The 144,179-nt window shown below is 45.3% G+C and overlaps 1 protein-coding gene across 1 annotated transcript; it reads right to left on the bottom strand.

The window, feature by feature from the left end:
* Positions 1-42,477: 42,477 nt before the first annotated feature.
* On the bottom strand, positions 42,478-110,788 carry CPPED1 (calcineurin like phosphoesterase domain containing 1). Its single transcript, XM_079952438.1, has 4 exons — positions 110,620-110,788; positions 101,095-101,313; positions 67,880-68,302; positions 42,478-42,940 (listed from the first exon to the last, which is right to left on the bottom strand). The coding sequence occupies exons 1-4, from the start codon at positions 110,684-110,686 to the stop codon at positions 42,711-42,713; spliced, it is 939 nt and encodes a 312-aa protein (XP_079808564.1). The 5' UTR covers positions 110,687-110,788; the 3' UTR covers positions 42,478-42,710.
* Between the last annotated feature and the right edge of the window lie 33,391 nt (positions 110,789-144,179).

Raw genomic sequence — 144,179 nt, 5'->3', positions numbered from 1 at the left:
CTGCTGTGTGATTGACAGAAATCAAAACCAAAAATCCAGAAAAGCCAGTACCTCAGCAGAGAAATGGCACCCTGGGATGTCTTTCTTAGTTATTTACGTTACTGTTTATATTCTTTGAAGTTGTTCCATTTTCGTATCGTTCTTATTTTTGTACCTATTTTGTTTTTGTTTGTATGTAGGAGTGTGTGTGTGTGTTTCTTTTCTTTTTCTTTTGTCTTTATTTTTGCCAGATGTATGTATGTATGCTTTGCCTTTGCTTTGTATTTGCATAATAAATCAATTTTAAAAAAAGAACAGGGAGCACAGTGGCAACAAGCTCAGATTACCTGATGTAGGAGTGACATAGATTAATGGGGGACAGAGGGGGTAAACCTTTACTGGGAGCAACACCATTTCTAGAGAGATATCATTTGTCTCTCGCTGTGATTATTAAAGAAACAAACTGGTAAGAATGCTACTTTCATTTGATCTGCTTATTTACTGCCACCTGGGGAGGGATTCAGTTCCCCGAAGCCTGACAACAGGTGAGTTTAGAATTCTAGGCTCAGGGTATGATCCTAGTCCAAAACAATGGGATTTAAAAAAACAACGTAACAGCCTGCTGGATTAGGCCAATAGCTCAGCATCCTGTTCTCACAGTGGCCAAACAGATGCCTGTGGGAAACCCGTAAGCATGACTCAAACCCCAGAGCACCCTTCCTGCAGTTTCCAGAACTGATTTTCAGAAGCATTAATGCTTCCATCACTAGCCTGCCTGCCACTTCTGTAGGCCTTGGCTTTCTATTTAGGAATATAACACTTGACACATACCTATGTCTTCGTCCATTCAAGAAGAGATTTGAAAATGCTTTGTTGATGTGTATCATGGACCATTTTCCAAGCAAACAAAAAAAGGGGGGGCCCATGATTTAAGGAGCCTTCCAAGAGTGAAGAGGGGAAAACAGAAACGAAATGTAATTATTTGTCATTCAGCATTCAGGTTTCTAATATAATCCCTGATTCACCAATGTGTGTTCGTGTCAGAATGGTTTGGGCACTTCCCAAGGAGCTACAGCTTAGAATTCTGGCTTACATGTGTTGCGAATGATTGCATTTTTAAGATAAAAAGGTAAAGGTAAAGGTACCCCTGCCCATACGGGCCAGTCTTGACAGACTCTGGGGTTGTGCGCCCATCTCACTTAAGAGGCCAGGGGCCAGCGCTGTCCGGAGACACTTCCGGGTCACGTGGCCAGCGTGACATCGCTGCTCTGGCCAGAGCCAGAGCCAGAGCCAGAGCCGCACACGGAAACGCCGTTTACCTTCCCGCTGGTAAGCGGTCCCTATTTATCTACTTGCACCCGGAGGTGCTTTCGAACTGCTAGGTTGGCAGGCGCTGGGACCGAGCAGCGGGAGCGCACCCCGCCACAGGGATTCGAACCGCCGACCTTTCGATCGGCAAGCCTAGCCACAGCGCCACCTGCGTCCCGCATTTTTAAGATCCCCCCCCCAAAAAAGATAGATCCCCCCCAAAAAAATTAGACATTTGTACACCTCTCGCTTGAAATTCTAGGATAGCTGTTTGAAAAGGTCCCTAATTCAATCCCTGGCTTCTCCAGTTAAAAGGAATCAGATGATCCAAAAGGCACCCTTCTTCTTGGAGAAACTGGAGAGCATCTGCCAGCCAAGAGTGCAGTAGAAAATATTGGTCTAGGTGGACAAATTTAAGAAAGCTTCCTGAAGCTGAAATTCAGTACATCCTAACTCCATTTTGCTGTGATTATTAGAAAAGTCTTGAGTGAGAGGTACTGGTGGGCTCCTACCTAGAAAAAAGATCAATGGCTACTCCAAATGATTCTGAGACTTCCAGACCACCCAGAAAATTGGCATGTCACACAAGTCACTGGATGCTAGAAAAGTCTGAAAAGCTGATACTTTTGTGTCAACCATTCACAAGGATTGAAAAATTTACTTCCTAAGAGAGGGTAGTATTACAATCCAGAGCAAACCCATCTGCCCATGGGATGAAAGGTTGAAAAGTAGACATTCTGTTCCCTTGGATTCAGAGGAAAAGCACTTCCAGTACCAGCAAAAACTATAGGCAGGGATGGGGAACTTGCAACTCACCAGATAATGGACTTCAACTCCCACCAAGCCCAGCCAACACGGTCAATGGTTGGGGGTGATTGAGCTGTAGTCCAGCAAAATCTGGAAGGCCAAAGGTTGTCTCTACCTGGAAGTGAAAACCTAGTTGGTTGTGTGTATTTTCATGTAGTGCAATGTTTGCATTTTAGAAAATATAGTGCCTAAGACTACAGCAAACAAGCCAGCCAGCTAATTACGACACACTTGTGCACCAATCACACAAATTATCCAGCTAATTTAATCAAGAGACACTTGCGACTGTCAGTGCCACTTATGACCATCAATTCCAGCCCATTGTTTACTAAGAGCGTGGCTGCCTAAGAATCCATTGGGATTTCAGTTGCATGAAGAGAATGCTGAAATGGAAAAGGCAAGAGAATCGCCAATCATTTCAGTTCTTCAACATGCGCATATTTGCTATGTCTGGAATTTGGAAGTGCATTAGAAATTATATATGTGTTATTAAATTATACTTTATTGTAAAGTTAAAGGGACCCCTGACGATTAGGTCCAGTCATGGCTGACTCTGGGGTTGTGGTGCTCATCTCGCTTTATTGGCCGAGGGAGCCAGCATACAGCTTCTGGGTCATGTGCCAGCATGATTAAGCCACTTCCTGGTCATGTGGCCAGCATGACTAAGCCGCTTCTGGCGAACCAGAGCAGCGCACGGAAACGCCGTTTACCTTCCCGCTGGAGTGGTACCTATTTATCTACTTGCACTTTGACGTGCTCTTGAACTGCTAGGTTGGCAGGAGCAGGGACCAAGCAACGGGAGCTCACCCCGTCATTCGGATTCGAACCACCGACCTTCTGATCGGCAAGTCCTAGGCTCTGTGGTTTAACCCACAGCGCCACCCGCGTCCAGTACTGCATTTGGGGAGGGGTTATATAAAAACACCAGAAGAGCCTGGTGATTCAGGCCAGTGGCAGATCTCCTCCAGCATCCTCTTCTCACAGTGGCCAACCGGATGCCTAGCTGGGATTGGGAAGCCAAAAAAACAGGGACCAAGAGAAGAAGAAGAATGTGCCATTAAGCACACTGTGGACATAGGGATGATTCCAGCACTGCAGAGACTTGCGACTAGATGATTGTTGGAATCCCTTCCAACTCTATAATTATATGATCCTACAGAGTGAGTGAGGGTAGCCCTAGTCAGATGTTTGGTCTAATCATGTTTGACAAACACATAGAAGGGAGCTGTGCCATATGTGCCCTTCCTGCCCCCCAACACCCCCAACCCTACCAAATCCACTTCCAGACTGATGGTCTGAAGGGAGCTGGATGTGCTTAGAATACCTCCCATGAAATGGAACTCTGTGTTGAGTTTGCAACTGGGAGGATTCTGAGCTAACTTAGAGTCTCCTTTTGGACCTTCAAACTTAACATGTCAAGGTTAGACGTCGACAGCAGGTGGGGCACCCTCTCCATGTGTTCTTCAAACATGGCTAGACCTAACACTGGAATAGGGCTATCCTCACTCGCTCATCCCAGGCAGTTTAGCTTCATTCTTCCAAGCCAACTCAAGCCAGGCTTCCCACAGCTGTCGGGTCCAGGCTCCATCAAAGGTGCTGTTTATCCATAACTCTTGACTACCTTCCATGCCCTTTTCCAATTGATCTTACTTCCAGGAACTTGCATGATTTTCTGCCATCTTGAAGGCTTAGATCCCGGCAATTGTAGGCCCAGCTGGGTCCCTCAGTAGTCTCTGGTTCCCATGGCTACAACATCAAATCCCAGAATTCATCTCTGCTGCTGAAGCCAAGTTCTGTCATATCGTTGGCCATTCTGAAAGCTTTTTTTTTTGTTATGTAGTGAAGTTTCACCCTGGGCCAGCAGGGGGATACTGTATATAGTTTTCACTCAGGTCTGTAGATAGTTTTCACTCAGGTCCACGTCAGTTATTTTAGGCGGGAAACGCTGAGCTGTTGTTGCTACAATGTTGACAGCCGGCTGCCTATAAAAGCAGGCTGGCTGAGCTGTTTGCAGTCAGTTCGATTCCAGCTTACAAAATAAAGAGCTACTTGGAGAAATCGCTGTGTCGTCTGCTATGTCAACCCACAACTTAACATTTTTGTTGTTGGTTTGTTTTGGAGTCTTCACCACCATCTCCGGAATGGGCATTTTATGCTCCAGACATGTTTTGGCACATCTCTGGGGCTGGCACTTTGGATGAAACTATCAGCTGCCTTCACCCAGAGGACGTGTCTCATCTGGTGATCTTCTCAGTTCCTGGCAGGTGACAAATAGCTGTCTATTGACACAAGTCCGGGCTGTCCAACTGCAGTGTCTGTTATGATATTTTGTTTTGGGAAAACCTATAAATTGTATACACTTTACTTAGGACACTCGATAGCACATAACTCAAGAGCCTGGTCTTGTTTGACTCCATTGATGTAGCTACTCAAGCAAGCCTGTGCCTTAAATATAAGATTAACAAAATGAATCGATAGGGCCCTTCAGTGCCACACAGTACGGTAAAGCAGGAGAGCTGTTGACAGATCTTCTTACCAGATCTAGACGTGAGATACAAGTGAATCCTTCACCCAATATCTCCTGGAAATGTCTTTGATGCTACTTAAATCTCTTCTTAAGGCTTTTCTCACTTGATAAAGCACTAGGAGAAATAACTACACCCTCCCTCTCCTTTTCTCTGAGCTTTAGGGAGGTAGCACTACACTAAAGCACTTGTGTTTTGTGTGTATTACACACACAAAATCAGGCAATGAAATGAAACTGGCATCCTTTGCATGTAGTCTGATGTGTAAGCAGAAGCAGGTGAACTGGAAGCTAATTCATTTGCCCGAGAACGAGGAAACTAAAAACAAGGAGGAGTAATGCAGTTACTCTTCCATCCTTGAAAGGTCCTGGGGATGGTGGAGAACCAAGGACCTAACTGAGAACATAAGAAGGGCCTGCTGGACCAGGCCAATGGCCCATCTAGTCCAGCATCCAGTTCTCACTGTGGCCAACCAAGATGCCATACCCTCCAACATGTTGAGCCCCCAAACCAGAACACGTGTCTTCCCTTCCATGCTCCCACACTAGTCATATGACCTGCCTGCACAGGACAACAGAGCCCCAAAAACACACTTATTTGGGGACGAAGTCTTGCAGGAAAAAACAATATGTCCTGGTCTTCCCAGGACACTTGTGGGGTGTGAGATGCCTCTGGAAAGCCTGCGAGCAGCACCTGAGCACAAGAGCTCTCTCCCCTGCTGTGGTTTCCAGCAACTGGTACAGTGGTACCTTGGTTCTCAGACTTAATCTGTTCCGGAAGTCAGTTCCAAATCCAAAGCGTTCCGAAACCAAGGTGAACTTTCCCATAGAAAGTAATGGAAAAGAAATTAATCCGTTCCAGACTTTTAAAAACAACCCCTAAAACAGCAATTTCACATGGATTTTGCTATCTAACCAGACCATTGATCCATAAAATGAAAGCAATAATCAATGTACTGTACTATAAAATAAATAAGACACTATTGTAGATGGACCTCTAAGCAGTTTACAGATAAAAATGTTTGTTGTTGTTTAGTCATGTCCAATTCTTCATGACCCCATGGACCAGAGCACGTCAGGCACTCCAGTCTTCCACTGCCTCCCGCAGTTTGGTCAAACTCATGCTGGTAGCTTTGCGAACACTGTCCAACCATCTCGTCCTCTGTCGTCCCCTTCTCCTTGTGCCCTCCATCTTTCCCAACATCAGGGTCTTTTCCAGGGAGTCTTAAGAACTGCTAAAAACATAGGAAAGAACAATAATTAAGAATTAATTAAACACTGATAGAATTAAAACTATGCATGCATATTAACATCTATTAACACTATACCAATAATTACAACAAAAGCAGCAAGGCACTGGTCCTTTCATTAAAAGCAGTCAGCTCCCCAAAGCCTGTTGGAACAAGAAAGTCTTCACCTGCTGGCGAAAGGACAAGAAGGAGGGAGCCAGTCTGGCTTCTCTAGGGAGGGACTTCCAGAGTTTGGGAGCAGCCACTGAGAAGGCCCTCTCCTGTGTCTCCACCAAGCATGCCTGGGAAGGTGTCAGAACTGCCTTGGGAATCATCTTGGGGCAGAAAGGCAGCATAAAAATCAAATAAATATCTGTTATAAAAGTAACATAGAAAAATACAGAAATTATAGAAAGCAGAAATGCCAACCTGATTCTGTATTCCAGCTTATCACTAGGGACACAAACGGCCTCTGTGTCCAGGAGTGTTTATGCCCAGCTCAGGTTGACAATGTTCTGGAAACTGCAGCTGGTGCAGAACTCAGCTGCTAGGTTAGTAAGTTGTGACAGTTCAATGGAGCTATGTGTCACTGATCCTGAAAGCATTGTCCTGGATGCCAGCTCCTGGGTCCAATCCAGGGTGTTAATGCTAGTGCACAAAGCCCTAAATTGCTTAGCACCCAATTACCTAAAAGAGCATCTCCCCCAGGATCAACCACCTCAGACTACGATTGGAAGAAGAGGCCTTCTTGGTGGTTCCAGCTGATCCACCCAGGGTGGCTGGGGCAACCCAGTCAGATGGGTGGGGTACAAATAATAACATTAGTAGTAGTAGTAGTAGCATTGTTTCCCCATTTATGGAATGCCCTCCCTGGTAAGGTGTATCTGTCTCCTTCATTATTAACATTTCAACAGAATTTTAATACACAACCCTAGTATTTTAGGGATGAAAGATACTGTTCCTGACAACCGTGAAATTATTTAGCCAGGAGGATATTTGATTGTTTTTAAATGTTTTTTTTAATAATGAAAAAAACACTTCTGTCTTGTTTTTGTGTTGTTGTTTTTTGGCTGTTTGGTTGTTTGCCTGGGCTCCTCTGGGAGGAAGAAGGGGGTAGAACTTCAATAAATAAACAAATAGCACAAAATCTGGCAAAAACACAGCACTCTCCTTTAAAAATTGATCTCTTATTTTGTATCAACACAAATGAAGATACCTAAAATGTACACAAACTGGAATGAAAGTATATAGAAGTGTAAACAGTTTAGAATTCTGAATCTGCCTAGTGAGACACCAAATATTCACTTGGTTCCCTGCCTCCAGCACCAGTGATTGCAGATGGAAAATGTGCCATCTCCTCCTTAAGTGCCTAGCAGACTCCAGGCAACCCTCCCGGCACTTTCTTTATACAGAGCCCCAAACATTTTGGGGTACATCTGAATGCTGGTCCTACTCATAGCAGACCCATCTTGTCTTTATTTTTGTACCTGGTTATGGGATGAAACCAACCTCCCCTACCCACATTTATGCCTTCTGAATGTTCTCCTACTGCAACTTCCACCAACCCTGATCATGTCATGTTGGCCGAGGCTGATAAGGAGTTGAAATCCAAATGCATCTGGAGGGTAGCAGTTTGTGAGAAGGCTGGCTTCTCCCCTGCCCATGCAAATACAGAATTATTGGGTTGCATCCAATGTAGCATTAAGTAACTTGCTCCATTAGTGCAAGGATTTACGCTTGAGCAATGGAACTTTCTTCCACTCCCCTTTGTGCAATTCCTAGAGATGCCAGGGACTGAACCTAAGACCTTCTGTATTCAAGACATATGCACTCCCCACAGCATTGTGGTCCCTCCCCAATATAGACCTTAATTCAGAAAAGAGATGTAGAGCATACTAGTACTTATTCACACAGTGCAAATTTAAACTATGGAATTCATCCCACAAGAGGCAGTGGTGACCATTGTCAGGGACTGGACATCGGAGGAAGAATGGTGGAGACAGATCAGAGAAAAGAGTCGGCGGAAGAAGATTGCAAGAAGTTTAAAAACTATTTGCAGAAATATTGTAAAATTAATGAACGTTAAATGGTTTCCAGCTGTAATGTTTAAGAGATATGAAAAATAAGGTTAGAAATAAGTAAAAACTAATGGCGAGGATTTGCTGAACGAACAATTTCAATTGGAATACAAGAAAGGGAGGTATGAGGAGGTCTGGAAAATAAGTTAAAAGAAAATAAGTAATGGAAATGCTATGTGTTTTTCGTTTTTTTGGTTGTTTTTATCTTTGTATTTTTGTATTTTTGTTGTTTTTTTCTTTTTGGTTTTTTCATTGTATTATTTCTGAAAACTTTAATAAATATTCTATATAAAAAAAAGAAGAATGGTGGAGACAGCCCCCTGTGATGGTCTGGAAATTTGATTCAGAGGCTGAACCTGAGGAATCCCAGCCTGCACAGGAGTCCCCGCCTCCAGGGCCGGCTGAGCTGGGGCAGGGGCTTGAATCTGAAGGGCCCGCACCTGTGCTGGATCCTCAGGGGCAGACACCAGGTGATTCCACTCTGGCTCTGGCATTGCCTGCAGGTGCTCCTCTCCCAGCCCTGTTAGGGGAAGGTGAGGTTGCCTCTGGGTCCAGTAACCCTCCAGCCTCTCCTGAGCTGCAGAGGCTCAGGGCAGAGAGGTGGAGGGAACTAAGTTCTCTCAGGAGGAGTGCTCGCCTTAAGGCCAGGAGAGGTGAGTCACCTGTGGGCCGGGACCGCCCTAGGCCTCAGAGGAGATAAAGGCCAGTCAGCCCAGTCCCAGGTTGCGGGAGCAATATCGCTGGTAACCTGTTCCTGTCGGCACCCTGACCCACTCTCCTGAGTTCCTGACCACACCCGACTCCTCACTTTGGACCTCGCCTCGCCCCTGACGGACAGCCTCCTTACCCTCGACCTAGGACCGGACTTAGACCATGCCGCACGGTAACCCCCCCCCCCGGGACCAGCACAGCCCCTCTCCTTCTCCTGAACCTTCCTGAGAAGAGGAAGACAGTATAGATTTACATTTGTGGTTTGCAGAATGTCATGACTCTGAGACAGAAGAGGGGGGAAAGCTGGGAGGTAATGGAAGAGGAGGGGTGGAGCAACAAAGCCAGAGCATCTGGCTGACACGTCATCATTAGAAAGCATTCCTGACCCCCTTCTCCTAGGACCCGGCGTGCATTGAGAGTAGTAGAACAGAAAGCTCAGAGGCAGAAAGCATAGATCAGCTGGTGTAGGGATGCCATTCAGTAGGAGAGATGGAGGGGGTGGAACTTTACTGGAATGGATAGACATTTTTCAAAGCCTCTCTCTGCAAATACTGAATAAAGGACTTGGTAAGAGCTCTTCTTGTTATCTGCTTCTTGGCTGCTCACCTTGGGAGCGATCAAATTCCCTGAAGCCTGACAACCACCAACGTGGGTGACTTCAAAAGAGAACTGGACAAATTAATGGAGGAGAGGCTATCGATGGCTACTAACCCTGAAGGGGGAATGCTATACACCTCTGAATACAAGTTGCTGGGAATCACAGCTGGGCAGAGCACTGTTGATCTCTGGTCTAGCTTGGGAGTTTCCCTTAGGCATCTGGTTGGCCGAGGGGAGAAAAGGATGCTGGAGTAGATGGGCCCCTGGCCTGATCCAGAAGGATCTTCATGCAGGAGAAGTGCTGTCAGCTTCCTTTAGCTCCCCTTTGCTGCCCATCTCGAAATCACATTTCTTTCCTTGGAGCCAAGTTGAGCATTGTAGCCTATCCGTCAAAATCTCAATCAATTTTTGTGCAGGAACTCACGAAAGAAAGTGCTAACATCGGAGTTTAATATCTTACTTTGGAGACTTTCACCATAACGGGTGGGTGGGTGGATGGAAGCGGGAGATCATCCATATAAATTGAGATTTCCAACCATCATGAAGGCATCGAGAGAATGTGAAGTCCTGAAATATGGCCTCGTTATGCTGGCTGGACTAGGAGGGAAAAAGTGTTTCAGAGAAGTTATAGCCCTCTTAATACAGTTGGCAGCTTTTACAGGGAGGAAACCCTCCCCCCCCCCTGATTATGGAGATAGCTTGGATGCATAGGAGCAGTATAGTGTCACAAAGCAATCAAACGATGTAAATGCAAAATCAGATACGTCTTCATCTCTGCCCTGACAGTGCATGCGTCCAATAACTGTTTAATTGCATGCCCCATCTTCTCTTACTCTTTGATTTATTAGTGGGAACGCACCTTTGTTCCTAATATATTCCAGAAGCTTGATAAACCTAAGTCCTGAGAATGCAATGGATTCAACACAATATAAAGCTGTAGCACAACGAAAGAGTATCTGCTTTGTATGCAGAAGGTCCCAGGTTCAATCCCCGGCACTTCCAAATATGCTTGGGAAGTCTGAAACCCTGTAGTCACTACCAATCAGTATACAGTGGTACCTTGGGTTACATACGCTTCAGGTTACATACGCTTCAGGTTAGAGACTCCGCTAACCCAGAAATAGTGCTTGAGGTTAAGAACTTTGCTTCAGGATGAGAACAGAACTTGCACGTTGGCGGCGCAACGGCAGCAGGAGGCCTCATTAGCTAAAGTGGTCTTCAGGTTAAGAACAGTTTCAGGTTAAGAACAGACCTCCAGAACGGATTAAGTACTTAACCCGAGGTACCACTGTAGTTCAAGGGGACAAATACTGGATCATAGAAAATTTCCTTATACAGAGTCAGACCATTGCTCCATCCAGCTCCGTATTGTCTACTCCAGGGATGGGCAACATGTGACCCTCCGGATATTGCTGGACTACAACTCCCATAATTCCTTGACCATTGGCTATGCTGACTGGGGCTGATGGCAGTTGCATCTGGAATGGGGCTAAGTATATAGGCAGAGGTGCAGATTTAGAAACAACTACTGGCATTGTGTGGGACGCGGGTGGCGCTGTGGGTTAAACCACAGAGCCTAGGACTTGCTAATCAGAAGGTCAGCGGTTTTGAATCCCCGCGACGGGGTGAGCTCCTGTTGCTCAGTCCCTGCTCCTGCCAACTTAGCAGTTCGAAAGCACGTCAAAGTGCAAGTAGATAAATAGGTACCGCTCCGGCAGGAAGGTAAACGGCGTTTCCGTGCGCTGCTCTGGTTCGCCAGAAGCGGCTTAGTCATGCTGGCCACATGAACCGGTAGCTGTACGCCGGCTCCCTCGGCCAATAAAGCGAGATGAGCACCGCAACCCCAGAGTCTGCCACGACTGGACCTAATGGTCAGGGGTCCCTTTACCATTGGCATTGTGGTTCTAATTAAGTTGATCACACCAACAGTGAGAGCAGGTGAGCCACTTGCTTTTGCTCAGCTGCTAATCCTTGAGGGATACCTCTTACTTTTTTAAAATCTTTAAACCAGATTTTGTCCAGACAGTGCCTCTAAGTAGAGGACTGTTCCATGTAAATTAAGGCACTTGGCTACCCTAGTCGAGGTGCCATCCACTAGCACAGATCCTGGAACTCAAAGCAGTGACATGAAGGAAACCCTATCCTCCTGTGGTGGGTTTTTAAAAAACCCCTCAATCAAACTGATTGATTATGATGCCATTGCCAGTGCATCACCATTACTAGCAAACAGGGAAAGGAAACTACAACTGAGATCTCTTTTGATGTATGCTTGTATTGCCAGATGATGCCCAGCAATGGTGAGAATCAAAACAAAACTATCTTTTCTGAAGAATTATCGCTTCAGTGTTTTCAAGCCCTGAAACCATGCAAATTCTCCCCACCTCCACCCTGGGGGCTATTTTGCTCTATGAGAGTTGCTAGGTAATCAAGTAGTTGCCAAGGTCTTCTGTTGCTTCACAAAAGTGGTTGAGCCTGTTTATTTCTGTTGAGGTCTCTCTCTCTCTCTCTCTCTCTCTCTCTCAAAGAAGCAAGCTTTAAAAAAAAAATCTTTAAAAAAATACATTGAGATTTTTAAATTCTAGAGACCTTATTCACTGCAGATGGCAAAGTCTCCCATGGACAGTCGAGGCTCCAGAGCAACACGCACAGGTGATCTGTGTGGGGGTGGCTGCTGGACACTGGGGCGGATCCTGAGACCCAAGCACCTTGTTGCAGCCTATACTCTACGGCAGAGGAGCCATTCCCCCCCCCTCTTTTTCTTCTTTGTTCAGCGGGGCAGTTCTTGGTTCGGCACTTTTGCTGCACTAGCACTTCAGCGTTTTCATTGCTTTTTACCTTTTGGTACCTTTTTACCCTCTGGTACCTATATTTAAGCAGTGAAACATGTTAAATAATGAATGCATTTTTCTTTTTCAACTACCGTATTTTTCCGTGTATAAGACGCCCCCATGTATAAGACGCCCTCTACTTTTGGGGACTCCAAATTAGGAAAACATCCCTCAGCACTACCCGTGTATAAGACGAGCCCCAATTTCAAACCTAATTTTTTGGTAAAAAACAACCCTAGTCTTACACACGGAAAAATATGGTATTTCTGGAATTTCGAATCTTGCCCAAGATCCACACCCACCCACACCTCACTCCGAGAGAAAGTGAGAAAATATAGGCACCTGCATTTCACTTTTCGAAAAGTTCTGGGAAAACGTCGGAGCCAGATCTGAACCCTGAAAAGCATGCAGAAATGGGGAAAAGAGTGTTGCTTTTCCAACTTCGTCCTTCACCTCTATGAGTTTTTCAAAGGAGAAAAAGATAGACAACCTTGCCAAGTGGGAAGTGGCTAAGTGGGTAGTTAGGAGTGAGGCTCAGAGATTGGGTGGGTGCCAGGGAAAAATCTAAAGGACTTGACATCTTTCGGCAGAGCCTGCAAGAAGGAGCTGTTCCACCAGGCCTTTGGCCAAGGCGCAGTCTGACCCCCTCCTTCTGTATTCCTCATAGCACTCCAGTGCAATGGTTGCCATTAATTTGATTCTGAATTGATTTTAGAATGAATTGATTTTAGAATGTATTTCAATTAATTGATTGTGATTTTATGTTTACTGTTGTTAGCCGCTCTGAGCCCGACTTCGGCTGGGGAGGGCGGGATATAAATAAAATTTATTATTATTATTATTATTATTATTATTATTATTATTATTATTAGACACCCACAGGACCTTGATGTAGCTACATTTGCATTTGAGCAGATGGGGGAGATAAGAAAACAAAATTGGGGTTGGGGTTGGGCAATCAGGTCTTCTTATAAAGGTGGTTTACTTGCTCTTTGCACAAGTGGGGCACGCTCACCTATTGGCAAAACTGACAGATGCCATTTAAATGTGTTGCATCAAGGGCTGGGATGGAGCAGGAGCCTCCGTTTCCAAAGGGGTCTGAAACTCACCAAGCCACCTGATTTTCAAGAATAAGCTGCTCAAGAACAGGAAAAAATGTTGTGCAGAAAATAATAGTGCCAAACTAAAAACTGTGCTGCTGGTCGGATGCTCACAGAGTCCTTTTCTGTGGGTGAAGTTCACTCTCGCATTAAAGGCACCTTGCGAGTGTTTGCACCATTCTGTCCAGTAAATATCAGCCACTATGGGAAATAGCAATTGGAAGGAGGTTTACTTATTCAAAGAAGGACTGTGGCTCCATAGTAGAGCACATTCTTGGCATGCAGAAGGTCACAGGTTAATAATAATAATAATAATAATAATAATAATAATAATAATAATAATAATAAATTTTATTTATACCCCGCCCTTCCCGGCCTGAGCTGGGCTCAGGGTGGCTAACACCAGTAAAATTACAGTAAAAACATAATAGGAAAAAAACCTCCAATTTAAAATACAGGTTAAAATGCAATTTAAAATGCAGCCTCATTTTAAAAGTAGCCCGTAGATCAAAACCATTAGGGGAGGGAAACATAAGGGTCAGACTGAGTCCAAACCAAAGGCCAGGCTGAACAGCTCTGTCTTGCAGGCCCTGCGGAAAGATGTCAAGTCCCACAGGGCCCTAGTCTCTTGTGACACAGCGTTCCAACAAGTCGGGGCTAGTACTATAAAGGCCCTGGCCCTAGTTGAGACCAATCTCATCAGTTTGTTAAGGATCAGGTGTCTGGCACTGGGAAAGACGTCTGCCTGACTTGGAAGAGCTGCCGCTGATCAAAGTAGGAACAAACCCCCTGAGCTCAGTGGGCAAATAACCTTACCTGTAGGAGGCAGCACCCTCTGTTCATTTGCAGATTTTAATTAGCATCACTCAGTTTTAATGCACCTGCTGTTGTTTGTGCTATGGCGGCCAGGGGTGGCTGGTGCCCATTGGAGTTGGTAGGGTGGGGAGCCCAACAGTAGGTGGTGCCAGAGCCAATGACAGGTGGAGCCAGCTCCTCCTTGTTTTACCCCCATCCTTCTGCCTTGCTGCTAAGATCTGCAAGGGCAACAGAGAGATGGAGATTGACTGACAGTGCAGTCTGCTGAGCTGGTTGTAAGGAAGGCAGAAAGGTGGGGGTTGGCTGAGGTTGGTTGGACACCGTCCCATAGACCCAAATGGGCAACCCTCCACAGTTCAAGTTGCTGTGCTTGTTGGTTTATTTTTAATGGGAGGGGGTTGTCTGGAGCAGTGGTGTCTGGTACCCACAGGGACTGGTAGGGTAGAAGGCATAAGAAGGCAGGGTAGAAAGTAGGGTGGCGCCATAAAAAACGACAGGCAGAGCCAGCTAATTTTAGTTTTGTCGCCCTCTTCCTTCCTACCTGTATTCTACAAGGGCAACACTGAAACAAGCTCAGATCTGGTTGTAATTAAGAAGGCATAGAGGGATTTGAGGACTTCCTGAAGGCAGCTAGGGAGCTCTGTTGATGGCTTCTCATGCCAGTTCATGGGACACGGTTGTTGGAATGATTGAGTCTTGGTTTTAGCAACTGGGATATCTTTTATATATATAAAAACCTCCCTGCATGGTTTCTCATTTCCTTTCCCCTTGACAAAAGCTGTGTTTATGACAACTGCAGGAAAGCACGTCGCACATCTACCATCTATATTTCTGCTTCCCCAATGTGCCGCTCGAAGAATCACAGGGTGTTTTCTGATAGACATGTACAACAGTAACAGATCAGCAGAGAGCTCCGTGAAAATGTCTCTTCCTTGATGCTACGAAGCAGCCTCAGATCAATATTTTACCACCTGTGTGTAAAGTGCATGATTAAGCAGGCCTCTTGAAATGTTTGCATCTGGATCCCACTCAAATGGCAGGTGTTCCTCAAACGGCAGGTGGTTCTTTTCGTCGTCACAAACTGGCCAGCTAACACTTCTCTTGGAGAGAAGGAGCTGACTGCAGTGTGAAAAACGTGGCTGCTCTTTTCGGTGGAGAAAGTTGGAGATGGTGCTGTGGGAAAAATAAACTTGCAATGGAAAGAATAATAATAATAATACTTTTGCATGCTCAGAATCTCCCCTTGATCAAAAGTTTCCTTTTTGATAGCCTGCCAGGCTTCTATAACTGGCCCCTAGGCAACCCCCCCCTCTCTCAGCCAATCCCAAGTCCTGCTTTGTGTCCTCCTCAAGAGCTTTTGCCTGGCTGAACTGTGTCCTTGAACTGCAGTAATGCCTCATGCTTTCCGGGATGTCTGTGTGCACAGAAACCACAAAATCCATTTCAAAGCTTTGGATTATTTTTTAAAAAAATTATTTGCTTGGTGCCTGAATGAATACTGAGCAGGCAACACATGAGACTCTCTGGACATCACCTGCTCTCATGGAAGTTGCTTGTCCTAAATGGAAAATTGTAACATGGGAAAGGGAACGGGCTGTACAAACTGCTGGAGAAGTAACTAACTGTGGTGTATTAAGAATTCAGTCTGTTCTACTGAATTAGAATCTCTGGCCCAGGCATGGAATTATATCAGTTTCCCCTTGTATAAAATGGGAACTTGATTTTCCAATCTACATGGCTGTGCTGTGAGTGAACCTATCTCATCAGGGTTTTGTAGATAGAAGTGGGTTTGCCATGAAGGTCAGGTAGCACATTTTGTCTGAGGTGGGGCTAGAATAGGATGTTGAGCTTGAAGAGTGTCTTAACTTTCTCTCCTCAGATAAACAAAATGTTCAAGCCAGACATCACTGAAGATGACAAAAATAAAGAGTTTTAAATGCTCTATATGTTCTTGTAGCGATCTACCATCAACCAGGAGAAATGGTGAATGGTAAGTCATACATGATAATGGTAAATGTTAAAATTATGAAGCCAAGGGTGGGAAAGCTTTCTCAGTCTTCTGGGCAACCCTCTCAGGGTCACATGCAAGTGGAAAGCAGGTCCAGAGGCAGAGGTGGGTGGAGCAACAAACGTATTTTTTTACCTTTGTATGTTAGGTGACTGCACACATGCCTCTATCTTCCATTCAGAGTGCAGCATTTCCACCTAGAACCAGGTGCTGCCTTTGCAGATGGGAGCAGACCCATGAACCTCAATAGAGTGCACATTTGCAATCCTGATATTTCCACAAGAAAAGTAAGTTTGGTGAGTAAGTGCGCCATACCTTGTCTTTAAAAAGCTTGGTGGGTTGGGTGTGGGAATTTGTTGGGACATCTTCATTGCTTTGGTCCAGTTCTGAACATCTTGCCCTCCTGCTGAACTCCTGAACCATGGCCCTCTGAGCCCTGTGTCTGCTGCTGAGCCTGTACCATTACTTGCCTGAATAAAGACACCTTTCTTACTTGCAAGGATGAGCTTCTGCTTCCAAGTTTTAGGGTGGGAGCAACAACATGTAGCCTACAAGGCTTCTTTTCAGTTTTTCTTTTTTTAAAGCCACAGGAAGAAAATACACAACTTCATGTAATTGTGTAGTTTGGCCTTTGGGTGTACTTCTACAAAATGTAATATGCGGAGCAGGCCTGATATAATTCAAAATGCCTGCCTTGTACTGTCTTTCCTGAATAAATAAAAGCTCAGGATGTTGAGTCTAGCTTCATGGCAGCATTGTCCATGACTTTTGGACTTCAGATGTCATGTCATGTATTTTTCATGTTATAAATGGAAAAGGCCACAAATAAAACAGGCCCCAGTGTCTCTCATTATGTAACTTCCCTTAGCTGCAGATAGTACATCTCTTTGTTATACTTAATTATAGCTCTGAATCATATTTTACACAACCCTGGAAATGCCATAGGGGCTTCTTTCACCGGCTCCTTTTATATACCTTAGGGTGTTTTTCCCCTCCCTTCTTCATTTTTTTTTACAAGACAAATGAAATATGCATCGTATGTGGGTGGCTTCAAACCTACTCTGCCTCGTTCTGTCATAAGAGAGTCTTGGAGAAGCACACTGATCTGTCCTTCGGCTCCAAGCCCTCCTTCTATTCCCTTTCTTCTCTTACCATTATTAGAAACTCAGCACCAAGCTGTGGACAACTTCCCTCTCTCACAGGAGGAGCTAGCAGAACTTTCTTACCTGAGTGAGATATGCCTGAATAGGAACTTCCCTCCACTCCATCCCACTCCACCCAGTAAGAAGCGAAGAATAATAATTTGGATTTGATATCCCGCTTTATCACTACCCGAAGGAGTCTCAAAGCGGCTAACATTCTCCTTTCCCTTCCTCCCCCACAACAAACACTCTGTGAGGTGAGTGAGGCTGAGAGACTTCAAAGAAGTGTGACTGGCCCAAGGTCACCCAGCAGCTACTTGTGGAGGAGCGGAGACACGAACCCGGTTCCCCAGATTACAAGTCTACCGCTCTTAACCACTACACCACACCGGCTCTCCAGTAAGGCCACAGGGGTGGGGGAAATAGCTCACTAAGTGCTCCTGAACATAGCAAAGAAGCAGATGTTTTGGGAAGGCCAGTAAGGGTAAAAATGGACTGGAAGACATCATAGTGGCTTATGAATTCTAGGGGATGAAACAGGGATATGAAAGTCCTGAGAGGCAGGACCATATTTCAGTGGTAGAGCATATGCTTTGCTTATAGAACATTGGTGAAGAATCTTTGGGGCTCCATGGGCCAGATTCTTATCAGAGCCAATTTTGACAGATGGGCAGGGCCATCTGTCAATCACCTGACATCACAATGGCATCAGGTACATGAGGCACCTGAAAGGGGGGGGCAAGAAAAAGTATCGGGCACAGCCCTTTGAAGAGCTCTGTTGGATCAGGCCAGTGGGCCATCTAGTGCAGCATCCCGTTCTCACAGTGGCCAACTAGATGCCTATGGGAAGCCATAAGCCACAAGAGTGCTCTCCTCTCCTGCAGCAAACTGGTGTCGTGGAAAAATATAGCCTTGGATATCAGGAGGAGCAGAACATGGTCTGTTGGAATGTTCTGATGCTGATAAGCAAGTTGCGCAACCATGACTCATTCCCTGCCAATCTCTTTGCTGTGTATGTGATAAACAGACTGAGCATGTGTTCGATTGTAAAAAAAAAAATTATAACCAATACAAAGTTGCCTTTGGACTCTACCCAGGTGGACTCCGCAACAGCCAGTGCTCTTTGCCAAAAGTCATAGAATCGTAGAATTGTAGAGTTGGAAGCAACCCAAAGGGTTAACTCATCCAACCCCCTACAAAGCAGGAATCACAGCTGAAGAATCCCTGGCAGATGGCCGTCCAACCTCTGTTTAGAAACCTCCAGTGAAGGAGAGCCCTCTACCTTCCAAGGCAGTCCGTTCCACCGTTGGACCCATCTTCCAATCAGAAGAAAGTTGGAACCTAAGGCTTAGTTGGAACTGCCTTTCTTGTCACATCAATGCTCTTACCGTGTGTTCCCTGGGATAGTGGAAGTTTCCACAACACTGGGATTCAGAAGCAAACGGCCTCCAACAGTGGAGGAAGAATGTGTGCATCAGGGCTAGTAGCTGCTTCATGAAGTCTAAACGTTTTTACAGTCATCCAAGTTGGTGCCTACTTGAGTTCCATGGGGTGTGTGTGTGTGTGTGTGTGTGTGTGCGCACACGCGCATAAAGCAATGAACAACTTTTGAACAGGAACAATGCAAACATTGTCTCTTCTTTCCTGGCAGTGGTTATGGGATGCAGTTTGTTGTCTCTCAGTACTGGGTCCCACAGCCTCCCCCCTCTATTTTGTTTCCACCAAGCACATGGTTTAAGAGTCACCTTTTCTTTTCTGTTTATACATTTTTATTAATTTTTTAACATATCATTTCCAACAATCATTTAACATACATTCTTACCTTATACAATATTTTAGACTTCTGTCAACTACCTTATGGAGCCAGTGTGGTGTAGTGGTTAAGAGCGGTAGATTCATAATCTGGTGAACCGGGTTCGCATCTCCGCTCCTCCACATGCAGCTGCTAGGTGACCTTGGGCCAGTCACACTTCTCTGAAGTCTCTCAGCCCCACTCGCGTCACAGAGTGTTTGTTGTGGGGGAGGAAGGGAAAGGAGAATGTTAGCTGCTTTGAGACTCCTTCGGGTAGTGATAAAGCGGGATATCAAATCCAAACTCTACCTCTGAAGATTTTCCATTCTTTATCACTTAATCTGCATTTCTTAATTTCTCTATTACTTTTAATTGTCCTTAACTAATTATTCTCTTCATAGTCTTCCTTGCAATATTCCACATAATCCTCCTTACAAAACTTCTTGCAATCCTACTAGCGTAATCTGTTTATTACAATTGCTTTTCAAATAGTTCAAATATTTACTCTGAGTCACTTTTTCATTATTCCATGTTAACCGCCTTTTCAAGGAGGCCTTCACCTCCTGAACTTCAGCTGGACACTCTTGCAGAACCTGATATGAGGAAGGGGAGGAATCATTAAAAAGAACAAACCCTCAACAACCTGGGGAAGACACATGGCAGAATCCCTTCTAAGGGATGGAGGAGACATTTTATTTTGTTTGCATTTTGATCACGCAATTTGCCCATCAAAATGCAGCTACCCTTAGAAATGCACATTTCTCTGAATATTGCAATGCAATTCTCCAGCTAAACAATATGTTGGTTTGTTGTTGGTCTTTACGTTTTTAGGACTGAGCTCTTCAGATTCTTTTTCTTAAAAAAATGTAGCATCCCTTATTGTTTTCAGGTGGCCCAGATGTTGCTAAATTACAAATCACCCACTAACTACTGATCCATGCTGACTCGGCATCGGAGTACAAATACATCTGAAGGGCCACCAGCTCCCCAGTCCAGCTGTAGATATCCAAGGAAGAAACAGATTCTCCATGTGTGAATTGTCTTATAGTCAAAACAGTACCATCCACGCACCAGATGAAGGCATGAGGAAGCTTGAGAAAACCTCAAGGTTTGCAGAAAAATTTTTTTGAAGGGGGGGGGGCAAATAAAGGAGATAGTCAAAACCACCCAGTGAGGACTGAGCTTGCTGAATGGCCTTTGAAAGTGGATGAACTGGGGAGGCAGAGGGATGGGAAACTGTTAGAACAGAATGGAGCTTCCTGGAAAAGGGTGAGTGGTTCCTTCCAGAGCAGTGGTTTTCAACCTGTGGGTCCCCAGATGTTAGACTACAACTCCCATCGTTTCTAGCCAGAATGACCAGTGGTCAGGGATGATGGGAGTTGTAGTCCAACAACATCTGGGGACCCACAGGTTGAGAACCACTGTTCTAGAGGAACACTCCGCATTGTCGCATTTTGTTGCAGGTCACATTTCCCCTTCCCAAGCATTGTCTTAACATTTCTCACCGTATGTTAGGAGACAGGGAATGAGGCGGTGGTGTGTATGTGTGTTACATAAACAGGAAAAGCAATCAAACCTAGAAGCCAAGGTGAAACTGCACTTAGAAGAGCACTTTTTTTTTTTTTGGACATAACCTACATATTTTGTTTTAAAACACAGTCAACACAATATTATTCTCTGTTGCCCTTGAGGAGTGTGGGTGTATAATTCATTCATTATGAATCAGGGAGCCGAAACAGTCATAGACCATATTTTGCCCGTTGATACTGATGAGATGCATTTTTACTCATTACTTGGGGAGAACTGTAGATCATTAAGGTTCCATCACCAGCAGAGGTGGAGATGTTTTTGCATTCTGGTATATTAAAAAGGAGCTATGCCACAAAACAGGTGAGAGTGGCGGGAAGAAGCCATACCTGAGGAAACGCAGGAGGTGTTCCTCTCCCCTTTTTTTGCAATGGCATAGTCCTGGAGGGAGTGATTGCTTTAGAAAGAAGTCGATGAATGGGGGCTGGACTACCCCAAATGCTTAAGAAGCATTGTATGCTTGGGTTATGGTATAAAATATATAGCAATCTTGTCACCCAAGACCTAATGGAGATTGTATTCCTTGCCTGGGAAATGTGAAAAAATTCTTCTTCATGAACAGATGATGTACACATTCTCCTTGAGCCCTGGTGAAAGTGAACAATGGCTGGTTGCTATGCATATTAACCACTCTGCTTACATTCTCCTAAGGTTATACATGTTGCCTCTCCCTCTCTCTCTCTCTCTCTCTCTCTCTCTCTCTCTCTCTCTCTCTTTCTCTCTTGTGCATAAGCAGCAGTCTCAGGGGATCGAGTCTCATTTTGCACCTTCCCGAAAGGTAGATTCTGAGAACCACTGCTTGCTTGCAGATGGATGTGTTGTGTGAAGGAGGACATTATGATGTCTGAACTGAGCTGTTGATCAAGGTGGGGGGAAGAATCTGATTCAGTTTGCTTCTAAAGATGGATAAACACAATTCACACTTTACAAAACAGTACATGAACTGAAACACAACCATTCTTTGAAATTTGCAATCCTCTGAATTTTGCAGTGTATTTCTCAGGATTTTGCAGTGCATATCTCCAGCTGAGCAATGTGTGCAAAAATGCATATAAGGTAGGGTGAAGTGTGGATTTAAAAGTATATATATATTGGTGAAACAAACATTAAAATGCATTACATAAGTGGAAGCTGCTTTGCAAAAACGTGTCGGGCAAAAATGATTATATATCAAGTGAAACCTGCACTAAAATGCTGGTGAATTTTCATGAGGTTTTTGTTATTATAAAAAAAACAGGAAACTGATGTGGAAATGTGGAGAGTTGAATTTAAGAATGGAAAAATGGCAAACTGAGATAAAGCAAAATGGACAGATCTGCCCAACCCTAGCTGCTTATTCCAAGACATGCCTTGTTGCTGGATTCTTATGCTGACTGCATAACAGAGGTTAGGAAGAAAAAGAGGTGTAGGGAGGGAGAGAAGGAAGGAAGGAGCGGATATTAGAATGATAAACTGACACCACTGCAGTGATAAAGTGCGCCACATTAGAGATCATAGCTGGTCTTCCTCCGAGGCGGAGTGGATGGATTGTGGCTGCGCTACCACCAAACATTGCATTCAGGCTCATGAACCAGTGACAAATCATGCTGTGTACGCCGTCTACTTAGTCACTGCAGCGGCGGTTCTCCTCTCTGGGGTTGTCGTGCCTCTTGCATTGCTTCCAAACCGTTACCCCAAACCTTGTGCTTTTCCTTGCTTCAGATGGACTACCTGCCACTGTTTTTTTTTTTTTAAAAAATTTTTTTTAAATTCATTATTCTTTTTCATTCATTACATACATCTCAAATTCTTAACATTTACTATATATTCCTTCCTCTCCCCTCCAAGGTTTTCCCCTAACTTCCGCTTCTGGTTTGTTTCTATTTTTACCCACTTTGCTATCTCTTAACAGAAAAAGTTATTAATAACGTAACTTCAAGCCTAAAGACATAAAAATAACAGCAAATACACCATCATATTTCACTATCTTCTAAACATTTTCTAATGCTAATAATGTGAATGTTTATTTAAATCCTGCCATCAAGTCTATTGACTTTCTTTGTTTCTGCAAATATAATACGAATGGTTCCCAATCTTTTTCAAAGTCTCTGTTGTCTTTTTTTTCTTAGTCTATCTGTTATTTTTGCCAGTCCTGGGTAGTTCATCAACTTCGCTTGCCATTGTTCTTTAGTTGGTATTTCTCCAGTCTTCCAGTTTTGTGCAATCAACATTCTTGCTGCTGTAGTGGCATACGTAAATAAAATCCTCATTTCCTTTGGTATGTCTTGACCTAAAATATCTAACGAAAAGGCTTCTGGTTTTCTTTACATTTCTCTCCCCACCCCGTCACTGTTGACTTTTGGAAGCTTGTGTACTGATGCTCAGGAAGACCAACGATTGGCTAGGTGACCTTGTTACCTTTTGTAGAAAAGGTAAGAGGATTTCTGGTAGAGGCGTATAAAATTATATGTAATAAGTTCGTAGGGAGAAGCTTTCTCCCTTTCTCATAAGGCTACAATGCAGGGATTCGGGTCCTGTTTGTAGGCCTCCCATAGACACCTGGTTGGCCACTGTGATAACAGGATGCTGCCCTTGATGGGTCACTGGCCTGATCCAGCAGAGCTCTTTCTTACATTTACTGTTGTACACCCTTCCAGTGTGAGAGAGCCATTGTGGTGTAGTGGTTAAGAGCAGTTGACTCGGAATCTGGGGAACCGGGTTCGCGTCTCCGCTCCTCCACATGCAGCTGCTGGGTGACCTTGGGCCAGTCACACTTCTCTGAAGTCACTCAGCCCCACTCACCTCACAGAGTGTTTGCTGTGGGGGAGGAAGGGAAATAGAATGTCAGCTACTTTGAGACTCCTTTGGGTAGTGATAAAGTGGGATATCAAATCCAAACTCTTCTTCTTCTTCCTTCCAAAGGTTTTAAGGTTTTGCACATCTTTCCCCCTTTTTCTTATATCGTTCAGATTCTTGGGCACTTTGCAGGTTTGGGGAAAAAACAACCAGGCCGGTGTTATGTAATGGATTTTTAACAGCTTCCGCTTTGTTGCCCAGTGATTTTGTGAAGATGTCAACAGCTGCTCAGGGACAGGGAAGGCTGCAAAATGAGCAATGCCCCCTCTGTATCTGCAAGTCTAGTCAGGCCCATGGGAATTTGTCAACTAGCTTTCTGGTTTTTATGAAATGTGTAAACTACATGGGTGCTGAACAGTGTCACCCCCCCTCCCCAGGAAAAGGAATTAGGAGGGGGGTTAATTTTCAGGGCAATGTGAGGGATGGGGGATGAGACCTGTTACCCTTGGCTAAGGATGAGGAAGGAATGAGATGCGCTTTGCGCTTCCTGAAACAGTATGTGTACTGAAATGCAACCATCCTCATTTCCACTTTCCAAAATAATATGCAAACTGAAGCACAACTACCCTTCCCTGGATTTTACAGTAGCTCATTCCACTCCAGCAATGCGTATATGACTGCATTTACTAAGGTAAAATGTGCATTAAAATGCATATATTAGTGAAAATAACTTTAATACTCCAATACATTGGGGGAAATTGCTTGGGGAAAAAGATGGGTGTTTAATGCCTCCTTCATGGATCACTGCCTTTCTGTGGCGAAGGGGCTTGAATAACTCAGAGAAGCTATGAGCTATGCCGTGCAGGGCCACCCTCTCCATTCTGAAGGAAATCAGCCCTGAGTACTCACTGGAAGGACAGATCATGAAGCTGAGGCTCCAATACTTTGGCCACCTCATGAGAAGAGAAGACTCCCTGGAAAAGACCCTGATGTTGGGAAAGATGGAGGGCACAAGGAGAAGGGGACGACAGAGGACGAGATGTTTGGACAGTGTTCTCGAAGCTACCAGCATGAGTCTGACCAAACTGCAGGAGGCAGTGGAAGACAGGAGTGCTTGGCGTGCTCTGGTCCATGGGGTCATGAAGAGTTGGACACGACTAAACGACTAAACAACAACAACAAGGTTTATAATGCTGATGAATTTTCATGAGGACTTTAAAAATAAATAAATTGCAAATTGACATGGAAATGTGGAAAACTGAACTTGAGGCTGGAAAAAATGGGAAATTCGAATTGATGGATTTGCCCATTCCTGCTCTTGACTAGCATGAATTCAGGGTGTATGGTGCTATAGTAACAACAACAACATCAACAATAGCAACAACAACAAATCACAACCATGATGATTTCTTTAGATTTAACCTAAATTTTGTTGCTGTAATTCTGTACAACTCTTTCAGTAACCTTCTGAAATACAGTGAGTTCATTTGCAGTTGCTTCTTGGGTATTCACTCTCTTTCTTCCCATTTTTAAGGAAGTTTTCTTGATCCTTTCTAAAATCTGTTGGGTCCCCATGGTCTCTTGGTGGCATTCGACACCATTGACCACATAGAAAAAGAAGAGGAGGAGGAGGAAGAGTTTGGATTTGATATCCCGCCTTTCACTCCCCTTAAGGAGTCTCAAAGTGCTAACAATCTCCTTTCCCTTCCTCCCCCACAACAAACACTCTGTGAGGTGTGTGAGGCTGAGAGACTTCAGAGAAGTGTGACTAGCCCAAGGTCACCCAGCAGCTGCATGTGGAGGAGCGGGGAAGTGAACCCGGTTCACCAGATTACGAATCCACCACTCTGAACCACTACACCACGCTGGCTCTCTACACATACTACCACTCTGTGCATGGGGAATTTTGTTGCGGAGGTTCTACTCCTAACTGTACGGTTTTCTCATGGTGCCTCTTAAAAAAAAAAAATGCAAATGAGTGTAGAGACATGTAGAATTGAAACTGAGATTGGAAAAATAAGAACAAAGAGCATCTGAAGCTGACAGATTCCTCCACTGAGCTGCAACAGGCAGCCCTGCTTGTATGGAAGGGGTAGAATTTTGTTCAGCTTGAATTTTTAAGCAACCTAACTTGCACTGACCAGACCAATTCATGGATTGCAAGGCCATCAGCCTTCAGGTTTCACACTTCTTCAATGTTCACAATGCTGCTCTTGGCATGCAAAAGTGTATTTTGGGCAATATATGTACAGAAATGCATATTTTAGTACAAAATGAGTACAACTTAAATACGGATTTGCACAAATTCGTTTATTTATTGCAAACACTTCTAGGGTGGAATGGACTTCTGAGTGAACACATCTGAAATTGACATTGTTCAGAAATAACCAGAAACATCTATCCCTAATCTCAGGCTGAATACGTCCTTCCTCCCACCTACCACCTTTCTGCAGATATGCCAGGGTCCCTTTCCCCACAGAGCACATTCTTGTCACTAAAATGGGGTTCTTTCCCAATGAAATTCAATAAGACAAAAAAACAGAGATCACCCGAGGATGGAAAGAAGTCAACTGCACACAGAAGCAGCTCTCTAGAAGGGGTGGAGCCATAGTATTCAATTCCTGGCAAGTGGATTGATGTTGTTTACCAAGAGATGTTAGATGGTGGGGAAGGGTTTGCAGAGTGCAAAGACTTTGGCAGGAGCACCAGTTTTTTGGGCCCTCCTCTTCCTGGCAAATAGCAGCAGCCCACAAGTATCCCTCTAGCAGCCAGCAAGCTATTATAGGACCCCCACTCTGCCTGGCGAGCGCCTTCTGATTGAATAGCATTCCTGTTCAAATAAAACATCTCAAATTCTCTCCCTTTTTCCTATCTCTCTCTCTCTCTCTCTCTCTCTCTCTGTGTGTGTGTGTGTGTGTGTGTGTGTGTAGGGGGAACAAGCAGGTCAAATATATTGCTTTTAAACAGGCAAGATCTTCGCTTTATTGATCTTACAAAGTCCTGTTTAATGGAGGATGATGGGAGGAGAGCATGAAGAATAGAGAGAGATTATTCCTAAGCTTTGTCACTTTAACCTTCTTGGCAGCCCAAAGCGAGTCATCTGAATAATGCAAACACTATTGACTTTGGGATAATGCCTTTAAAACACTCAAAGGAGGGGTGAATTGTAATAGGTGACATGGCAAATGAAAGGAATTTTTAAATTTTTTTATTAATATATATATTTTGCAGTTCTGCACAAGGCTTGGCTTGTTTCTTTAGAGGAATGGAGGAATTGTCTCCCCACCCCATCCTAAAGTTACTTTAACTTAATGCAAACAACAGGAACAGCCAGCAGGGCAGGAAAGGACAGAGGCAGGTGGAGTGGTACTGCTTACTCGATTTCCCAAAGCAGAGATCCCCTCTGGTTACTTGAGAGGGAGTGGAGGGAGGTGGTGGTGCATGCAGCATCATAAGTGTTGGATTGGTTCCGCTGCTGTGCCTACACCACACCAGCCTCCCTGTCACCTTGCCTCTCCCTCTTCTCAGTTACCTCTGAATGGGGAAGCCAAGTAAGATACGCCACCTTGCTCTGCCCTGCCAGCTGCTATGGAGTAACAATGGAATAAAAATACTAATGCAAATGCTGCAATCCGCTGGGACTCAATTGTGGTTTTTTGTGTGTGAGCAGGCGTTAAAGATAAAGGGACCCCTGACCATTAGGTCCAGTCGTGGCCGACTCTGGGGCTGCGGCGCTCATCTCACTTTATTGGCCGATGGAGCTTCTGGGTCATGTGGCCAGCATGACTAAGCCGCTTCTGGTGAACCAGAGCAGCGCACGGAAACGCCGTTTACCTTCCCGCTGGCGCGGTCCCTATTTATCTACTTGCACTTTGACATGCTTTCGAACTGCTAGGTTGGCAGGAGCAGGGACCGAGCAATAGGAGCTCACCCCGTCGCAGGGATTTGAACCGCCAACCTTCTTATCAGCAAGCCCTAGGCTCTGTGGTTTAACCCACAGCGCCACCCGCGATCAGACGTTAGGATGGCATTAAATACTTCTAAGTTAACTTTAGCCATAGTGCCACAGCCATAATAATAATAATAATAATAATAATAATAATAATAATAATATTTTATTATTTGTACCCCACCCATCTGACTGGGTTGACCCAGCCACTCTGGGAGGCTTCCAGCATATACAGAAACATAACAAAACATCAAATGCTAAAAACCTCCTGATACAGGGCTGCCTTCAGATGTCTTCTAAAGGTTATATAGTTATTCATCTCCTTGACATCTGATGGGAAGGCGTTCCACATAATAAGCATGCTAGAACAGAAAAAGTTTCAAAAACATTGTCTCCAAGAATATATGAATGATAACAGAAGAACAAACATACAAATCTGCAGCTCACACCATGGAAATATGCTCTGCTAAGGCTGCAGTCGTAACCCTACCTAAGAATGTAAGAGGATCAGGCCAAAGGCCCATCTAGTCTGGCTTCCTGTTCTCACAGTGGCCTCTGGGACCCCACAAACATGACCTGAGCATGACAGCACTCCCCCCCCCCTGTGATTCGCAGCAACTGGCATTCAGAGGCATGCCGCTTCCGACAGTTGAGTTCAGATTGCTCTTCATAACATGCAGAGTGCATCGGAATATTATTAGGTGCCCTGTAATTATGAGTTTCGTCATCTCTGGTTGAGAGAGCGCCAGAGGCTACGTTTATATCCCACCTTTTAGACTAAGCTCTCAAGGCAGTTTGTTCTTTTATATACATACAATCATAGTTTGCAATCTCAACAGACATATAGGAAAAGAGGGTTTCACCCGGCAGTCCCCTCCCCCATGTTTTTCTTGAGTGGGCCAGTCCCCCTCAATGTTCAGAGGGCATTTGGCTCTGCCCCTGGCTCTTGGCAACATCACATGCATGACGTCAGGACGTCGCATCGGGCCCCCTCAATCAGCTTGAGAAGATGGCGCCTCTGATGTCTAGCATCCTTCTTGCTGCCTTTAGGAAGCCCACAAGAAAACTGCATGTAGCCATCATGGCTTAGGAGCCAAACTTTTCTTCCTTAAATTTGCCTATTTTAATAATATAGGAAGAGCCCTGGTGGCTAAGACCATCCTTCTGTTTCCACCAGAAGCTCACAAGAACATGACAATAGCAATAGCCCTGTCTTGCTGTTTGCACACACACAGCACACTCCATCCTGTCAATAGCCTTCTTAAATTGTGGTGCCCAGAACCAGACACAGAACTCCAGGTCCTGACAAAGGCAGGATAGAGAGATACTATTACTTCCTTTCATCTGGACACTATACTTCTGTTGAAACAGCCTAGAATGGCCTGAGCTCCCCTGACCCCGGCTGCTGCCTCACACTGTTGTTTCATGTTAAGCTTGTGGTCTACTAGGACCCCAAGGTGTTCGTCACACATGCAAACTGTGAGTATAATGCATTTGTGAGTAGGGAATGGCAAATCTGCCATTTCTTCTAATATATACACATGACTGCAAGCAATTTTCCTCAATATAATGCATTCCTGTATGTTATTTTAAGGAAATGCGTGCATTTTAATGCATAGTATACATATTTTTGTATACTGGAGAAGTGAGAATTTTGAAGGATAGCTATGTTTTGGTTCATGCATTGTTCTGAGAAGTCTATATCAGGTAATGCAAATTTTGGTTCATGGGTTAATTCAAGAGGTGAACATCTGGCAATGCAAACCAAAGTGAATTTCTCCCCTATTTTTTATTTGTGGGAATTGCGCAGGTATGTCATCCGCCCTACCCCACCGCAGACACCCTAAAGTGGAGGATAAAGGGGTTCCGATGATCAGGCACAATTTTTCTCTTCCATGAAACATTTCATGATGAATTAAGAACACAGACTCTTCAATTTTGCAAGTGCAGGCAGCCAGCTGCTGGATCAGGAGGGAGCGATAATCCGACCCAGGGCTCCTGATCATCACACTTTCTCAAGCTCATCTTTTCCTCTTCTTTGCTGTCCCCTTCCCTGCAGCCTGCAGCGTTCATCTGTTATGTTTTCATGAGAAAAACCTGTCACTGCAGTGTTGACATCTTGGGAAGCGTCTTGGCAAAATAAAAGAGTGAAAAAAAGGATGAATCTTTCCAGCCATCTGAGACATTAGCCGTGACAAATGGGATGCAAGTAGGTGGAAGAACCACGTCTCCCCTCTGCCAGATCCAAAACAAATTAAGCATGTTGTAGGCAATGAGAGAAAATTCAATCAATGTGTAGGAAACATCTAGTCAACGAAAATAAAACAGGAGAAACGGAGTGGTGTTTCTGATTGTAAAAATAAAGGAATTATGTGAGGTATCCAACAGACAGATAAATAAATAATGTTCTATCTATTCAACTTTACAGTTATAGCTCACCTTTCCCACAACGAGCTCAAAGTGGTGTACCTAGTTGTCTTCCTCCCTCATTTTATCCTTTGAGGTAGGCTAGGGGTTCGAATCCCCCACTCAGCCATGAAGCTCAGAGGATGACCTTGGGCCAGTTACCATCTCTCAGCCTAACCTACCTCACAGGGTTGTTGTGAGGATGAGATGGGAAGGAGAAAAACCATGTACACAACCATGAGTTCCTGAGAGGAAAAGGCGACATATCCATGTAATAAATAATAACAAAGAAAGAATAATAATATCTTAATGGGTGCACCCTGCTGTACGATTCTCAATCTTTTGTAAGATTCCTCAAGCATAGGGTGGCCATTTATTACAGTGGTATCTCCAGTTACAGACGCTTCAGGTTACAGACTCCGCTAACCCAGAAATAGTACTTCGGGTTAAGAACTTTGCCTCAGGATGAGAACAGAAATCGTGCGGCGGCAGCGGGAGGCCCCATTAGCTAAAGTGGTACCTCAGGTTAAGAACAGTTTCAGGTTAAGAACGGACCTCCAGAATGAATTAAGTTCTTAACCTGAGGTACCACTGTATTGCTATTATATTGTTCCCCCATATAATCAAAAAAGTGGTTCTGTTTTGAAAAGGGGCACAAAACCACCAGGGAACAATGACGCTGCCTTGCTCACAACAGTCTTGGGAGAAATAGATGGCTGTTTCTCTGCCCCCTCACCCTAGCTGGAGAGCATCCTGTTCCCCAAATTTGATAGGTGTTATATTCTCAACTAGGGATGGGGAACCTGTGGCTTTACTGACATTGTTGGACTCCAACTCCCATCAGCTTCAGCCAGCATGGCCAAGCACCAGGAATTATGGGATTTGTAGTCCAGCAACATCTGAAGGACCACTGGTTCCCCATCTAGCTATTTCTCATTGATTCAAACATCAGTTGATTGTCCCGGTCTACTAGCAAGCCATCAGCCTAACAAAAGATGGCTTCTACACATCTGTCATTGTGACAAATGCATTGGTAGCTTATATCTAGAAAAAGAACCCGGGAATTGGCTTCCTAGAATTGTCACGCTCTGCAAGGGAGAATTGCAGAAACGCTTTCTTGTTCTTCTCAGAACAGAACTTTTGATCATGGCTTTGCTATCGTTGTAACAAAAGAGGGAGTCCATTAGATCATCCACAAAGGCAATATATCAGACGGGGCTACTTGGGAGAGATGAGATGGAAGGAGGTTTAGATTCATTGCGCTCTCATTGGGGAATTAAATTTTGATGCCTGGCTCATCTTGTGTCAAAGAGAAATTCAGCCGCATGTAATGAAAGGAGATTTCACAATGAGGCAGACACTTAAGAGAGAGAAATTACTGGCTGTTTTGGAAGCCCTCACCCAGGCTGAGAGACCTTTTTCAGACTGAGAGCCCCACTCCTTTCTGAGCAACTGTCCAGGGGCTGCAACCCAGTGGCAGGCAGGGCCAGAAACAAAAGTGGGCAGAGAAGCAGGTGCAAAATCTACCATTGTACAGTAGGGGGCTAGTTTCTCACATACTCCACTCCATCCAGGCAAGCCAGAGGCATTATCAGAGTACACAGACACATCCCTACCAGGCAAAAACACCCAAAGGGGTGGGGCAAAGCAGGGCAAGAGAAGGGTGTGGCTTGGAGAGGGAAGGTGTGTCCTGGGAGGGGTGTGGCTTAGAGGGGAAAGGTGTGGCCTGGAGAGGGAAGGTGTGGCTTGGGAGGGTGTGTGTCCTGGTGAGAGTTCTGTGGGCTTGATAGAAAGACTGCATTTGGCTGCATGATATCCCTATTCTAAACGAATGACTCTACTGTTTCCTTTTTGTTGATGCTGAAGTGAAAAAGCAGCTTAAATTCAGTGACACTCCCCCCCCCCCCGCAAAACAAGCAAGCTGGCTTTTAAAAACGGTTCAGACTTTTCCATCCAAAAAACCTCCTCCAGCCCTCGCATTCTGTCATGTTCAACGACAAAATGTTTCTGAGCAACATCGCACCCAGCGTGTACTTGCGTTTGTCCCCACCAAGCAGCAAGAGGAGACAGGCAATAGGAAGTGATTATGCCTCTGGTGATGCTAGGAAGCCAGAACACACGCAAGGAGTGCGGTAATCATTGTGAAGCACACCTGTCGGGGGACCTTATTCTTAACGTGGCGTGGAAACGGCATACAGAAAACAATAAAAGGAAGGATTCGCTAAGGGGGGCGGAAACCATGTGCACTCCATGACGTAAGATGGTTGGTAGGCAGCTGGCATTGTTCAGGACTTCAGTGAAGAATCCTGTCTGTGCAGGGTCATTGCAAGGCCAGGAAAATGTGCATTGCACTGAAGAAAGAATAAAGCTCATCAAATCAAATGAGCCACCGGGGTGGTTGGAGCTCATTAAGACTGGTAGAGTGGAAGGCAGGGAGACCAGCAGTAGGTGGCGCTAGAGCCAATGTCAGGCAGAGCCAATGAATGCTAGTCCCCCCCCCCCATCCTCCCTGCAAGGGCAACCCTGAGGCTAAGGATGAGGGAGCTGATAGCCAGCGCCACTCCTGAGCTAGTTGTAAGTAAGACGGCAGGCCAGGGAGGTCATTTGAGTCTTACTGAACCCCCAAATAACTGGGTCATTGTCCCAAAGGGACGAAGGCTCCAATACTGTTGTTGAATTTGTCTTAGGAGGCTGGTCCATTCGGGCAAATGGGGCACTGCCCACCAACCTCAGTCAGTCCCCACATGCCCGCTTTCTTACATAAAACCAGTCCATGGGGTGGCACTGGCTGTTAGTTTCTCCTTTAGTCTTGGTGTTACCCTTGGAAAACTGAAGTGGAAGAAAGAGGATGGGGACAAAAACAGAATGAGTTGGCTCTACTTCTCATTGGCTCTGGCTCCACCTATGGTTGGGCTCCCTGCCTTCACCCCACCAGTCCCAATGGGTGCCAGCTACCACTGCATCTAGAGGGCCACAACTTTTCTGATACATGGATTACAGAAACTGTAGCTTGGAGTCAACAATATACAGATTGCATTCATACAAAACTCATTGGTTTGGGTCCTACCCTCTGGAGCAGCAGAGAACAAACTTGACAGCCCTCCAGATATTTGAAGATGGCTCTCATATTACCTCTCCATTCTTCTCTTCTCCAGACTAAACATACCCAACTCCATCAACCGTTCCTCATAAGGCTCAGTTTCTGGGCCCTTTATCATCTTGGTCACCTTTGCCTGCACACGTTTCAGCTGGTCAATATCCTTCTTAAATTCTGGTGCCCAGAACTGGAAACAGTATTCCAAGTGTGGTTTGACCAAGGCAGAATAGAGTGGTCCCTTGATCAGGACACTATACCTCTGTTGATGTAGCTTAGAATTGCACCAGTTTTTCTCCCTGCTTTGCCTTCCCTAAGAATATCTGTATAGTATGAATCCTAAGGAGTTCCGCTTCCATTCATTGACACACTTGTGGGGACAAAAGCAGAATGAGTTGGCTCTACTTCTCATTGGCTCTGGCTCCACCTATGGTTGGGCTCCCTGTCTTCACCCCACCAGTCCCAATGGGTGCCAGCTACCACTGCATCTAGAGGGCCCACACTTCCTTTGTCCCCACACTTCCTTTGACACACTTGTTCCTTTGAACCAGTTGTGCACCCCGTGGGACAATTTGTCAGGGAGGAGCATCACTGAATTGCCATTGTGCCACACTCTGCTTGAAGGAAGGCTGGGGCAGAAGGGAAACTCAGTTGGGGGATGTGCTTTTAAGCTCCCACTGAGTGGGAATGCAGCAACCGATATTTCATTGAGAACATTAAAGTAATGAGTGCAGGATCTATGTAAGAAGCAGAAGAAATGCCACTGAAGTTTCCTGCTGAGGAACAAATGTACCCACAGGATGCAGTTGATACCTATCAGCTCCTATTAGGGAAGATCTAGAGAAAAAGACCCCCCTCCCCTCTCAGATGAATGGCTCAGGCACGGCAGTCTGTGCTAAGCTAAGGATCAACTGAAGAGAAACACTTGGTGTGCAGACAAGGTGGGTGTTGAGTGGAGTCATAGTGTGCTCAGCATATGCTTGTGCCTGCCTCAGTTCCTTGCTTTAGTTCTATTCAAGCAGTGGGGCCTGCAACAATTTGCTGCAGCGTGGAGTGTGCTTGTTCAGAGTTCCACTTGTGCCTCCTCCCTGGATAAAGGTAAAGGGACCCCTGACCATTAGGTACAGTTGTGACCGACTCTGGGGTTGCGGCGCTCATCTCGCTTTATTGGCCGAGGCAGCCGGCGTACAGCTTCCGGGTCATGTGGCCAGCAGGACTAAGCCGCTTCTGGCAAACCAGAGCAGCACACGGAAACGCTGTTTACCTTCCCGCCGGAGCGGTACCTATTTATCTACTTGCACTTTGACGTGCTTTTCAACTGCTAGGTTGGCAGGAGCTGGGACCGAGCAATGGGAGCTCACCCCATCACGGGGATTCGAACCGCCGACCTTCTGATTGGCAAGTCCTAGGCTCTGTGGTTTAACCCACAGCGCCACCTGCGTCACTTCCTCCCTGGATACTCCATTGCAACCTGCTCCGTTTTTGCATTCCCCGCCCTCACCACTATCGCAGCCAGCATTTTGCCCCTGCACTATTTTAATTGCTATTTATTGATGCAAGTTCCCCCAACTGATCCCGAAGGCTCCATAAACAGCACAGTCTGGAGGCTTTGTCAACAACGCGTAATTGAATGCGTGTATCTTTCAAGCTCCTTTCCGCCTTGCGTGCGGCAGGAGCGCTCGGCAGTCATAATTACCACCCTGGCCCTCTTGAAAAAGAGACACTCCTGATATTGCATTACAGCATTCAAGCAGCAAATGCAAAGCCAGCTTAGTGCCGGTGTTATCCAAAGCAGCTTATTGATTGCGTTCGCGCTTCCCCCTTGCCCGAAACAAAGCCTGTCTCCCCTTCAGTGGCTCAGACAAAAGGAAAACATACAGATTGAAAGGTCCCTACAGCAAACAGCCTTTGCTGTTTCTGCGGTGAGTTACATCAGCTTGCGTTTAGGGGCACCCGGCGTCGCCTGCTCTTGGTTTGATAAAGGCAGCTGCTTGAGCGTAGCTTTAAAATTAGGGACCCCAAAGGGACAAGGTCTGTTGCAAAACAGCCAACAAGGGAAGGCGGCTGATCAGAGCGGAAGATGCATGCCGCTGTCGGCAGGGAGCAATTAGCTCTGGGCTACCGCCCTGTGCCAAAATAGGCTGCTGAAATCTTGTCACTGTCGATGGGATTCGCGCAGCCAAGCTGAGCAGCCTCGGTGCACCCCCTGCTAGGATTGTATGGATGCTCCTACTTAGTCCTACTCAGAGTAGGCCCACTGAAATCAATGGACTTGACTAACTTAGGTTCATTAATTTCAGCAGATCTACTCAGACATAAATGGATACAACCCTTGATTTGCCCAACAGGGCGTATTCCCCAGACCCCTCTGTAAAGAAATGCAGGAAATGGCCATCGTATACCATTGATTCATTTAGCATTGTTTTCACTGACTGGCAGCAGCTCCCCAGTGTTTCAGGAATGGGCTCCTCTGGGATTGAACCTGGGACCTTCTGTGTGCAAAGCGGATGCTCTACCACCAAGCCACGGAAATTAAGCCATGTAGTGGAATGAAATGCATATTCTTCCCCTGGTTGCAATTGCCTCTGTTTCTCTCCCTCTGTTGCCTCCCATGTCAAATCTTGGATTGCAAGTGACCTGTCCTCCTGTATAGGGATGGCTGCATCTGTCAATTTTGGTTCCTTCACTTCCCCGTTTTTCCAATTTTCAGTTCAGTTCGGCACATTGCCACATCCGTTGGCCTAAAAGGAAAAAAAAAAAGGTTCTGCTGACAATTCACCAGCATTTGGGTGTAGATTTCTCCTGATATACACATTTTGTGAAGCACTTTCCACTAATTTAATGCACTCTGTGTTATTTTCACTAATGTGTGCATTTCCGTGCACATTAATTGGCTGGAGATCTGAATTGCAGAATTCAGAAAAGTGTGAATTTCGCTGTGTTTCAGTTCATGAATTTAGTGTAAAATAGGAAGGTTCACCTTTAAATACAAACTGAATCTTGCTTTTCCCTATCCCTATTCCTGCAACTTGTATAAGTGTCGTGCACACCTATGTCGATCGATCATGATCATTGGCAAATGAGGCCTGTTTCAAAGGCCACATTCACACCCTACACTGCAAGTGCCACAGTATTACTTTAAACCATAATGGCTTCCCCCAAAGAATTTGTTAAAGGCACTGAGAGTTGCTATTTCCTTTCCAGAGCTACAATTCCCAGCTCCTTGAAGAAGGACTGATGATTAAACTGCTCTGGGTGTTGCAGCTTTGGGAAGGGAATAGGGCATGGGTAGGCAAACTAAGGCCCGGGGACCGGATCCGGCCCAATCGCCTTCTAAATCCGGCCTGCGGATAGTCCAGGAATCAGCATGTTTTTACATGAGTAAAATGTGTCCTTTTATTTAAAATGCATCTTTGGGTTATTTGTGGGGCATAGGAATTCGTTCAACCCCCTCCCCCCAATATAGTCCAGCCCCCACAAGGCCTGAGGGTCAGTGGATCGGCCCCCTGCTGAAAAAGTTTGCTGACCCCTGGAATAGGGAGTCCCCTGATGACTCTGTGGATTCCTGATTGGCTACCGTTCCAGGATGGAATCATAGTTGGGTCACGCCCAAGCCTGGGTTACTGGTTGGTGGGAATGTCAGCATTCTGTGGGTGGGTGGGGGGCATGGCTGGCACATATGACCCCTCTTAAGGACTTCCTTATTTGTTTTCCCCAAAGTACTAAAAAGCAAAAGCAAAAAAAAGAGAAAGCGCCTTTCATACATTAAGAGGTAGTTACAATTATGGGCCCTGTTGGAACGGTGGAAATATCATCTCCACAACATCAAAGGCTCGTTTCCTTAGATGATAATTAGAGCATCTCTGTGGGTGGTCTGTTTCCTAACTTAACTCAGCATGAGCGATTTTGTTCTACATAAACAAACGCGAAGAGGTGCTGTGTGACCACAAGGGCCTCTGCCACTTCTGATTAGTTGAGGCATCAGTATTAATTCCACGTTAGCTAATTATGCCCAGCAAAGTAAATGGAGCCAACCAAACTTCTTTGTTTTGACTTGGGCTGATGGAAACAGAGTTTGGGGGTTGGAAAGGTGTCTGCAGCTGTGACTAGGGTTAAGAAACTGTCACTCCCACTGAGTGTAAGCCCATAGCCTTTTCCCCAACATACAAAGAGGTTTGTTGTTGTTGTTCTCAATGTACCAGGCAAACAGCAGAAATTATGGCTAAGCACAAAGAAGTGGTCTTACACCGGGTCTGATGACTTGCATGTCTAGCTTAATGCTGTGAGCTGCTGTGGCTCTGGTGAAGAGTCCCCAAAATTTAGGTGTAATTGGTTTGTGCAGGGAGCCACAGAATTGTGGGTTGTGGTTAACTGGGCAGCATAGTATCCTTAGGCCCCAGGCTGAACTCAGTCCTCTAGGCAGGGCATTGGCGCCTCTTGTACACAACATACTATAACAGCGCTTCCTGTTAAATTTAACCCTGCCTAAGCAACAAGCCGGGGACGCAGGTGGCGCTGTGGGTTAAACCACAGAGCCTAGGACTTGCTGATCAGAAGGTCGGTGGTTCGAATCCCTGCGACGGGGTGAGCTCCTGTTGTTCGGTCCCAGCTCCTGCCAACCTAGCAGTTCAAAGGCACGTCAAAGTGCAAGTAGATAAATAGGTACCGCTCCGGCAGGAAGGTAAATGGCGTTTCCGTGCGCTGCTCTGGTTTGCCAGAAGCGGCTTAGTCATGCTGGCCACATGACCCAGAAGCTGTACGCCGGCTCCCTCGGCCAATAAAGCGAGATGAGCGCCACAACCCCAGAGTCGGTCACGACTGGACCTAATGGTCAGGGGTCCCTTTACCTTTAAGCAACAAGCCTTGGTGTGCTACTTTTGTATTTTGGTTGACCTTCAGTCCTGACTTCTTGCTTCCTTTTCAGTCCTGCCTCCAAGCTTTCACTTTCTGAGTTTTGGTTTACTCCTCCTCCTGTCTGCTGCCTCGTCCTTTGGTTGCATCTTTGGTCCCTCCTTATGTTTTTGTCCCTTGTTTCCCATGTCCTGGTGCAACTTTCAGTTCCTGTTGCCTGCAAATCAGCTCTTATTCCTCTGTTTTTAAATTTAAAATTCCTCTGTATTTTAAATTTTAAAAAGGGGGAAAGGGAAAACAAATGTGTATATATGCAAAGGGAGAGAGGGAAAAGGTGTGTAGGGGTGGGATAGCAGGCTTGTTGGTTTTTGAATGTCTGATGTAGATTTTTTCAATTTCGTTGTTCTGTATGGGACAATGACAATAAAGATTACCTTATCGTAACACCTCAGCATCTCGTTTAGAGGCTCCTGAGAGCTCAAAGCTTCCTTTTTTCGAATGAGAATTTGCTCATTTTTCATAAAATCAGTTGGAACTTCACCCTCCCTCAGCCCTCCACCCTCCAAACAACCTAGCAGTTATTAGGACTGTCAATGAGTGACAAATGAGTAAAGTGCTTGCTCACTCTCCCCAATGGGGACTTTTTTCACTGCTCTTAAAGGGCCTTAAAAGGTTACAACTGTGATGAATGCTCTGGGAACATGGAAAAAAAATATATATTAAATTTTTTATGCGTAAGCCAAGGTGACCTTTTGTGTATGAGAGGCTGGGCTCTGCCTATCATGTTCACAATGATACCTTTAAAAGGAAGACACACACTTCTGGTTGGCGTCTATGGTAAAAGGATGCTGGATTAGACAGACCTTTGGCCTGATCCAGCAAAGCCCCAGTTCTGCTCCGATTTATGCCATCAAGTTCAAGAAGCAGTGGGAAAGAGCCTAGTGGACTTGCCCATCAACAAAGGTTATCAGCACTCTTGCCAGTGAACCAGTCCAACAGCCGCGGCTGTTGATTATGGGCATTGGTAGGGCATCAAGGCAGGGAGTCCAACAGTAGGTGGCGCCAGAGCCTATGACAGGCAGAACCAACGAATGCCAATTATGTCCCCCCTGCTGAGTTCTGCAAGGGAAACACAGAGATGGAGGAGGAGGAAAGTGACAGCTTGTGCCATGCCCTGGATGGGCTACAACAAAGAAATAGGGGAGGTAAAGGGGGTGGGGAGGAGACTGGCTGAGAGCAGATGGAGGTTGTTGGGGGCAGTGTCCAGTTCACCCTGAGGAGCCAGTCTCCACAGGAGTAGTGCCAGCAGTCATCTTAATTCGGACAATAGTGTTTTAAAATAAATGACATTTGAAATAATAGAACCTCCAGACTTGTAGATAAAAGGTAAAGGGACCCCTGACCATTAGGTGCAGTTGTGGCCGACTCTGGGGTTCCGGCGCTCATCTCGCTCTATAGGCCAAGGGAGCCGGCGTACAGCTTCCGGGTCATGTGGCCAGCATGACTAAGCTGCTTCTGGCGAACCAGAGCAGTGCACGGAAACACTGTTTACCTTCCCGCCCGAGCGGTACCTATTTATCTACTTGCACTCTGACGTGCTTTCGAACTGATAGCTTGACAGGAGCAGGGATCGAGCAACGGGAGCTCACCCCATCGTGGGGATTCGAACCGCCGACCTTCTGATTGGCAAGTCCTAGGCTCTGTGGTTTAACCCACAGCGCCACCCATGTCCCAGACATGTAGATAGTATCCCTCTGAAAACAAGTGGCTAACGTAGCTCCATGGTGCAGCAATAAAACAGCTAGCACATTTGCAAAGCTAAGCAGGGCCCAATATGGTATCCAATTGGATGGGGGACCACATGTTGCAATTCCTGCAGAGGGTTGGACTAGATGACCCTTAGGGTACCTTCCGATTCTATGATTCTATTTGAGTGTGGCGGTGGGTGGCAGTAGCATTGTGTCCTGCTCATGAACTTTCTAGAAGCTTCTAGGTGTGATTTGGGATCCTGAAAGACCTTTGGTAAGACCTGGCAGTTTTTCACGCACCAGGGGTGTGGCGCCTTTTACTACAAAAGAATTTTTACACGTTCCCTCTTCGTAAATCAAGAGCGCTCATTATGCCTTTGCACTTTTATCATACTGACTAGACCACATATATTGCAAATGGAGATTTTTATTACTTTTTAAGAGTGCCTGTATAAAAAAAGATCAAAGTCAGGAAATTTCTCACCTCATTTTTTTTTAATTGGTTTTCCATTCAGGGGGTCAAACAGGTTTAAGGCCAACAGGCAAACAATCATAACCATTCTAAATCCCCCTGAAAAGGGGAAAGAAACTAAAGAAACAAGAACATTTCTTATCATTCACATTTAAAAAAAAGATCAAACAGTACCCCACTTGAGTGGCTAAAAATCTCCTGTGTGTTAGAAATATCTGTGGGGAGAAGAGGGATTTGCTGGGTTATACCACCCTCTCTGCCACATCCCAATCCCCTCTATATCAGTGATTTTCAAACTTTGCAGACCTGGGACACACTTTTAATCCAAATATGTATTTGGGGACCATTTATCCCCCCCCATTCTCTCTCCTCCCCATCGGTATTTTTATCTTGATCATGCGGCTGTTTCAACCCATCCTTCCATCAGGACCCAAACCAATATGGAGTCCTAACCCACCAGTTGAAGACCACCAAGCATGGAGGAAACCTTGGGCCCTCCAGGCATCATTGAACTCCAACTCTCATCATCCCTCACTGTTGGCCAGGCTGGCTGGGGCTGATGGGAATAAGAGTCCAACAACCTCTGGAAGGCCCCAAGTCCTCTGTCTCTGCTCCACAGTGGATAAGGTCTGCAGCGAGAATTGCTTCCCTGTGCATTTCAAAATTCCTTCTGCAGATCTTTGCCATGGAGAACACCCAGTCTTGGTGACAGGATTGTAGGAACAGATCCCACTCTCCCTTCAATTTAGGAAGCCTTTAACATCTGGGCGGAGCTAGTGATTCCATTTATTCAATTTGTGTTCTGAGGGATTCAATTTAAAACAGAACAATTAGTTTGGAATGATCACTTGAAGTAGCCGTGTATACATTTCAAAAATATGTCTTCTTCTTTTTTTAATGTTGCCATTTCACTTGATAATATATCACCCAGGTTTATAACCACACTTATATAACCACACACCAAATGTAGGCTGTTATAAAGCACAGGAAGGTGATTTGTTATTCATTGAAAAGTGATTTCACACCAATTTGTAGCACCATTTTTTCTGTGAATTCCCTACATACACATATTTGGAAAGCCTGGGAGCCCCAAAAGACACATGGTTGGTGCTGACACAACACATTATATTCCTTAATAAGGAATATACCCATCCTTTAAAATGTGGACTGGTCCCACAAAGGAACACGAGAAACCTATTAAACCATAAAAGCGAAAAAAACCACACAACCACATACCCCAGTTTTGTAGGATTATTAAGCCATCTACAAATAACTCTGGACTCAAAAGACCTCAATTAACCCCATTACTTCATTGAGTAAATACTCCCCCAGCACGGAGTGAGTTCAATTTCATTCTTTTAAGAAATCAAAATGTGTAAGAAGAGGAGAAACCAGCAAAAATAAAAATAAAAAATGGTTTAAACCGATTGTTCCGTTGGTTTAAAGGGCAGAGCGCCATGAATTGTATTTCTGAAAATGACTTAGGGCTCTCTAATGGAATTCTACGTACTCTCACCAAACGACAATTCCCGGAATTTCTTGGCTGAAGCTGCAAACAGTTAAATTAGCTCACCGCTGATTTAGGTTTGTTTGTAGTGAGGTGGAAATGGCAAGCTCTAAATGATTTCCTTTCAGAGGACTGATTCATGGGTGGTGAATCAGTGTCAAATCGTGCCTACAGTTGAGCAGTGCACACACGCGCAGGACCTACTCAAGCGATCAACGCAAAAATGCCATAAAGTGAGCATTTAAATGGAAGGCTGTGGAGCGTTGTCTCTTGAGACGTGATTCCCTGGATCCTGGAAATGTCCTCTCTTGTAAGGTCCTGGGGGTCAGAACACAGCACCCAGGTGCAGCTCACCTGGGCAAGCCACCATTTTATACTGCCCACAATCCACTGCTGTGATGGTACACTGGTGAAGCGTGGGACGCTGCTGCTGCTATAACCAGCAGGGCGAGCCCACTGATGTCAAAGAAAGCCATCCAAGGGCACTAGGCCAGGAACCCCTCCACAACAGGAGACAACCCTGCTGTCCGTTCCACTTTAAACAGTCATGGCTCCCCCCAAAGATTCATGGGAACTGTAGTTTGTTAAGGGTGCTTAGAGGAGACGCCCCCTTCCTAGCAGGGAGATACAATTCTCAGAGTGGTTTAACAACCAATCCCTCTTCCCAGGGAACTCTGGGAACTGTAGCTCTGTTAGAGGAATTTTTTTGGGGGGGTGTCTCCTGACAACTCCCAGCACCCTGAACAGCTCCCAGGATTCTTTGGGGCAAGCCATGACTGCTAAGTGGCCTTGATACTGCCTTAAATGTATAGGGCAGATGGAGTCTCTGTGAGGCATGATAGACCTGTGGCAAATAGCACATGTCAGAGGTGTCTTTCCTTATTAGAAACACGTATAGAATATTTCCCAGCTTTTTACAGCTGCCCTGTAATTGCATACGTGTACCTAGTATTTGCTTTGAACTGAGGGCAAACCCCTTTCATTCTTCCATTAACGTGGCATTTGGGTTCCCTGCAGCCTCCTGTTGTTTATTGGGCTGTCATGTAGACGGTTGTGCCGTGTGTTTGTTCGCGAGTGCATTTAAGCACTGCTATAAAAGTGGTTTATTCTAAGAACAGTGCATTCTCAGAATATCTCCTTAATTACAAAATCAATAGCGCTGTCACTACTTTTATAGCACAAGTTAAATTTATACGCACCCTTGACAAGTGAATATAATCCCTCTGACTGCCTGTTTGACTTTGCGACGTTCAGGTGCTTTCTGATTATGATGAGGAATCTTTGCCATGGCCAACTTTTTTTAAAAAAAAAACAAAGGAAATCACACAATGCACAGTTCTGATACCTCGCCCTGGGCTGGAGAGGGCCACCCCCCAAATATTGTGGCAGAGGAAAGAAATGGCTAGTTTTGGTTAAGCAAAGCCGCAATGTCTTTCTCGACCTCTCGATTGCTCAGTTCATTCAAACTGTAGTATTTGTGAACAATCTTCTCGGGGGTTACAGCCACCACCCTTAGCCCATGGGTGTCTTCTCCCAGCTGGCACCCTATGGCAGACGAAATAACCATTTCAATATTTTTGTAGGAGCCGCCAGCATTTCGGTGGTAGTGCCCGGAAAACACTGCTTTGACACCTGTTTAAAAGGGGGAAGAAAAAACCCAGTCAACAACAACAACAACGAACCAACAGAATTCGAAACATCGACTATAGAGGGAAGCACAAGAAAAAAATATTAAGTAAAATATACGAAGTTGTATATATTTATTTATTTACTTATTTATCTCATTAAAAAAAAATATACACTGCTTTAGCAGTTTACTCAAAGATGAAACAATAAAATCATTGATAAGAAGAATTAATAACAACTGAAGACTTTCTCAAAAGGTTAAAACAACAATAGAATAAAAACAGATCTAACCTTGCATCAACTTTCTAAACATCTAGGGAGGCATGTCTAAACAAAAATGTTTTTAGCAGGCGCCAAAAGGAGTGCAGTGAAGGTGTGTGCTTGTTATCATGAGTCAGAGAGTTCCAAAGTTTTGAGTTTAGCTCTTACAAAAAAATCAGTATCAAAGCAACCACTAAAAAGCCTCCTTTTCCATGTAAAGTTTCTGAAGGGATGGGCCTCCACAGATAATCTTAATAACCGGGCAGATTCACAAATGAGATGTTATCTTATGATACCTCCCCCCCCCCAACAAAAACCATTTAGGGCAGCTGACTTATGCCTTACTGGGTCGGTGGACACATTTGCAATGCTGAGAAAGTGACGTGGGTGCCAGTCACAAAATGGCTTCTCTGGGGGCGTGGCCTAACGAAAAAGAGCTGCTGTGGGGACATGGCAGAATGGCTGCTATATCTTAAAAAGCAGGAAAAGGGATGGGAACACAAAATAGTACAGACCTGCCCCACATCAATGGAGGAAAAGGCTGCTGTATTTAGTCCCACAAAATCTCCTTTGTGGGCATCCAATCCTGGCATGAAATATGGTCATACTTAAGGAGGCAATATGCAGTGAAACCAGAAACTGAGCAGAAAGAGGAAACAGTCTCTGATGTATTGCAGATTTCTGAGGGGATATTTACTGAAACACCATAGGCGTCACTGGCATTTATGTTGACTTCCGCAGGCGCTGAAATGGCAACCCCTGCTTTGGGGCTTTAATTTAAGGCCTTTAATTTTTTTTTACAAGTAAGATTATTCCCTTAATTTCATTTGTTGACCAAAGAAAGGTTGAAAAGAACACGTTAATTCAGAGAGAAGTGTTGCACAAGATAATATGCATTATGTCAATTTAGGCAACATCCTTACGGCTTTGTTTACGAGTGCCAATAAAAACGGCATGTAATTTAAGCATGAATACACTCTTTTTTTTTTTTTTACAGTTAATTGTTACTAATGCAAACTGATTTCGGTTTAATAGAAATTGCTCGGGATGCATTGCCATTTCGACATGGGGAATTAAGGGGGAAAACAGCAGCATCTCATAAACAGGCTGAGCTCCCGAAACAAAAGCTTTTGGTTGCGAGGCTGTAACAAATTTCCTTGGCCTCAATTTCAATCCTATGCTCTTCCAAGAGGCTGGAAGGCAGCGGCACCTTTATCAGATGTTCAGCAAGGTCATTCTTCTTGTTTTTGTTATTACTGAGGGTCCTATCCAATACAGAACTAAGTTCAAGTCTCTTAGCGGCATACCTGCTCCACTTGCAAAACATTTTGTGCCAAAGGAACGCCGTTCCACAAGAATTATGAGTGGAGATCTGCCCCCAATATTGTATTTCATCAATAAAAACCAAATAAGGCAAAAGCTCTTGAAGCTTGTACTGGAGAGCTGTTGTATGCCACTATTCATCATCCTCAGCCCCCAAAATCACAATACACAGAGTGGCTTTTCTACAAAAGGGAGATATGGGCAGTGAGTTACATCATAACATGGTTCATAATAATTTACAAACACCATGGGAATGGTGTTTCTAGGACCAAGGTGAAACTGTGAGGCTCCCTTGTTATTTTTGCTATTGGATGCTGTATGTTGCTTAAGTACGGTAATCTTATATTCACAGTATTGACGTGAGTTTCTTTTGCAGGTTATTATATCTGCTATTGTTTTGGTACGTTATTATGGAATGGTTTTTTGTACGGGTTTTTTGGAACGTAGGCCTGTTCTCTGCTTTGAGCATTTTGTGTGTGTGCGGAAAAGCGGTATACAAAAAATAATAATGAATGAACAAAAATACATAGGAAGCATTTGGGTGACGTTGTTGCACAACGGATTGGCCACTGTGCTGTGCAATGGGTTTCCATTAGCAAGAGTACAGACCTACAATTGTCTGGCAACTCATGAGCAAGCAATCCCCAGAACTCCTTTACTACCCGCAGCTATGAAGCCACAGTATATGAGGTCTCTCTCGTGAAGCTTCCAGTTGATAAAAACAACACAGGTCTCTGCTTCCTCTAGTTCCCCTCCTTGCTCCCCAAGCTTGACCTTGGCTTGCTTGGACTATGCTGAGATTTGAACCTGGCTTTCTAGATCAGGCATAGGCAAACTCCGGCCCTCCAGATGTTTGGGACTGCAATTCCCATCATCCCTAGCTAACAGGACCAGTGGTCAGGGATGATGGGAATTGTAGTCCCAAACATCTGGAGGGCCGGAGTTTGCCTATGCCTGTTCTAGATGAAATGTTTCAGCAAAAGGCTTTCACCTCTTTGGACCAAAAGCCCCAACCCCAAGGACACACTCTGGAGCACAGCTATGATGGGGACAGATTCTTGCCCTGGAGAGCCACCACCAATCCAAAGTAGAAGAGTTGCTAAAAGACACCTCTATTCCCCTCACAGAGCTACAATTCCCTTTTTTTTTAAAAAAAAAAATATTAAGGTTTTAGAGGTTACAAAAAGAAAAAGAAAACACCAAATTAAACACAAACTTGTAAAAAAACAGAAAAATAGAAAAATAAAAACAATTAAAAAAAGACAAGAAAAAACAACCCACAACAAACCTTCCCATAACTTATCTTTCATTTGCTTGTTTCCTTGACCTCCTCACACCTCCCTTTTTTGTATTCTAGTTCGGTTAGCTATTTCAACAAATCCTTTCCATACTTCCCAATTTTTATCCTGTAATTTATCTTAATATAATGTAACTTTACCTTTCCTCCATTAACAGCCTATTTTTACTTAGTCCTTTATAATATTTCTGCTAAAGCCACATAACTTCATTCCAGCCTCTTTCTAACATTCCTTAATTTTACAATGTTTCTGTAAATAAACTTTAAATTTCTTCCAATCTTCTTCCACCGATTCTTCTCCCTGGTCACAGAGCTACAATTCCCAGAGGGGTTAAACCAGTGAACTCTGTGAAGGGGAAAAGGGGCCTCAGCAGCCTCAACATATTACAATTCCCAGGATTTTTTGGGTGAAGCCACACGATTTGAAGTGGGACAACAGTACTTTAAATGTATGGTGCAGATGGAGCCTTGGTTTAAGACTGGGATTAATGAAGGGGGGCAGTCCTGCCTAATCCAAGTCATTTAGGTAGGGTTGCCATTTAGGTAGGAATTGTCCAGGAAATGGTGTCTGGACAAAAATTGCTGAAATGTCTGGGAAAATCCGGATGAATTGCAACCCATGTCAGTAGTGTAGATTTTGGTGAAGTTATTAATATTGCAGTTGTTGTATAAGAGATGATGATGATGACTGGAATGTAATTGAAATGAATACTACCGTATTTTGGAATGGAGAAATAAAGAAAACCATCAAACCATTAATTCTAGGACGTGGAGGGCCACCTAAATTATATAATTCAGTATTTGAAGGCTTGGTATTATTAATTGTATTATAAATTGGTATTGTTATATAGAGGCTATTATTGGATTCTAATTGAAAACTAATAAAAATTATTATTTTTAAAAAAGCTCCAATTTTGCCTTAAAAAAGCTCAACAACTTTTGTGTCTGGATCTTCACCTCTTGAAATATGGCAACCCTAATTTAGGGCTTATAGGTAGTAACGGGCTCTTTGAACTGAGCCTGGCCCTTTGAACTGAAGCCATTGCAGCTAAAAAGACCACCACTGGACTTATATACGCCATAAAGCTGATCTCAGTCAACACTTTGCTTGCTGCCAATCTAATGTCCAATTCAATTTTTGCCAAATGCCACATTTCCTTCAGGTTCCCAATAACACTGTCAACTTCCCTAACGAGCTCGCTTTTATTGCGACGGCTTCTTAATTATTAGTGACTCCACTTACTGAAGACTGAGCGAGACAGGCCACTCATAATGATGCCATTTGACAAAAGAGGTGTGTGTGTGTGTGTGTGTGTGTGTGTGTGTAGAATCACTTTCATTTCCTGATGGTTTAATTGTGTGTGAGAGAGAAAGACAGAATGACTGCCAGACAACCGAACGTTCACATCCCGACATCAAAGTGTCTTCCACTCCAATTTATTTATTTAAAAGCATTTCCAAACTGCTTAACATTTAAATATCTTGGCAGTGTATGGAACAACAAACATTAACAGGGTAAAACGGTAGCAAAAAAGCAGAGAGAAAAACAGAAATCTAGTAATAACAGGTTTCAGTCTTATGGGTCAGGGAAAGCCTGACTTATTACATGTTGAAATAGTGCTCCCCCTCCCTACAAAAAGACCATTAAGTCTCGAGTGGGTGTTGCCAGTCTGCACATCTGTAATTTTCAGAAAGCATCTGTGGATGACAGTCATAAAATTGCTGCCATGAGTGTGAGGTATAAAACAAAATGGCTGCCATATCTAAAAATGACAGGATCACAAAATGGTGCTGGCATGCCCTCCATCAATGGAAAAAAGGCACTTGAATCGGACACCTCCACTTGCTCACAGGGAGAATCTCTGTGTACCTCTCCTCTGTTCATAATGGGAGGATGGGTGTCCAATCCTGGCATCCAACGGAATGTCTGCATGCTTAAAGGGGGGCATTCAATGTAAGAGAGGCCAAGTCAGTGCAAACAGAAACTCAGCAGGGACAACAAACAATCTAATGTGGATTTTCAAGGGGATATTTACTGAGACCTTTTCTGGGTGACTTAGGAGGTACTGGTAGGCATATTGACACATGTGGGTGCCAGGATGATGACCCCTGAGTGTAAAATTACAAAAGTGCAGCACTGGTCATTGTTGTCAGTGCCCTCCACTTAAGAGGAAAGGAGCTTGCAGAGCATTCTTCAGAGCACAGTAACTTATTCACCGTGAGGTGCGTCTGTCTCCATCATTAACTGATTTTCAGGAGAAATTTTTGAAAACATTCCTGTTTACCCAGGCATTTCATGGTTGTAGAACAGGGCAACCCTGGGACTGGCAAATGAGAGCAGATTTCAAACCATTTTCAGAATGTCTTAATGGTGTTCTGCCAAAGGCAGCGGTTCTCTTGGATTAGAGAGCAGTAAGAACACTTATGGGTGAAGGCTGTGGGTTTCGTTGGTTACACAGCAAGCATTAGACATTGACATGCATAACACACACACACACACACACACACACACACACACACACACACACTCTACTTAGACTAGACAAAGCAAACTACTTATCCTTGCACCCAACTCGAATGAAACCCATTCCAGACTGCTTCAATCTTATGTTCCATTTGCTGTTGGAGCAGGGCTGGCCAAGGTCATTTTACCAATTGAGGCAAAACCTGCCTCCGCCTGCTCTTCCACCTGAGGCAACTGGAGGCTGGGGAAACCCTGGTGCACTGAAAGAAGTGGGGGAGAGAAAAGGAGGCTGGAGAGGGAACAGGACGGCAGAGGCAAAGCTGGTCTTGAATGGGGTAACTGTGCCCCTGAAGGACCAGGTGCGCAGCCTGGGAGTCATTCTGGACTCACAGCTGTCCATGGAGGCGCAGGTCAATTCTGTGTCCAGGGCAGCTGTGTACCAGCTCCATCTGGTACGCAGGCTGAGACCCTCCCTGCCAGCAGACTGTCTTGCCAGAGTGGTGCATGCTCTAGTTATCTCCCGCTTGGACAACTGCAATGTGCTCTACATGGGGCTACCTTTGAAGGTGACCCGGAAACTACAACTAATCCAGAATGTGGCAGCTAGACTGGTGACTGGGAGCGGCTGCCGAGACCATATAACACTGGTCTTGAAAGACCTACACTGGCTCCCAGTACATTTCCGAGCACAATTCAAAGTGTTGGTGCTGAACTTTAAAGCCCTAAATGGCCTCGGTCCAGTATACCTGAAGGAGCGTCTCCACCTCCATCGTTCTGCCCGGACACTGAGGTCCAGCGCCGAGGGCCTTCTGGCAGTTCCCTTGCTGCGAGAAGCCAAGTTACAGGGAACCAGGCAGAGGGCCTTCTTGGTAGTGGCACCCGCCCTGTGGAACGCCCTCCCACCAGATGTCAAAGAGAACAACAACTACCAGACTTTGAGAAGACATCTGAAGGCAGCACTGTTTAGGGAAGCTTTTAATGTTTAATAGGCTATTGTATTTTAATATTCTGTTGGAAGCTGCCCAGAGTGGCTGGGGAAACCCAGCCAGATGGGTGGGGTATAAATAATAAATAAATTGTTGTTGTTGTTGTTGTTGTTGTTGTTGTTGTTATTACAAGAGCAGGATCCAGCGAGCGGCACACACCTCCACAGAGCTGCATCTGCTCCCCCTCCCAGCTGACCTCAGCCTGCTGCGTGAGGTGACTGCTTTTTCCAGAGAACCCTTAGACATGACAGCAAATGATCCTTCTGGGAGCTGACTGATGCATAGCATCCTCTTGAGATCTCCTTGTCTATTCTGAATTCTGCCTGACAGTGTCTCCAGCGCCCATATTTATAGCCTGTATCCTGCCGAGTCAGCTTACTGGCGTATTGCTCATGTTCATGTATGTTACACAGTGCTGGATTTACATATAAGCCGAACAAGCTATAGCTTAGGGCCCCACTCTCTTGAGGGCCCCCCAAACATTTGAAGGAAAAAACAACTGGATGTACATTTCCAAAATATAAGATAAAAAACAAATACAGTGGTACCTCGGGTTACGTACGCTTCAGGTTACATACGCTTCAGGTTACAGACTCCGCTAATCCAGAAATAGTACCTCGGGTTAAGAACTTTGCTTCAGGATGAGAACATAAATCTTGCTCCGGCGGCGCAGTGGCAGCTGGAGGCCCCATTAGCTAAAGTGGTGCTTCAGGTTAAGAACAGTTTCAGGTTAAAAATGGACCTCCGGAAAGAATTAAGTACTTAACTCGAGGTACCCCTGTAAAATAAAACCTACATACAGTTAGAGCTTAATCATTATTTCACTATTAATATACTTCTTCTTAATTGTACTTCACTATTAATATACTTCCATTACCACAATGGTGGACTTCAATCTGGTTTTGGATGATGTTGTTACGAAAAAGGAGCAATGCTCCGGCGAGCTGCAGCTGGCTGTAAAGCCAAACAGGATGTTGATGTTTGGGGCTGTACCGTGGGAACGAAGGGACAGCCTATTCACTGTACTGAGCACAGGATGTTAGCTCAGTGTGTCACCTGACATGTACTGGAAGTACAGGGGTGGAGTTTATCTCTCTCTGCTGTTGTTGTTTGAAGAGTACGGACGTGTTTCTCTGTACTGCTGCATAGACAGAAATAAAGGCATGTAAATACATTTCTGTCTGTCTCTTCCCCCCTCCTGGGGAAAACAGGGAGGAGGGAGAGTGGTGTGTTCTTCTCACGTTTGAGGAGAATCGCCGATAGAGACCCCGCCTGTCTCCTGCCGGGAGTCGCAGACAGGGGAGGTCAACAAGTAATCTGAGCCGGGTGCCTGGAGAATGGCACATTCCTCTGACTAGGCTTGAAGATTACAACAGATGTATTGATACATCACCCAGCCCTAGTCGCTAGAACCCTCCCATAACAACCAAAGGGACGAATCATGAAACTGCAGCGGCAGGTCTCTTGACTCTGTATCTCAAGGTCACAGAGTGAGATGTCACTCAGCTGGTGTCTATGAGATAACCACCTGTTAACCAGGGGTCTACAGTGGTACCTTGTGTTACATACACTTCAGGTTACAGACTCCGCTAACCCAGAAATAGTACCTTGGGTTAAGAACTTTGCTTCAGGATGAAAACAGAAATCGTGCTCTGGTGGCGCGGCGGCAGCAGGAGGCCCCATTAGCTAAAGTGGTGCTTCAGGTTAAGAACAGTTTCAGGTTAAGAACGGACCTCCAGAATGAATTAAGTTCTTAACCCGAGGTCCCACTGTACTATGCATTCCCATAGTAAGTGCTGAGTTCAACATAGTTAACCCTTTCAGGACTCAAGCCCACACTAGTGCAACTATAAGCTATTACCTTGGAAGGCAATAAAAAGGGCTAACTGCTCTGCATCATTCTTAATCTCAATGAGATACAAAGGTTTGCCAGATAAGTTCCATAGCCAACGGTAGCTATTTCCAAAATTTGTTAAAAGCTTTTTTTAAAAAAAAAGTTTGCTGTGAATGTGTTAGCTTCCCTGGCCTCTTTGGGGATGAAGGGCACGATGTAAATTCAATGACGACAAATAATAAATTTATATTGATTATTGGTAGTTTCCCCCTTCACTTTTGATGGCATGTACAGGGAAGTCTCAACTGCCAAGGGAACTCAACTGCCACTTGGGTTTTTTCCCCCAGACACATGACACATGACCTATTTTTTATTTCCCTACTCTGTGGCATGTTTTTCAGGCTTGCCTGGGCAAAAAAGGAGACACTGCCAATGATTCAAACAAAGGAAGCCCAAAGCAGCAGAAAAGAAAAGGGGGAAAAGACAATCAGCTGAAGCTGTGAGCGAAAGATCCGCTTGATTTTCAAACTCCGGTAGAGTCCTTGCTGCTGAAGCGGCTTGTCCTATTTTGCTTCCTGATCAAAATGAAATATTCTTTATTTAGTATAGCTCCTCAAACTTTGCCTACCTGGGATGAAAGTTGCATCTATAATTCAGTGTAATAAACTTCAAAAAGTGGATTCACTGACTCAGTGCTGCGCTTCCAAGTTGAGCAGGAAAGTCAAAATCTTTGGCAGGAACGTTCAGAATATTTTAAAATTATATTCCAGCAAATATAAAAGTAGGTCCTAATGAAGAAAACACACTGAAAAGTTGAAAGTAGCTACGATAACTGGTAAAGGATTGCACCCAACTAACTTCCCCCCAGAAATCCATATGTCTAAGTTAGTAGTGACTATTAATGAGTTTACTCTGAATACAACTACAACCCAAGATGTTTTTATGGTTGCCTGGTGACAAGTGAATGCTTCTCTGGTGGAATAATATTCGGTTCAGTAATTTGAGTTTCCTCCACAATTAACTGAGGGGGGAAAAATGCACAACTATTTTTTAAGCTTGGAAACCAGCGCCTTGGGTCTTTAATCTGTGAACTGGCTCTTTAATGCTGCCTGGCAAACTGTATGACAGTGACGGGAAGGCAGCAGTGTGGTATCTTGCCGTTTGTTTGTTGTGCATCATGAGTCTTGACCATGGGTAGGCAAACTAAGGCCCGGGGGCCGGATCTGGCCCAATTGCCTTTTAAATCCGGCCTGCGGATGGTCCGGGAATCAGCGTGTTTTTACATGAGTAGAATGTGTCCTTTTATTTAAAATAATAATAATAATAATAATAATAATAATAATAATAATAATAATAATAAATTTTATTTATATCCCGCCCTCCCCAGCCGAAGCTGGGCTCAGGGCGGCTAACAACACTAAAACAGTACAACATTATAAAAACATTATAAAAATTAATTAAAATCAAAATTGATGGCAACCATAAACTAAAGTTTTGTAAAGATTGCCAAAGGAGGGAGTCAGGCTGCGCCCTGACCAAAGGCCAGGTGGAACAGCTCTGTCTTGCAGGCCCTGCGGAAAGATGTCAAGTCCTGCAGGGCCCTTGTCTCTTGTGACAGAGCGTTCCACCAGGTTGGAGCCGCAGCTGAAAAAGCCCTGGCTCTAGTTGAGGCCAGCCTAACCTCTCTGTGGCCTGGGACCTTCAAGGTGTTTTTATTTGAAGACCGTAAGTTCCTCTGTGGGGCATACCAGGAGAGGCGGTCCCGTAGGTACGAGGGCCCTAGGCCGTATAGGACTTTGAAGGTTAAAACCAGCACCTTAAACCTGATCCTGTACTCCACCGGAGTGCATCTCTGGGTTATTTGTAGGGCCTGCCTGGTATTTTTAGATGAGTAGAATGTGTCCTTTTATTTAAAATGCATCTCTGGGTTATTTGTGGGGCCTGCCTGGTATTTTTACATGAGCAGAATGTGTGCCTTTATTTAAAATGCATCTCTGGGTTATTTGTGGGGCATAGGAATTCGTTCACCCCCCCAATATAGTCCGACCCCCCCCCACAAGGCCTGAGGGACAGTGGACCAGCCCCATGCTGGAAAAGTTTGCTGACCCCTGGTCTTGACCTCCTGGCCCCTGAATGGCTGTGCCAAGGGTGGGCCAAGGATAGCAATCTGGGGTGAAGAAGAAGCGGGAACCAGGAAACACAGCACTCACCAGTGACCAGGTCTAAAGAGCAAGTCAGGATCATAGGGTGAACTAGGAGGCAGAGTCAAGATCAATTGATAACCAAGGACATAGGAACATGCCAGAGCACAGTAAGACCTTGCTGCTTCAGGAAGGCTCAAATGAAAGAGGAGGTTATTCTAGACATCTTCCTTCCCAATGGCCAATATAGCTTCCTGTATTACAGAGGACTCAATGACTTTTGGGATCCCTTCCAACTGTATTATTCCCACTGCACACCTTGCTCAGTGGAAAATTCTCCTGACGAGGGCACACCTCTGGTGTTCCTTGACATCTTGGTGCCGCCGGCAAACTGATGGCTTTGAAAAGCCGTAGAAAAGTCCACTGGATTCAGGAGAGAGGCTCATGTTGCTGTGCTTTTGTAATTGCAAGACACAGGGACAGAATATATAAAAGCTGCATAACTAGTGCAAAGAGAAGTGGTTTGACAGGCAACATTATTCTTGTCTCAGCCAGCTATAAAGAACAATTTCCCTACATGACAAGCTTGGGCCCAAGAGACGAAGTGGTGGAGGGGACAGCTTTTACTGGGTGAGAGTCCTTCCTATAAAAGAAAGCATTTTCTTTCGATTTGTTTCTTTCTCATCGAATAATCCTCTGCCTCCTGGGTCTTCCTGCAGATATTCCTATATATATATTGAGCATATCTGGACTTGCAACCGACTTTCTACACTGCTCATTGCCTCGTGGTTCTGTTACTGTATATACAAAAGACACAAATGTTTTATTTGCGATGAAAAATGCCATAAAAGTGACTTTAAACCCCCTCCCCTGGAAACCACATTCCTCTGCTTGTGTTCTCTGAGGTAGCTGTGCTTCAAAATGCACGGAACTTCTGGCAATGTTAACGACTGACTTGCAGAAGGTTCAGGGGTTCCTGAATGAAAGCTGATAATAGCACAGAATTTAGTACCAGGAAGAGCTCATTCCCAAATACACAAAATCAGTGTGTATCGTGCAAGGGTTGGGGGACCTGTGGCTCTCCAAATGGCTTTGTACTCTGACCAATAGGAACCTAAAAGGAGCCCTGCTGGATGAGACCAATGGCCCATCTAGTCCACCATCCTGTTCTCACGGTGGCTGACCAGAAGTCTACAGCTGGACACGAGTGCAACAACACTCTGCCATTTGTGATTTCCAGTAATTGGTAATCAGTCATAATACCTCTAGCAGTGGAGCAGCTGCCAATAGTCACATGACTCCATGACTCTGTCTAATCCTCTTTTGAAGTGTATTTGCATCTTCCAGTGTGGTGTAGAGCCAGTGTTGTGTAGTGGTTAAGAGTGATGGACTCGTAATCTGGTGAACCGGGTTCGCATCTCCGCTCCTCCACATGCAGCTGCTGGGTGACCTTGGGCTAGTCACACTTCTCTGAAGTCTCCCAGCGCCACTCACCTCACAGAGTGTTTGTTGTGGGGGAGGAAGGGAAAGGAGAATGTTAGCCGCTTTGAGACTCCTTCAGGTAGTGATAAAGCGGGATATCAAATCCAAACTCTTCTACTCGTCTTCTTCCTTGGGGACACACATATTCACGAACACTTTCCCATACTCTGTGAGATCTACCTGACAGAAAAAGGTTTAAGGAATACCAGGCCAGGATTTTCCAAGCTGAAGGCCACTCCGCACCACCACACTCAAGTTTGCAACTGGGGTCCTACTCTGCCAACGCCTGCACCTGTGTAATACCAGTGTTTTCTCAATTCCGCTTCCCACATCCATTTATTTATGTTTGCAGCCTGTACATGCGTACTCAGAGTCCCCACTGGGTTGTGTTCTTGGCCTAACAACCCCAGCCTTACGCACGTTGATTTGGAAACAACTTTGCGGAGAAACCAACATATTCAGACGTCGGCTGTAGGCTGCTGGCATCTGAAAATGTAGGCTGATTATTTTACATTGTCTCTGAAAACTCACAGGGGCCACCGTTAATGCTTGTTGCGCAACAGAGAGGGAAGCGGGTCGCGGCTACATCTAACAGAAGATGCAGCTAGCTTTGCTAACATAATAAACACAGGCTTCCCCTTTCTGGCCTGCCACCTCAGTTATTTACTCAACTTATTTTGTTCATTACCATAAAAAAAGAAAGAAAAAGAAAGTCAACACGATCCAATCAGTGCAATAATGCAAAGATGACAAGCTAGCAATTTACTTTGGTCTAGATTTTTCTCTTTTTTCTCCCCCTTTTTTATCTCAAACATAAAAAGAATCTCATAAAAATGTGCCATGCACTCAGATGCAATTTATTCACTTAGAAATGTTCTCCCCAGGTAGTGCTGCCAAATTATGATTTCAGAAAGCCCTCTCAATATTGTTAGGTGGAGAAGCCGCCTTTCCCCCTCGACTTTTGTTGCAGGGGTGGGGAAGCCTTTTGGCTAAGTGGGCCAGATCTTTATCTCCCCGCCCCACCTGCCAATCACCTGGCGTCACGATGGCATCAAGTGACTGGTAGGCGGTCAGTCCTGCCCACCTGTCAAAATTGACCTGTGAGGGTGGGAGGAGGAAAACACACCGGTGAAACAGCACTGAGCTCCCCATTCATCAGCTGCTGAGTGAAGGGTTCAATCCTGATCTCTGCAGGGGCTTGCTTCACACCAGCTTCACACTCAGGGAATGTGTTGGCAAAGCAGCACCCAACAACGGTTGGATCCTGTCCTTCTGCTGATGTCACCCAGTTGAATGACAGGTGTGTGGTTGTAGAAAATGGAAGTTGTGGGGCAGTGTTTGCCCATGGGCCAGAGGTTTCCCAGCCCTGTTCTAATGTATGCTCAGAGAAAAACAACATTCCAAAAAGCTGTGCAATTGGGTCACCCTCCTCTCATTCTCGCTAAAAGAAAAGTAGTTCTTGATGGACCCTAAACTGGCTCATGTTTTTGGACCTGTGGGAAGGGGTGTTTCTCCATGCTACCTCGCTGATGAGAAGGACACTTACTCAGTGTTGCCCACACTTTACAGAGGGCACTCCTCTATTTGAAGGTCTACTGGTCCATGCCAGGTTTAAAGGGATTTCTCAGAGGGTAGAGCATGAGACGTTTGATCTCAGGGTCATGGGTTCATGCCCCACGCTGGGTAAAATATACCTGTATTGCAGTGAGTGGGACTAAATGGCCCCCACGGTCCCTTCCTACTCTAGGATTCTATTAATACCATCTATGAACCATAAAAAGAGAGTGAAGAGACTTTGAACTTGCCCACCAGCAGTGAGTACCTGGACAGCAGACTGGGCTGGCACACAGTTCAACTGGCCATAGAACCTCCCTCAGTGGAGTGTGATGCACTCCAATTCCATCCATTCAATAGGCAACAGAAGTGTATCCTTACATGGTGAGAAAAGGAAAGGAATGCATTTCCAAGTATTGATACGGACATGTCGCTGCAGAATCAAACCCGCTAGTGAATTATCGTGGGCTCTACTTAATATGCAAAAGTTGCTTTAGATCTGTTGGCAGTTCTGACAGATACATTGAGGGAGGTTAGAGAGAATCTCGCGGAGTGAATAGCCATGTGACATCAGAAAGTCAAAGCAAGACTCTCTTGGCTCAAAAAATGCCTTATTTATTTATTTATTTATTTATTTATTAAAGCGCACCATGCCGACAGTTCATTTCAAACGCATTAATCAAATGAACGTGCTGGAAACGATAAGCCCTTGGATTTAAGCGCCCCTGAAATTAGCAGGGATTGTTCCTGAGTAAACATGATTGGGCCCAGGATAAATAATTTCAGAAAGGTCTCGTTGCTTTTAAGAACGTGAAGGCCATTTAAATTGTTTCAGCGCTATCGTCGTGAACTGTTTCCCAAAGCTGGGGTTGGGGAGGGGAGATTCTGCTGGAGGAGAGGCAGATCTCTGGGGGAGGGGACACCTCAGGTCCAGAGGCCAAATGCTCTCTCCTCCCCCCAGCCGCCTGCACTATCTGGCCCTTGGGTGTCTTCCCACACCACACACCCCTCCTCTGAGCCCACCTCCTTTGGGTGCTTTGCACCCAAAATGTTTTTGCCTTGCTGGAATGTGCCCTTGACCTCTTCATACCAGATGATGGGGACACAAGAGGGAGAGGCCTCTTTGTGTTCAGGCCTTGCTCGAGGGCTTCCCATAGGCATCTGGTTGGTCACTGTGAGAACAAAATGGCAGAGTAGATGGACCCTGATCCAGCAGAGCTCCCCGTATGTCCTTAACCGTTTAAATTGTTAATAAATAATAATAATAAAATTTTATTTATATCCCGCCCTCCCCAGCTGAAGCCGGGCTCAGAGCGGCTAACAACAATAAAAGTAGCAAAGCATTCTAAAATCAATTCATTTTAAAATCAACTCAAAATCAAATTAATGGCAACCATTGGGCTAGAGTTCTGTGAGGATTACCAAAGGAGGGGGTGTTGTGCTGTTTTAACGGGCCTGGTTTATTACACATTTTAATCGCAGGGTGTTTATTTTAACGTTTAAATGGAATTCTGTGGTGTATTTTAATCATGTTTGGGTGTGTGTTTTGTAATTGGTTTTATGCTTGTAAACTGTTTATAAGTCACCGTGGCAATTAAGTGGCATATAAATTTCATTGACTTAGTCGTTCGTTATTCATTGTTATTATTCTTACACACAGTAGTTCATCATAGGGAAAAGTGGTCTCAATGACTGCTGGATATGGGGGCCATGACACAATCCTCTGAAGCCTAACTCCAAAGGGTTTTTTTGGGGAAAAAATCAACCACCCAGAGCTGCTGCCCCATCTCAGAGTGTTCCTTTTATGCTAGTCTCTCCTCCCACTCTTGGTAGATATCTTATTTCTGCCTTAATTAATAAAAAAACCCCTCCAACTATAGATCGAATTACGAATCAAACATCAGTGACTCTTTTCTTTAGCATAAATTAATAAAGGCGTCATTAAGCAAAAGCAAATTCTCAGAGGAAACCTAAATGGTTGTGACAGGAAAAGGAGCCCAATGGCTTAAAACCAGCATGCAAAATACATTGGCAAGCGCTATCTTGAAAGGCTGATTAAAGAAGTAATTGAAGATGGAGACTTGGAGTTTGAAAAACGAGATCCTCTATCAAGACAGGCAGATATAGCAGTCCTGGATGACCTGGTTCCTCATAGCCTCCATTCCCTTTTGAGGTTATCTTCAGACGGACAGATTGAAATCTCTCGGGTTCTTGTTTCAAGCTCCCCCCCCCTCTACTCCTGGCTTAGATGCAGCAGAGATCTGTGCTTTGGCAGGGCAGCAATTAAAATGGGAATTGGTTCAAAGCTTGGATCCAAGTTAGATCAACACTTTTCAGCATAGTAACCAAGGTTATAATGGAAACTGTATCCGATTATAATTTCTGTTATATGTAGCTTTCCCTCCTTCTTAAGGAGCTTGGGACTAGTGCTGTGCACCAGATTTAGGGGAAGCCCGGATCTCAATCTGAATCAGGCCAGTTTTGAATTGGGGGCACCTGCACTTGGGCTGAGACAGACCCAGATCACCATAGACTGGGCTGCCCAGTTATCCAGGTTGTCAGGGAATGCGAAGGCTGGAGGGTCCAGCGTGAGGCTCCTCCACAAGCACAGTCCCTGCAGGGAGGGCACTTATAAGCAGCACCCTGCAGGACTGAATCCCCTGCTCACCAGGTGATGAGAGATTTCAAACCTGTGGTCTGCTAGGGAAGGGGAAGAAACCCTACAGGACTGAATCCACCTGCTCTCTTCAGTATGTGTGTGTGTAGCGGGGAGGATGTACAGCATACATAAGGTTGCATTCAGTAATGTCATTCATTCATTCATTCATTCATTCAACTATGCCACCCATTTGCCTGGGTTGCCCCAGCCACTCTGGGTGGCTCCCAACAAAATAAAACATCAAACACACTAAAATGTCAAAACATTAAAAACTTCCCAATACAGGGCTGCCTTCAGATGTCTACAGAAGGTCAAGTTGTTTACTTCCTTGACATCCGACGGGAGGGAATTCTACAGGATGGGCGTCATTACTGAGAAGGCCCTCTGCCTGGTTCTTTGTAGCTTCACTTCCCGCAGTGAGGGAACCACTAGAAGGCCCTCGGAGCTGGACCTCAGTGTCTGGGCTGAATGATGGGGATGGAGACGCTCCTTCAGGTATACAGGACCAAGGCTGTTTAGGGCTCTAAAGGTCAGCACCGACACTTTGAATTGTGTACTAGGAGCCAATGTAGATCTTTGCTAGTCCCATAAAGTGAAACGTTTTATATGTAGTTATTGAGATACCTTAAGCCTGTTGTGTTAATAATTTACCCTTTGCATCTGTTTTGTATGATTTATTTTTAATCTGTATTTTTGAGAAAGATTAATAAAGAGATTGAGGGGTGGGGGAGACGACTTAAAATAAAAGCCTGCTTTATTACTGATGTGTTTGTTGCCCTGGGCTCCTTTGGGAGGGAGGGTGGGATATACTTTGAAATAACAACAATAATAAATGAACTGGCTTGGTTGTGCCTACAGAATCTATTGATGCTTACCTTTCTAAATGGAATGGAAATTCAGGAACAAAACAGCTCTGATGGGAGGCGGAATCTCACATAGATAAATATCGCACCAGCTCAGAACGTTCCACTGGCAGGCAGGAAACCCCCCCTTTTTTCAGGGTTTATGCAGGAAAGTCCACAGCAACAGCCTGCTGTGATTCTCTGCTATTTCAGAGCAGTGGGGCAACCGATGGCGCTGCACAGATCTGGCCCTCCATATTCTACCTTCTGTGGAACGAAATTGATTTCTCTCTCATTGCCAATGAGAAGTGAAAACACTTTGCCTCCCTCCCTGCAGGGCCCAAACCAGCAATCTGCTAAGCCTGCGCTGAGGCAACGAGAGGCAGATGTAAAAAGGTAGCTGCGTGAGGGGAAAACGAGCACAGTGCCAAGGTAGTTCCTGCAGACTTTGGGGGGGGGGCGGGGGGGGAGGGGGAGAGTCAGGGCAGTGTTCTGACAGAAGAGCATAATAATAATAATAATAATAATAATAATAATAATTATTATTATTATTATTATTATTATTATTATTATTATTTATTTGTACCCCGCCCATCTGGCTGGGTTTCCCCAGCCACTCTGGGCGGCTTCCAGCAAAGATTAAAAATACATTAGAATGTCACACATTAAAAACTTCCCTGAATAGGGCTGCCTTCAGATGTCTTCTAAATGTTAGGTAGTTGTTTATCTCTTTGACATCTGATGAGAGGACATTCCACAGGGCGGGAGCCACTACCGAGAAGGCCCTCTGCTTGGTTCCCTGTAGCTTTGCTTCTCGCAATGAGGGAACCGTCAGAAGGCCCTCGGCCTTCACATACTCAGAGACCAACATCATGCTTTTGTCTAGATGCATCCATCTATACCCCATCCATTTTGATGTGGCAGACATCAGAAGGAACATTTTCTTCCCAGACTGAGGTCCACATTTCCATCTGGGAAACCTTCTGGGGGCCACATGCCAGTGGCAGGCAGGGTCACAGGCCAAAGCAGGTGAAGCAACAAATGAAATTTTTACCTTTCACCGTAGGTAAAATTTTACCTTTCACAGTAGGCTAGTTTCTATGATTCTACCCTCCCCCTAAGCAGCCAAGAGGCACGGGAAGCCTGCTACCAGCACCTGAGCGCAACACCGCTTTCTCTACGTGTGGTTCCCACATATTCAGAGACACGCTGCCTCCAACAATGGAGGCAAAACATAGTCTTTCATAGTCTTATCATGCACAACTTTGTCTAATCCGTTTTCAATGCATCCATGTTCAGGGCTATCACTGCCTCGTGAGGGAGCGAGTTTGAAAGATGAACTATGCACTGCATGGAAAACTGTTTTCATCCGCCTTGGCCTGAATTTTTCACATTCAGCTTCACTGGGTGGCCCCGAGTTCTAGTTACTACGACAGAGGGGAGAAAAATGTCTCTCTATCCACTTCCTCTACAGCATGCATAATCTTAGACGCCTCTGCTGTGCCTCTATTACTAAAGTGAAAAGAGGAAAGGGCCATGGGCCTATTGATGGCAAATAACAATCACACCTTCACTGACCCAAGCTGTTTACCACACCAGGATGTCTATGGTGGTTCAATTTAAATGGTGGCAATTTAAGCCATCCATTTCAAAATCACAAATATAAGCCAAGGGTTTCACTGAAGTTATCCTCGTAGAGATTCATGTTTCCCATATAAAAGGATACATTTCGCCTGGTTGCTATGATGATTAAAAGCATTGTTTTGCAACTAAACAGGGCCTCAAGGACAACCTGGGGGCATAATCTGAAACCACTGGCCATACAGCCCAGGTGGCTTTTGCAGTGAAGAACTACATCTGCTGTGAGATAAGAGACTGATGTCCGTTTGGCTCTCGCTTTCTCTGTGGCATTCAAGGGTACTAAGTGAGATCGCTTACTTGAAGGCTAAAGCTATAAATTCTGCCCACTGTAGATGCATTTCAAAGGCAAAAGCTCAATTCAGGCAACAACCTAAATCACGGTTTAATTACTTCAAACAACAACAACAACAACAACAATTAATAATAATAATAATAATAATAATAATAATAATAATAATAATAATTTATTTATACCACGCCCATCTGGCTGGGTTTCCCTAGCCACTCTGGGTGGCTCCCAACCGAATACTAAAAACACAACACAGCATTAAACATTAAAAATGTTGGGCTGTGTCCCATGCTGCCACTGGACAACATACTTCCTTCCTCTCTTGCCCTCTTAATCTGCTCCAGGGATTCGGGTGATACTTTGGCACTTCTGCCTGATTTGGGGGTCCACAGGGAAAGGAAATGAAGGGTAAGTCCTGTTGCACAAGCAGAACACTGCTTGACCAGAGCTGGATCCAACCCCTAGTCTCTGGATCTCTCCATCATCCACCCCATGCTGGCATGTGGCCCTTAACAGACTGTCCATGAGCTAAAGTGGCCCTTGACACAAAAAAGAGGTTCTCAGCCCCTGATCTTAGGGTTTCCATGTTGGCAGATCCACATCCAGCGCACAACACCCCACCCCCCCAAGAATCCTGGGAACCATAGTTCCCCCACCTAGAGCTACAGTTTCCAGCACTCTTAACAAACTACAGTTCTCAGGATTCTTTGAGGGAAGTCGTGAGCTTTATGTGTTAGATATGATTTAAACACACGGCCTAGTTCTGCTCTGAAAAGCACCTGAGTCAAAACAACAAAGGGGACCGGCTTCTTCAACAGATTTCATCCACCCTGCTCGTAAAACTACAATGAAGTTGACATTTTCATATGGTATCGCAAGCTTATCGTCATGGCTTAACTTGGTGAAATTAAAAAAGTGCCAGATTTTCAATTCATAAATATTTATGATAAGGACACCATTTTATCTTTAATTAGCCCAACTGTTAAGGACACTTCTGAAGTGAGAAATTGAATTCAGCGCTTAACACCAGATGCAGCTTCTGGGGCTCGAGTTTTAGCTTGATGGCTTGCAATGAACGGAATACCGAAATCAAATCAAAACAAACAACGCACATGTTGCTCACATGGAACTGCTAAAACAGAGTAACACCAAACAAATCTTAGGGGGCGGGGGGGGGAATGGAAAAGAAAGTTTCCAAATGTGAATGAAAGAATAAAAAGGCTGATATAATACACAATGGTTTCTGGATCAGAAAGGAAGAGGTATCATCTTCTGAGTTATGTAGTACAGTGGTACCTTGGTTTATGAACTTGATCCGTTCCGGAAGTCCATTCTTAAACCAAAGTGTTCTTAAACCAAGGTGTGCTTTCCCATAGCAGCGGGGGACTCAATTTACAAATGGAACACACTCAAGAGGAAGCGGAACATGTTCTGCTTCCAAGGCAAAGTTCACAAACCAAAACACCTACTTCTGGGTTTGCAGCGTTCTTAATTCAAGTTGTTCATAAACTAAGCTGTTCTTGAACCAAGGTACCACTGTATTTCAGGAAAGGTATGACAATGCAATGGAAAGAAGCAACACTGGATTATTGATTTGTTCAGCTACAAATTGGCTCTCCTATTGGCTTGGATCCTACGCAAGATATCCAATTGGTCAATGCGTTTGGCGGGACAGCCTCTTGCAGGTACCATCTATCAGAAGGTCTGATCTGCACTATGGAGGAATTTAGGTCTCTACCATGGTGGCACCTAACCTTTGGAACTCCCTGCTGCTGCATATTAGACTGGGGCCCACTTCTGTTGTCTTTTTTGGATACCTGCTGAATACCTACCTCTTTCAACCAGCCTTTCAAAGTAGAGATCTTTCCCAGTTTGCACCTATATCAGAACTGTTTTTCTTAGAGGTTTAGATATTTTATCGCTTGCGCGTTTGCTACCCTGGGCTCCTTTGGATGGAAGGCTGGGATCAAACATTTGACCAACCAACCAGCAAATAATATTCTAAAACAGACTTATAATAAAGGCTAATAACACAGCAAAGGAAGGCAAAAATGAAAAACGGCTTCTTTCCCCACACACTGGATCAAACATTGGTGAGGAACCATTTTATTTCTTAAAATCTATATACTGCTTGATTGCAAAAAAAGAATAAAAAAAGAATAAAACAATGACATTATTAGTAAAAAAAAAAAAAAAAACCAACACGTTCAAAAAATTAAAACCAGCAATAAACTAAAAACACATCAACTTTCTAGATATCTGATTAGGCTTGCCTAAACAAAAACGTTTTGAGCAGGCTCCGAAAAAAAAGCAATGAAGTTGCCTGTCTGATATCAATAGTCAGGGAGTTCCAAAGTTGCGGAGGGCCTTTGTACAGTAGTTTCTACACAAACTCACCCCAATGTCCTCCATTTAAGGAAGTGTAATCAGAGTTCACAAAGGTCCGTATAGTTAAAGCTATGGTTTTCCCATTGGTGATGTATGGAAGTGAAAGCTGGACCATAAAGAAGGCTGATCGCTGAAGAATTGATGCTTTTGAATTATGGTGCTGGAGGAGACTCTTGAGAGTCCCATGGACTGCAAGAAGATCAAACCTCTCCATTCTGAAGGAAATCAGCCTTGAGTGCTCACTGGAAGGACAGATCGTGAAGCTGAGGCTCCAACACTTTGGCCACCTCATGAGAAGAGAAGACTCCCTGGAAAAGACCCTGATGCTGGGAAAGATTGAGGGCACAAGAAGAATGGGACGACAGAGGACGAGATGGTTGGATAGTGTTCTCGAAGCTACCGGCATGAGTTTGACCAAACTGTGGGAGGCAGTGGAAGACAGGAGTGCCTGGCGTGCTCTGATCCATGGGGTCACGAAGAGTCGGACACGACTAAACGACTAAACAACAACAACAACAATCAGAGTTCAAGGACGTACTCCAGCCAGGGGAAATCACTCAAGGACTGAGAATCCTGCCCACAATATTGGAAGTGGCATGGGAGGCCATCATGTCAAAGACCCTTGCTCTGTGTAGGATTCTGAGGTGCAGCACCAAAGAACCTAGCCATTCCTTAAAACAATCCTCTCATTTCCACAACGACATTAATGTGGGCAGTGCTTTTATAGAGGAACCACAAGAAAGTGTGAGACCCTGCTCTGAGGAGATGACGAGAGAGTAATCATCTTTTAAGAACTAGAATCCTGTTTCTCTCCAAAAGGTAAAGTACAGAGACAAGAAACAGAAAATAGTTACTGTTCCTGGTGAACAGAGAAGAGTTGGAACATATAAAGCAAGCAGGTGTTTGTCATCCTAGAAATGTAATAATGAGGGGTTGAACATTTTTCATCATGGACAGGAGTAAGGATCTTGAGCCAAGCAAAACAAAATTATGCTGCCTCCAGCTGGGAATAACTGTTTATTTTGGTGTGTGTGTGTGTGTGTGTGTGTATGTGTAGAGGAAGCATCTGAACAGATCAGCTTACCTGGAAATGACTGTTTGTCTTCTAAAGGCATTCTATACGGCAAGAACTTGTAGAAGCAAGACTTTATTTATTTATTGCATTTATATATCACCTACCCCCGCCTCGAAAGGAGCTCAAGGCGGCATACACAGTTCTCCCCCCCCCCTTTTAATCCCAAAAACAACCCTGTGGAGGTAGGTTAGGGTGAGAGGTGGCCCAAGATCACTCAGTGGACTTCATGGTGTTATTTGAATTCTGGCCTCCCAGGTCACTTCAGGTACAGTGGTACCTCAGGTTAAGTATTTAATTCGTTCCGGAGGTCCATACTTAACCTGAAACTGTTCTTAACCTGAAGCACCACTTTAGCTAATGGGGCCTCCTGCTGCTGCTGCGCCGCCGAAGCACGATTTCTGTTCTCATCCTGAAGCAAAGTTCTTAACCTGAAGCACTATTTCTGGGTTAGCGGAGTCTGTAACCTGAAGCGTATGTAACCTGAGGTACCACCGTACTACAGAACCCTGGCTCTCTTGATCTCTCCAAGAACTCAAGGACTTTTGAATTCAGCACTTGCTACAAGCAACGAGCTTTTCCAAAATTAAGATAGGTTCTTATTTTGTGTTCGTGAAGAACAAAGTAAGAGTTTTGCTCCGAAGATCGAGGCCTAACAACATCTTTGTTTGAAATATGTTGAATGGGACTACTTAGCTGCAATATTTTCAATTACTTATTGGTTTTAAAAAGGCATAATTTTGCTTTGTCATTATATGGGCTTTAATGGAGTTGCAGAAATTCAGCGTTGACTAAAAAATAGCTGCTTGTCCAAATACAAGATGCCTTGCCAACCTTTACTAAAATTATTGTTGTAGCAGAGGGTTGTGTTCCACCCTCTCCCAATAATTCCAAATGCCCTTGCACTGCAGGGGAGAAGACAGAAAAAAGCAAATAGGAAGGGAAAGAATAATATTTCATTTTTAAAAATAAAATAACCCGTCTAATTTTCTCCAGTTTGGATATGAAAAATTGGAATTAATATTAAGTGATTAGAAGGTTAACCTTCTTAGACTGAAAAAGCCAAATGTGATGATGATGATAAATACAAAACATGCAAGAATAGGCTGATTTCATTATTTATCATCTGACTATCATAATAAAGGATGTGTTCAAATTGATTATTTGTGGGCAAAGTATGAGATGAGAGGGTGGTGGAGGAGAAGGAGAGAGAGAGAGAGAGAGAGAGAGAGAGAGAGAAAGAAAGAAAGAAAGAAAGAAAGAAAGAAAGTATTATACTTGACTGACAACATCCTACAAAGAAGGTTCTTCAAGTTGTTTTTTTTAAGGAAACAGAACAGCTCTGTTACTAAGGAAACTGAGCTATGCAGAGCTCACAGTTTCTGAATCAGGGATTATTTCATAGCAAACTTAGTTACGCTATTGTACGGTGAGCTGCCTAGCAGCCCTCTCTCTGTTCGGCTTAATTAATAAGAATACTTAACTGAATGGGAAAGAGATATCCTATTCAGCCAGCTATTTGTTCTGTACCAAGCAGTCCTGTTTACAAATGTATTACATGCATGCAGATGGGGTCGTATGCAGACCAAGTGAAGCCCTTTTTCAGGTATTCGGAAGAATGCATGTCCGCATTCTGTGTGGAGGAGGGTTAAGTGGGTGCACACATAAGCCCCGCCCCAGTGACCCCAGCAGGCAGTGTCATTGGCTCTGGCTCCACCCAGTAATGGGATCCCTGCCTTCTGCCGCACCAGTCACCACTGCCCAAGGGCGGTTACAATCAAACAAAGAATAGATGCATGGGAGATGCCAGAGGAAGGGCAATGGAAATGGAGATAGGGCTTTACCATATTTTTTCACTCTATAAGACGCACCCGACCATAAGACGCAGCTAGTTTCTAGGGGAGGAAAACAAGAAATAAGAAGCCTCCTGAGCGAAGAGGGAGCGCTCCTCCCTCTTCGCTCAGGAGGCATTGCGGGGCTATCCCTGAAGCCAGGAGAGCAAGCGGGATCAGTGCGCAATGATCCCAATTGGTCTCCAGGCTTCAGCAAAAGCAAGCCTCCTGGCTTTCCCCCGACCTCCCACAAGAGCCAGGGATAGCTGCGCAAAGCCTCCGCAGGGCAGTGGGATGAAGGCTACCCTGCGGAGGCTTCACACGGCTAAGCCAGAAGCTAGAACAGCACAGCGCTCCCTCTCGCTGTTCTGGCTTCTGGGATAGCCCACGAAGCCTGCATTCACGCCATAAGACGCACCCACATTTCCCCTTACTTTTTAGGAGGGGAAAGGTGCGTCTTATAGAGCGAAAAATACGGTAAATAATAATAGCAGCTGCCGCAGCAGCAACAACAACAACAACAGCAACAGCAAACATATTAGCAGCTTTTCTAACAAAGTAGGGCAGAGTGCTGGGGCAGAGTACTGATGTTTATCTAAGCATCTGTCATTGGTATCACTGCAGCTTACAAGAAGGGTTCTGCTGCACCAGGTTGGTTCTGCTGGTGTGTTTACACCACACCAACCTCACACCTCCTGGTAAACTGCAGCGATGCTGTTGATGGGAGGTAAGCGCTGCCACTCCATCAGCCACTGCTGTGTATTGGCCCACCCCCATCTTCCCCCTGCAGACTGAAGTGGTCCTCTAAGCCCAGAACTGGTCTGACCGACTGCCTCGCAGCGGACCAGGCCTCTCTCTGATCTACGAAGGAACCCCGTACCTGCTTTGCGGAACTTCTCCAAGAGCTCGTGCCGAATGGACTTCTCCAGGTTGAAGTAGTCGTGGTCTTCATCGGGTTCTCTCAGAAACAGAGGGATGTGCTGGAAGACGACAGCGTGGCGGCACTTTCTCGCTTCGGCCATTGCAAGCTGCTGCTGCAGCCACTCATCCTGGGCTTGCTTTAATTCCAAGCACTTGGAAGCATCAAAGTACAGCTGAGAGTTCAGCACGAGGAAGAAGACCCCTCCGACCCAGAAGCTGAAGTAATCGTCACCCCACTTTTGGCAATAATCTTCAATTGTTTCAGGAGTTGGCGTGTTCCCAAGGTCGTGGTTCCCACTGACGAAGACCAGGGGGATGTCACTGTTGACACTCTTCAGGGTGCTTTTCAAGTCTTGTATTTGTGCCTCCCGCCAGGGTGTCCCTACAAACCAGAAGGATTAGACGTTATTTCTACCAGTTCTGGCTCCCTCCTAACCTTTCGACATCTGCCACTCTCATTATGCAAAGAACTTGATTATCAAAAGCCCAAACCCAAAAAAATACCAATTAAAAAATACAATGATCTGGAAAGGTACAATGCATCAAACCGTGAAAAGCTGAACAAACCATCGGAGCATTTGATCTGCCATTTTCAAAAAAAGAAGAAGATTATTTTATTTGACATGGCTTGGCAGGAGTGATTCAGGAAAGGTTCCATAAATATGTAATGGCATTTGCACGAAAACCTGTCAGTCTTCAGTTCATGGGCTCGGACCCACATGCGGGTCATAAATAAAGAAGAAGACAGGATCAGAAAGCACAATTCAAAGCTATTTTGCATCTCGAAAGCATTTGAAGACTAACCTGGTTTGGACATAACAAGCCACAGTTAGTTGAAAACGAAAACGACAGCCTCTGAGTTCCTCCTTGCAGGTGTGTTGGAGGAAAAGGACACAACACTAAATCACAGGCTTTATATAATGAGAAAACTCAGTATTCTCCCTCTCTTAGAAGAGAGTCTAAGCTGGAGAGGTGTATAGTTTTGCAGTACATCAGGAGGTGCGGAGCCTGTGACCCTCTCTATATGTTGGACTCCAAGGCCCATCAACCCCAGCCAGCATGACCAATGGATAGGGATGATGGAAGGTGGAGTTCAGCCACATCTGAAGGGGATGTAGCACATATTTCTGCAGTCACAGATTGAAGGATAATGCAGGGCCATCTCCTTCGGTAAGGAAGTGGTGGGAGACCACAGGGAAGGAATAGCTGGCATGGACAAGGATACCTTACGGTGGCTGTTGGCTCGCAATGCTGGCTGCAAATCTTCTCAGATCTTCTGAGAACAATCTGCTAGTGATGCTGCTCTAACTAAGCCTAAGTATGCGTAAACCACATGTTAGTCATACTCAGAGCAGACCCACTGAAATTAAACAACACGACTTAGTAGTTATTCAACTGAGTAGAACTCGGTTCAATGCAACCCTTGTTTTTCGCTTTAAGCGCCAGGCAGATTTTTCTTATTTCCTGGGCTTTTAACTCTTAATTTGAAGGCTGGCACTGTGACCTCTTATAGTGGGGAGGACCTGTAGTCCTGCTTTTTTTTTTTTATCTGTGTTTTTAGCCTTCCATTTGTTTAGCTTTAAGGCCTTCACTTGTATTGCTGTACTTGAAGGCTGTTATTGTTACCTTCAATTGGCTCTAATGTAAGTTGCTTTGAGTTACTTTGTAAGAAGAGCAACTAACAAATTTTAAAAAGTATCAATGATGATGATGATGATATCTATTATTGCATATAGCTTAGTCGGTTAGAGTGTGGTGCTGAAGGAACGTCTCCACCCCCATCGTTTTTCCCGGACACTGAGGTCGAGCACCCAGGGCCTTCTGGTGGTTCCCTTGCTGCGAGAAGCTAAGTTACATGGAACCAGGCAGAGGACCTTCTTAGTAGTGGCACCCGCCCTGTGGAACACCCTCCCACCAGATGTCAAAGAGAACAACCACCACCAGACTTTTAGAAGACATCTGAAGGCAGCCTTGTTTAGGGAAGCTTTTAATGTTTGATGGACTACTATATTTTAATATTGTGTTGGAAGCCGCCCAGCCAGATGGGTGGCAGGGAAGGAAGGAAGGAAGAATAATTACACCAAGTTGCAGATTCGATCCCCTCATGGGATGGCTGCACGTGCCTGCATTGCAGGGGTGTGGACTAGATGATCCTCAGGGTCCCTTCCAACTCTACAATTCTATAAACTATATCTGCATCCCACCTTTTTTCTCCAAGGAGCGCAAGGTGGTGTATGCACTCCTCTCCCTCTCCATTTTAACCTCACAGGTAGGTTAAGTTGAGAGACAGTGACTGCCCCTAAGTCACTCAGGGGGCTTCGTGGCTCAATGGGGATTTGAACCCTGGTCTCCCAGGTCCTAATCCAGCACTGTAACCACTGAGCCAAGTCATAATGCAATTAATAATTTTAAACCCTGCCTTCATTTCCATTTCCCTTCCTCTTCTGTCTACAGAGCATCTCTTCTTAGACGGCAAACCCCTTGGGGAGTGCTGGCCGGTGCCCATTGGGACTGGTGGGGGAGAAGGCAGGGAGCCAATTAAGAGCCAGAGCCAATGACAGGCAGAACCAGTCACGTCTAAGTCCCTCCTCCTCCTTGCTGAGTTCTACCCGGAGACTAAGGTACTCATAGCCAGTGCCAGTCCCCAGACTTGTTATAATGTAGAAGGTAGGGAGAAGAGGAGCTGGCTGAGGGCAGATTGAGCAGTTCTCCATTTGCCTTAACGAACCAGCCTTTGGGGCAGACAACTCTCCTCCCCTTCTTTATAAAGTGGCCAGGAACACAGAGGGCTTTTTAAAAACAAAATCCCCATCTCCCGCTGAAGATCCTGCTTCCACGCTAGGAGAGGAGCCAGGCTGCCTTCACCCCAGCTTGCTGCGGTCAGCAGAGGCGACATTGGCAGACTATTCTCTCAAAGTGCTAATCCATTTGCTAATAAATCCAGTGTTTAACTGACCTTGGCCGTGCCTGCTGCAGAGGACTCAAGTACAGAAAGAGGAGCCATTTATAATGCATCAGTTGACAGACCCTTCCTGCAGCTCTGCTAGTCTCTGTGAGGGCAGGTAGGTATTAGCTAGAGTTTTAGCAAAGTGGAACTGGTTCTGAATGGACAAGTACTCTCTCATCTCAGGGGGAAAGAAACCACTGCAAACTTGTTTCCCACAGATCATTCTAAGAGAGAAGCAAGGCTGTCAAGGAGCTAGCAGGGTGCACCATAGGGGTGGGGAGCCCTTAGCCCTCTCCAGAAACTCTTGGAATGCAGCTTATATCAACCCTGACCACTAGGCATGCTGGCTGTGGCTGACAGGAGCTGGAGTTCAACAACATCTGGAGGGCCTTAGGTCCCTACTCCCGGATGTAGCTGCTGGAGAGGGTCAGACTAAGGAGACTGAAATTCAATTCTCTGCATCAGCTGCAATGCTCACTGGGTGACCTCAGGCCAGTCACAATCTTTCAGCCTGCCCTACCTCACAGTTAAATGCCACATGTGCAAACCATGCATGCCACTCAACGTTCTCTAGAAGTGAGGTGGACTATAAATTAAAACAATATATATTTCAGTTATAGCCTCCCTTTTCTGCAAGGAGTTCAAGGCAAGGTACATGGCTCCCTGCATTTTATCCCCACAGCAACCCTGTAAGGTGGATCAGAGTGGGAATTCAAAACCAGGTCTCCTTGGCCAAATACTACACGAGGGGTGCTGAGACTGACGGGAGCTATGCTGTTTATTTGTTTAAACTGGGACCCTGAGGTCCAGCGACCGGTGGAAATTATTGGCTTAGGTGGGTAGCTTCCCGTTAAGAATAAGTACTGTATCTATCTGAGCACATGCTGAGTGTGGAAATTTGTAACCAATACCTGAACCAAGTTCACAAGTCCTTTTACACAAAAATCCACTCCTGGTTTCCCCCTAAGCATTCAAACCATTTTAGGGTGATGGTGGAGTGGAGAATGTTTTTAGGTGCCGCTGTTGTTTCAGAATTGGGGCACCTTTGCCAACATTGAAGGCTATCAATGACGACTAGCCACAATTGTTATGCTCTGTCTCCATTTCTGGAGGCAGCAGGCCTAAGAATACCAGTCCATTGGGAATCGCTAGAGGAAAGAATGTTGCTGTGCTTGGATCCTGAACAGGGTGCTGGACTAGATGAGTTTTTGGACGATCTCTTCTTATGTTCTTACTGTAAATCTACCAGTAGCACCCAATCCACCTCCTTCACCCCTGGACCAGATCACACTGCCATGGCAGTGTGGATGTTACCTACACTACAAATTTGTGAGCCTCCATGGCCTTTTCCCTTGTCCGTCGGGGAAGCTTCAGCCCTCCAGCTATTGCTGAACGATGACATCTGTCATCCTTGCCCCTTGGCCATCCTTGCTGGGGCTGATGGGAAGTGATAGTTCAGAAACATCTAGAGGGCCACAGGTTCCCCACCTCTGGCCTAGAAGGAGATACCCAGTGGTGCTTTGTTTTTGTTCTGACTTTGACCTAGTTTTCCCGGAGGTGAGAATACCTGTGCTTCAGCTGCCTCCCTTTAGACTGCAGGTGGTGTGTCAGTGGGCTGCCTGATGGAGTGCTTCCCTGCATTCAGCATTTCCTGAGCAGAGAAAACTAGCTGAAGCGGCTGCCCGACTCCCATACAGGCAAATGATTAGGCTGTGCCAAACTGCAGTATAATATGAAGTTGTTGCTTTCAACAAGCTGATTTATCACTGTGAGATGTGAAACAAGAGGGGAATACCCTAGAACAAAAAATGGTATCAAGGGAGGTTTCTTATGCTTTAAGTGGGATAAAAATGTCCTTCTAGAAAAAGGAAAAGATGAGAAGCAGTGGAGAAAATTCACATGTCAGCTTTAGAATACAGTCATGCCTTGGGTTACAGACACTTCAGGTTGTGTGTTTTTGAGTTGCGCACCGCACTGAACCTGGAAGTACCGGAATGGGTTACTTCCAGATTTTGGCACTCGCGCATGCGCAGAAGTGCCAAATCGCGACCCGTGTGTGCACAGATGCGGCGCTGCAGGTTGCGAACGTCCCTCCCACACAGATCACGATCACAACCTGAGTGTCCACTGTATACAAAATGTTGCAGTGTGAAGGGCTATTGTCCAGGGCCCAGAAGAGGGCAGGCTGGGCTGGCACACTGTACAAGAGCACTTCATGCTGCAACATTTTGTTGAAGGTCTCACTTGTCTTTTTGTTTCGTTTTTGCAAAAGCCTCCTGGTCACTGGGTTAAAACTGACTGAAAATCCAGAGGTAGCATTATTATCACTTTACGATGGGGTGGAAGGTTCACAGGCTATGAAGGACTTGCTCACAAATTTATTGATAGCTGCATGAATTATTATAGCTGGAAAGTGGAAGGGGCAAGCAGAATATAAAATGGAAGAATGGTATAAAGAGGTGGGAGATACAGCTTTTAATGATAAATGAACATGTGCCATTAAGGTAAGATGGGGAATATGCGGAATAAATGATTTTGAGGAGATATGGAGGGTGCCTGTAGAATTTGTACTGATAAAATGGAAAGGGGTCAAACCATTGCAAGAGGTGTTGAAATTTTGGGAGGTTTGATAGTTACAATGGAATGGTCTCGGTGGTGCTTTGTCCAAAAAATACTATGTCCAAAAAATAAAGATACATTATTTTTGGTATGGATTAAAGGCAAAGAGACAGAGAGGGTGTTTAAAGGGTGTTTAGAGGGTGCTCCTCACTTTACGCAATTGCATTTATGTGCATGGGGGCCTGGAATGTAACCCCAAAAAGTTGGGAGTCACCTGTAAATACAGAAAATGTGTTGGTGCTCCCACAGTGAACTGCTCCTGGGCACCACTCATATAGGCAAAGTCCATAGTAAAGTAAAGGGACCCCTGACCATTAGGTCCAGTCGTGACCAACTCTGGGGTTGCTGCGCTCATCTCGCTTTATTGGCCGAGGGAGCCGGCGTACAGCTTCCGGGTCATGTGGCCAGCATGACTAAGCCGCTTCTGGCGAACCAGAGCAGCGCACGGAAACGGCGTTTACCTTCCCGCTGGAGCAGTAACTATTTATCTACTTGCACTTTGACGTGCTTTTGAACTGCTAGGTTGGCAGGAGCAGGGACCGAGCAATGGGAGCTCGCCCTGTCACAGGGATTCGAACCGCCGACCTTCTGATCGGCAAGTCCTAGGCTCTGTGGTTTAACCCACAGCGCCACCCGCGTCCCTGGCTGAATGCAATAAGCAAAACAAGGTGAGCCAATGTAGACAATACTGAGGCAGATGGACCAAGGGTCTCAGTCAGTATAACGCAGCTTCCTAGCACCTTTTAAAAAACCAAACTCATATTCCCCCCTTCTATATATACTGTGTACAGTAACAGTAGCAGATTGGATCAAATTAGGCAAATGTACAAGAACCCTTATTTTAAAAGCATTTTGCAGCACGGAAACACAATTGACCCACAAATTAATTGTATCAGCTTGCCTCACTCAAAGCTTTTCACAGTGAGGTAAACACCGTGGAAATACAACTACAAAAGGTAAGCAGCAACAAATTCTTATGCTAAAATTCTTAAGTGACTGCGAACTTCACCAACAGTCCATTTATTTTTTGGCGTGCTGACCTTTGAGCAGCTTAACTATTCCCAGAATTTTAATCTACTATATTACAGGAGCGATTGTGAATTTAGTCCATCTCCTTAGACAGCAATGACATAGGAATCCACTTAACTACCTTCCACGTCCCCCCGCAAAGATTATTCTTCTACCCACCGCTGTGAAAATAATCACCATGCTTCATTTAAGCACAGCTCAGCTCTTCCAACTGATACTGGCACCTCAGCCCATTTGTGGCTGACTTTATCAATTGCAGTCCATCACAGCTAGCACTTTAGCCTGGTTGCTTTCATGGGGAAATCAAGAGGAGATTGCTACGATAATTACACAAAAGTTACAATAACATGATTTTAAAATGTGCAACTAAAGAGCCAACTGGGCTTGGTATTTATTGATTTTCTAAAAAAGAAAATCAAGGTGCACAAAGTGTTACACATGGTTCTGAGCCCCCTCCACATTTATGGAAGCTCTGAAACCCCCACAGCCCAAAAACAGCTCAGAAGATGACCCTGACCGGAACACATTGCTTTCTTCTGATCATTATTAGTTATATTTCAATTATGATTACAGTCACACCTTGGTTGTTGAATGGAATCCGTTCCGGAAGTCCATTCGACTTCCGAAAACGTTTGACAACCAAGGCACAGTTTCTGATTGGCTGAAGGAGCTTCCTGCACTCATTTTGAAGCCGCGGAAACCGCATCAGACATTCAGGTTCCAAAGAACGTTAGCAAAATGGAACACTCACTTCCGGGTCTGCGGTGTTCGGGAGCCAAAACGTTCAAGTCACAAGGCGTTTGGGATCCAAGGTACGACTGTGCTTATTATTCTTTAATGTATTTATATCCCACCTTTTTCCCAGGCAGCTTACAACATTTAAAAACAACATTACAAAATGCAAAAGAATAAAAAGAATAAGACAAAGGACCTTTAAAATCCCAAGTACCATCCCAGCAGGGACCGAGTCAATAAGGGACACGGGTGGTGCTGTGGGTTAAACCACAGAGCCTAGGGCTTGCCAATCAGAAGGTTGGCAGTTTGAATTCCTGCAACTGGGGGAGCTCCCGTTGCTCAGTCCCTGCTCCTGCCAACCTAGCAGTTTGAAAGCACGTCAAAGTGCAAGTAGATTAATAGGTACCGCTCCGGCGGGAAGGTAAACGGCGTTTCCGTGCGCTGCTCTGGTTCGCCAGAAGCGGCTTAGTCATGCTGGCCACATGACCTGGAAGCTGTACGCCGGCTCCCTCGGCCAATAAAGCGAGATGAGCGCCGCAACCCCAGAGTTGGTCATGACTGGACCTAATGGTCAGGGGTCCCTTTACCTTTTTACCATCCCAGCAGGGACCGAGTCAATACAGTAGCACCTCTGTTTATGTTATCCTCGGGTAACATAAACTTTGGGTTGCAAAAGCAGCAAACCCGGAAGTGCGCACAAGCGGTCTGCTGCCGTTCGTGCATGTGCAGAAGCGGTCCCTCCAGTTGCAGAAACCCCAGGATCCAACCGGAGCTCCGGAATGGATCCGTCCGCAACCGGAGGTACCACAGTAACACTTAACTGCCTGGCCAATTTCCCCAAGTCTCAGAAAGGCTTTGCATTGTGCTGAAACAGAAGGTCTTCCTTCAGCACTGAGCTGTCCGAGGTCCTGATCGGCTCTGCCTAGTTTAGCCTACTCCTGCTCTTCTACCTGGTGGCTCTGGATGTTGCCGATGGAGACTTCACTTGGTCCAACCTTAGCTTCGTGTTACCTACTGAAACATGACCTTGACAGACATGGCTCTGCCACCACCTCACTAAGATATGGTGCAACTTGCATCCTTCCCTTGCATGAGACCAGAATGCCCAAATATCTGGGTTGCGATTTTGTCCTGCCTGCAAAAAAATCCACTATTTTATGAACATTCATCTTGAATTGTTTGTTTATGCGACTTCCCTTCAATCTTTCATTACCCAACACATTTTACTGCATTTCCCTGTTGTCTTCCTAACTGCAAAGAATCTGGGGTTTTTTTTTAAGATAGAAGACATGGATTTGTCATGTCCAGGGTGCTTTAATCCACTTTAACAGAGGAAATCTAAATTTCCTGTATGTGACTGAATCCCTTCTGCAAAATTGCAACAGTCTAGAGGTGACCAAAGCCCATAATCTGTCACAGTGGGGTAGCTTTTGCTCTTTCAGGTTTTGTATGTGGTGGTGGGAGAACAATGCCTGACTGCTGTGCTGGTGCTTCCTTCCTGCTGGTGTTAATGAAAGTGGCAGAACTAGTTACCCATCACTGGAGATGGCCAGGAGACGAAAAGGCACAGGAGGAGCAGCTAGTGATGGAGCAGAGAATTGCAAAAGAGCAGCAGCCATTGTCCCATTAGGTTTCACTTCATGCCTAGGTTTGTGTTGGGTCACGCTCAGAGGATGTGCTTGCCTGGCTGCCCACTTGCAGTTGGGAAAGATGGAGCGTGCTGCTTCGCCCAAGCCAGCAATTATTCTCCCTTGCAGCAGCAACCTGAGCAAGTGAGTGCAGTCGATCCTGGCTCCCAGAGTATGTGTCCATGTAGACACCTAAAAGAGAGTTTCATCTCTTGTATTCCGAAATGATCACCGTGCTCCGCAGGTGAGGGCCTCCCGCAGAAATGATCTCTTCAGGGGGTCCATTCCACACAACGTCAAAAGCCGGTCTTTAGTGTGGCGACACCTAGACTTTGGAACTCCCTCCCCGTTACATATCAGACAGACTCCGTCTCTCTTGTGTTTTCAGCATTTGTTGAAGACTTGCCTTTTTCAACCAGCCTTCGAAGTGGAGTTCTTTAATCCCGGTCCGTTATCTGGAGTAGATTTGAAATTGTTTTCATGTGTGCCTGTTGGGAAATCTCTTTGGGAGGCTTTGCAAAAAGTGTAAGTGAAATGAATAATATAAAAGCCTAGAAATGTCATTTCTACCACCAACAGGGATCGTTGGATAGTTCTGCAGTTCCTCTGCTCCCCCAGATTTATAACTGGAAATTGGCCAAATAGTTTACTGCTCACTTATAACCAGTGCTTCTTTTTCTAGAAAAAAAGGTGCCGGTATTCACCATGAAATTGTTACAGTAAGCGCCACACTTTTTAACAAAAAGAGAGAGAGAGGCCCGTACTGCGTATTGTTGAGTATCTCCTAGAAAAAAACCCATGGCTTATAACATAGCCATATATCAATCAATAACTGCATCTGTAGTTAAGACTATAATTGCAGGGGGGGGGGGACATAGTAGTAACAAAATGCCACTGAGATGAGAGCAAAGTGCGTATGTTACACACTGTAAAGCACAAAGTAACAACCCGACAATGTACTTTCACTGCTAACATGGAGCTTCGATGTTGGACAGAGTCAGAGGTGGAGAGTTTGTGGTTTATCGCATAAATGAGGCTGAAAAACACAGGATGTTCTGATAGATGGCTGCGTGAGATGAGCCTGCTATGTGGGAAGATTTCTAAAGGTTCTTGGCAGTGGCCATTCTGTACTCTTACGAATCAAAATACTAGCCATAAGTGGAAAATAAAACAAAATAGCAATTTCTGTTAGGTAATGAAAGCAACGTGATTATAGAGTTGCCACTCTATAGGAGTCTCATTTGGTGCAATTAATTGGGGGGATGATTTGGACAGTTATAAATAAAATGGGGGAGTGTCAACTGAAGAGAGCTGGGGTTCTGTTCTATTCTATTCTAGTCCTACTCAGAGTAAACCCATTAAATAATGGACACGGACAACATAGGTTCATTAATTTAAATGGGTCTACTCTGAGTAGAGGTCTGTTGAAGACAACTTATGGATCTGGGGAGGATTCTGATGGCAAATGAAATGGATCGAGAGAAAAGAGACTGAATTTGGGAAGATCTTGAATTAATCAGGCAATAAATAAATAGCAGGAATGTAAATACCTAAAAGCCAAACTAATGGACTGATCTACCACAGTTTCATGGCAGATCACATTGGGTTCCACAAACAAACAAACAAAAAGCAGGAAGATAAATGTGAGAAAAATAAATGAAATAAGTCTCTGCTGCCTTTTCGTGGTACAGCCTGCAAGACATCTAACCAATATGCAAAATACTAAATATTTTACTTCCGTCTGCCAGCTGCTTATTGCAGGTGGAATCTGTTTGCATATGGAAGCTTGCAAACCGCTTGAGAGACAAGTCCCTTTGACGAAGCCCAGATGGAGCAGACGGCTCTGACTTAGGCCAGTGCAATTCCTCATGAGTAAACTTGCATAGCACTGGCTCCCAACCATGCGGACCTCAACAGAAATGGAGGAAGCTTCCTTTACAGCAAGTCAGGCCATGAAGAAATAATAATAATAATAATAATAATAATAATAATAATAATAATAATAATTTATTTATACCCCGCCCATCTGGCTGGGCTTCCCCAGCCACTCTGGGCGGCTTCCAACAAAATATTAAAATACAGTCATGCATCAAACATTAAAAGCTTCCCTAAACAGGGCTGCCTTCAGATGTCTTCTATAAGTCTGGTAGTTGTTGTTCTCTTTGACATCTGGTGGGAGTGTGTTCCACAGGGCGGTTGCCACTACCAAGAAGGCCCTCTGCCTGGTTCCCTGTAACTTGTGGCCGAGAAGGCCATTCAACTGCCTCCCTCATAAATCAAAAGCGGACTTCTCGGCCCCTTTGCATACACTTCAGGTGGCATCCTTAAGCATCTGAGAACATAAAAAGAGACTGTTGGATCAGGCCAGTTGGGCATCCAGTCCCACAGTGGCCACCCAGATAGCTGTGGGAAACCCGCATGCAGGACTCGAAAACAAGAGTCCTCTCCCCTCCTGCAGTTTCCAGCAACTGGTATTCAGAAGCATTGATGCCTGTGGAGGCAAAGCACAACCATCGTGGCTAGTAGCCTCTGAGACTCTTACTGTTATGGGGCCTCTCTCACTCAATCTTCAGCAAGCGGGGTCACTAATAATGCCCAGATTTATAAACATTAAACAGTTCAGAAATGTCTCTAAACATATTATAAACAGAAGCCACCCAGAATCAGTTGCTTAGCCTAGAATAATCACATGATACTTTGTCCCCAGGAACTTGTGTGTAAAAATTTGATCAGCTTAAAAACACCTGAACAAAAATACTGTATTTTTTTGCTCTATAAGACTCACTTTTCCCCTCCTAAAAAGTAAGGGGAAATGTGTGTGTGCGTTTTATGGAGCGAATGCAGGCTGTGCAGCTATCCCAGAAGCCAGAACAGCAAGAGGGATCACTGCTTTCGCTGCACAGCAATCCCTCTTGCTGTTCTGGCTTCTGAGATTCAGAATATATTTTTTCTTGTTTTCCTCCTCCAAAAACTAGGTGCGTCTTATGGTCTGGTGTGTCTTATAGAGTGTAAAATACGGTATCTGCCGTAACCTCTTTTTTTGCTGGGGGATGGGGTGGGGAAGGGAGAGAAGCCATGCTGTTTTCTTCCAATACAGCGCTCCATCACAAACCATCACACAGGAAGATCCGGGGATCTCAATTTAGCTGGCAATTCTGCTGAAGATGCAGGAGGCAGAATCAAGTGCAGCTGGATCCTCTGCGGATGTGGTGTGCACAGAGCAATAAAACCTTTTAAAGCTAAAGCAAGCATGTTGATGTGAGTAAGCTAAGCAGATCAACGCTGGAGACAGAAGGACTGCACCCAGCTAAGTTGTGTTCAAAGCAGACCCACTGAGATGAACAAGTCTCAGCTAGTCATGTCCAGTAACTTCAGTGGGTCTACTCTGAGTAGGGCTAGAACTGTCTACAACCCCAGGAAGGGGAGGGGAGCAGTCACAGTGCATCAAATGACAGGCAATTATTACAGGGAAAGCCTTCCTTTTAAAAAAGTTTTTTTTTGTGTGTGAGTGTGCTATGGGGGGGGGGGATTGAAAGAGAAACAGTTCAACTCTTGGGATTATTCAAGAAGAAAATTCCTCTCTATTAAGTCTGACCTTTGGTCATCCAGCTCCCCTTTGAGTTGCAAAAAATTCCGCCGCCTGCATTTTTCAGAAAACACTGTTTTGCTTTAATAATACAAGATTAACAAATGGTAATAGCCCCAACGGGGATAATTTGGTGGGAGACGGGTGCTGACAATTTACAAGGTGAAGTGGAAACGACCCCCAGGAGTGCAGCGTTTAATCTATCAAGCAAGTGGGTCATTTAAATGTATAAAACAACACTATAAATGCTCTATGCATTATTCAGTTTATGAATTTATAAACAGAAGAGTGGTGATGCAGTTGTGTTACATATATCCTACCTATCAGGCAAACCCCCCCCCCCGTTGTTTATATAGTACTATCACTACCTGTGGTGCATTCTGCATTATAAGAGATTTTTGCCCCAGTGAGCTTACAATCTAAAATTCAGCACGAGAGACAACAAAGGAGTGGTGGTGGTGGGGAGATGGGAAATATGGATATACTGGGGCTGAAAAGGTAAAGGGACCCCTGACCATTAGGTCCAGTCGTGGCCGACTCTGGGGTTGTGGCGCTCATGTCGCTTTATTGGCCGAGGGAGCTGGCCAGCATGACTAAGCCACTTCTGGAGAACCAGCGCAGCGCACGGAAACGCAGTTTACCTTCCTGCCAGAGTGGTACCTATTTATCTACTTGCACTTTGACGTGCTTTCAAACTGCTAGGTTGGCAGGAGCAAGGACCAAGCAACGGGAGCTCACCCCATCGTGGGGATTCGAACCACCGATCTTCTGATCGGCAAGCCCAAGGCTCAGTGGTTTAACCCATAGCGCCACCCGCGTCCATCACTGGAGCTACATATAGGCTTATTTTGTGTAGAAGAGGCCCCTACCCACCCTGCCCACCTCGAGCCACAATTCCCAGAGTTCCTTGTGAAGAGGGATTGATTGTTAAACCACTGTGGGAACTGTAGCTCTGTGAGGGGAGACAGGGGTCAAGTAGTCTGTGGGAGAGTAAGTTCCATGGGAACCACTGGATCAAGGGCTTCTAACTTCAAGCCTCTGAAGCGGGAAGGGACAATAAGTGTGTTTTTCGGCCCTGCTTGTCCGGTCTTGGCAGGAAAGAAAGGTACAGGCTTAAGACACTGTGAAGCAATGAAGCCCTGCATGTAAACAAACCGACTCTAAAATATGTCAAGGAAGGGAGAGGCTGCCAGTTCCAGCAGACAGTTAAGAACGTAATAGGAGTCCTGCTGGATCAAGCCACTGACCCACATAGTCCAGCACCCTGTGGTGGCCAACCAGATACATGCAGGAGACCAGCAAGCAGACTCTGAACACAAGATTCCAGCAGGTGGTATTCAGAAGCATTGCAGCCTCCAACTTTGCAGGCGAGATACAGCCATCATAGCTAGTAGCCCCCGATAGACTAATCCTTTGGCTCAAGAATATTTGGTTGAAATACACATTTTTTAAAAAACCAGAAGCATTTTTACTTGGTATTATAGGTCAGGACATTAATAGGCAAGAAGTTAAATTGTTTTTATATGCAACAACTGCAGCAAGAGTGTTGTTAGCCCAGAAATGGAAACAAGAAGAAATTCTGACGAAAGAAGAATGGAAGACGAAATTAATGGACTATGCAGAATTGGACAAAATGACAGGAAGGATTGGAAACTTGCGGGACCAGAGATTTACAGAAGATTGGAAGAAGTGTATGAATTATTTGAAGAGCAACTGTCATCAACAAATTGCGCTAGTAGGATTACAAGAAGTTTTGACAGGAGAAATATACAAAGTGTTACAAAGTAGAAAAAGATAGTGATATTGGTTATGAGTTTGAAATGTAATAGGGAAGATAAGAAATGCATACTGAGAGATTAGATTGGAAAATTTCCAGACAGGATTGATGGAAGTCAAAAATTTGAATAAGATGTAAAAGTATGTTTAATTATTGTTGAAAATGATATGTTAAAAAACTAATAAAAAATTATATACAATTGTAGCACTGAAAAAAAAATAGAAGAAAAAGACTATTTGGTTGTAACATTCAAGTTAGCTGAAAAGCGCCCGTTGCTCCTCCGAACGGAGAGCTGCACCCCACCCGTGGAAGCTCTAATAATGTGTCATGCTCGATAACAATCGCTCATGTTTTCCGTTACGAGACTGTCCAGGGCTGGGCAGCTTTGTTTAAATCTGACAGCTCCGGCATAATTCCCTCCGTCTGCCTTCTGTTCCTTTAACTAGTTTTTATGTCTTAAAAAATATCAATTTGTGTCATTTCCACCGAGGCGTATCATACTCATTATAGTTTGCAAATTAAGGACTTGAAAGTTATCTTGGCAGGTTTTGTAAGTGGAAGACGCGGACAGAGCAATGCTCGGTGGCAACCGATTTCAACAAATGTGTGTTTTCCGCAGAGAGTCAACTTTGCTAAAGGAATGTGGCAATCATAATTAAAAAGGTATTTTCTTTGCTCTTAGCACATGGACAATGGGAGCCATGCAAAATCTAACCGCGCTGGAATCTGCCACGCCTTGATAAAGGCGTAAATTGTAATGTGCCTATTGCTAACACGGCTTCTTGGGTGGCTTACATACGCTCAGCAAGCAAATCTGTCAACACTGCAGATGAATCTTTATATCTTTAACAATTCATATCCTGCTCTTCATCAGATACGTCCCGAAACAGCTTACAATAATAAAATACGCAATGTACTGGGTCACTTTTTTTAAAAAAAAAGCAAGGCAGCTGCCATTTTAATTCCCACACAATGTTCCTAGCTTAGCACCAGTCTGTAGCATTATGGCAAATTAAAATGGCAGCTATCCAGAGGAGCACCACTATTAGTCAGTGTTAGAAATTAGCCAGGAGCCAGGTGCGTTTTGCGACTGGCTTGGGTCCAATTGTGACCATTTTGGATGCCAGGTTGGTGACTGGGGAAAGCAATTAATTCTTAATTCTGTCAGCTCATTTCACATCTGTGAATAATTGGTAGCCACTTATTTCTCATTTTATGGTAGAAAGCTATCTCTCAGGCAGGAGGTCTCAAACCTTGGGACCTTCTGTATCACAATATGTGCTCTACGCCTGAGCGATGGCCTCCCAAAGGAGCTGAAATATAGGATATAGGGCTGGGGTTCGGAGGGCATTTCCTGGGTGGAAAAACACAATGCCCTAAACCAGCAATGCCCTAAATATGCAGATATGGGGTATGCAGTTTTAATATTAGTGTGCAGCAATTGTTGTTGTTGTTGTTGTTCCGCCTATCTGACTGGGTCGCCCCAACCACTCTGAATGGCTTCCAACAATTATAAAACCACAATAAAACATCTCAGTCTAGAAGCCAGAAGTATTTGAACTAAAACACGCATTGAAAGTAAAAGAAATTCAGTCAAGGCACACTTAGGCTGCAACCATATACCCAACCTGGGAGTAAGTGCCACTGAATTCAACAGGACTGACATCAAAGTTGACGCATATGTGTGTGTGCTTAAAGGCGGCTTAAAAGCTACATTCCAATAAACTCAAAATTTATTTGTAAATCATTTTTTACTGAAATATTTATTTGTGTGTGTGTGTGTGTGTGTGTGTGTGTACACACTTCAAATACATTTCCCTTAACATTTTGTTTTAAGCTTTGAAAGGGAAGGTGGGAATGAAGGTGCTGAAAAATGCTAATTTTAGCCAACCTAGAGAACTGCAAATGTATATTTATTACACTGACATGCGTGCTTCCTAAGGATGGCCACCCAAAGGAGAGTGGGTGAGTGGGGGGAATTAATTACAAGCTTTAAACCTTACAATTTTGACAGGTATTGTATCCATTTTACTATGTCACTAATATTTTATGAAAAATTCATTTTCAGAAACGGCAGTTCCCCGCCCCTCCAATCACTAGTGGAGATGGAAGTCAAGCAAGTGCCAGAACTATACTACATACACCTGCAGAAGATGAATTACATCCTTTTCTTCTTTTTCTACCAGAGCAATTCTAGACAACAAAACATACATCCACTCAGAAGAAAGCCCCGCAGAGTTGAAGGGGACTTGTGTGCATGCACCCCAACATAAACATTCATACGCCAGGGGAGGAATGATCAGGAAACATGAACTGATACGACACTCACTGCCTATAAATTACAATCTAAATCCAGGATGGGGAACCTCAGGCCCAGGGGCCAAATGTGGCCCCCAGGCCTCTCAACCTGGCCCCCTCTGCAAGCCATATCCCTCACCAGCCCTGCTTTGCACCCACCTTGGGCACTTATCCAACTCTGATAATACTTCCTGCTTGCCTGGACAGGTGACAAAGAGGGGTGTGTAAGTGTGTGTAGAAAGTAGTCTACTGTACAGGGGTAAAATGTGCATACGTTGCTCTGCTCCCTTTTGCCTCTGGCCACCTCCATGACTGACATGTGGTCCTCAGAAAATAGCCTAGAATGTGGCCCTCAGGCTGAAAAAGTCGCCCTACTCCTGATCTAAATTATATGCAACTTCCATGGATAAAGGCTTATTGTTTCTCATTAGATGCTTATACAGTCATACCTCGGGTTACAGATGCTTCGGTTGCGTGATTTTGGGTTGCACACCGCGCCAAACCCGGAGGTACCGAAACAGGTTACTTCCAGGTTTCAGTGCTTGTGCATGCGCAGAAGCGCTAAATAGCGACCTGCGCATACGCAGACGCGCCACTGTGGGTTGCAAATGCTGCAGGTTGCAAACGCTGCAGGTTGCAAACGTGCTTCCCACACTGATCACGTTCGCAACCTGAGCGTCCACTGTATAATTATTTTTTTTAATTTTTTTAAAGTATTTTTTATTGATTTTCCAATACAAAATTAAACAATCTTATTTACTTCCAATTTCTCCTTGTTGACTTCCCTCAACCCGCCTGATAATCCTTCATATTATTTACTTTATCCACATTTCTTACCTTATAGTTACACTAACATATTATTTAATTTATCTTATATAGTTTTTTTTACAAAATATTTCTAACCTTCCTTTTCACAGAGCTTCCTTAAAACATACAAACGTTATCTGAATATCACTTATTTTTTGCATATATTCAGTAAATTTTCTCCAATCTTCTGTGAATTTCTGGTCACATCGATTTCGGATCCTTCCTGTTAATTTGTCAAGTTCTCGTCCACTGTATAATTAAACTTCTAACCATGCTAGATGTGGGAAGCAGGAGAAAGTCTCTAATTCCTACTACATTGGTACCTTGGTTCTCGAAGGTAATCCATTTCAGGAGTCCGTTCGACTCCCAAAACCGTTCGAAAACCAAGGTGCGGCTTCCTATTGGCTTCAGGAGCTTCTTGCACTCAAGCGGAAGCCATGTCGGACGTTTGGCTTCTGAAGAACGTTCGCAACCCAGAACACTCACTTCCGGGTTTGTGGCGTTTGGGAGTCAATTTGTTCAACAACTAAGCTGTTCGAGAACCAAGGTACCACTGTACTAGGGAGTATTAAACTGGGCTGTACTTTGCCCCCACCCCTTCAATTTGTTTTAAGTGTGTTTTTAAATGACCTGACTCCCCATCTTCATGAGGTTGAGTCTCATGCTCAAGATTCCCCCAGTTCCCTTATTGTGGTACGTTAACAGTGCTCTCCTGCTCCCATTGTCTAGAATAGGCTTAAATGACCTATTGTCTCCATTTGCAGGGGGCTGCTCCAAGAACAGTTCTTGTGCGCACGTGTAATAAACGTGTGGGGGGGGGGAGAGATGAACAGGAGAAAGGGTTATGTAGAGAAGTAATACAGTGGACGCTCGGGTTGCGAGCGTGATCCGTGCATGTTCGCAATCCGCAGCGTTTGCAACCTGTGTCTGCGCACGTTGCGATTCGGCGCTTCTGTGCATGTGCGACCGTTGAAACCGAGAAGTAACCTGTTCTGGTATTTCCGGGTTTCAGCGGTCCGCAACCCGAAAAAACGCAACCTGAAGCGTCTGTAACCCGAGGTATGACTAGTTACAGATAGGTAGCCGTGTTGGTCTGCCATAGTCAAAGCAAAATAAAAAAATTCCTTCCAGTAGCACCTTAAAGACCAACTAAGTTAGTTCTTGGTATGAGCTTTCGTGTGCATGCACACTTCTTCAGATACACTGAAACAGAAGTCACCAGACCCTTCTATATAGTGAGAAGGTGGGAAGGGTTATTACTCAGAAGGGTGGTGGGATTGGGTGATTGGCAGATAGCTGAGATGAGCCTGTTGAACAAAGACACTGGATTCTTTGTCATTATACATGACAAAGCTATTTTTCACCTTCTCACCCCTTGCCTTTTCCTGTAAGACCTATTGCAGTCGTTAAGAGTTGTCAACAGGCTCATCACAGCTATCTGCCAATCACCCAATCCCACCACCCTTCTGAGTAATACCCCTCCCCACCTTCTCACTATATAGAAGGGTCTGGTGACTTCTGTTTCAGTGTATCTGAAGAAGTGTGCATGCACACGAAAGCTCATACCAAGAACTAACTTAGTTGGTCTTTAAGGTGCTACTGGAAGGAATTTTTTTATTTTGCTTTGACCGAGGTATGACTGTCCATGAGACATGTTTATCCTGCCCTTGCTCCAAACAACTTGAGGCTCCATACAAAACTCCTTACAACCCTCTGAGAGAGGTCAGGCCAAAAAAGCTGACATTAACTCCAGCACCCAACAAACATCTTGGCTGACAAGAGATGTGTATTCTGGTCCTGATACAAACACTATTTCCATAACATAAATTGCTATCCAAAACATACAAAACATTTTTTTTTAAATAACCCAATGCAACGTTATCTACTACTACTGTACACCATACCGGCTCCGACTGAGTTTCAATAATTAAAACAATGGGTGTTCCCAAAGCAGGTGGCAATGTGGTGCTAACATCTCCTCAGGCGTTCACAAGCCTTGCATTCCTCGTACCCTCCAATGCTTCAATGGCAACACAATCAATAATGTGCTGTGATTATGCCGCGGCCTTTTCCATTTGCCCACGATGAGCTCCAGAGGCCTGTGTCTAAAAGGAACTGTTAAGCGATGCAGGCCTTGGCCTCACCCATCCATTATCATATCAGGTACATATCAAGTTCAGTGTGGTTCTGTCTGCTGGACATTTAAAAAAAAATTGCGGGCAAAACCACTTTGCCTGGTCATTAATGGCTACAGAATAGTTCACCGGGCAATAAATGAAGCTTGAAGGAGGTTGTGGCATGCACTTGTAGCATCTACTTAAAAATCTGTCAACATTTGGAGCAACTTTTGGAAGGTAATTTAGTTATCTGCCCCATGCAGCATGCCTTGTAGTGGGCTCTCTGGGGGAAAGCTTGGGCATTTTAAATATTCCTAATCTGCCTTTCTGCCCACTAAGTGGCACACAGCAAGCCACAGAAAGTGCTGCCATGTCAGTCAGTGCCAGGGCAACAACCTCTGTGTTAAGGCCCCCTTACTGCTTACCGCAAGGTCCTCTGCTGCCAGTATGGTGTAGTGGTTAAGAGCAGTGGACTCGTAATCTGGTGAACCGGGTTCACGTCCCCGCTCCTCCACATGCAGCTGCTGGGTGACCTTGGGCTAGTCACACTTCTCTGAAGTCTCTCAGCCCCACTCACCTCACAGAGTGTTTGTTGTGGGGGAGGAAGGGAAAGGAGAATATTAGCCGCTTTGAGACTCCTTCGGGTAGTGATAAAGCGGGATATCAAATCCAAACTCTTCTTCTTCTTCTTCAAGTACTTATGTACCACCATTTCATAATCTGCCAACAGACTTCACCCGGAATACTGTGTCCACATCTGGGCACCACAGTTTAAGAAGTATATTGACAAGCTGGAAGGCATGCAGACACCAGCAATCTACACAACAAAAGGGTCTGGAAACCAAGCCTCATGAGGAATGGTTGAGGGAGTTGGGTATGTTTAGCCTGGATAAGACTAAGTGGTGATATGATAGCCCATCTTCAAATATCTGAAGGGCTGTCACATGGAAGGTGGTATAAGCTTGTTTTCTAATGCTCCAGGAGGAGGCCAGTACAATATTCTAATGCTTCAGGAGGAGGCCAGAACAATATTTTGCAAACCTGTTCATGCAGACATTTTTTTAAAAAAATTGGTTTCGATCTAGTGGTTTATAAAATTAGAGATCCAAAAGCTAGTCAGACTTTCACAGCACCAGTAAACTGCAAGAGAGATAACTCTCCCATAGATATGGAGAAGAGTGAAGCTCTGTTCTCCTTTTTTTTGGAAAGGCCTCTCCTCCTCCCAGAGGGGAGGGGTCCTGAGCGGGAGCAGCTTCCCGCTGGGGCAGGGAGGCGTGCTCGGCTCCCTGCCCCTGATTGCTTCTGCTGCTGTGGCCAAGCCTTTCAGCTGACCAATAGGGCCGGCTGGTGGGCGGGGCTAGCCACATTTAAACAGCTGCGCCAGTGCTCTGCTCCCAGTCTATTCCTGCTTTCTTCGGATCTCCCGCCCTCCCTCCCTCTTAGGTCAGCTTCTTTTGCGTATTGACCTTGCTATGGACTTCGGTTGGTTGCCTTGCTTGCCCAAGGGGCCTGGTAGGACTTTTTTATCCGTTTGACAAATTGGCACCAGCCTCTTGGTTTTTTTGCCTACCTCATAGCAATTCGTCACAACTTTCTGGTATTGGCAGTTAGGCATTGTTGGAGATGTGCTGTGTTGGAGGACTGGGTATGCGCCATCATCTACCTCTCCTCTTCTGGGTATTCCATTAAAGGAATCCGGCAGCCGTGGATCCTGTTTGATGCCCTGTTGGTGGCTAGGGCCATGGCACGACCCCCGGTGACATCACGGGGAAGCTTCCAGTTGTATTTGCATCAACAAGCTCCTCCCATTGGTTGTTAACCCTGATATGACTCCCAGCTGTGCGGGGTGGAGTCTGGTATTGCTGTTTCATCTAATGTCTAAGCCAATACTACTCACATGCTATAACCATTAAAAGTTGTGGCCTAATTTTGCCCATTAACCTAAAATAACGTGTCTTTGTGTCTTATTATACTCCTATGCGGGTGGTGGGTCCTCGACTCACAAGCAGCTGCTGAACGACGACAAAGAAGGATTGGAACCACATCATGTGACCCTGCTTAACCAGGTGACAGACTTTGGCATTAAAGTGGTTGGAACCTATAGCGCTCAATGGAGATAGCTGCTTTCTGGTCTAGGTTATTTACATACGTTATCCTGAAAGAGCAACAGGATCGGGTTGAACTCTGCTTTGCTCACATTCATTGATGACATGAGACATGGCCTCCTGTCTGGCCTTCAGGACTTTCAGCAGGTCACACCTCTTCTTTCCAGGCCATACGCCCCCAAACACAGGCTTTGTTTTGCATCCTCCTTGAGTGTTCTTTCCTGGTTGGAATGCATCCTCTGATAACGCCTTTTGCTTGGATGGGTGGAGAACAGAGGGCTGCGTGTGTGCCTAATATACAAAGGAAAAATCTACATCACTTGCTCTGGATGCTACTGGCATTATGTTCCTGGAAGGCAATGCAATGTTTGGGCTCAAAATGTTTTTGACCCTAACACACCATCTCCGGGATTCCATGATACCCTCCCCCCAAAAAAATCAGGTGAGCGGTCTTCTTTTGTTTTGTAACGCCTTGCATGTTTTATGATTAGCACCAAAATTTCTCCACCTGCCCACTCAATATAATAGAAACTGGTAGGGGAGGGGAGGGACAATGGTCAGCCATAGCCTTGAGCATGGGTAGGCAAACTAAGGCCCGGGGACCGAATCCGGCCCAATCGCTTTCTAAATCTGGCCTGCAGACGGTCTGGGACTCAGCGTGTTTTTACATGAGTAGAGTGTGTGCTTTTATTTAAAATGCATTTCTGGGTTATTTGTGGGGCATAGGAATTCGTTCATTTTTTCCCTTCAAAACATAGTCCGGCCCCGCACAAGGTCTGAGGGACGGTGGGCCGGCCCCCCTGCTGAAAAAGTTTGCTGGCCTTGAGGAAGGGGATGCAACTTTGTGACTGACAAAAGAGCTGCCCAATCAGTGCTGTGCTAACCTGGCTTCTAAAAACCGGAGGAAAATGTTCCTCCTGAGTTCACTGCGGGGCAGAGAGCAGGCGAAAAAAGATGGCACCTGTTTCCAAAATGCAGTAAATGCATTTTACAGCAGACTGACCCATTGAAATTATGTACATGGCAATCATGTCTTCTGCTGATGTAACACAGTCCATTTGATACAGAACAGCAGCGTGGCCTCCTAACAACAAAACTGTAATTTGCTGGGGTGGGGGTGACGCATGCACCTCAGTATTTCTGGCAAAGTCTCTACACTGCAAATATCTACAGTATCTGATGAAATGCATGATTAAACTCCACAGTTCTTTGTAGCGCTATACATGGTCACACAATAAAAAAGAAAGCTTCTCACACTACTACTACTAATGATCCCAAGTACAAACCAATTTTAATCACCCTCTACATAACTGAAGACATTGCCACTGATTACTTACTTCCTTTTAATGGCTCATAATGCGCTCCCAAGTGTTCTGCTTGATTGCGTCCTAGTTTAGCTGATAAGGATGCTATTTATTGCCCCCGGGCTCTTGGAATCCTAGGAAGTCGCCATGTGCCTAGGCCTCGACACCAGAGCAGCTCAACAGCAGCTGTGCTTTGGCCATTGTTTTCCGAAGAGGAGGCACCAATACTCAGAGGCAGGCCACATGCTTTGAATACAGAAAGTCTCAGGCTCAACCCCTGGCAATCTCTGGGGCCAGAGGCCTTGGAGGGTGAACCAGCTACTGAGTCCTCAGAGGGCAGACCAGACATTCCACACGGCAAGGACAAAGGTGCCAAAAGGCCCAGGACCAGGCCAAAGAGCAACATCATAGCATGGGTTCAGCTGAGGTCCAGCGCCGAGGGCCTTCTGGTGGTTCCCTCCCTGCGAGAAGCCAAGTTATAGGGAACTAGGCAGATGGCCTTCTCGGTAGTGGCACCTGCCCTGTGGAACGCCCTCCCACGAGATGTCAAAGAGAACAATAACTACCAGACTTTTAGAAGACATCTGAAGGCAGCCCTGTTTAGGGAAGCTTTTAATGTTTGATGGATTACTGTACAGTGGTACCTCAGGTTAAGTACTTAATTCCTTCCGGAGGTCCGTACTTAACCTGAAACTGTTCTTTAAAAAAAAAAAAATTATTAAAGCTTCAACAATTACAGAAAGAAAAAATAAACATACCACATTAAACAAAAACAAAACAACACACCACAATATAAAAACTGTTCTTAACCTGAAGCACCACTTTAGCTAATGGGATCTCTTGCTGCTGCCGCGCCACCGGAGCCCAATTTCTGTTCTCATCCTGAAGCAAAGTTCTTAACCTGAAGCACTATTTCTGGATTAGCGGAGTCTGTAACCTGAAGTGTATGTAACCTGAAGCGTATGTAACCTGAGGTACCACTGTATTTTAATATTTTGTTGGAAGCCGCCCAGAGTGGCTGGGGAAGCCCAGCCAGATGGGCGTGGTATAAATAATAAATTATTATTATTATTAGTCTACAGACCCAGAATTGTCAGGCTGCTTGTGAGTAAGCAACCCCTAAAATTCCTTTATTACCAGCAGCCAGAGTTGGGGTGTGGTCTTGGACAAACTCCTTCAACCTTTTCATACCCAGTACCCATTTTTTGCCTTAGCACACACTTGAGGCTCCCATTTCTTAATCTCTGGTCATATATTTGCATACCGGAAGTGCTCCTGTTGTAACCCACTTTGGAGCAAGGCATGACACATTGGTGGGTCCCGACCCAACAGTTGAAGACCAGTAGCCTAGGAGGTTGCAGCATTTAAGGTCTCCCTCTTGAGCATTCCTGTTTCTGGAAGCAACACGGGTCTCCAATTCCTGGGTTTTTGTGTGTCCTTGTTCCATGCGCCTTCATCGGAGGTTTTTAAGCAGAGGTTGGATGGCCATCTGTCTTGGGAGCTGTAGCTGAAATTCCTGCATTGCAAGGGGTTGGACTAGATGATCCTTGGGGGGTCCCTTCCAACTCCACAATTCTATGCTATTCAGAAGAAATACTGCCTCTGACTGTAAAGGCAGAACACAGCCATCATGGCTAGTGGCCATTGACAATCTTTTCATCTATGAATTTGTCTAAAAGGTAAAGGGACCCCTGACCATTAGGTCCAGTCGTGACCGACTCTGGGGTTGTGGTGCTCATCTCGCTTTATTGGCTGAGGGAGCCGGCGTACATCTTCAGGGTCATGTGGCCAGCATGACTAAGCCACTTCTGGCGAAGCAGAGCAGCACACGGAAACCCCATTTACCTTCCCGCTGGAGCGGTACCTATTTATCTACTTGCACTTTGACGTGCTTTCGAACTGCTAGGTTGGCAGGAGCTGGGACCGAGCAACGGGAGCTCACCCCGTCGCAGGGATTTGAACCGCCAACCTTCTGATCGGCAAGTCCTAGGCTCTGTGGTTTAACCCACAGCGCCACCTGCATCCCTTATGAATTTGTCTAGTCCTCTTTTAAAGCCATCCTAGTTGGTGGTCATTACTGCATCCCGTGTGAAAGAGTTCCATAGTTTAACTATGCACTGTGTGAAGAGGTATTTTCTTGTTATATGTCCTCCTGAATTTTCCAACACTGAGCTCTGTTGGATTTCCATGAGTTCTAGTATTATGAACTTAACAACTCGGCGCACTAAACAACCACAGCAATTTAAAAAACAATAACACTAAATTAGTCCATCTCTCTTTTAAAACAAACCAACTCCAACAACCTGGGCACCCATCTTGTGGCTGCATGAATTTATCACCACATAAATTTGTTTCGTATATTCATCGGCTCCAAGGAGACAACAACCAAAACGCCTGCAGATCAGAGGCCATCAATTTTGTAGCCTGAAACCACGACTGGATGCATCTTGTAAAACTAATTGTGCGGGGGCAGGTTGTGTTTTAGGATTACCAAAAGTCAGTGTCTCTCCTCCCTCCCCCCACAACCTCAAATATTATATTAAGAAACAGGAGAAAAGATTTATTCAAATCCTTAGAAGAACAACAGACTTAATTCCCGCTTTCCTGTGACAATTTCCTTAATCAGGTCATTTTCTTCATTGCAATCAGCAGCAGAATTATTTTTGCATCCCATCATTGCTTCGTTCTAATTCTGGAAGCCCTTGAACAAAGAACACTATTTAAAATAATACTAAATATTATATATTTTTTAAAGCTAGAGATTCTAAACCAAGACACACACACAGAAAGTTGTGTAAATACTAAACTCTGATCTAACCCACTAGCAGGCGGGAGAGTAGAGTTAGCTTAACTCCCCATATACATGGCACTACTGTTTTTTAGAAAGGAGGCAAACAGGGCTGCCTCTGAAGACAGTTCAGCAGCTTCAGCTGGTGCAGGATTTATCGGCCAGGTTGCTCACCAGAGCAAGCCACTTTGAGCATATAATGCCCATCCCAGTCTGGCTGAACTTGCCTGCGAATTAGTTTCTGGGCCCTATTCAAAGTGCTGATTTGACCTATGAAGCCTTAAATGGCTCAGTACTGCAATACTTCAAGGATCACCTTTCCCTATATGAACTGACTCAGACCCTGCAATCATCATTAGAGGCACTTCTTCATGTGCTTCCTCCACAAGAGGTCTGGGTGGTGGCAAAATGAGAACGGGCCTTTTCTGCGGTGGCTCCCCACTTGTGGAATGCTCTCCCCAGGAAAGCTCGCCTGGCCCCTTCGTTACACATCTTTAGGTGTCAGGCAAAACTATTCCTATTCTCCCAGGCCTTTGGCTAATTAAACAATCTATAGCCTCTTAAACTGTGGGCATGTGAGGTTAGTGTTTCTGTTATTATAGTATGCATTTTTTGTGTTTTCATACTGAAAACCTCCCTGTCATCTTTGGATGAAGGGTGGTATAGGAAATAAATGAATCGAATGAATGAATAAGATAAGATCAAGCAAATATTTTCCCACTAAGCCCTGGGCAGAAAAGCAACGACAAACCTAGACAGCATCTTAAAAAGCAGAGACATCACCTTGCTAACAAAGGTCCGTATAGTTAAAGCTATGGTTTTCCCAGTAGTGATGTATGGAAGTGAGAGCTGGACCATCAAGAAGGCTGATCGTCGAAGAATTAATGCTTTTGAATTATGGTGCTGGAGGAGACTCTTGAGAGTCCCATGGACTGCAAGAAGAACAAACCGATCCATTCTGAAGGAAATCAGCCCTGAGTGCTCACTGGAAGGACAGATCGTGAAGCTGAGGCTCCAATACTTTGGCCACCTCATGAGAAGAAAAAACTCCCTGGAAAAGACCCTGATGTTGGGAAAGAGTGAGGGCACAAGGAGAAGGGGACGACAGAGGACGAGATGGTTGGACAGTGTTCTCGAAGCTACCAGCATGAGTTTGACCAAACTGTGGGAGGCAGTGGACGACAGGAGTGCCTGGCGTGCTCTGGTCCATGGGGTCATGAAGAGTTGGACACGACTAAACAACAACAGCAGCAACAACAATAACAACAACAAGCCCTGAGGAGGGCTTCTACAGAAGTGGGAAGGACTAGCTCTGTTAATGTCTCAGGTCTGATTTCCAAGGTTGGGTTGGCAACACCCTTCACCTTAAACCCTGGAGAGTTGGTGCATGTCAGTGTAGACCAGGGTCCCCCAAACTACAGCTGTTTTTGGACTACAGTTCCCATCATCCCTGACCACTGGTCCTGCTAACTAGGGATGATGGGAGTTGTAGTCCAAAAACAGCTGAAGACCCACATTTGGGAAACCGTGGCATAGACAATGCTGAACTAGATGGAGCATCGGTCAGATTCAGTGTTAAGGCAGCTTCCTATGTTCCTATGCAGGGAACCAGTCACTGTCCCTGATAAGTCCTTGCTGAGATCCTGGGAATTCACACCACTTGGGTTGAGTCTTGCGTCATCCTCCACAACTGATGGCATTTGCAGTCAACTGAGACACTCTGTACTTAACCACTTGTTTTCACATCCTTGGACACAACTTAGCTAGCCATTAGCGCTAGTTTTCCTTTTTTTCCCTTTCCCTTTTTTAAAAAAGACACTTTTTAATAATGCATGGCCGTGTGCAAAGCCATTTATCCCCAAAGTAATCCGGATGGCACAGAAGACTGTTTGAAGAAGTCGGCGCAAAAAGACCTCCAGAGGAAGAAGCGGCTGCTCTTTCGCTTCCTAGCTAGGGCTCGAAAACAGCGCAGGGGGCTGCTGTCAATGTTTACACAAGCGCAGAGCAAACACGGCAAGCAGCACAGAAGCGCTCTTGGCTGTGTTCAATATGTTCCGTTTAAATGTTTTATAAGTTGTGCGACTAAAATGTATATTTGGTAACATTTGGCAAACCGAGGGGAGACGGAGGAGAGGAGAGAGCAGCCCTTTTGAAATATTATGGGAAGTATTACACTGTATTCTCGTTCTCTGTAAGCATTGCGTCGTCATAGCTCAGCGGTAGAGTGTCTGCCTTGCAAGCAGAAGTTCCTGGGTTCAATCCCCAGCTTCTCCGGGTAGGGCTGGGAGATAGTATTGTGTCGACAGTACAGTGGTACCTTGGGTTAAGAACTTAATTCGTTCTGGAGGTCTGTTCTTAAGCTGAAACTGTTCTTAATCTGAAGCACCACTTTAGCTAATGGGGTCTCCTGCTGCCGCTGCACCGCCGGAGCACGATTTCTGTTCTCATCCTGAAGCAAAGTTCTTAACCCAAGGTAATATTTCTGGGTTAGCGGAGTCTGTAACCTGTAGCGTATGTAACCTGAAGCATATGTAACCCGAGGTACCACTGTACTGCGATGGATGGCCCCATGGTCTGAATCTAAGCCAGCATCCTAAGTGCCTCTTCGTACGGAACAGAAGGCTTTCAACAGCCACTAGCCTTACGGCTATGTTCTACCTCCACTATCAGAGACATAAGCCTCTGATTACCACCTGCAGGGAACTGCAGGAAGGCAGAGTGCTGTTGTGCTCATGCCCACCTTGCAGGATTCCCACTGACCAGCCGATGTGAGAAGAGGATGCTCAACTAGATGGGTTCTGATCCAGGAAGGTTGCCTTACATTCTTCCTCCTTCAAAATGCTCTTAACCTATGTAGTTAGCATTTGACTCATCTTATTTGATGCTTGGTCATAAATAAAACCTCCAAGCAGTTTACAAAAACAAAATTTAAAGTTATCCAAATAATCTTTATTAGTTTTCCGGTTGCATACTCCACATACATATAATGTGTTGCATTTTACATTTATACTTGCTGCTAAGCGCTGACTTCCCTCCTTCCTTCTTCTGGTTTTTTATATCACATATAATTTTATCGCATTATTTTCATCCATTTTGTATATTGTTATTCATTTTCCATATTTGCCCATAGTATATCCACAAACAAATAAATCCTCCTGTTTGTACAATTCTTCTTGTCTGTCTGTATTCATTTACAACTACAGTTTACCTCAGGTTACATATGCTTCAGGTTGAAGATGCTTCAGGTTACAGACTCTGCTAACCCTGAAATAGTACCTTGGGTTAAGAACTTTGCTTCAGGATGAGAACAGAAATTGTGCGACAGCGGCAGCGGGAGGCCCCATTAGCTAAAGTAGTGCTTCAGGTTAAGAACAGTTTCAGGTTAAGAACGGACCTACAGAACGAATTAAGTTCTTAACCCAAGGTACCACTGTACTGTTAGTTATATTAATCTCCTTATACATTTTGCTTCTTATTATTTTCATTAAAAGTGATGGATAATGAAAATTTAAAGTTATAAAGACACAGTTATAAACAAGAATAAAAGGGAATAATAACTCAAATCTACAATATGCTAAAACTGTAGATGCTGCCATGCTAAAAGGTTGATTTCTTACAAGCAACCGATGAATATTATGCGACGCCTGTAACAGTGCCATTTTCACAGATCAAAGCGGTCAGGAGGGCATATCCTAAGGCAATCCCTCAAGTTATTAAATTCATATTCCAGTTTTCCGCCAAGGAGCTTAAGGTGGCACACATCATCCCCATGCTCCCATTTTCACCATAACAGCCCTGTAAGGCAGGTTAGGCTGGGAAATGGTAACATTAAGAGCATTAATTGAGCCCTACTGTACCGTAACAGAGGTCCATCTCGGATCCACCATCGCATTCCCCACAACAACTCACCAGTTGCTTCTGGGAAGCCCACAACGAGGACATAAAGACAAGTGACCCTCTTTCCTAGGTTTGTTCTCCATCAATGGGTATCCTAAGGTACATTGTCTCTAAACCTGGAAGCACTATTCAATCACCATGGCTAGAAAGAACATAATAATTGCCGCTGCTGGATCAGCCTAAAATCCTCCTCATCCTCCGCCATTTTATCCAGAAACCTTTTTCCTCTGACAATGAAGAACTTGGTACAACAGGAGCAATGTCAAATGCCCCACTTGCATCAGACCATTTTAAACAAGCATGGCCTTCCCCACAAAGAATCATGGGAACTGTAGTTTCTTAAGGATTCTGAGATATGTGAGGAGACTCCTGTTCCCTCCACAGACCTGTAATTCCCAGTGGTTTAACAATCAAACCCTCCTTCCAAAGGAACTCTGGGAATTGTTGTTTCCAATTTCCTTCTTGCGGCTGTGACAGAGAAGAGGGAGGACTCACAAGCCTAAGGCTTAACCATCTGACAATAAACTATAGTTCAGGTGCTAGAGAGAAGCATGTTAGGAGCTCCTCTGGGAAAAAGAGACCTCAGTTTGAATGCAGAGAAAGAAAAAGAGATGACTGATAAGCCTTAGTGTAAATACACCCCATGCATGTCACTTAAGAATAGGAGAATCTATCCATTTCAGTTTCTCATTTTTTTCACTCTTACATTCACTTCTTCACATCAATTGTAATTTTTTAAAAAGCCAGTGTGGAAATTCATCAACATTTTAGTGCTAATTTCTCCTAACTGCATTTTATGTTCAGTTTTCCCTCATATGTACATTTTTGCAAAGCAGTTTTCTCCAATATAATGCATGTTTCTAGGTTATTTGCACGAATATATATGATTTTCTGTACATGTTACTTGGCTGCAGAACCGCACTGAAAAATTCAGAGACATGCAAATTTCAAAGAAGGCTGCGTTTCAGTTTGCGTCGTGTCTCAAAGTGCAAATTATTTGAGCTCGCCTTTAAATGTGAACTGAATCGAACACCTCCCACAACCCTAATGCCAGTTCCGTACAGTGACGACTGCTTATTTTCTGGATGAAATAAGAAACTGACACTTTGGAAACTCATAACGATGCATCTCTGTGTAGATCTCGTCACGGAACATGAGCAATTTGTAAGGTGCTGAGGTGACGTTTCAATAAGACAGAGAGGGTGAAGGCAATTTGCCCACATATAGAAAAAGAACCATTTGCTACAAGGAATCATTATATTAATATGTTGTTGTTTTTTTATGTCCCATTGTAAGCAACAGGTGAGCCATATGGAAGATTATTATGGAAAGGAGCAGGGAGAGAGACGAAGTGAAAATCGAGGGTTGCCGTTGTCAGAGACAGCCGAACGCCTGTGAGACAAAGCCTCTGGGCTGAACTGCTACTCATGTCATGGAAAGTTCATGAGCATATCAGACGCCAAGGGGGAGTGGGTGAGCAGCTCTTGTGGGAAAGAGGAAGATCAGTTTGGAGACAGAGAAATAAATTACTTAGTGGTGCTGTCAAGAAATAAAGAGGTAAGAGAGAGAAGGGGTGTTGGGTAAGCCAGAAAGCTGAGAAGCCCAATGGGAAGGTAAGTTAGGAAGGAAGGAAGGAAGGAAGGAAGGAAGGAAGGAAGTCAAGGAAAAGGAAGACCAGTGGCAAGGTAACTGGAGAAAAAGACTATTTCCACATCATGTTTTTATCCAGCTCCCCCATCTCCAGGGAGCTCTCTCCACACCATCCAGGGTAGGACCTTAAGCCAAGAGACAGATATTTGCACAAGGTGATACAAAAGGGCTGGTTCAGACATGGCCACCTTGGTCCAGGAACCCATGGTTTATCAGACCTAGAATGAGCCATGTACAGGCATGCTTTCTCCAAACCATCTCAGTTCTGCCTCCCTTCAGTGAAGGAGTCCTGGTTACAAGGGAGAGAAGGGGCACCTGCAGCCTTCCAGAGGTGGTTGGACTTCAGTTCTCATCAGCCTCCACTATCATGGCCAATGGTCAGCCCTGAAGGGGCATCTAACCCACAGGTTCTCCACTCTTGCTATGAGGCCTCCCTTTAAAGCATAGCCTGCCAGTTGCAGGCATGCTGGGAAACTGGGCTTTGAATTTTTATAAGTTAAAGAGCAGTATTGTAGAAATATAAGTTCTATATAAGAAATATGTAACTGTGCGGTATAAAGTAATGGATAGATAAAGTACAGTGAGATTAACTGGAAGTCAGTTTTAAATTTCTTCTCTATAAATTTTATAATTGTGTTCAGTATCAGGAGTATATATGATGATACTTATATTAATCTTCTTGTATCTTATAGTTTGGTGGTTTGTTTGATTTTTCTTTTATTTGTTTGTTGGATTGTATGTTTGTTTACTTGTATGTATGTCTGTTTTCTCATAAATGTATTTATTTTAAATTAATAAAGATATATATATATTTTAAAAAGTTAAGGAGCAGTATAGAGACACACCTCAGAAATAAATATATTGGTTGCAGATCTCTGGTTTGTCATCATTATTTCACAGCACTAAAAAAGAAGTGTAGGTTTAAAAAAAATAAAAAATCTGAGAGGTGCCAAACCAGAGGTAATAGCACTCAGCATATTTTGAAGAGTTGGGGGGGGGGCGAGGAAGGGGGGAGGCATTAAACAGAAAAAAGAAGTTCTTGTGAAACAGAAGCAACATTGCTCCAGTACAAATTCAAAGCTTCTTCTCACCTAATGCCTTTGTTGCTAGTCTTTGATTGTTATACTTTCTAAATCTATTACTGTAAGCATGAGAGGGAGAGAGAAGCTTAGCATTTCATTTTTCAATGGAAGCCAGGCTTTTGATTTCACTAACAAGATTACTTCACCCAGATGTGGTTTGGAAGACGGGTAGAGCCCACAGGCCACCTGCTGCCCATCACGGTGCAAGAAGACATTCAGAAGGAAGAGCTTCCTTTCTTAGGGAACAACTACAGATCATTTGGCACGCAGGAGGTCCCAGGTTCCATCGCCAGCATCTCCAGGGAGGGCTGGGAGAAACCCCTGCTTGCAATCCTGGAGAGCTGCTGACAGCCAGCGTAGACGATATGGAACAAGCTATGGCCCAATGGGTCTGATTCAGTATAAGGCAGCATCCTGCATTTCATTAGACTACAGCAGGTGTGGGAAGTCTGTGGCCCTTCAGATCTTGTGTTTATTTAAACTATTTATAAATTACAGTTTCATACAAAATGTCACGAGCCAAAACACACAGTTACAACAAAAATATCAAGCACATCAGGGAGAGCTGGTTGGCAGAGAATCCCAGCTTTGAAAGGCCTGTTTGAATAAACACAGTTTTCAGAAGCAGGGGTGACTCCTGCCCAACCTCTGCTTGCAGGGAGTTCTTGCTGGACTCTTGCAGTTCCTGACAGCCCCCTGCCAAAAAAGGGCAACTATTTGGAATTATGGGAGTTGTAGCAGTCCAGCAGATTCTGGAGGAATGTGCCAGCAGGAACAGTTTCTATCTCTTTTAAAACTATCCTACCTGGCATGCCATGTATGAGATCTCCGCAGAGTACGAAGAATTTCGGTTTGGGGTTCAGCTGGTTAATTGCTTGCACTGCTTGCTGTGTTAGTTTGAGCTCCTCTTCCCATTCGTCACCTCCATGGTCGCAGTCGCCAATTGAATACGCTTTCATCAATCCAAACTGAGGATCCGCTCCTTGAATGAAGTAGAAAGGGGCTCTCCATTCCTGTTCCGCATCTAAATACATACAAAACAGAAACACATAAAGATAAAAACAAATGCTACCGCAGTCAGTTAATTCCAAACCTTTTCTGCATTGATAACAGCAAGAGTTATAGATTTTAAAGACACCCTTAGGCAATGTCACATTACCCAGCTCCCCTCACTAGAGATGGAGTCTGTCACAGCTTTGTGTGACATCGCAAGACAAGAAAAGGTACTATATCACCCCACTTTTGATTTGAATGACTTGACTACACTGGCAAATCTGTTCTCCAAAGTCATTTTGTATTGATATTGTTCAACTACAACATCAAACAGACAAGAAACACAGTATTACTAGAGGTAGGTGGGGTCTGGACATGGTGTCTTCCTCACCTGAAGACACACTTTTTAGAGATGTTTTCCTAAGGAAAACAAGACACACACACCCTGAAAAACCCCATAGGATTGGGGTCACTGCTCCCCTAACAGAGGTTCTAATACTTCATCATTGCCAAGTCCCCCAGGTCAACAGACAATTGGACCGAACCTCAATTAAGAGCCACTTTGCAATGCAATCTTCTGGCAGCGAGATTAATCACTTTGTCAGCTAATGGTGCTGCCCCAATTGTGCACAAAGAAGCACGATTTCTGTTCTCATCCTGAAGCAAAGTTCTTAACCTGAGGTACTATTTCTGGGTTAATGGAATCTGTAACCTGAAGCGTCTGTAACCCGAGGTACCACTGTAGTATGACACAGTTGACACGTTCTCTTCTCCCTCCTGCTCCCAGTTTCCTGATTGTTTTCTCTGTGTGCTGCTATTTGGGTTGTTTTCTCTGTATGCTGCTATTTAGAGCAAACTGCACCTTTGAGGCAAACAGTTTCTCAGGGAGTGACTTAGAGCAAGAAGACAGTGTGTGTGTTTGTGTTTGTGTGTGTGTGTGTGAGAGAGCGCCCTTCTCCTTCCGGACATGTCAAAGTCCAAATCTTTTTTCTGTCTGTCCTGCACCTCGCCAACCCTCCTGACCCCTGCTGCTACTTCACTGACCAGTGATAATTATCATTAACATGTAGTCTGACCTAAGGAGAAGGGTCAGTAACTCATGGAAAATACTGACAAATATATTACCAAACCAGGCACTCTTTTTTTTTACTGTGGCAGTCTGAGCACAGAAAAGAGACCATTGAAATTAACTTAACTGTCAAGGTGATTTATCGTTCCGATTCCGTAAACTGTGTTGACTGCTTTTGTTCCATATGCTGAACACGATTGCTTCACACTGGGATAATCCACTGGTGATGAGCTGCGTTGTTCAGAGAAATGTAGGTGTAGGAACAGAGAGGCTTGCATATCCAAGTTACATCAGTTGAACGGTATCAACGTTTTGCTATTTCCTGAGTGACCAACTAGACACAACAGTGGCAGCCGCACTTGAAATATACACATGTACCACCATGAACCTTTTGGCAGAAAGGTGATTTACAGAGGCAGCAATGAAGGAAAAACTAAACCAGAGATTTAGGCGGCAATCCTACGTCCATTTACTGGGGAGTAACCTCCAACCTAGCAGTTCGAAAGCACGTCAAAGTGCAAGTAGATAAATAGGTACTGCTCTGGCGGGAAGGTAAACGGTGTTTCCATGCGCTGCTCTGGTTGGCCAGAAGCGGCTTAGTCATGCTGGCCACATGACCCGGAAGCTGTATGCCGGCTCCCTTGGCCAATAAAGCGAGATGAGCACCGCAACCCCAGAGTCGGTCACGACTTGACCTAATGGTCAGGTGTCCCTTTACCTTTAAACCTCCAATGAATTCTGTTAGACTTACATTTGGGTAGACAAGTGCAAGATCATTTAATTATGCGTCTGCCCCATATAATGCAGGGCAGGGATAGGGGTGTGTCTTGATTTTAATTTCAAAAGGGCACCCAGATGAGCAAAGCTGAACCTAAATCTCTTCCCGTGGTCAGTCACTCAAACTCCGTATTTCCTCAGGGTACAGCATCAGAAGTGAGTTGAGCTAAGCGCAAACTTCTAGAAGCCACAGACCACAGAGAGGGAACAGTATAATGTTTTATCATTATCTTATTTGTTTCAATAAATATCAGCCAAATTTGCTTCCTCATTCCCCCGCCCCCAATCCTTTTTTGGGGGTACTTCCAGACATCATGTTTATTGAGCATTCATCCTGATTTGTTTCTCGGAGTTTAGATCACATTGTCTATTTAATGAGCAGGGAAGTTATATTATTATTTATTATATTTAATTTTTTGCCTACCACAAAAAATTGTCTCAAAGCTGGTTGTCGGTTTTTTTGAGACAATACCATTTTTTTTTAAAAAAAACCATTAACTAAAAATGCTTGCACTAAAATAACTTTAAAAAGACACATCTTAACCCACCCAACTAAAAGATCAACAACAATTAAGACTAAAATCTCTGGGTAAATAATATCATCGCCACCTGGTATCTAAGGGTTGCTAGTGATGACACTAAAATCAATTTGAATCCCATACAGACACCAACTGGAATAAGGATTTGCATTGAGAGGGCTTGTTGAAAGAGGACTGTATTTAGCAAGTGCTGGAGACAATAGAAAATGTGCCTTTCTGATGTAATAATAAGTAATACTTTGGTAAATAATGTATAATGGGAGGGGGGTTCTAATGGGCAGGTGTCACCGCACTAAAAGCCCAATGCCAACATCAGGTAGAATGGACCTCCTCATAGGAAGGCATGTGTAGTACAATCCTAATACAGTGGTACCTTGGGTTAAGTACTTAATTCGTTCCCGAGGTCCGTACTTAACCTGAAACTGTTCTTAACCTGAAACACCACTTTAGCTAGTGGGGCCTCCTGCTGCTGCCGCGCCGCCGGAGCACGATTTCTGTTCTCATCCTGAAGCAAAGTTCTTAACCTGAAGCACTATTTCTGGGTTAGCAGAGTCTGTAACCTGAAGCGTATGTAACCCGAGGTACCACTGTACATTTGTACATTTTTATTGTGTGAAAAGTTTTTAATGCTAAGTTTTCCTTTTTTGCATTAATATCTTTACTGTGTTCCTTATGCATAAAATTTCATAACTGTATCAATGTACAACACACACATCTTCTCCCTACCCTCCAGTGATCCAGGCAACAGAGAAACAGGCAACAGAAAAGCACAACAGATATTCAAGATTAACCTCAACTTTTCTGTACGTTCAAGTTGACATTCCTCTGTTGGGGCAACCTGATAGCCTGCCCAAGCACTTTATGAAACAGTTTTAAGAACGAGCCAGAAAATTTCATTTAGGTTCCCACAGACCTCACTTTAAAAAAACCCAATGAATGCATGCTTCGCCAGAGCATTAGCATCCAAGTTTCGTTCAGTGACATTTACATTGTGTCTGGACATCCCTTGTGATAACATTTCACTGTAGACTTTTGTGTAACTAGGTGACTCCATCTGTCATCAGGTCTTCTGCAGAATGGAAGGTGCTCTGTTCCAAACAGACAAAACCATCTGCAGGCAGCTCTTTGCCAGAGTGGGAATGCAGCAGTAACTCATACACCATTCTGGATCAGATTTGGCTTTTGTTTTCCAGAGATTAAATACATTTCCCATGGAAACAGAACAAAGACATTCACGAAGGGTTAATCAAGGCCATAGTTAGCTGAACCCCTGAAAAAATAACAATACAGTGGTGCCCCGCCAGACGAAGGCCTCGCAAGACGGAAAACCCACTAGACGAAAGGGTTTTCCGTTTTGGAGGTGCTTCGCAAAACGAATTTCCTATGGGCTTGCTTCGCAAGACGAAAATGTCTTGCGAGTTCCTGCTTTTTTCCCCTCCCCCCCCCTTTTCTAAGCCACTTATCAGCTGATCCGCTAAGCCGCTTAACAGCTGATCCGCTAAGCCGCTTATCAGCTGATCCGCTAAGCCGCTTATCAGCTGATCCGCTAAGCCGCTTAACAGCTGATCCGCTAAGCCGCTTAACAGCTGATCCGCTAAGCCCCTAAGCCGCTAATAGCGCTAATCCGCTAAACCGCTAATGGGCTTGCTTCGCAAGACGAAAAAACCGTAAGACGAAGAGACTCGCGGAACGGATTCTTTTCGTCTTGCGAGTCACCACTGTACAAGAAACGACAGGCAAAAGTAGTCGCAATCCCAGAATGGCTACTTCTGCCTTTAAAAGTTTGGGCTGCATGTAACTTTCTCCTTCCCTGAACCCCACTGGCAATTTCTTGGTGCTTTTTCACATACAAAAGGAAATCAAGTAAGGTGGGGGAACCATGCAAATTATACGTGGTATAGACAAGGGGAACAGAGACACTTCCCCCCTCATAATATTAGACTCCAGATTTATCCAATGAAGCTGAACAGCAGGAGAATAAACAGAATAAAGCTGAACTATGGAATTTGCTTTCACAATATGTGATATAAAAATTAGACAAGTTCCTTGAACATAAAGCTATCAACCCCAATGCCCATATTCTTCTCCACTGTTGGAGCAGTAGGCTTCTAAATACAGTGGTACTTCAGGTTACATATGCTTCAGTTTACATATGCTTCAGGTTACAGACTCTGCTAACCCAGAAATAGTGCTTCAGGTTAAGAACTTTGCTTCAGGATGAGAACAGAAATTGTGCTCCGGTGGCACAGCAGCAGCAGGAGGAGGCCCCATTAGCTAAAGTGGTGCTTCAGGTTAAGAACAGTTTCAGGTTAAGTACGGACATCCGGAACGAATTAAGTACTTAACCCGAGGTACCACTGTAAAGGTAAAGGTACCCCTGCCCGTACGGGCCAGTCGTGACCGACTCTAGGGTTCCGCGCTCATCTCGCTCAAGAGGCCGGGAGCTGGCGCCGTCTGAAGACACTTCCGGGTCACGTGGCCAGCGTGACGAAGCTGCAACTGGCGAGCCATCACCAGTGCCGCACACGGAAACGCCATTTACCTTCCCGCTATAAAGCGGTACCTATTTATCTACTTGCACTTAGGGGTGCTTTCAAACTGCTAGGTGGGCAGGAGCTGGGACAGAACGACGGGAGCTCACCCCGCCACGGGGATTCGAACCGCCGACCATACGATCGGCAAGTCCTAGGCGCTGAGGTTTTACCCACAGCGCCACCCGCGTCCCTGTTGAGGTACCACTGTACCAGCTTCTAAAAACCAAAGGCAAGGATAGGGTTGTTGAACTCTGGTCCTGCACTCATGCTTCCCATAGGCATCTGGTTGGCCACAGCAAGAGCAGGATATTAGCCTAGATGGGCCACTGTCGATTCCGCAGGTTCTTCTTATGTTCTAAATTCATCAGTGGCTAGAAAATAATGATCTTCAGCTGCAGTTGCCTCCAAGGATGAGGTGCCAGGCTTTCAGGTCTCTATGACAGGGAACTGGAGTTCCCAGGATTATTTGGGGGTGTCATGCGATTTGCACTGATTATAATGTATGGTGTGGCTCTGCACTGGTTGATCTGAAAGGGGAGAGGAATGGTTCGGGTGCCCCAACATTTTTGTTTTGTTTCCAAAATCAGCCAATTGTTTGTGCGCCCTTGGCAAAAGAGGCACAGTGAGACTCTTTTTGGCCTTAGAACTCCCTTCCTTCAGAAATCAGGGCAAAAGTCTCTTTCAGAAGCGACATAAGCCATTTTTTTAAAAAAAGAAAGAGTAAACATTGAATTGCAGTGGGTGAAAAGAGTTTCCAAGCAATTTTTGAGTCTATTTTATATAGAACTGTTCTTACTGTCATCATTTCAAGTGCCATTTTTCACCTTAAGCCTTCAGGAGTGGTTTAAAAACCCAACAAAAATGAGCAAATGGTGCTGCAGAGATGGTTAAAATACGCACCTTTTAAAGTCTTTCTTTTACAAAACTATTGAGGGAACCTTGCCTTATGGCCAGCCCTGCCGCCTGACAACTTTTATGAAGCAACTACACTATCCACCCTTTGTTATTCTAAGCTTTCTCTAGTCCAGCAAAATTTAGTATACACTAGGAACACTTCAAAAATCCATTCCCTTTGCAGGCAAGTCCAGCTAGAAGTGCTTTCCCAAGGGAAGTCCAGTATTAGCTACAACACATAATACACTTGTCACCTGTGTATCTTCTGAGGAAGAGAGAGGTGTGGTTTGGTATGGTGGTTAGAGAAGCCTTTTTAAACCTTGAATCCCCAGATGTTCTCAAACTACAACCCCCATAATCCCTGACGACTGGCAAGAAATGATGGGAGTTGTAGTCCAACAAGATCTAGAGACCCAAGGTAGAGAAAGGCTGGGTTAGAGTACTGTATTAGATGAAGAACTGGGAGACCAGGGATCAAATCCAAGCTCACTGGGTGAACTTGGGCCAATCACTGCCTCTCAGCCTTCCCCATCTTAAAATTGATGTGGGAAAACCCCACCTAAGGTCCATTGCACAACTGAGTCCTCACTAGCAATGACATGTGACACCCGGAAATTCTCTAAAAGCAAAGTTTTATTTCTTGCTCAAGCAGGAAAGTGTAGTGATCAGAGGCTAAACCCTGATCTCTGTTTACTCAGTTTTTATAGTGATATAGTTTAGTCATGCAAGACACCAACCTATCTTCAGCTTTACTGCAAAGACAGATGTATCCACACCTCAACTAACTAAGCATTTTCCTGTTTACTCTGTTTAAAGGTCATGGCCTAGCATGCTTCCAAAACTTCCCTTTACACACCCTCTTGTGGTTTGTTCTTCCTCTCTTAAGCTTGCATTTCAGCATCATTTCAATGGGAATACAGGATTACAGACACTCCAAGTGTCCCTATTTTCCAGATTTACAAAAGTTGTCCTGGTTTCTGATTTGATCCTGGAATGTCCCCCTTTTCCTTAGGACGTCCCTACTTTCATCGAAGAAATGCTGGAGGGTATGGTAGGACGTCCAATTTGTACTGGAGAAATGTTGGAGGGCAGTGCTTTTTTTCTAAAAAAATGTTTAGGGGTACTCTCATTCTGACTCAAGAAAATCACCATTTTATAGTTCAAATCAGGAAAAATAAATACAGTAAATGGACAAAAGTACAAAGATTCACAAAATGTTTAGGGGTATGTGTACCCCTGCGTCCCCCCAGAAAAAAGCACTGTTGGAGGGTATGGAGTTATGCAACCCCCGAGCCAAGGAGATAAGTAACTAAACAACCTTTGGAAGACATCTGAAGGCAGCAATGTATTGGGAAGTACAGTGGTACCTCAGGTTACATACGCTTCAGGTTAGACTCCGCTAACCCAGAAATAGTACCTCGGGTTAAGAACTTTGCTTCAGGATGAGAAGAGAAATCGTGCTCTGGCGGCGCAGCAGCAGCAGGAGGCCCCATTGGCTAAAGTGGTGCTTCAGGTTAAGAAGAATTTCATGTTAAGAACGGACCTCCAGAACGAATTAAGTATGTAACCAGAGGTACCACTGTATTTTAATGCTTAATGTTTGATTATGTTTTTCTATATGTTGGAAGGCGCACAATATTATTATTATTGAATAGGACATCCCTATTTTCATCAGAGCAATGCTGGAGGGTATGGGATTATGGTGTCAGCCTGCAACAAGATGGCAATAGTCTGGTCTTGCATTTGTTACAACACAGGGTTGTTGTGGAGATTAAATGAGGATGGCTAGAACCATGTACACCACTTGGAGCTCATTGGAGAAAAGGTGGGATACAAATGCAATCAATCAATCAATCAATCAATCAAGTGGACAGTCTTATTAAACCCATAGGAAAGGAAATAACAAGTTTCCTTATACCTGCCCAGATAGCTCTCAACTAGCAGCAGCTCCCCAGAAGCTTAGGCTGAGGGTCCCATCCAGCACTTGCTGCCTGAAATCTTTTTAAATGGTGATGAGACTGGGATCTTCTGCATGCCAAGCATAAGCTCTCTCACTGAGCTGTTGTCCTCCTCCCTACCTGACTCACATATTTTGACTATGAAAGCTCCTGCCCTGACAAGACGGCCATACAATTCCAAAGCCTTCACTTCAAAATCCATGTGACCTGAGAAACATCCTCAGCACCTTGATTTATCTCCTACCTTTCCTCCAAGCTCAAAAAAAACGAACACTGGGCGAGTTTGCCTCAGTACCACGTTTTATTCTTGCAACACCCCAGCGAACTACATTTAAAGTAAGACTTGTGTGTAGGTAACACAGAGAGAAACTAGCTCAAGATCACCCAGCGAGGCCTGAGGGTGGGTGGGAATTCCCGTTAGATTAACACTCCAGCCCAGGCATAAGTAAACTCGGCCCTCCAGATGTCTGGGAACTACAACTCCCATCATCCCTGTTAGCTGGTCCTGTTAGCTAGGGGTGATGGGAATTGTAGTCCCAAAACATCTGGAGGGCTGAGTTTGCCTATGCCTGCTCTAGCCCACTTGTGGCCTTCCACATGTTTTAGGACACCCCCACCATTTCCCAAGAGCTAGAGACAATTAAACCAGCAATTCAACATTTGGAGGGCACTAGGCTCGAAATTAAAAGACACCTGCTTCTTGGGTGAAAAGCAATGACAAACCTAGACAGCATCTTAAAAAGCAGAGACATCACCTTGCCAACTAAGGTCCGTACAGTTAAAGCTATGGTTTTCCCAGTATTGATGTATGGAAGTGAAAGCTGGACCATAAAGGCTGGTCGCCAAAGAATTGATGCTTTTGAATTATGGTGCTGGAGGAGACTCTTGAGAGTCCCATGGACTGCAAGAAGATCAAACCTATCCATTCTGAAGGAAATCAGCCCTGAGTGCTCACTGGAAGGACAGATCCTGAAGCCGAGACTCCAATACTTTGGCCACCTCATGAGAAGAGAAGACTCCCTGGAAAAGACCCTGATGTTGGGAAAGATGGAGGGCAGAAGGAGAAGGGGACGACAGAGGACGAGATGGTTGGACAGTGTTCTCGAAGCTACCAACATGAGTTTGACCAAACTGCGGGCGGCAGTGGAAGACAGAACTGCCTGGCGTGCTCTGGTCCATGGGGTCACGAAGAGTCGGACACAACTAAACGACTAAACAAAAACAAAGGCTCCCCACCCTGGTGGGTCTAGCCACTACACAACGCTGTCTCACTTCTTTAGCCTCTCCCCTCTCCCTTAACTGCCCCCGCCCCGCCTAAGGACAGCCCTCGTAGTAAAGCTAGACGAAAATAATAAGCATCGCGCCGTGCCCTTCCTTTGCTAGCCCCCGTTTTCTTCCTCCGCTTCGGCGCGCCGCCTATTCCAGTCCCCCATAGCCCAGCCGTACGTCGCTGATAAGTATCCGGGCGGAACCAACTCGCCCGGCGGAAGAGTTCCGCGCTCACTTTCCGTACCGAAAAAACGCAGACTTGGGAGACAGAGAGATCCTAAAATTAAGTAAATATACCTTCGCGGAAAGCGCTCAGAGTACGGTTCCGGGCTTTTAGGAGCTCCTCCTGCTCTTGGCCGGCCATGGCGTGCCTGCTCAACCACCCTAGAGCAAAAACAGACCACCAAACAGGACTGCCCAGTACTCCTCCCACTGCTGGGAACGGGAAGGAAAAGCAAACTGGGGAGCAGGAGAGGGGAGAGGCGTGGTCTATGGAGAAGGGGCGTGGTATTAGGGGCGTGGCCGTGGCCCGAAGTGAGTGATGGAGCCGTGGTCGCCGCCCCCCGCAGGGCGGAGAGCGTTCCGACGTGCAAAGGTTGCGAGAAAAGCTTAATCATATGTCACAAAAGCAGCTCCTCAGGCTTACACCATGCCTAGGATCTGGAAGTGCCAGATCCCAGCTGTGAATGGGCTGTGTCTGCGGTCGCTCAGTCGGCGTGGAAAGGGCAATCTGCCCAGGCTCAGAGAGCAATGGCTTGCACCACCGTTGACCTTCGATCACAGCAGAAAACAGGTTTCGCAGTTTGCAGCAGGGAAAGAGATTCCCGCTCTCTGCAGAAGACAGTACTATAAAAGATATTTTCAAGGTTGTGGCTGCCTTGACGAAGCGGGGTGAAAGGGGAGGGCGTTATTCGCGGAGGTCCTGATCCTGTGTGTGTGTGTGTGTGTGTGTGTGTGCATTTACTCAGAAGTAAATCCCACCGCGCTCAGTGGGGGCTTGCTTCCAAGTAAAGTGGGTGCAGCATTGTTCAAAGTGGAAGGTACAAAAAGGATTGGCAAGGTGGTGGCTTACATAATACTGTTAGAAGAGAAAACTGCTCCTATATCCTTTGGGGCAGGAGTCAACAAACTTTTTCAGCAGGGGGCCGGTCCACTGTCCCTCAGACCTTGTGGGGGGCTGGACTATATTTTGGAAAGAAAAAAAAAAAAAGAATGAGTTCCTATGCCCCACAAATAACCCAGAGATGCATTTTAAATAAAAGGACACAGTCTACTCATGTAAAAACACACTGATTCCCAGACAGTCCTTGGGCCGGATTTAGAAACCGATTGGTCCGGATCCGGCCTGGGCCTTAGTTTGCCTACCCATGTTTTGGGGTATCTAAGAAGCACCCGTATACAGTTCTTATGTGGGTTCTCTATCGGTAGGAGAAAATAACAGAGGCCAACCAGAGAATATTGAGAAGCAAAGCAGCTAGTGAGTATGATCTTTATTCAACTGTTGCAACAGGGTCTCACTCACCACATGCAGGAGGGAGGAGGAATCCCGAACAATGGTGTGCAGTCCCTTATACAGACTTTTGAAATTGCCTACCCTGTAGCTCAAGACCACCCCCCCCAAAAAAAAAAGAGGTGGTCCCCAGTAGAAATACATCATAGGGGGGCCGTCTACAGCAGAAAACTTGTCTGTCAAGATACCTGATAATGGTCAATCTTTGCTCTACCTGGACAGCCTGGCCATTCTTTTGTGATGGTAAATAGTTCCTGATTCCAGGTCGCAGGCTCACCTTTAAGACAGGATCTGTGAGCATAGAGACAAGCAGTGATGTCCAAACTTTTTTCAAAGAGGGCCAGATTTGATGAAGTGAAGGGCTGTGAGGGCTGACCAAAGGGCCGACCAAAGCTTTTTTTATGGTTTTATATGCGTAGGTATGTGTTTGCCTTGTACATTTATGAACGTTTATGAAATATATATAAGACCTTGGGATTCCTATAACAATACAAACAACTGCGTGTTGTCTGCCTTTGGGTTTTAGATTTTAAAATTAACATGTGGGAACAGCTAAAGTGTTGAGCTGTTGATATTAGGTTGCTGTAAATGTGGGGATTTGAGGAAAAATCTTCCTGTTGGATTTTGCTGTTTTATGTGTTCTGTTACTTGCTCCAAACTTCTGAATGTGCTATTTAAAAACATAAATCTCAATGAAATAACCAGTATCCCAATTCATTTCTAAAATCTCATTCAGGAAGACTCTTTAATGTTGCTGTTTTGCTGTATTACTTGTTCCATCTCTCTGCTGTAAGGTCTTTTTTAAAAAAAGAAATGCACAAAATCTCACCATGTTTTGCTTTGCCAAGCACACCAGAACTTTTTATAAACAGACATTATTTCTGGAAAAAGCTTCAGAGTAGAGCTGGCATCTTAAACAGTAAGAGTGCATCTTAAAACCCACAATGTGTGTGTGTTTGTTTAGAGAAGCATTTCACTCTTTCTGAATAGTTAAAAGAGAAAAGAACTTGGACAAAGGAGACTGGCGGATGTGAAACTGACAAGAGCCCTTTAAAATAGCGTGTGTTAAGAGCTTGCTCAAAAGAACGACAAAGGAAATACAGGATTTGTGGCGCTTTAAAGCAGAGGTGGGGGGCTTGCGGCCAAAATTGCGCCAAAATTGCCCCATCCCAGCTTTACACCATACATTTCAAAAACATTTAACACACATTTCAAGAACGTGACTTCCCCCAAAGAATCATGGAAACAAGGCCCATGCAAGTGGAGGAGCGGAGAGGCTCACCTGGTGCACATCTTTAGGTGTGAGGCAAAACCATCCCTGTTCTCCCAGGCCTTTGGCTAATTTAACAACCTCCGTGTGGCCTTATAAACTGTGGGTGGCTGGTGGTATTGTTTTTGTTTGTTACTATGATGTATTTTTGTGTTTTTTTATTGTAAACCGCCCTGTGATCCTCGGATGAAGCACGGTTAGGAAATAATAATAATAATAATAATAATAATAATAATGCTGACTGCATGCACAATGTACATTTAAAAAACATGCCCTCCCCCCAAATCCTGGAAACTGTAGTTTACTCATCACAGATCTACAATTCCTAGCACCTTTAAGAAATAATTTCCAGGATTCTTCTGTGAGATGATTTTATTTCTTATACAAGTATTGAGGCACATGGTCACTCAGTGACTATATCGAACCTTTATTCTCAATACTGATGGAACTCACAGGTGGAGAATACACATTCATGCACACGCATATAATTTGTAAAGGAAACCTTTATTGTCCTTTGAAGCTGCACTGTAGACTTATTGGAGTTCACCGATTGGGTCTGCGTTGCTCCGGGACAGGAGGAAGGAAGTCAAATGACACCGAGGTTGATTCCAAGAAAGAGTTTATTCTGCTCTCCGGATAGCAGAAGGCACTTGCCTTCAGCACTATATCTTTGCACCCTTGTTCCTCCAAGCGGTGATGCTTTATGGTTTACATTTTTTTATTCTTTTTAAAATTTATTTGTGTTATGTTTGCACTTTTCTTTTTTGTCACAAATCTCCTATTATTATTATTATTATTATTATTAAAAAAGCTCCTTCATTGATCCTTCAGACTTGCAAAGCCCCATGCAGAGTGCTATGCAAAAATGGTGTCAATGTGATGTCAGGTGACTTCATGTGATGGGCATGTGGAAGCCCCTGTCCACCTGTCAAACTCTACCCATTGGTTCAAGGGGCAGAGAACAAGATTCAGCCCACCAACCAGATTCAGATCCCCGCCCCTATGTTAAAACAGTGCTATAGCACTTTATTTATCTCTCTACCTGAGACCTTGGAACACTCTGGGACTGAGCACATAGGTTTGGGATTCTGCTGCCAGCGTCTTCGCCATGGGACATTTAAAAAAAACGAGCATCATATACAGATATTAAAAGGCTTATACTGACAAATCGTACATAATAGCCCTTATCTCACCGATGAAAAGAAACAACCGTAAAAGAGAACACGCTATAAAATTCCCAATGATCATTCTGGCGATCAATTAAATAGGCTTGTAGCTAAGACGGCTGTAATTGTGTCACCGCAGAAGATAAGAGCCACTTAGTTTCCAACTATGGTTGCCAAGCAAAAGCTCAGTGTTTCACTGATTGGACTAGTGGTCTCATCGGTCTGTCTCTGGGGAGGTGAGGAACTGCAAGCCTTATCTGTAGGTACACACACAGTTCTCCTTTCACACTGATGCTGAAAGTGTAGCCACTGGAGGGCGGGGCATGGCCGCTGGGAGCACTGACACTGGAAGTCCATAGCTTACAAGTGCAATCTCACTTCCCACTCAAGTCCTAGGCATCACAATCTTTCCCCTAATAATCCTCCCCTAGGGACAATGCTAGGGACGCGGGTGGCGCTGTGGTCTAAACCACTGAGCCTTGGGCTTGCCGATCAGAAGGTCAGCGGTTCGAATCCCCATGATGGGGTGAGCTCCTGTTGTTCGGTCCCAGCTCCTGCCCACCTAGCAGTTCGAAAGCACGAAATGCAAGTAGATAAATAGGTACTGCTCTGGCGGGAAGGTAAACGGCATTTCCGTGCGCTGCTCTGGTTTGCCAGAAGCGGCTTAGTCATGCTGGCCACATGACCCAGAAGCTGTATGCCAGCTCCCTTGGCCAATAAAGCAAGATGAGCACCGCAACCCCAGAGTCGGCCACGACTGGACCTAATGGACCTTTAGGGACAACACTACACAGAGCTGGCCACCCAGGAGGCAGACTGAGACAGCTGCCTTGGGCAGCAGAATACTATGGGCATTCTGCATGCCCCTGCCACCACTGGAGAAGCAAGGAGAAGCGGTGGCTTTCGGTGAGTTGTTGTGAGATCTTGTCTCCATGCTGTTTTCAGAGAAGCAAGGAGAGGCAGCTGTGGGTTCCAGCGAGATCTCAGGGACCTCTTGTGAGAAGTCCCCGGAACCTGGAAGCCCCAGCTTCTTGATCCAGGGAAGTGAATCTTCAGCAGGGGAAGGTACCTTGCCGCTTTGCCGTGCGTTTGTGGGGAGGGCTCTTCCCCCTGCTAGCCCATTCTCCATCTTGGGCTTGGGGACGGGCCCCATACTCCACCTCAGCATAAAAGACTCCAAGGAGGCCCGGGACACTGCTGCTGCCGCTTTGCCGGTGAGTCTTGGGGAGGACCGCTCCCCCTGCAAGCCCATTCTCCACCTTGGGCCTGGGGGCGGGCCCCAGACTCCACCTCAGCATATAAGGCTCCAAGGAGGCCTCGGAACATCGCTGCTGCCGCTTTGCCGTGCGTTTGTGGGGAGGGCTCTTCCCCCTGCAGGCCCACTCTCCACCAGGCCAGGGGGCAGGGCCCACGCTCACCACCGCCGCAGCCTCGGGGACACTGGTGCTGCTGCAGCGGTTGTTGGAAGTGTTCTTATATGTTTTAAACTGTTTTTATTTTTTTGCTTTGTTGTACCACCATAAGCGGTGGTTTTTATCCATGTACTTTTATTTTGTTTTGATTTATTTTGGGTTGGGTTGGGGTGGTTGGGGAGTGGGGTGGGGATTGGTTTTGTTTTCATGTAATTGTTTTTGTTTGTTTGCTTTTATATTCTGTAAATGGAGGCGAGCATGAGGCTTGGGATTCCTACTGTGGAGGGGCGAGGGAGGTATGGCGGTGGGGGCAGATGTCATAGGCGAAGGGGATCGAGATACGGATATGCTCGTACCCCTTCCAATCTGCGCCCCATCCCGAGAGACGAGGGTAGGGTGAGCAAGGATTACTCACCTCCGTCACTGGTGTTGTGCAATGCCAGGTCTATAGGCAACAAAACCGCCACCCTGTGAGATTTCTTCACCTCGCAGGGGGTTGACCTGGCATGTGTGACTGAGACCTGGGTGCGCGAAGGGGATACTGTTACCTTACGAGAGATGGCGCCCCCGGGTTTCTCCGTCCTTCACCAGTCGCGGACTGTGGGCCGGGGGGGAGGGGTGGCGTTATTAATCTGGGAAGATTGTTCTTTCAGGGCTCTACCATCGCCATCGATCCCCGGCATTGAATGTGTTGGCCTAGTGTGGGGCTCCGAGGTGAGCTTGGCTGTATGGCTGGTGTACCGGCCACCTAGCGCACCAGCAGCCACCCTGTCAGGCCTGCTGGAGGCGGTGGCCGGCTGGGCCTTGGAGTTCCCTAACCTATTGGTATTGGGGGACTTCAACATCCATGCTGATGCCACTCCCTCCTCACAGGCTCTGGACCTGGTGTCTTCCATGGTGACACTAGGGCTCTCCCAGTTTGTTTCGGGCCCCACACATCAAGCAGGCCACACGCTGGATTTGATCTTTGGCGTCGGTATAGATGTGATCATGTTTCCTTCGATGAAGGTGCCATGGTCTGATCACTGCTCTGAAAGCCAGGATTGACGTTCCACCCCCACCCTGCTTGGGTGGCGAGATGTGATCATGTTTCCTTCGATGAAGGTGCCATGGTCTGATCACTGCTCTGAAAGCCAGGATTGACGTTCCACCCCCACCCTGCTTGGGTGGCGAGCCAATTTGGGCTCGCCCGCAGAGGCTGATGGACCCTGATAGATTCCGTCAAGCCTTGCGGGACCTTTCTCCCCCTGGCGACTCATTGACTGAGCTTGTTGAGGCCTGGAATACCCAGCTCCTGGCAGCCATCAATGAGATCGCACCTAAGCGCCCTCTGCGACCCCGCAGAAACCGGGCTCCCTGGTTTACCGAGGAGCTCCGGAAAATGAAGTGGGACCTCAGACGGCTAGAGCGAGTATGGCGGGGTGCCCGTGACGGAGCCTCAAGAACATCTTATAGGGTTTTTATGAAAACCTACGAGATGGCAGTGAAGGCCGCTAAAAAGTCCTACTTCTCGGCCTCCATTGCATCCGCTAGCTCTCGCCCGGCGCAATTATTTAGTATAATTCGGTCTTTAACGTCCCTCGAAGGACAGCCAAATTTAAATAACAATTTGACACACAGCTGTGAGGCATTTGCGAGCTTTTTTGCGGAGAAGGTCTTGTTGCTCCGCCATGACCTCCCTGCCAATTTGGATACAATAAAGGAACTGGAGGCCCCTCGACTGTCCTCGGGTTCAGTATTGGACCACTTTGACTGGATATCCCCAGCTGATGTAGACAGATTCCTCCGAGCTGGAAAGCCCACCACCTGTCCTCTCGACCCGTGCCCGTCCTGGCTGATTAGAGCATGTCCAGAAGAGGTGCGGGGCCCCCTGGGGGATATCATCAATCTGTCCCTTGGCACCGGGACATTCCCAGGGGAACTGAAGGAGGCAGTGGTGCGCCCGCTCTTAAAGAAAACATCATTAGATCCCTTAGATCTATCCAATTACTGCCCGGTCTCGAATCTTCCATTCCTGGGTAAGGTGATTGAGAGAGCGGTTGCTGAACAGCTTGGTAGGTTTCTGGATGAAACATCAGCTCTGGATCCATTCCAGTCCGGCTTCCGCGCTGGTCATGGGACCGAGATGGCTCTGGTCGCCCTAACAGATGATCTCCGCAGGCAGCTGGATCGAGGCGGGTCGGGGCTGCTGATTCTTCTAGACCTGTCAGCAGCCTTCGACATGGTCGATCACGAACTCCTGGACCACCGCCTTGCCGACGTGGGGATCCAGGGCACAGTCCTTCAATGGCTGCGCTCGTTTCTCTCTGGTCGGGGACAGAGGGTGGCGCTTGGGGGGGAATTGTCATCCCGCCACTCCTTGGTGTGTGGTGTGCCTCAGGGTGCAATACTCTCCCCGATGCTTTTTAACATCTTTATGCGCCCCCTCGCCCAGCTTGTCCGGAGTTTTGGGCTGGGCTGCCATCAGTATGCTGATGACACCCAACTCTATTTGTTGATGGACGGCCACCCGGACTCGGCCCCAGACACACTGATCACATGCTTGGAGGCTGTGGCTGGATGGTTACGTGGGAGCCGGCTGAAGTTAAATCCTTTGAAGACAGAGGTCCTCTGGCTGGGACGGGACGACATGGGACTGAGGGGGCAACTCCCATCTCTTGCGGGGGTGCAATTAGTGCCAGCACCGTCCGTTAAGAGTTTGGGTGTAATCTTCGATACCTCCCTCTCCATGGAGGCGCAGATTGCAGCTATAACAAAGGCGGCATTTTTTCATCTCCGCCAAGCTAAGCAGTTGGCTCCTTACCTCTCTCGCCCTGACCTAGCCACTGTGATCCACGCGACGGTCACCTCCAGACTGAATTATTGTAACTCGCTCTACGTGGGGCTGCCCTTGAGACTGACCCAGAAACTCCAGCGGGTGCAGAATGCCGCAGCAAGACTCCTTACGGGGTCTTCGCTTAGAGATCACATTAATCCGGTGCTATACCAGCTGCACTGGCTCCCGGTGGAGTACAGGATCAGGTTTAAGGTGCTGGTTTTAACCTTCAAAGCCCTATACGGCCTAGGGCCCTCGTACCTACGGGACCGCCTCTCCTGGTATGCCCCACAGAGGAACTTACGATCTTCAAATAAAAACACCTTGAGGGTCCCAGGCCTCAGAGAGGTTAGGCTGGCCTCAACTAGAGCCAGGGCTTTTTCGGCTGCGGCTCCAACCTGGTGGAACGCTCTGTCACAAGAGACAAGGGCCCTGCAGGACTTGACATCTTTCCGCAGGGCCTGCAAGACAGAGCTGTTCCACCTGGCATTTGGTCAGGGCGCAGCCTGACCCCCTCCTCTGGCAATCTTTACAATGCTTTAGTTTATGGTTGCCATCAATTTTGATTTTAATTCATTTTTATAATGTTTTATAATGTCATACTGTTTTAATGTTGTTAGCCGCCCTGAGCCCGGCTTCGGCTGGGGAGGGCGGGATATAAATAAAATTTATTATTATTATTATTATTATTATTATTATTATTATTATTATTTCACCCCAAGTGGTAAAACAGGATGGGCTGCCCCTGATGCTCCATCATGATGGGACAGTGTTGTCCCCACGGGACCATTTTGAAAGAGTATACAGTGGTACCTCGGGTTAAGAACTTAATTTGTTCTGGAGGTCCGTTCTTAACCTGTTCTTAACCTGAGGTACCACTTTAGCTAACGGGGCCTCCCACTGCCACTGCGCTGTTGCTGCGTGATTTCTGTTCTCATCCTGAAGCAAAGTTCTTAACCCGAGGTACTATTTCTGGGTTAGCAGAGTCTGTAACCTGAAGCTTCCGTAACGTGAAGCATCTGTAACCTGAAGCATCTGTAACCCGAGGTACCACTGTATTTCCTTACTCTTGGACTGCTGCCTTTTGATTAAAGGAAAGTGACAGGAAGGAACCCTTTTCCACCTGTGTCCTAATGTCAGGTTCCCTGCTCTCTGGAAAATGAACAGACTTTGGCCTCCCTGTAAAATGGTGCCACTTTTCAGTTGCCTGGCAAGCCCAGCCCTGACCTGATAATGGGTATGGAGTCCTCATAGGATGAACAAGAGCTGGACAGAGTACAGTGGTACCTCGTGTTAAGAACTTAATTCGTTCCGGAGGTCCGTTCTTAACCTGAAACTGTTCTTAACCTGAGGTACCACTTTAGCTAATGGGGCCTCCCGCTGCTGCTGCTGCACCCCCATCATGCAATTTCTGTTCTCATCCTGAAGCAAAGTTCTTAACCCAAGGTAATATTTCTGGGTTAGCGGAGTCTGTAACCTGAAGCGTATGTAACCCGAGATACCACTGTATTACTGGAGTGGGCTTTGGTAATATGGCACCCTGGCAGGGTCCTAGAGCCCTCCCATCTCCTTCCCAAAGCTGGGTAAATGCTAACTCGGCTTGGGGAAGGAGGGAGGAGAACTTCAGGACCCTGTCAGAGCCCCCACACCTCCTTCCCTTAGCAAGCACTTTACTAGGTCTTGACTCGGTGCCCTGTGGCGGGGAACCAGTTGCGCTGCACTAAACCCGCCTCTGGATATTGGACAGGAATAAGGAGACTTCTCTGTGTGAGCCTGTTTGCAGCAGCAGGATACACACACATGCAGGGAAACTGAGCAGGATTGACCCATCCACTCACCAGCTAGTGAGTGGAGGATTCCATCCTGCTGGCTGCTGGGGTCTGCTTTGCCAGAGTGTTCCCTGCAGGCAACGTGATGGTGGAACAGCAACCATCAGGATTAGCCCCCCTGCAGTGGCGTAGCGTGGGTTGTCAGCACCCGGGGCAAGGCAAGTAATTTGCGCCCCCTAACCCGTGGATTTGCGCCCCCTAACCCGTGGATTTGCGCCCACTAACCCAGATGTTGTGCCCGGTGCAGCCGGCCCCCCTGCACCCCCCATGCTACGCCACTGCCCCCCTGTTCTGGGGGGGGACACTAACCCCTACCTCTGAATTGATTTTGGAACCAGATCATGTTGAGGGACAACCTGGGGCCCAGGATCAGGTCATGGGGAGGAGGGCTGTGCATGATGCTCATTGTTGCAGAGGTTCCAGCGAGTCTTTAAAACCTGTGATGAAACCTTTTGCTTAATGTCTGTGTGTCAGTGCCCAGAGCTCAAAGACAGAAACAACATGCTTGGGCAGCTGACAGTTACCTCTTTGAATACTGCTGGGCCCTGTGTGTCTGTCCCAGATGTTCACTAACCAAGGAGATGCTTTCTACTGTGTTGGGAGGGTTTTGCCCTTAATTAAACTGTATTGGCAGCAGGAGCAAAACTTTCCTCCAATACCAGGAGAGCATAGTGCCTGCAGATGCTCTGAAGTGTGAATGAGTCATTATTACAATGAGGTGGACGATCACAATAAGTCGAATGCTCACTCTTTTGCATGCAGGCGTACGCAGAAACAAGGGAGAGATAATTGCTCTTTGATTTGGGGAAGAATCCCATTCCCCAAAAGCTCCGATGACATAAACCTGTCATTATGGATGTTGCCAGGCACATTTAAAAGGGCAGGGATCTGAACACTCGAAAGTTGGTTAGTTTGTCACAACTGATCTTTTTGTTGCTAGGGTGTGGACTTAAGTGGCATTGATTGTTTCCCCAGCTAATCCACACTAATTGATTTTCATCTGAGTCATACCGTGTGGGCAGGTTCCATTTGTTCAAGAAACCTATAATGCATTCTTTGGTTCACTGTGACTATGCGAGAAAGGGGGAAGGTGATGTAATGGAGCTAGCCCATTAATGTATCTTCTCTATTTTTTCACAAACTTGTTCCTGTGTGCTATAGATCTGTGCCATGGTGACCTCTTGATTAGGCTACTGTAATCTGATGCATGTGGGGCTGCCCTTGAAGATGGCCCAGAAGATTCAGTTAGCACAGAGTAATTTATTTTGACTGCGTCAGACCAACACGGCTGCCTACCTGAATTTAGATGCTTGGATTTTGTTGGGTATAGTATACTGGTATCCCATCTCACCCAACTTGAAGGGCCTCCAATGGCTGCCTGTTCACTCTTCAGCCCAACTCAAAGTGCTGACATCGATTCAATCCCTAAATGAGCTTGGGACAGAGATGGATGAGGCAATTCCTTATCCTGTCGCATCCTTCCCGTGGCTTTGGATCGGGGATGGAGAACTCGTGGGCCAGATTCTGGGTTCCCTAACCTGAGTGGGCCACTTTGACAGGTGGATGGGTCCTACCAACCTTCCACTTACCTGGCATCACTGTGATGGCAGGTGGCCCAATTTTTCAGTTGGGACACAGCAGGCCACATTACAAAATAAAACCAGCTGATAGGTGGGGACTCCCAAGTCTGCTTTCTGCAGGGATCAGCTGCTTAACACATTGCACAGCTGATTCAGTAGGCTTGGAGTTTCTGCCTGTCAGCTGAGTTCCCCATGCCTGGCTTGGGCATGGGTCTGCTATGCTACATGCTGAACTTCATCACCAATGGTGCACAAATAGCCACATCTCTGCCTGCCACATACATGACATAACCTATGGCATCAGATGTGGGACAGGTGGAAGTGGTTTGGGGAAAGCAGCCTCCAAGTTGGGACCTATGCTGGCTTTAATTCTGCCTGTGTGGTAGAGGGACCTCTTAGATCATCAGCCAGTCACACTTCCTGTTACCTCCTGGAGAGACAGCCTTTTAGGTAATGGTGCCCTCCCTAAGGAAGTTTATTGGATGGGCAAATCTGTCTGTTTTGGTTTCTCTTTCCCCCTCAAATCTTAAAATCTGATCTTCACATTTCCATATTATTTTTACCAACACATGCATTTGTAGGTGCACTTCTACCCTAGCACATGCATTTTTGTACACATTACTTGGCCAGAGAACTCCATTGCAAAGTTAGAAGAAGGGTGTATTTCAAAAGACGGCTATATTTGGTGTAGACAATGCTAGCCTAGCTGACCCAATGGTCTGACTCATGACTAGGTTCCTATGAATCTTTAGGAAGGCAATCAGGCTTCTTCCCCTGTTGCTCAAACCCCTTTCTTCTTTCTGTCCTTTTCTTAGTTTGAGTACACAAGAGGAATTTATGGTTTGAATCACGGGAAATATTGCTCGGCTTGCTGCGGTAATGTTCCTATCATTGCCGGGGGGATAATCGATTTAAACAAAAACAAAAACGGAGCCCTCCTTGCACTGTAAGCCAGGAAATTAGTCTGAGTGCCACTTCTCCAGATGGGCTCATAGCATTCGGAGACGTTTTCATTGTCGTCAAATGGTGGCAGGCATATGGAGCATAGCAGTGCGCAGACAAAGGCAGTGTGCTCTGTTCAGCAAAAGGCTGCAGAGAATGGCACATTCTCCTAGCGTGATCCTGGGTTCCCTTCTTAAATACCTGGATTGGAAGGCTGCAGCTTCTGCTTGCAGACATTTCTGCAGTAGATGCATGGCTTGGGCAGTCAGTAGCTCCCAGCCTTGCATTCCTTCCTTCACCAAAGTCTGTATTAGGGCAGAAGGGCAGACACAGTGTTGCACCAGTGACACACAGGGCTCTGTGAGGTGTGCACTTAAAACAAAGCAAAAGAAAAGAAAACAAAACAAAACACATAACAGTATGCCAAGGTCAGCCAAATTCTGAGACATGAGCAGCTTGGGTTCTACGACTTGATTCGATGATGCAAATAACCCCCTGTAATAGCCAGCTTGGGTAGTGAGTGCCAAAAGGAATGGAACCAAATTGGAGCTACCGAGAAACCGTAGGGAGGTATGAGCATGCTCAGAGAAAACCAGAGGCTTGCAGTATAGCATCTAGATCAAGGGAAGTAATAGTGCCACTGTATTCTGCTCTGGTCAGACCTCACCTGGAGTACTGTGTCCAGTTCTGGGCACCACAGTTCAAGAAGGACACTGACAAACTGGAACGTGTCCAGAGGAGGGCAACCAAAATGGTCAAAGGCCTGGAAACGATGCCTTATGAGGAACGGCTAAGGGAGCTGGGCATGTTTAGCCTGGAGAAGAGGAGTTTAAGGGGTGATATGATAGCCATGTTCAAATATATAAAAGGATGTCACATAGAGGAGGGAGAAAGGTTGTTTTCTGCTGCTCCAGAGAAGCGGACACGGAGCAATGGTTCCAAACTACAAGAAAGAAGATTCCACCTAAACATTAGGAAGAACTTCCTGACAGTAAGAGCTGTTCGACAGTGGAATTTGCTGCCAAGGAGTGTGGTGGAGTCTCCTTCTTTGGAGGTCTTTAAGCAGAGGCTTGACAACCATATGTCAGGAGTGCTCTGATGGTGTTTCCTGCTTGGCAGGGGGTTGGACTCGATGGCCCTTGTGGTCTCTTCCAACTCTATGATTCTATGATTCTATGATTCAGACTTCCCTTATCTATCTGCAAATGCATTATACATTCAAAGCACATGATTTCCCCAGAGAACTCTGGGATCTGTGTTTTATTAAGGGCATTGGGAATTGTAGCTCTGATATCACCCCTCCATGGGCCTGTAGCGCTGCCGAAATGTAGTATTGTGTGCAAGTTTTGGATAAAGGTTTTCAACATTGTCTCAGGAGTTGCTGGCCACTTGATAAATCTTGACCCCTCTTTGGCTTTGATCTTGTTAGAAGTGACATGAATCCAGCTTTGCCCTGCAAAGACCTGCAGCAGTCTTTACGCCAACTGCAGCAAAACGGACAATTGTGCAGCGTTGGAAGGCAACTACTCCCTTTGAAGACTTGGACTTGAAAGGTCGTGTCTCCCAAGTGTTCCTGTTTTCCAGGGACAGTCCCAGAATTACAAAAGCCATCCTGGTTTCAGTTTTGATCCTGGAACGTTCCTATTTCCCCCGCCAGCAAGATCAAGGAGGAAGAGGAGCTGGTGCTTGTCCTGCGCAGCGGCTGTGACAGTGGCAGGTGCAAGGGGGCATTCCGTCAGTGGCGGTGCAAGCTGATCGTGCCCTGCGCCCAGGGGTGGGGCCAGCCAGGGCAGGAGGCTCCATGGGGCCTCCAAGGAGTCTACCTGCCTCTTCCCACTCAGCCACCCTATAGCCTAGGGGGAGGTGGCGGATGGACCGTTTTGGGTAGCGTGGAGCCTGCGGGCGCCCAAGCCACCATGTCACTCCTAGGAGAGACGTGTGGCTCAGGCGTGCTGCAGGCCCCATGGTGAGTGCCACCCAGCATTTTGTCACCCCCTCAGTGGTGACACCTTGGGCGGTCCGCCCTACTGCACCCCCTTCCTCCGCCCTTGCATCCCATTGCCTCTCTGTGTCTTCTCCATAGCTGCCACTGCTGGCCTTCTTCCTTGGGCAGCTCATAGCAGCTGCTGGAGACCAGGCGAGGAGGAGGAGAAGGAGAGGCTGCCACCACCAAGACCCAGCTCTGTGTGACATGCCGGCTCCAAGGGGTAGGCAGAGGGCAGGGTCACCCTGGGCAGAAAGAAAGGGGGAGTGGAGTGGAGTGCAAGGAGTCGTGATTAAAAATAAAATAAAAATGCTCCGAGCATCCGCGTCTAATCTTGCCCCTTTCTAAAATTTATTTGTGTGGGTTTTCTCTTTTTGTAAATCTACCAAAGAATAAACTAAACTAAACTAAACTAGACTAAACTAAACTAATAAAATATATAGTGATTTTAATAATTAGAAATGAGTTTCGAAAGAGGGTAAGGATCTGCTGTATCTGATTGGACAAAGAGGAACACAAAAAAGGGAGGCATGAGGAAGTCAAGAAAGAAAGTTCTGTAAACATGAATTAAAAAATTGGAATTTTTATTTTTAATTTCTTCTCTTTTTTGATGTATATCTGTGATTGGTTTTGCTGTTTTGTACCTCTTTGATGTCTCTTCTTTTTCTTTAAAAATAAATAAATATATTAAAAAAAATAAACTAATAAAATATAAAATAAAATAAAATAGGGATTAAGGAGTTTTCTCGGGATGTGTGTGCTCATGGTGTGGTGATGGCAGATCTACTCTGCAGTAGAGGGGGGGACACAAAAAATGGAGGGTCAAGAAGGGTCAGTGGCGGGGGAGTGAGAAATGTATCTAATTTCATCTGCGGAATGTTGGAAGGTATGCAATGTATGGGATATAGTACTTTGGGAATGCCTAACTCAACATAGGAGGTGTCATTTGGAGGGTGTAAAAGGTGTAATTTGGAAAGGCAGGTTTGATGGTACCTGGTTTCCTCCCACCCTGGTGTATGTCAGCAAGGGGCAATTTCTATTTACTCTTCCTGCTTTTCACACCACCATGTGGAAGGGCTATGTTGTTCCCAAGTAATCCCCTGTACCGAAATCTTAAATAAATATGTACAGTGTCAAAATGCACTATTTATTTGTTTTGTAAAATTTATACACTGCTTGGTGGTAGAAAACATCAAGGCGATTTACAAAAAAGAATAAAACAGTAAGATTAATAGTAAAAGCATTTGAAGCATTCGGAAAATTAAAACCAGCAATAAACGAAAACCACACCAGCCTTCTAGATATCTGGGTAGGTTTGTATAAACAAAAACGTTTTAGCAGGCACCAAGAAGAGTACAGTGAGGCCTCCTGCCTGGTGTCAAGTGGCAGGGAGTTCCAATTGCTGAGGCGTGAAATGATTGATTTCTTACAAATGCAGAACAGATATTATGTGACACCTGTAGCAGTGCCAGTTCCAGAGATTGAAGTGGTCGAGACGGCATATACTGCATATACGGCGTAAAGCAATCTTGCAGGTACACTGTTCCAAAGTTATTAAGGGCTTTGTACACTCATAGTAACACCTTGACCTGTTCAGATCTCTGGGCACAGGTGTTATATGCTGACAAGGTCCCTGTCAGCAATTGTGCTGCAGTGTTCTGCACTAACTGCAGCTTCCAGATCTGACACAGGGGAAGCCCCACATAGAGTGCATTACAGTAGTTCAGTCTTTGAGTAAATGTACCTGGATTCCCCCCCCCCCCCAGCTATTGCATGCTGTGACTGGACGTTTGACTTGTTTGAATGGAGCGCTGAGGTTTTCCAGCTTGTTAAACAAAAGCTAATAAAACTTTTATTGGTGGGGTAACCAGTGTCCTTGAAACAAGCCAGCCCTTTTCTTCAATGGAAGTGCGGTCTAGATTTCGACATTCTCTTCTTTCATAACTCACCCCACACTGGACAACCCACTGCCTCCTCTCTGTGCCAACATTCCATCTCAAAATGCATTTCTAAATTAAACAAGCTTTTGCAATCCAATTTCCAATTTAATTTGGTTTCCCTTTCAGTTACATGAGAGTCCAATTTTTCTCCCTCCCCCCCCCCCAGCCCCGCCGGCAAGCGCAGTTGTTCCTTCTCCATCCTCAGTTCCCAGCAGAGGATGTCAGGTGAGGCTCACCTTGGAAAGCGCTGAGGTGCAACCACGCATGGTGCATTGCCGTCGGTGCCACCGAGGCGTCTGGCAGCACAGTCTCGGCTCCCTGGCAGTTGAGCTACAAATCATCAAATAAAGCTTTTGCATTTCGTCAGGCTCCGGTGTGCAAGTGCTAGATCTGGGTGGTGGGGACGTGTCCACAGAGGCGGCTGGTAACAATTGCACGGATCCCTCAAGAAGGGACAGCCTGTGTGTCTTGTATGTTTGTACGTGCATGTGGGAGTGTAGGGGTGATCTCAACCACCATAGGCTTGCGGCCCCAGGAGGGTGGGCCAAGGCTGAAAGCGGCCCTTGGCCCCTCAAAAAGCTTAGCCACCCCTGCTTTAGTGGCTTTTTCAATTGAGAAAATAGCCAACAAGGCAGTCGCGTAACGTGGGGAGGGACACAGGGGCAGTTGCCCCAAGCGCAAAATTGTTAAGGGCTCAGAATTTCGACACCCGGTGCTGCCTCAATACAGCTGTGCATTTCTGTTGCTCTGTTGAAAATGGCTTCTCTATGCAAACCAGGAAGTGACCTGTTATGTACACTGGTACCTCAGGTTACATACACTTCAGGTTACATACGCTTCAGGTTACAGATTCCGCTAACCCAGAAATAGTGCTTCAGGTTAAGAACTTTGCTTCAGGATGAGAACAGAAATCGTGCTCCAGTGGCACGGTGGCAGCAGGAGGCCCCATTTGCTAAAGTAGTGCTTCAGGTAAAGAACAGTTTCAGGTTAAGTACGGACCTCCGGAACGAATTAAGTACTTAACCCGAGGTACCACTGTACTAAGCTTGGATCCTAGAACAATAGGCAAGTAGGATCCTAGAATGCAACAACTGATTGGCTTGCAGGAAAAGACCAATCAGGCTCCAGAAGGAAGTTCATCAGCCTATTAGGATCGTAGAATGCAACAACTGATTGGCCTGCAGGAAAAGACCAATCAGGCTTCAGGAGGGAAGCAGAATCAGCCAATCAGATGGGATTCATTGTGTAAATAAAGTATATAAAAGCCTGAGGTTTGGGGGGCAATTAAACCACTGTTTTACAAGCTGCAATAAAGAGCATGAAATCACTATAGGACTCCAAGTATATTTCATGACCCTTCCAGGCAACGGAACAACTCTCCTTTTCTTATCTCTGCAGCTGCAATCTTCTGGGTGATGTTGATGCTGTTAGGTAGTTGAATGTGCATGTGTCCGTTCCGTTCCTTTCCTTCCCACCTCACCTACGCAGTCCTGGGCATCGGCAACCCGCGCTGTGCCTCTTCAACAGGGTGCCTTCCTGATGTTCTTGGACTTCAACTTCCAGCAGCCCCAGGCAGCATGGCCAGTGGTCACAGGTGATGGGAGCTGTAGGCCAACAGCATCTGCAGAGCACCAGGTTGGCTATCCCTGCTGTACGGTTGGACAAGGTCCAGGAAAAATCAGCTTCAAATCCTCATATGAGGTGCCCTCATGGGGAAAAAAACGAGTATGATTGGGGTTTGGGTTAGAAAACTAGCAACAGGGACCAGATCTGAACTAGGGACACAGATTTGTGCAGTTGCTTTTCCTTCAGAATGAAAGTGGCAGCCCTAAGCATGTTTTTTTTTAAAAACAAGGTGCAATTAATATAACACAGAGTGGTCAAAGTAGACCAGTTGAAAGCAGTAGACCCAGGATGATCATGTCCATTTATTTCATATGGGTCTTCTGTGAGTAAAACGTAGTTGAATACTACTCATATATTTTGGCCCTCTCTCTCTCAGCCTAACCTACCTCACAGGGTTGTTGTGATTTTAAGCTGGGGTTTGTAGGAAGAATAATTATGCCACCATTATAGGTGGTGAATATAACATATTAAAATCATTTTCTTTCTGAATTTTAGGATTTTTGTTTCCTTTCTTGCTGTAAATTTCCCCATCATTAATCTCTTCCTTTTTATTCTATTATTATTATTATTATTATTACTCCTCTACACCTTTCCTCCATAAGTTTGGAATCACCGGCAGAACTGCAAGAGAGGCACAGTAAGTTAATTCCTTCATTTGAATAATTAAACGTTTTAAAATATTCCTTCCATACTTTACACGTCGAGCGGCGGATATATTATTCATACCTGGCCCTCACTGCGTACCAAAATAGAGAATGAGGCGCATAAATTTTAGCACTTGGGGAGGGAAATGTTTCATCACACACACACACACACACACACAATTCACGGCTCCTCATCTTCTGTTGGGCCGGCTTTCCCCAACCAGGTGCTCTCCTGACGTTTTGGACTACAACTCCCATCAGCCCCAGCCAGCACTGCTCCGAGTTTCAGAAGAGTCTCAGCACTGTTAACAAGCAATGGCCCCCAGGATTCTTTGAGAGAAACCATGACTGTTTAAAGAGGTACGACAGTGCTTTCAGTGTGGAGTGCAGATGAGGCCATAGACAGACTATTTGTCCACAACTGCCTGCTCTGCCTGGCAGTGGCTCTTCTAAGACAAATGTCTTTCCCATTACCTGCTTCTACACCCTTACTGGAAACAGAAGATGGCTCCTTTATCTGGCTATCCTAGCAAGGTTCCTGAGGTACATGGGAGCATTCCACCCCAGCAAGGATGCAAAGGTCATCATGGGGGGCTGTGGGAGGCCCAGAAGGTTGTAGATTATTATTATTATTATTAATAATAATAATAATAATAATAATAATAATAATAATAATAATATTTATTATTTGTACCCTGCCCATCTGGCTGGGTTTCCCCAGCCACTCTGGGCGGCTTCCAACAAAGATTAAAAATACAGTGGTACCTCAGTGGGGCCTCCTGCTGCTGCCGCACCGCTGCAGCACGATTTCTGTTCTCATCCTGAAGCAAAGTTCTTAACCTGAAGCACTATTTCTGGGTTAGCGGAGTCTGTAACCTGAAGCATATGTAACCTGAGGTACCACTGTACATTAAAATGTCACCTGTTAAAAACTTCCAATGTCTTCTAAATGTCAGGTAGTTGTTTATCTCTTTAACATCTGATGGGAGGGTGTTCCACAGGGTGGGCGCCACTACCGAGAAGGCCCTCTGCCTGGTTCCCTGCAGCTTTGCTTCTCGCAGTTAGGGAACTGCCAGAAGGCTCTCGGCGCTGGACCAGAAAGATGGCGGTGGAGGTGCTCCTTCAGGTATACAGGACCGAGGCCTTTTAGGGCTTTAAAGGTCAACACCAACACTTTGAATTGTGCTCGGAAACGTACTGGGTTTGCAAATCTGACGCCAGCAAGATTTCCCTCTTGTTGAGGCAGAGTCAGTTCAAAAGGAACCTGAAGGTGCTACACTTGTGTGTCTCCCAGAGGCCTTTGCCACAGAAGGGGCTGCATGCAAACTCTTAAACCGACACAAATAAAGAAGGTTAAAAAGACACCGGTGGATAAGCTTCTGCTGCCTGGGGGACTCGGCCAATTTGCAGTCATGGACAATTTTGCCTCCTGCGCAGACACAAGTTCCTCTCCTCCCCAGGTTATTAAAATTAGATGATGTTTAACAGGTCAGGGAGAATATGCTGATTGAAGGTGATGTAGCAACAAAGTACCTCCAGGACCTGCTCTCAGCATCTTTTTGGACAGCTCCTCCCAACCTGCAGATGCTGCAATCGGATCTGGAGGGAAACTCTTTCAGCACAGAGGAAGGTGCCTTCTACTGAGTCATACCACGGGTCTGCCTAGCTCAGTATTGCCTACACTGGCTGGCAGGGTTTCAGGGAAGGGTTTCTCCTAGTTCTACTTGGAGGTGCCAGGGCTTGATCTGCAGGCTAGATAAATGCTCTGGTCCTGAGCTAAGGCTTTTTCATTGAAATTGCCCATTAACAATTAACACCTGGGCAGCAGCAGACTGACCACTGCAGGCACACCAGTCCTCTTCACTATAGTCTCTCTATTTAAGCTATAGTGATTCTTTCTCAATGTTAATCTATACACATAATGTTATGTGTGCAACTTTTATGGCGATTGGTGTGATATTCTGGCTTTTATTTTATTTTTTATTTTTTGCTGGTGCATAAGTGCATTTTGGGGACGCACATGGTTCTGTGGTCTAAACCACTGAGCCTAGGGCTTGCCGATCGGAAGGTCAGTGGTTCGAATCTCCGCAACAGGGTGAGCTCCTGTTGCTTGTTCTCTGCTCCTGCCACCTAGCAGTTTGAAAGCACATCAAAGTGCAAGTAGATAAATAGGTACCACTCTGGCGGGAAGGTAAACGGCATTTCTGTGCGCTGCTCTGGTTTGCCATAAACGGCTTAGTCATGCTAGCCACATGACCGGAAGCTGTACGCTGGCTCCTTTGGCCAATAAAGCGAGATGAACACCGCAACCCCAGAGTCGTCCGCGACTAGACCTAATGGTCAGGGGTCCCTTTACCTTTAAGTGAATTTTGGGCAATTGTTTTTCATTTTCACATGGATTTCCCCCCACCCCCACTTCCCCAAAAACTAACCTTTGTGTTGTTAACTCCCATTGAATTCAATGGCCTGGCCTTTGTGATGCTCCCATTCATTCCAACACTGCTGTTGCAGCAGGAAAACCTCTGGGTGGATTTGCTCAAGTTCTCCCCCAAAAAGAGTTCTGCAAAGCTGCTTTTGCTTTTCAACAGCGGTAGGGAACCTCAGGCCCAGGGACTAAATGCACCCCACCCAAGCCTCTCTGTGTGGCCCCTGGGACTCTTCCCAGGGAACATCCTCTCCCCACATCTCTTGCTGGCCCTGTTTCTGCCTTGCTGGTATATGTCCTTGGACTCTGACAATGCCTTTTGCTTCCCTGAATGGAGGATAGAGTGTGTTTATGAATGTGGCAAAACTGGCATTCATTGCTCTCCCAACTTTTGCTTCTGGCCCCACCCACTGGCATCTGGCCCCTGAGAGGTTGCCCAGAAGGGAACATGGCTCTCAGTTAGAAGCAGCTTTCAAACCCCTGCTTTCCAGACTTTGGTGTCCTCTGCATCATTTCCCCTGCCTCTCCATGAATATGACTTGTAGCTAGTGATTTTCCTTTCCAAGGCCAGTTATCACCTGGGAGACCAGCTGAAAGAAATCTCTTTGAGAGTTAATTCAAATAATGTTGACAGGATTGACTGAATGCTAAGTAGCATAAAGGTGGGGCTATGTCTCTGTAGAAGGGCACCTGTGTTTTTGCAGAATATCTGTGCGTGGCAGTGGGAGGGAAATCAAAACTAATATACAGTAGTTCAGGATTGTGTGTGCTTTAGGGTCCTCTCTCACACATAGTGTGTATTCCAAGCTTTCCATTGAACGGTCAGCTTTCATTTTCCTTGCAAATCTATAAGGAAAGCACAAAGTTAGTAGAGGGGGCGGCAATGTAGTGTCCAACAGTTGCCAGTCTACCTACCAGCACTTCCTATCAATTGAAGGGATGCCAGTGGCATGACAACACCTTACTATAATCCTGTTTCCTTCTCTGCTCTTTTCATTGTGCCATTTTGTGTTGTCTCCCTCCCTCGGTGTTTCTTTCCGCGATGGAAAACTACGGACCTCCATCTATTGTGTTACATCAACTCCCATCATCCAAGACTATTAGCTATCCTGCTTGGAGCCGATGAGGTTTGAAGTTGGCCCACCTCTGATTTATTGGGTTAATTTGTCTTTGGCATCTGTCTGTCTCGAGAGACAATGGAGTGCACTTCTGGGGGTAAAACCAAACTGATGGAGAATCACAGCACCTGCTGTGGCTGCAGAGACTGGTAACGCATAACTGCTATTTCCCACATTGCTTTTGCTGTGTTAGCAGCACCGAAGGGACCTGTCTGTGGTGAAAATCTGGGCAGTGTATATGAAGGTCCTGACTCTTGGTCTCGCTGATATGATCCAAAGGAAAGCAGAGCAATATATTTGCCACCCAGAATGGCTGGGGCAACCCACTCAGATGGGCAGGGTGTTGTTGTTGTTGTCGCTGTGGAATTTGACATCTTTCAGCAAGGCCTGCAAGACGGAGCTGTTCCGCCAGGCCTTTGGGCAGGATGCAGTTTGACTTACTTTCCTTTGTATAAAACAAGACCGAAGGAGGCCCCCGACCCGCTCACAGGTCCTTGTATGATCGGTGGAAACAGTTGGTCCTGGCAAGTATTAAGGTAAAGGTAAAGGTACCCCTGCCCGTACGGGCCAGTCTTGACAGACTCTGGGGTTGTGCGCCCATCTCACTTAAGAGGCCAGGGGCCAGCGCTGTCCGGAGACACTTCCGGGTCACGTGGCCAGCGTGACATCGCTGCTCTGGCGAGCCAGAGCCGCACACGGAAACGCCGTTTACCTTCCCGCTGGTAAGCAGTCCCTATTTATCTACTTGCACCCGGAGGTGCTTTCGAACTGCTAGGTTGGCAGGCGCTGGGACCGAGCAGCGGGAGCGCACCCCGCCGCAGGGATTCGAACCGCCGACCTTTCGATCGGCAAGTCCTAGGCGCTGAGGCTTTAACCCACAGCGCCACCTGCGTCCCGTGGCAAGTATTAACCACTCGCAATTTCAGCCTGATAATTGCCACCTGCCCAGATTTTTTTTTTTTAAAAGTAATATTTATTAAGATTTTGGAAATTACAAAAAGAAAAAAGAGAAATTGAACATACAAAGACAGAAACAAAAACAAAAACACTAAATAAAACATTAAATTAACAAAACAAAACAAAAACAATTAAAAACACTTCCAATATTTTCAAATCTTAACTTTCATACACTTGTTTCATTGACTTCCTCAACGCCTCCCTTTTTGTATTCCACTTCAATTAACTATTTCAGCAAGTCCTTTCCATCTTCATCTATTTTCTATCTTAAAGTTAATTTTAACATATTGTAACCTAGTTCTTTCCCTTTTAATGCATTAACAATCTATCTATACCTAGTTCCTTCTAACATTTCTGCCAAAGCCATATAGCTTCATTCCACCTTTTTTCTAACATTCATTAATTTTACAATATTTCCGTAGATAATCTTTAAACTTTTTCCAGTCTTCTTCCACCGACTCTTCTCCCTGGTCTCAGATTCTGCCAGTCATTTCCACCAGTTCCATATAGTCCGCCACCTGCCCAGATTTTAACTTGTCTGAATTAATTTTAAGATGTATTTTAATTAATTGATGTCTGTTTTTATGCATATTATGTTGTTTTTATGATGTTAGCCGCTCTGAGCCTGGCTTCGACCAAGGAGGACGGGATGCAAATAAAAAAATTGTTGTTGTTGTTGTTGTTGTTGTTGTTGTTTACCTGCTTGACTGAAGGAGTTTCCAGAAGGAGGTATGTAAGGTACCACCCAACTATCTTAGGGACTCCACTCTGGATTTGAGTAGGGTTTACTCCTTGGCCTTTCCTTCTCCTCATTTGGGTTAATTACTGGATATTTAAAAATGGGGTATTTCCCTTTAAAAAAAAACAACCAACAACAATGAGAAGATAATGTCTTTTTGAAGGCTGCTGTCCTATACCCAATCACTTGGGAGTGAACAACATTGCACTCAGTGAGATTTACTTCTGAGTAAATGTAGCATGTGCTGTTTATCTACTACATAAAGGTACCCCTGACCATTAGGTCCAGTCACAGACGACTCTGGGGTTGCAGCACTCATTTTGCTTTACTGGCCAAGGGAGCAGGCGTACAGCTTCTGGGTCATGTGGCCAGCATGACTAAGCCGCTTCTGGCGAACCAGAGCAGTGCACTGAAACTCCGTTTACCTTCCCGCCGGAGCCGTACCTATTTATCTACTTGCACTTTGACGTGTTTTTGAACTGCTAGGTTGGCAGGAGCAGGGACTGAGCAATGGGAGCTCACCCCGTCGTGGGGATTCGAACTGCTGACCTTCTGATTGGCAAGTCCTAGGCTCTGTGGTTTAGACCACAGTGCCACCCGCGTTCCTTATCTGCTACATAGATCAGGGCTAAGGGGGTCTCTGCTCCAGGGCCAAATGTGGCCCCAGAAATGTTGCCCAGATCAGAATTCTCAGACTGAAAACGGTTCCCTCCACCCTGATGTAGACCCATATAGTCAAAAGCTGGAAGTAAAAAAAGAAATACATAAATAAATAATACAGGCTGCACACCTTGGTCGCTTTGAGGCTGCGGCTATTTTGGGGTAGGATTCAATCACCTACCGGCAGTTTCAGGTTGTGTAATTATAGTCGGTGGGGAAATCTTGCACAACAAATTCACTTCTGTAAAAGTTCAGGGTTTTGTGTTTTTGTGTTTTTGTTTTTTGTTTTGTAATAAGGAGAGTCGTAAGAAAATGCACTGGAAAGTGAGGGATAACACTTGGTTTGATGCAACATCATCTAAGCTCACTGCAAACTGATCAGAAGGAATTCTCGTTAAACAGTCAACCCAGTGGACGGCATCTGCGAAAAAGTCAAATTCCTGGCTAGGGATCATGAGGAAAGGAACTGAAACTAAAACTGCCGATATAATTCCTTTATACAAATCTATGGTTCAACTCCGTTTGGAATATTGCGTACAGTTCTGGTCGCCTCAACACAAAAATCTACAGATCTGTGATGAACAAGGACATATTCCAGCCAGGCAAAAGTACTGGAAGAGGGTGCAAAGCAGCTTCAGCAAGGAGTGTAGTTTGGGAGGGTATGTGGCCTACAAAGAGTCCCAGTTGGCTAGATAGTGAGTCCTTGGAGGGGCACATTTGACCCCTGGGTCTGAGGTTCCCCATCTCTGACCTAGACCCTGGACTTCATTATGTTAATACACGGACACAAGAAAAGAAAGAAAGAAAGAAAGAAAGAAAGAAAGAAAGAAAGAAAGAAAGAAAGTCTATGACCATTAGAACTGTGTGTGGGGTTGCTGTTGTTTGTTACTATGTTATGTATTTTTTATATTGGAAACTGCCCAGTGATCCTCGGATGAAGGATGGTATGTAATGTAAATACATACATATATCCAGACAATATCCCTTTCAGTGACCTTGCTTTTTCCTCACTTATTTCAGATGGTCTTATTGGGAGACCCCTCTTTAGAACATCATGCATATTCCTAGTTTCAAAAGGTAGTACAGTCATACCTCATGTTACGTCCGCTTCATGTTACGTTCTTTCATGTTACATCCCGCGGCAACCAGAAAGTACTGGAAAGGGTTAATTCTGGGTTTCGCCGCTCGCGCATGCGCAGAAGCCCCAAAAATAACGTCACGCGCATGTGCAGAAGCGGCGAATCGCAACCCGTGCGTGTGCAGACACTCCGCTGCAGGTTGACTACCATTGTAGTCAGCCTTGCTGTGCTTAGGTGCCCTCTTGCTGGTTCTGCTGATTAGTTCCCTGGACCTCTGGCCCCAAGTCCTACCCCGATGGAGCCACTTAGCTGCAGTGAAAAGGCAAAAGCAGGGATAGTGATTTACTAAGCAAAAGCACCAGAATGTAGGAACTATCCTTGGTAAACAGGAGCAGTTGTAATGTATGGAAAAACCCAACAGTCTACTTAAAAAACAAAACCTGGCAGCCTCTGCCTGTTCTGGTTTAATTCCAATATCTCCCCCAATGTGTCCTTAAGTTGTCTCGCCACATCATTTCTGGCTATGAGCCTGCTTTAGTTGTTCAGTGCCATGGGAGGCTTAGAGGACACATCGCTCAGGAAACCAGACAAGGACTTTATTCTGTTTCTTAAATAACAACAGGACAGACACAATAAGTGTCTGACTCTACCAGGATTCCATTAGGTCCAGCGCCAACTAGTGCCTGAACTATATAATGGCATTGTCCACACACAAAGATTTAGGAATCTTAGCCTGAAAAACATACATGCGTGTAATTCAGGCAGAGAAACTGCAGAAAGGTTTAGCAGCCAAACTGGCAATTTTCCATGACAATATTTGTATTCAGTTGATATGCAAAGGATGGAAGACATAAAGGGAAGAGTCATACTGCTGTTTGCTTTAATGGGAGAGAAGGATTATATATCTGCAAACCTCTCTCACTGCAAGGTGTGGATAGAATTGCATCTTGAATAGTTTAAATAAATAAAAGATTCATAAAATGCTAAACTGCCTTGAAATGAGAAGATTTGTTTATTACCTGCCCTTCACCAGTAGGTCCTATGGTAGGTTGCAACCATTTAAAGCTCAAAATGAAGAACAGTTAAAACAGATCACAATCGCAGGAGTAGGGTGGGCTCTGGAAACAGAGCTCAGGCATCAAAGGCCAGGATAAATAGGTGTGTAAAGTGCTGCTTTGCAGAGCCTTCCCAGTGGTGGCACCGCCAAAGTTCTGGAATTCTGTCCTCCATTCAAACTGCACATTAACTGCAACACATACACACTACACTGATCCATCTATAGCTGCTGCTCACTATGCATGAAATCGTGGCAGGTGCAGCAGACGAAGCAGCGATGCAGGCCTGTGGCTATAGCACAAGAGACAGCTCCTGGGGAGAACCTTCTCCAAGGAATGCTATGAGCCTCTGCCTCCATTCCACTGCTCCTCAACTCAACTACCTTGCTGGAAGGATTGTGATTTTTAAAGGGACCACCCTCTGCCCTGTAGATGACCCCTTTCCTCCTCTTCTCTGGGGCATCTTGCCTTGCACATTCCCTTTGCCATTGGTGTGGGAAGTATTCAATTCTCTGGGCTCAGGAGAAGGTGCATGCAAGGGCTTTGTGGGATCTTGACCACTAGTCTCTGGCCTTGTTGGCTGCTGATCATCAACCTCAGTCTCAAGGACTGTTGTCTGATCTGGGCCCCTTGCCAGTCTTGCACTGAATCAGCTTGACCCCTTCCTCTGACCCCCAGCTCAAGGCCAATACCAGTAAAGCTGGCCTGGGGAGTCTTTCTCAGCCAGAGGTCCACATTCTCCTCTGAACAGCTTTCCAGGGGCCGCATTTACCTTTGTACAATAGGCTAGTTTCTCCACATGCTCACACACCCATCTCTCTCCAGGCAAGAGGCATAAGCAGAGTTCAAGGACACATTTCTGCCAGGCAAAGACACTGGGGTGTGTGCCCTGAATTGAGGTTGTGTAACTTGGAGAGGGGGTCATATGGCAAGGGGAGAGTCCTGTGGGCCAAACAGAGAGGGCTAGAGTGCTGCATTTTGGCCTCTAGGCCTGAGTTTCCACACCCCTGCCTTAAACCAGAACAACCAATGTGTTGTAGGCATGCTTAGCTTTACCTGGGATGTGCTATACATGCATGTGATCTATGTAAAAACATTATCTGGGGTCAGGCTTGTTGTAGTAGCAATTGCTGTGTCACTAGTATGTACATTTATTATTCAAGATTGAGATGTTCTCTGCTCTTTGGGGAAATAACAGTTGCCCAGGAGGGAATTATGGGTTTTGGATTTCACCCTGGCATGGTCATTAATCTCCAGGGGATTGCCCTGAAGTCAGGAACTCTATCATGAGCTGAAGCAAATTGAAATATAGATATTTGAAATGGTGATTGCACTTGGCATGCAGGGCTTCCCTGGAGAACGAATGTCTTGTGTGTAGCCCATTACATTCCACACAGCATTCAGTTTGGCTCATAATTATTATTTCTTAATTGATTCCCCTCCACACACTCCTCTTGCTATAACTGTCTCTGCTGCCCATACTGAGAAGCAGTAGTAATTCATTCCAGTGCTTTAAGTCAGCTGTGGGGACCTGATATCGCCAAGCTGTTATTTATGTGTCTCGTCCTTTATCCAAATTTACAGGGAAATTAGACCTTTGTTAGGTGCATAGCTGTCAAGCGTCCCTTATTTGGCGGGACAGTCCCTTATTCCAGCACCATGTCCCGCTGCTGTCCCTTATAGATGATGTCTCTTAAATAAGCTACTGAAGGTAATGGGGCCCTTTCTATGTCCAGCTTGCTTTGTCAACAACAAATTGTTGCTGTTTTTTTGGGCTGAATATATGCAATATGGTAATTTATGGAGCTAATAGGTATCTAAAGCCATTTGCACACAATAAAATATGTATTTTATAAAAGTAATTGTTGATCCCTTATTTTAGCTGCTGATCCCTTATTTTCGAGGCTGCTGGTCCCTTATTTTCAAATCTGTAAGTTGACAGCTATGGTTAGGTGGAAGGCCAAAATTGCTGGATCAGGTCAGTGGCCTGCTTAGTCCAGCATCCTGTTCTCACTGTGGCCATCGAGATGTTTGTGGGAAAACCCACAGGCAGCATGTGAAAACAAAAGAATCCTCCCCCCCTCCCATGGTTTTCAAAAACTGGTCAACCTACATCTCAGGGATAGGGAATACGTTTCAGTCTGAGGACCACATTCCTTTCTGGGCAACCTGCCACATCACCACATGCCAGTGGTAGGTGGGGCTGGGTGCAAAAGCAGGCATGGCAATACATCTGAATCTTGTACCGTAGGCTAGTTGTTTCTCTCACTTCCCTCTTCTATCCAGGCAAGTGAGAAAGACACATACCATACGACTGCTGCCAGAATCCTAGTAGCCCCAAAATGGAAATCCCAGGAAATACTAACATTAGTGGAGTGGCAGACAAAAATGGTTGAATATGTGGAATTAGCAAAACTGGCCCACAGAATCCGTAACCAAGGAGAAACAAAGTTCAGAAATGAATGGAGTAGATTGTGGAGTATATACGTAATAACTGCAGAAGTTTAAAGACTGTAGTAGGGCTAAAATAAATCTTATGATGTGATTAGGATGTTATTAAGAATCTGTGATAAATGAAAGATTAATATGAAAACCTGTTGAAGGGAGGGAAGTCCGTGCTCGATAGAGCGTGAGAAAATAAGTGTATATAAGATTGTAGAACATTAGTGTATTTATTTTGTTTTGTTGGTGTTAAAGAAAATTCAATAAAAAGCATTTTTTTTAAAGAGAGAGAAAGAGAGAGAGAGAGAGAGAGAGAGACAGAGACAGACAGACAGACAGACAGACAGACAGACAGACAGACAGACAGACAGACAGACATACCAGCCAGGGGAAAACACAAATCAGGTCAGAGGTGTGGCCCAACAAGAGTCCCACGAGCCAGATAGAGAGGCCTGCATTCAGCCCCCAAGACTGAGGCTCCCCAACCCGGCTGTGTTGGCTTTTTGTTCATTTCTGTGGGATAGCTAGCCTCATATAACCAACATGCATGAAGGGGTTAATGCCACAGAGTAAGCTGTCCAGTATACTGGGCTTAGCTAGGTCACTCTCCCTCACCTCAGGAGGAAGGTAATCAGGCCTATTGTTCCCCTTCAGTCTACCTGATAAGCTCAGGTATAAAGAGATCTGAGCTGGTTGCTCCAAGCTTAGATTGCATGACTCTAACAAGGCTTTCTTGGGTTCCTATACCAATATTTAGGAACTCTCAGCGCCTAGGGCTTGCCGATCGAAAGGTCGGCGGTTCGAATCCCTGCGGCGGGGTGCGCTCCCGCTGCTCGGTCCCAGCGCCTGCCAACCTAGCTGTTCGAAAGCACCTCTGGGTGCAAGTAGATAAATAGGGACCGCTTACCAGCGGGAAGGTAAACGGCGTTTCCGTGTGCGGCTCTGGCTCGCCAGAGCAGCGATGTCACGCTGGCCACGTGACCCGGAAGTGTCTCCGGACAGCGCTGGCCCCTGGCCTCTTAAGTGAGATGGGCGCACAACCCCAGAGTCTGTCAAGACTGGCCCGTACGGGCAGGGGTACCTTTACCTTTACCTTTAAGCCAATTTTAACTTACCGGATGTGTGGTCTTTTTCTATGCTAGGGGAAGAAGAGTACTTTGGATGCAATGTAGAAGGGCATGTTTTAAAGGTCTAACAACCTTTGTTGCCATGCTTTACTTTGTTGCATATTTTGTGATTTTAAAACTGTGCTGGGGTCCTCTCACTAAAGAGTAATTGCTCCAAACCTGGAACTTGGCATCCAGGGAATTCTCCCTTTATATACCTATTTTTCATTGCCACCAACAAATATCTGAGAGACCACCTCCTTCCTTGCAGAGCTTCATGGGTGTCAAGATTGACAGACGGGGCCTCTTGGTTGTTCCTCTGCAAACTTGGGCCCATTAAAGGGCCTTCTCCACGACAGTCCTTAAATTGTGGGGTTCCCTTCACACAGAGGTGTGTCTGGCACCTTCCTTATACAGCTGTTTTCATATGCTGAATATGCATGTCTTTGTCGAGATTCACAATATGCTGTGTAAATTGGAAGTCTGCAGGCTTGAGTTTGCTAGTTGATGCAACAGGCTGGTGCTACCAGTTTTAGCACTCGACACTTTGGCACTTGAGGGATATATTTCAGAGTCCACGCTAGCTGTGATTGTAATTTGTTTTTAACTAATGTTGTATTTTACACCGTTGTGACCTCACCTGAGACCTCATGGTGAAGAGCTGGTAATAAATCATCAACAACGAATGTAAAACCTATTAGCTCATGCAAGTAGCTTTGGTTTCACCTCCCTCTCTGCCTTCCACAACCTTCTTTCCTGGAGGAATATTAATTCTAAGTCAGAAAGTTCTGCAAAATTATTGCTGGTTGTGAAGGTGGGTTGTATCATGATGTTGAACATAAGACCCCTTTTTTAAAAAACAACAACAATGACCCTAGTAGGTTGTATGCAATGCTAGCCCTACTCATAATAGACCCATTGAAAGTAACAGGCATCCCAAATATATTCATTGATTGAAATGAGTAGGACTTAGTTGTTTACAATCCGGTGTGACTTGTTTATGTGGGGGAGAGAGAAGAACACCATGTGCGTTGCCATTACAAGGAGAGGAAGCCTCTCAGGCTTTGAAGTGCATCCTTGGCCAATTTTCAAGCTGTGTGATGAAGCTGACATTGCCTGTTGCATCTTCCCTTGTAGCAGAATGTTCTTTGCTAAGCAAAACACCCATTTCCTCGCTCACACCGTTAACTAAGGACTTCGAAGAAATGAAAAGCTGCAAAATGGTAGAAATGTAAAGATGATTTACATTTCTCTGGAGGCATTAATGGAAGAAAACACACAAATGCACGAATATACTACAATACTTACCATAGAAAGAATGTAAATGAGTAAATAAATAATAAATCCTGGTTAGGAGGGGGTACAAGAACACCTGCAATAGGAAGACAAGGCCTTGTTGGTGGTGGTGCCACCATTGGGCACTGCCTAGTGGGCAGTGACGTCTGTTGGGCTTTCTTAGTTGTGGTTCCCCTCTTGTGGAATGCCCTCACTGGTAAGATGGATCCATTTCTCTCATTACTGACTTTTAGGAGGAATTTCAAATCAGTCCTGTTTACCAAGGCATTTGATGGCTGAAAGATACTGCTCTTAGCAACCCAGGAAGCTTGGCAACCCAGAAAACAGAGAGAATGCGATTTTATTTTATTTTTATTATTATTTTTAATCTTTTCTACTTCTTCCTGCCTCAGAACTCATTCTCTTTCCCACCATGCTTCTGAGGCAGACAGATGTCTGTCTGGTCTCCAGTCCAGCAGAGACTCCATTTTGAACTCAACTATGTTTTCTGTAATCTAGAAGTAGAATTTCCCTGCCTTGTTTTTGCTACTGTTACTGCTGGAACCGAGTGCAGGACTTTATGTAAGCAAATGCTGTTTTTATGCTTGCTTTACAGCCTGTTGTGTGATTCTTTTATTAAGAGAGGGAGAGGGGGAAACCCAGCCTGCTACCACAGCATGGATAAATACCAAGAAGGCTATACAGTCTAGTCTCAAAGTTTTCCATTTAATGCTGCAAAGCATAGTGTTTACAGCCCTCTACTAACGAGGCGAATGAATTCCAAGCATTAAACTGATTACTTTAAACATTCTGCTCACACACGTGAGTAAAAGGGAGGATAAATGGTAAAATAATATATTCTATCCTACTTACAAAATTCACCCAACACTTTTCAAGGAATGGAAAGAGAACAGGGAGTATGTAAGGAAAGGGTTGGAAATTTCCCAAAGTTATAACCCGCAGTCTCCATCTTAGGAATGCAGCACTGTGATACTGTGCAAGAACTTTTCTGGGCTTCAGATCTAAGTGCTCTGCAAGGCTGGAGCTTCCACCTTCATGCTGTTACTTCATTCTTTTCAGTATATTTAGTGCTAACATTCTCCCAAAGAGCTTTACACGGTTAAATAATAAATAATGGCAGAGAAGCAAAGGTATTGGCAAGGGAGTAAAGACAGGTGTTCCAAGGAGAGCTGGAAAGAGGTAACAGTTTTAAGAATTAAATATTAAAGCCAGGGAGGGCTGGGGCTGAGACAGAATGGATTGTTTTTCATTTGCTTTAGAGTCCCTGGGCTTTGCTTCTCACCCACTGGCCAATAATGTCAGGCTGGCTGTCAAAATGTTTAGTGGAATCATCACTGTACTCTCCAGTCCTATTTTTAAGAGGAGACCAAGAATGGCAATTAGCTAACTACAGCCCTCTCCAATTTCAGACGTCTGCTTTGTCCTCTGAATCACCTTATTGTTTATTTACTGCACCTTCGTGATTTCGGGGAGGAAGTTGGCTGGAGTGATCCAGACACATCAGCAGTTCAAAATCTGAGATGCAAGAGAAAAGGGTGGCGAGAGCAACCAGCTTGTGCCAAGGTTTAGCTTGGTACCAACTGCCTTGGGCTAAATACACAGTCTGAGCTTCTGATCTATGGCTGGCTGTGAGAGGCAGACATTAGAGAAGATGCTGGAGAACAGGTCTTCTCCCAGTGCAATGTTGTATGTTGTAGTGTTGGACCATGGTAGAATGTTGCATTACTTTGATGACATGAATGGGGAACCACAGGCCCTCAGAACTACCATCTCGCAACCCTCACTGGTTGTGCTTCATAACCAGAATGTTTTTACCTGACTGGGATGTACCCTGGTAATGCCCCTCGCTTGTCTGGATGGATGATAAAGAAACTAGCCTACAGGACAAACATAAAATGTACATTCATTACTCTGCCCACTTCTGCTGGTGTTCTGATATGTGATATGGGGAGGCTATGGAGGAAAAAGAGAGGTGGAGGAAAGGCATTCAGTTATGTGCATCTTCCCCAAAAAGTCCTCATGCTGTGCTACAAATATAAGTGGAAGTTAATACTGTCTTCTGACTAGTGTGGTGGCATCATGGAACCTGGACTCCAGCTCATCTATGGATGTAGAGGATCATCTTAGATCATTATATCAGGCCATCATATTTCACTGCACTTCTGTACTGTGAATATAACAGGGCTTATTCTGCAGGGAAGCATGATAAACAAGGCGGAACATTAGACACACTGGAAAAAGTGACACATGAATAATGCTCAT

Source organism: Podarcis cretensis, assembly GCF_951804945.1.
Source record: "Podarcis cretensis genome assembly, chromosome: 14".
Lineage (NCBI taxonomy): Eukaryota > Metazoa > Chordata > Lepidosauria > Squamata > Lacertidae > Podarcis > Podarcis cretensis.
The sequence above is the reverse complement of the archived record's forward strand: the minus strand, read 5'-3'. Positions and strand labels throughout refer to the sequence as shown.

Excerpts from the sequence above, each read along its gene's own strand:
- CPPED1 (XM_079952438.1), bottom strand. The coding sequence starts at position 110,686 with ATGGCCGGCCAAGAGCAGGAGGAGCTCCTAAAAGCCCGGAACCGTACT. Across the intron at positions 68,303-101,094 it reads TCTCATACATGGCATGCCAG|GGACACCCTGGCGGGAGGCA; the intron begins GTAGGATAGTTT and ends TCTGGTTTGTAG. Across the intron at positions 42,941-67,879 it reads GGAGAAGTTCCGCAAAGCAG|GTGTCAAAGCAGTGTTTTCC; the intron begins GTACGGGGTTCC and ends CCTTTTAAACAG.